This window comes from Podarcis melisellensis, assembly GCF_964234715.1.
Source record: "Podarcis melisellensis genome assembly, chromosome: 2".
In the NCBI taxonomy this organism is placed as follows: Eukaryota; Metazoa; Chordata; class Lepidosauria; order Squamata; family Lacertidae; genus Podarcis; species Podarcis melisellensis.
In genome coordinates this window covers 68,302,438-68,446,616 of record NC_138529.1, presented here as the reverse complement: position 1 = coordinate 68,446,616, position 144,179 = coordinate 68,302,438, and the positions used below count along the sequence as shown (strand labels likewise).

General features: G+C 43.1%; 4 protein-coding genes across 13 annotated transcripts in view; 2 read left to right on the top strand and 2 right to left on the bottom strand.

The window, feature by feature from the left end:
* Window positions 1-8,994, top strand: part of CDHR4 (cadherin related family member 4) — a 22,096-nt gene extending 13,102 nt beyond the window's left edge. For both annotated transcript variants that reach the window (XM_081900172.1, XM_081900173.1), the window contains 8 exons: window positions 227-366; window positions 1,244-1,382; window positions 2,500-2,714; window positions 3,772-3,911; window positions 4,255-4,296; window positions 6,282-6,366; window positions 6,913-6,946; window positions 8,521-8,994. In XM_081900172.1, coding sequence (XP_081756298.1) covers window positions 227-366; window positions 1,244-1,382; window positions 2,500-2,714; window positions 3,772-3,911; window positions 4,255-4,296; window positions 6,282-6,366; window positions 6,913-6,946; window positions 8,521-8,576 — 851 coding nt within the window. In that variant the 3' untranslated portion in view covers window positions 8,577-8,994. The remainder of the gene's footprint in view (window positions 1-226; window positions 367-1,243; window positions 1,383-2,499; window positions 2,715-3,771; window positions 3,912-4,254; window positions 4,297-6,281; window positions 6,367-6,912; window positions 6,947-8,520) is intronic.
* An 8,756-nt stretch (window positions 8,995-17,750) lies between these two features.
* IP6K1 (inositol hexakisphosphate kinase 1) lies at window positions 17,751-48,747 on the top strand. Of its 3 annotated transcripts, none has more exons than XM_081900335.1 (6): window positions 17,751-17,866; window positions 35,994-36,340; window positions 39,009-39,219; window positions 39,550-39,722; window positions 40,784-40,959; window positions 43,105-48,747. In XM_081900335.1, exons 2-6 carry the CDS (start codon window positions 36,118-36,120, stop codon window positions 43,609-43,611), a joined length of 1,290 nt encoding a protein of 429 aa, XP_081756461.1. In that variant the 5' UTR covers window positions 17,751-17,866; window positions 35,994-36,117; the 3' UTR covers window positions 43,612-48,747. The 3 variants fall into 3 exon arrangements, with proteins under 3 accessions (XP_081756461.1, XP_081756460.1, XP_081756462.1); XM_081900334.1 differs by lacking the exon at window positions 17,751-17,866 and adding an exon at window positions 17,903-18,064; XM_081900336.1 differs by lacking the exon at window positions 17,751-17,866 and adding an exon at window positions 22,062-22,287.
* Window positions 48,748-49,307: 560 nt separating this feature from the next.
* Window positions 49,308-55,607, bottom strand: LOC309363875 (nicolin-1-like). 6 transcript variants are annotated; one of them, XM_081900391.1, is made up of 7 exons: window positions 55,117-55,607; window positions 53,174-53,362; window positions 51,690-51,803; window positions 51,349-51,521; window positions 50,953-51,024; window positions 50,087-50,187; window positions 49,308-49,841 (listed from the first exon to the last, which is right to left on the bottom strand). In XM_081900391.1, exons 1-6 carry the CDS (start codon window positions 55,243-55,245, stop codon window positions 50,133-50,135), a joined length of 732 nt encoding a protein of 243 aa, XP_081756517.1. In that variant the 5' UTR covers window positions 55,246-55,607; the 3' UTR covers window positions 49,308-49,841; window positions 50,087-50,132. The 6 variants fall into 6 exon arrangements, with proteins under 6 accessions (XP_081756517.1, XP_081756518.1, XP_081756516.1 ...); XM_081900392.1 differs by having other exon boundaries at window positions 49,308-49,516; XM_081900390.1 differs by lacking the exon at window positions 50,087-50,187.
* Window positions 55,608-73,048: 17,441 nt separating this feature from the next.
* Window positions 73,049-136,756, bottom strand: DAG1 (dystroglycan 1). Of its 2 annotated transcripts, none has more exons than XM_081900262.1 (3): window positions 136,601-136,756; window positions 93,943-94,343; window positions 73,049-78,080 (listed from the first exon to the last, which is right to left on the bottom strand). In XM_081900262.1, the coding sequence occupies exons 2-3, from the start codon at window positions 94,219-94,221 to the stop codon at window positions 75,693-75,695; spliced, it is 2,667 nt and encodes an 888-aa protein (XP_081756388.1). In that variant the 5' UTR covers window positions 94,222-94,343; window positions 136,601-136,756; the 3' UTR covers window positions 73,049-75,692. The 2 variants fall into 2 exon arrangements, with proteins under 2 accessions (XP_081756388.1, XP_081756389.1); XM_081900263.1 differs by lacking the exon at window positions 136,601-136,756 and adding an exon at window positions 136,143-136,441.
* Window positions 136,757-144,179: the final 7,423 nt, after the last annotated feature.

Genomic DNA, 144,179 nt, shown 5'->3' with positions numbered 1-144,179 from the left:
GGAGGTCTGTTCTTAACCTGAAACTGTTCTTAACCTGAAGCACCACTTTAGCTAATGAGGCCTCCCACTGCTTCTGTGCCGCCAGAGCATGATTTCTGTTCTCATCCTGAAGCAAAGTTCTTAACCTGAAGCACTATCTCTGGGTTATCGGAGTCTGTAACCTGAAGTGTATGTAACCCAAGGTACCACTGTAGTATAAATGCACAATTTTATCTTTGTGGCACAGGTGAGCTCTATGTGTTGGGACCACTGGATTATGAAAAGCAGAAGTCATATCATTTGGTCATCCAGCTAAGGGACTTTGATAATGGCGTAAATCCTGAATCGCCGGAGACGAGTCTGTGTAACATCACCATTAATGTGCAGGTAACTGGACTTGGCAGGTGGGTGAGTAGAGTGAGGTTGTTGCAATGCTTTGAGTGGGACTAGGTCATCTATGAGATCACCTTACCCCACATGTGTCCACTCAACCACTTTGATTGGCAGAATCGGCACTTTTTACAAGTTAAGGAGGAAGTTGAGTTAAGGAAGAAATGCAGTTTGAAAATGTTTGTATAAAAAACCAAGGAAGGGGAGTAGGGAAGTATAAATAATTGTGTATGTGATCAAATTTGATGGTTACTATTTAAAATTTGAAAAACTGGGATTTTTTTTTAATAAAATAAAAATAAAACTACAGTACATACAGCAGCTGTTAACAGCCTGCTCAGGATCCTGACCTCAGTATACAGTGAAAGTTGCTTAATTGTTTCTTCCTAGGTCATAGTCCTAATGAATATCAATGGTCCTCAAAACAGGTTTTTTGCCCCAAAAGGGAAGCTCCCCTTGGTGCCAATGGGTAGTTTTATGGGTAATGAAATGATCAACCCACTGAGGCCCTAGCATTCAAGACATTAAATTATTCTTTCATTGGCTCAGACCAGAATCTGAAATGAACTTTGGGAAATTAAATTGCAGAAAGTAAACTCTTTCCTGCCAAAATCAAGTGCTGTGTTCTGTAGACACCTGCTCTATGTCATCTTTTGGCTGTTGCTTGGTTCACATAGAACGCTGCAAAAGCATGGGTTATAATTGCTTCTTAACACTTCGGGTAATGTGAGAAGCCCAGCACATGAAGGGGTCCTTGCATGGAACCTCGCTTCTTGGAGCACCGGTGATAATTGCAAATGGGAGATGGGAGTTCGGGAACAATCCTTTCCAGGACTTCTGTGCCGATAAACACAACCCCTTTCCTTACTCCTAGGATATAAATGATGAGCCCCCTGTGTGTAATCCACCCTTTTATCAGAGTTTCATACTTTCCACAAGTACTACGTGTGTCACTAATCTGCAATGCACGGAAAAGAATGAACGAAGTGAACTCGCCTACAGGATTGTTGGAGGTATGGAATGGCTGAGGCAGAGCCCTAGGGAATAGGCAACAAAGAATCTACCCTAAACTGTGACATTCTTTGGTTCCAACTCCTGAGTGAAGCTGCTGAAGGACAGAGGTGGATTTAGCAGATATGGGCTACTGTTTGAGCTAGATAGCCGTCAGGGGAGGAAAACAGGAACTTAATGGTGTGCTGAAGCTGGAACTCTCAAGGCAGAACTGAAGTAGCAGAAAACATGAGAAGGTCTGCCTGAGAGTGCAAGCCTATGCAAAGAGGGCAGCAAGGGTTGCATTTCTGATGACAAATATTGAGTGTGCACCATACACTTAAGGAGGTTTAATAGTTCTTCCTCCTCAGGTCAGTGGTGTAGAGAAGGAGGGAATGCATAGTTCTGGAGCTTCTTTCAGAGCTGGAGTAATGGCATAACCTGCCAGAGTGCCAGGAATAACTGACTGGTTCTCATTGCTCTGCCAAGTGGACTAGGTGATAATGAGGTTTTCAAGTTTGACAAATCACCGTGGAGGAGATCAGAGAACGAGGAAAATAATTGCACAGAGGCTACATACTTCTCTCTTTTTCTTTGAGTAGATTCCTGCTTCACATTAGCAGGTAAATGGTTACAATTTAGATAGACGGTTTGCATTCACAACGGAAAACTAAAAGTTACATCTTAGCTCAGATGTGTTTTACAAGTTACACCTATGCAGTAAGCACCAATGAGTTCACTCCCAGGTAATTATGCATAGGTCTACAGTCACACTTATCCTAATAAACTGGTAGTGGGCTTTGAACTGCTGTTCTGTATGCTGTTTATAAATAAATCAGCACAGTTGGGGGGGGGGAATTAGACTCTACTTTGGGTCATGGCAATGTATCCCCCGCCCCCAGTCTATGACAGCTAATAATGAACGCCTGCACTTAAATTCTGAAGTACACTATACCACTGTCCTAGGACATCCTGAGAACTGTAGTTTTGTGAAGCAGGCTTTGGAGCTCAAATGGACCTCCTTACACTCTTACAAAATTCTGATGATTCTTTTGGGGGAAGCCAAAACAAGTTAAAGTGATATACAGCTGATGTAAGTAAGGTTTGCAGTGTAGATGTGCTCCCCTCCCTCTTTTTCAGGCAACACAAATGGGCGCTTTCGCATGAATGGAAATTGTATGCTCCATAATACCTTCTCTTATGACCATCCTGGCATTTTTGACCCCCTCACTTTTGAGCTGCTGGTGGAAGTGACAGACGGTGGGAGCACACCTCGCTTCAGCACCACCGCCACCGTTCTCGTTTACGTGACTCCCTGGACCACGACAGTGCCTACTACTACCACCACCACCACGGTGAGGGGGCAGATAAGGACATGCTGTTGCCAGGAAGCCTTGAGTCAATCTGATTCACAGGAGTAGTCACACTTGCACCAGGGCCCCTAGACCCACAGCTCTATCCCTGGGCTATGAAGTGTGTCTGCTATAGGATGCTTGCTTGCATTATGGTAGCTTAATAAGTTACTTAATAAGTTCCATTTATAGGTGAATGCGACCTTCCTAATATGACTTGACCTTTTAGCAGCATTTGACACCTTGAATTTGAATTTGACAGCATTTGGAAGCCACCTGGATCATCTGAAATTAGACATTGGAATTGGAAATTGAAATTAGTGACTGTGTGATCTCAGAGTAGCAATGGATGGCTGCTAGCTCTGCTGAGTTGCAATTATTGCATGGACTATAGCAAGAGTCCACCTTTAACTCTTTACTGCTCGGTGTTTCTGAGTAGTCACTGAGATCCATTGATTATTTGCAGTGCAGTGAGAACGGAGAACACACAGTTCCAGGACTTTTTTTCAGAGCAGACGTGATGAAATAATTGCTAGAGTGCCCAAGTTGAGAGTGGCATTCATGAGTATGGGACATCTTACTTCATCCTCATAATAACACACTTTATGAAGACCTGTACTTGAAGATGGTTTGGAAGCTTCTATTGGTGCAGAATGCTTTGGTAAATATTTTGGAATAATATTCCCGTGAGTCAATAGTAGCAGCTCCCAGGTTCAAGTGAAAATGCTTTTAAGAACCTTTAGAACAGGGAGTACATGGGTATGCAGCCTCCATTAATCATAATTTGGGAATAAATCTATTTCACGGCATGCCATGCTGGAAAAATATTCAGTACATTGTCAACAGGTCAGAAGGGCTTTGTTAGTCCAGTAGCCTCTTACTACAGGTTAAGAGCATCCCCACTCATTGATGAAGGAACAGATTGAGAAAAAATTATGGGAAGGTTTATATTTGAATAATTCCACTTGTTCCAATGACTTGATGGGCTTTCTCAAGTGGAGCCTGACAAGCCTGAGCTTGTGTGCTTCTGCCTACTAGATTTGTGTTGTTTTAATTTCAGACAGTGCCCAAGGAGCCCATTACTTTGCACAGAACTCTGAGGTATTGGGCACCAGATCCCTGGTTCGTGGTGGTTCTTACGCTCACCGGAGCTCTCCTCCTTTCTGCCTTGGGTTTACTGTTCTGGCGACTCTGCTGGAGGTGAGTTTCCAGTGAAACTTCTCTATCTATACCTTATTTCATATCAATTCCTGACTCAGCTTTGATGTCAGTGGGGTCTTCATTAGCAGTGGCTGTTACCCAGGCATATTCTGGAAGGGGACCTGTCGAATCTGTAACCAAATATGAACAATCGTTTTAACAAGAAAGAGCCTGAACTGATCCCATAGACAATGCTCTATTGCCCTCCCTGCTACCTTGAAAAATGTGAGCTTTTACAATCTGTTGCATGCCACCAAAACCTTTCTCTTGCCCTCTTGAGCTCAAGGAACATTTTGGCTTGCTAAGTACCTTCTCAGAACTCTCACTGTTGTTTGTATTTCAGGAAAGCACCAGGAGAGACATCTCAGCCCCTACTGCAGAACAAGTAAGAACCCCTATCCATGACACAGAGCCTTGTGCAACTTGGGGGAGTGTTGATTTTCATGGCCTCACTTGGACAGGGCCGAAACTAGGCTTTCTGTTACTCGGGTCAAAGACCCAGTTTGTCACATGCCCCCACATACCCCTACACACACATACACACCCCTCAACACATTTCTTTATAAAGGGAATAAAAAGTAGTTTGAAAGAGGCTGGAGAAGAGATAATCTCTCCAAATAGTAAAATTGTCTGTGTGTGTATCTGGCTTTCATTGAGTCTTAAGTAGATCTCCTCAGACAGTAATAGATCATCTGAGGAATTATAAGAAGTATTATGACTGTATGATATAACAACAACAACAATGGAAGCTGTGATAATGATCGGGCACATACCAGAGAGTAAGCCCTATTGAACTCAGTGAGACTTACTTCTTCTGAGTAAAAATGCTTAAGATTGCAGTATAAGACTGCAATCACAGTTACCTGGGAGTAAGCTGCATTGAATTCAGTGGGACTTACTTCTTAGTAAAGACTTACAGTTCAAGGTTCTAAATAGTGAAATAAAAGAATAAATACTCCACAAGTTTCCTTTAAAAAATGCTGGATGCTGAACCATTGCAATTAAATAATTTAAAGTGGATTGGCTACATTTTCCTTCCAAATTACAGGAAGGGATAAATACAAAGTGCTTCATATGCTAGCATCCCATTTCTTCCATTGCAGGTATTTTATTTGCAGTATGAAGAGGACTCAGTTTTTATAGCTGATTGTATGCAGCAGTGCCCTCTTTATGTATTCACATGGTGCAAACATGTATGTTGTCCTTTAGATCCACAGAGAGAGAGAGAGAGAGAGAGAGAGAGAGATATTTTAATTGATCTCTGAGATGTTGGGGGAATCAAAAGAAGAAAGCAATAAAACTTTTCATCTTTGCTTGGAGAGCAACCTCCTTCAGGATTTCTCTTTCACAAACAGTTCCAAAAACAGACGGGGGGGGGGGTCTTCAGTAACGCCCCTCTAGAGGCTTCACAGGGGCTGAGACCCCAGCTAGCCACCCCACTCCTTGGAAGGGTCTGTCTTACGGGGCAAAGTCTTGTAGGAGGTACAGAAATGAGCTGAAGCACATCTCAGCTAAGAAGATGGAGTTATAACAGCCACTGACCACATACTACTTGGAAGGGCCCAGTTGATCTCATTGCTATGGTGGGGGGTGGGTTTCATAGTTTGTTCAACATTCAGGAACTTTATGTATATACAGCAGATACAGACTGTCAAAATTCTATGCCAATTTAGCAATGCAAAAACTGCACTAAGAAAAACAAATTATATCACTCCTTATGCTTTATGCAGATTCATTAAATTTGCTCATTTGCCATCATTCTGCTGCTTCTCCCGGTCATGGAGAGAAACATTCTGAGCTATGCTGGGCACAAAAGCCTCACCATATGGCTGTGAGGAATTCTACGGAGTTTCCTCACGCCTCCCAGCTTTTTAAGTTTCACCAGACATTGTTCTGCATATTTTTGAGCCTGGTTTCACAGCTTTATGGGATCTTGTTTTATCTCTCTTTTTCTCTGTGTCTCTTTCATCAAACAGGGAAGTTTGAATTCTACTGAACTTGTGCGAGGTGCTCACTGTCAAACACACACACCTCTGGTCACTCTCAGTGATAAGCTCTTATAACTCCTGTATCCAGCCTTAAGATATCAGAAGCAATAGGGTGACTACAATTTCCTTGGCCAGCAAGAGACTGAAGACCTATCAGCTCTCAAGAACGGGCCTCTCTCGGCTGTCCAAAGCCTTCACTATAGATGCTGCTGGCAGAGTTAATTGGGCAGATTTGGGAGGGCTAAGCCTAATAATAACACAGCCTGGTTTCCCTGCAGTGGAGCAGAGCTTCATCTTAATGATTAATCCAGACTATTGCTTTGTCTGCCATTAGCCTTGATGGACTCCAAGTTCCTTCTGATCCACATTTCTCATTCTGTAGGGACAAAGGAGTGGAAAGAAATTACGTCACAACAGAAGAACCAAGCAAGGAGAAAGCGAAAGATTCCACTGAGGCACTGAGTCTGGTACGGCATAGTCCACTTTCAATTTCCCCAGTTGGTTTGTACTTAGCTTGCTTCTACATGCTGCTAACAGTCACTGGCAATCAGCCTTGTGGCAATTCTGCACTTCCATGTGTGGAGCAGCCTTCCTCACCTGGTGCCCTTTAGATGTTTTGGACTACAACTCCCATCAGCCCTAGCCAGCATCACCCGTGATGAGAGATGATGGGAGTTATAGTCCAAAGCATCTGGAGGGCACCAGGTTGGGAGAGAGTGGTCTAAACTGATATGGGGCCATGAGTTTGTCAGGGATTTTATGCTGTGTGCTAATGTTTCTAGATTGTGGCCAACCATACTTGTTTTAACAGTGTACAATCCATAGAGCATGACATAGAGCCTGGCATGTCTTGTGTCCATTGGGATCCAGAAATGTGCAGACTGCCTACTTGGTGAAATGCTCAGTTCAAAAGCAGCTTTCCTTCCCTCGTAGTGCTCCTTGCCCTTGGTACCCAAGGTTGGGACTATGATTATAATGTTAGTTCATCTGTTTCTCTTCCTCTCTTGCTGTAGCAACTCCAATTTGATGGTCGTGCCCAGGACCCTGGTAAGCTCATTCTCCATTGTTTAATAATTGTTTCAAAGCACTCTCATGGGGTGTGTAGCATGGGGACCCTATAGCAGTTCAGTCAGTTTATCAATCATCAAGCAATCAATGTGACATGCACATTTTTTTTATGTCATTGAAAGAAAGGCCATGCCATGCTTCCCTTAGCTAGAGCTGATTTCATTAGCACATGGGTGAGAATACAACCTTTTTAGATTGTGTGAGCCAGATCCTTTTCTGGACCCAAGACCAAAGACCAATTTTGACAGGTGAGTAGGGCAACCCATCAGTCACATGACATTATCATACTGTTGGATAGTTGACAGGTGGGCATTCACCTCTTCCACCTAATTACCTTGTGACACCGGCCTTTAAACCTTAACGAGAGACAGCTGTATGTAAGCTCATTATTTCTGAGGTTCTAACCCATTCCCATAAACCAGACTTAAAGGAGCAATAATGCCACAACCTCCTGCATTGGAAGAGTGCAGGGTTGACTTCCCCACACCTCAGCAATTTTGCTTTCTGCAGGGATTGGGTGCATATCTGAACTGGGCAGGACTGACCTCTTTGCATATCAACTGATGTTGGGGAAGCCAATACTGCTTTCTGAAGGAACCAACTGTACACATCAGTTCCCACGAGGAACAGGCACATGCAGGCATACCATTGCAGTTCAGCAGCTGAAAAGTGGGTGGTTCAGTCCTGCTTCTTTAGGGATCAATTTCCCCCATTCATCAGCTGATGCCAGCTGCTCAGTGAGATGATGCCACCTGATTAAGAGGTGGGCATGGTTTCAGGAGAAACCGTTTTATATTTTTAACAAAAAAATCTCAAAGCGGTTTACAACCCACATTAAAACATCAAATAAAACAATCCAGAATAAAATATTACAGAAGAAAGTCAAGCACACATTCAAAGCAGCATAATGACCAGGAAACTAAAATATGAACTTATAAGATTCAAAATAAAACCTTGCTAAAGGAAGTCACATATAAAATGCACAATTAAAACAGCATAATTAGCAGGAGCATGAAATATTATCATAAGCTCAGAACAGATCTGCTGCTGTTGCTGCCAATCCTGCCAATGGTGGTTCATGGCGGCTGTGAAAGCTCAGGCTTGATGACCTGGATCTGCAATAAGACAGAAAGATTACATGTCACAGCAGTCAGCGAACCCATAATCTATAACTGGCTCTCTGGCAAGGATGACAGACTGAGAACCATGTGGGTCTAATGATATTATCAGGCTGTGTAGATCCCTGTAGGATGCCATGACTCTGGACTGGGAAGTTTGAAGGTTCCAAATGAAACAAATGCTAGGTATGAACTACAGATGCCACAGAGCAAGGCCACTTATAACCTCCACGTTTGTAGCTTTAAAAAAAATTATTTCATACAAAATCAGGCATGAATGAAACCATTGCAGAAAACAGGCTAGAAGTATTGAAGCAGAGACAGTGTGAGTGCACAGTGTGGGATTGTTGTTGGGCAGATGGAGAAGGCAAAGGATGGGGACGTGGAGCTAAACTGGACAAAGGCCTAATGTTGTGCCTTGTTTTATGTCCCTAGTCACTGGCCAATATTACCTGTTTGACAGCAGCACTGGAGCACGGCGCTGGGTGTGAGTATGCCCTATTCCATCTTAAGGAGCGAGGCACAGGTGTACACAGATAAAAAGGAGAAACAGGGTTTTCTGCACAGCACCAATACTGTTCTTTACACATACATATAAAAAATTGTTACCTGCTGTTTATGTTGGGCTGGCAACTAGCCTTTCCTATCACGTGCCCCTAATTGTTTACATTGACTTGTACATGTTCCTGGGGAATCAGAGAAGCCTCTAAGAGCCTCTTCACTGGCAAGCTGTTTTCCTCCTGGCTAGTCTTCATCTGATAAACTTCAAGATCTGACAACTTGGGTTGCTACGTTTGTTTCTTACCCTGCTCTAGAACTTTGTTCTGATCCAGCAGGGCTCTTGTGTTCTTATGTTCTCTGTGAAAATTGTGCCATAATAAAGGATTTGCCTTTGATTGTGTATAGAAAGCCTTTCTTTGACTAACTACTAAGTTAGCACAACCATATCCAAAATATCTAATACTAGGGGTAGGGAGGTTAACAGGCCAAAGAGCAAGTTCTAAACTTGTGTGTTTCCATTATGTTCTAAGAAGAGCTAAGATGTTATCTTTAAAATAAGAGGGGGAGAGCAGAGCCTATTGGGTGCGTCTTTCCTAATAGCTCCCCCCCCCAAAAAAAACCCCACCCCAACTTGGAGCCAGCCTTGTGGCTTGCCCTTAACATCAAATGAATCATTGTCTCTTGACCCAGCTCCCTGAACAAAATGCCCTAAATTGGCATGTGTGGTATTGAGAGCATCATATTATTTTGTGCACCGTGATGTTTCCTGAATTTGATGACACATGTTACCATCAAACCACACTGAACACTGACAACAATTTTCATGTGTGAGGCGGGTCAGAAGAAACTTGGACACAACTGCAAGGATTGATTACTAATGTGTTATATATAGAGGATGGCATTTGGAATGTTAAGGAATGTTCAATGACACTTAGTAAACCAGTTAATCACTCCCATTTGTTACATACAGAGAGTTGATCAAAGAAGGACACCTTAATCTGCTGACAGCTCTATTGCAGGGACATTTCTATAACATCAGGATGCCCCATTTGTGTATCTGTCTTCCCTTTTAAATTCTCTTGGCTGAGGTAAGGTGAGCTGGGCCATGGGAACCACAGGTATAACCTTTGGTTACCCCAGAATGACTAATAAATGAGAGCTTCAATAGAGAAGTGAAAGCTGGAAGCGGTTTTTTTTAGTTCCAGTTAGTTTCAAAAAGCACCCATTGTTTCTGCATTAGCTATGCAGAACCACACACTCGTCTCTCACACATAAGAGCAGTGCAATGGAACAAGAAGCTAGAGCTCAAAACCTCTGCTGAGCAGAGGCCACCTAGCATAGATTCCCTATTTCTCTTTTTCCTCACTGCTCTTAAGTTGCCAAGCTGTAAGACGCCCTACTGGCTAGAAAGCTGTGAACACCCTGGGGCAGAGTCACATAGGACCTCTGCAGACTAGAGCAGGTTTGGGGCAGGTGTATTCTGCAACATGGCGTAAACACAGTAACAGTGCTTTAGTGGTGAATTTTTGTTTGGCACATCATTCCACTTTATTAGTGTGGTTTTTTTTATGCTTCCCCAGTGTTATCACACTATTATTGTCTAGAAGGGCACTCTAGTTCAATGGGCCAAAAAAGCCTCCCCAATCATACAGGAATGTGGTATGAAAAGTAACAGGTCTTCAGCTAAATGCTACAGGACATGCACAGACTGGAAATGAAGCAGTGTGACCTCCCCAAAACTTTTGCAGGCACAAACAGTATTGATACCAGAAGTACCGGTACATATGGCCAACCCAATAGCATAATGGGCACAAATCATCAGAAACATGCAATAAAAAGGTCAAATGTTTTGAAACGGGGAAGATTTGCATTGGCCGAATATTAACCTTATGCCGCGTATGTACTAATCCACTGTAGATGATGGCAATGTACAGAATTAGTATTGGCAATGTAATTTGCATACCTACACTATACAGGCAATCTGGGTACAGGAATCCACATAACTTGAAAAGGTACCTGCTCTCAACAATACATCTAGTTTTATGTTTGGAGGTTTTAGTAAATTTTTGGTAGACTGTTTCCACTTCTAGTTAGCATGAGATGGTGGTTATTTCTGGGCAAGTAATGTAATTTACTATGGTTTTTTTAACCAAGCCATGTGTAATCCTGTGTAAGGGAGAGGGGTTGGGAGGGGGCAATGGGCTTAACATATTGTACACATGATATGGTTTGACCCGAGAGTGTTGAAACTTTACAGGAATAAAGCTGTAGCAAAAATAGAGAGTGCTTGGTGCTGTGGTGTTGGAAATATAAATTCAAGAGTGGGAACCATTGTGAAAACAACAGATTGCTGTGACATCTCAAAGACTATTGCGGTATAAGTTTTCATGGAACAGTGCCTACTTTGTCAGATACGTGAAAAACACTTGGCAAGTGAATGTAGATGCAATTGCAACAGCAAAGATGCCTGTGATTTCAGAATAATGTTTCCATTTGAATGGGACTCAAATTCTGGCATTCCAAATTCCAGTATGACAGCCCCTCCAAGTGTACCTATTTTCCAGGGACATCCCTGATTTAGAAAAGTCATCTGGTTTTCTGATTTGATCCCAGAATGTCCCACTTTATGTGTGCTACAGCACAGGACAAATGCCCGTTCCCTTGGCCTGAAAAGCGAGGTGAATGCAGCACCTCATGGTCGCCTTTGACTGGACTTAACCACCCAGGGGTCCTTTATCTTTGTAAAGTAAGAGCATAGAGCATATGGGTACCCTAATACTGTCCCCAAATAATATGGGTACCTTAATACTGACCTCAAATAATACCAGCAGTTCACATCATTGAAGGCCATGAATTTGTGAAAACCTTCCTCAGTCTTATCTTTGTCTGACTTAGCAACAACTAATCAGTGAGAAGGTGGGTGTAGCTGTCCTTGGACAAAGGGATTAAATTCTGCAGTGCTGGAACAAAGCAGAATTTAAAAAACAAGTTTGAAGGAGGCAAACTTTTATCCTATGATAAAAGCACATGTATATTTTCCCTCTTTTGATCAAACAGGGTTTGCAGGTTTTTCAAATAATATCAAAATCTGCAAGACCAGAGGCAGAGGTGCAACACAGACACACTTTGAGTAATAAGTTTTATTTAAAATGACCATCTGTCTCCATTCCATATCATTCCAGAATTGAACGGAAATTTGTAAAAATAAAAAATGGTAATAAAGCAATCCTGCAAAGCAGGGATTTGGGCACTCTCTGGGGCAAACAGATTAAGCGTTTTAGAAATTAAGTGTGCTGAGTTTTCTTTTTTTGTCAGATGTAGATTAAGTGTGGAAGGATGGGGGGGGGGTGAAAAATATAGGGTGTTAACACACTTGCTGCAAGCTTCCTGGTAAGGTAAGGTCAGAGGGCAGGCCTTCAATCACATTCCTGATAAGAGCAGACTTAGTAGAATAGCAAAAGCGTGTGTTAACTGATAAAGGTGGCGACAGGGGTCAGAAACTAAGTTATAGAAAGGTAATCTAGGAACTGAAGCCTTAATTACTTGGGATCCATTTGCCCGCTTACCCAGGACGCAGAGGTGACAAAGAAGCACCAGGGATTCAGTTCCTTCGGAGAAAAAGTTTATTGTGATCTGCGCAGAGACCACCAGCGGAATTATTTCCAAAGGCTGGGGGCCCTAAAACACGTAAGCAAGCAGTTTTTATACCCTAGCAGCACCTCCCAACCACCCCACCACCAGTAACGTATCATATCATATTCCCCCCTTTGCCTTATGGCCTCATTGGGTGTTGCCAGAGCATTTTGGCAGTGCACTCCTTTCGCTTATCAGTCAAACCTGCATATCTTATTTGCTCCAGATGCATTTCTCCTCCTGCTCTCCGGGCGTTGCCTTCCAACTGTCAATGCACCCCCCCCTGCCCACTCCCTTCATTTCCCTCCTCTTCTTCTGAACAACCTAATCCATAGGTTCGTTCGCAGGGATAGGCCTATACTCTCGCATGAGGGCAATCACACGGGGTCCCATCATTCAGGACATCATTTTTTTGCATCATCTGTTGCAAAAGCAGGGAATACAGAAGCAGAGCAAAAGCAAAATTAGCAAAGGTCCCATAAGCATAGCAAAGAGCCCCCGGAGCCACCCTGTTGGGAGGAAATTGTCTAGTAGGACATATCCCATCCTTCCTTCCCAAGTTTGTACAGGAACATGGGCTACTTTTTCTGCCAATTGAAGCCACTTGTTATAGAGACTCTGAGCCCCCTGTCTTCTCATTTCATGTGTGGGGAAAATGCTATTACGATTTAAGGCCTGGAAGCATTTGGCCTTGGGAGTGGATTCTCCCACCATAAATAGGAGAAGGATCATCAAGGGGATGGAGGGGGATCGCTTCCTTCCAGAAAACCTATGGCGTTCGTGCCAACAGAAATATAACAGCATCCATATAATCAAAGCAGTACATGTCACCCCTATCCACCATGCCCGATGGTTCCAAGGTTCCTCCCACCATTCCTTAATCATGATAAGGGTCTGGGGAAGGTTTTGGCCTGCCTGGGCGTTCAGGGCGATCAGGATAAAAGGGGTCGTGGAAACCTCCAAGGATCAAATCCTATAGTATGCAAATAGAACCCTTCTAGTCCTGCGGGGTGACTATATCCTTGGTGGGTGGAGGGCAAACACAAGCCCCACGGGGAAGGAGCCCAAGGTTGGTAGATTACCACACACCCACAAGAGTAGGTGGCACTTGGTGTCAAAATACCCACGGGCTCTTCCTCACACCAAATAATACACACTAGAGTTCTTTCGGAATTTAAAACATTATCAGGTGGTGTTACTCAAACTGCAGGCACGCTGGGAGCGCTGCCGGCGGGCGCTCCTCCCATCCACTTCTTCAGCCGTGCCTAGAGGTCCGGAGTGATACCAGCAGAGCGGTCGTCCGCTGGGCGCCTGTGTACGTACATACTGCCACAAGCAAATAATGATACAATCCACATCGAGGTAATTCAGTAAAGTCCACAACAAGGTCCTCCATGGGTGCAGTCCCACTGTGCTGAACTCCTGGTGGAGCCAAGTGTCCAGTTCTAGGGTTGTTCCTTTGGCACAACATGCATTTCCTGGAAGCTTGGGCAGCCAGTTGGTGAAGGTTGGCCACATAAAAACACTTTTCCAGCTGCTTGGTCATGTCATCAGGTCCCACATGGGTGGACTCATGGTACCGCTGAATTACTTGCCGGGACAATGATCCTGGGATCCATATCCTCAGCATCTGCAGTAGCCACCTCATGGGCAGAGTACCTTGGTTTCAAGGTGCTATCCAGAATTTCTTCTGGTACCAGGGCCCCAATGAAACGTGTTGGGGATGAACCCCGGGCTGCTTCCTTTGCTACCCGGTCAGCCAGGCGGTTTCCCCTGGCCTCTTCACTAGGTCCAGTTTTGTGTCCATAACAGTGTATCACTGCCACTGCTTCAGGTTCCCAGACAGCGTCCAGAAGGTCTAAGAGCGCCTGAGGGTGCGCCACTTGACCCCCTCTGGAGGTGAGCAGACCTCTTTCCTTCCACAGTGCCCCATGGGCATGCAGGGTGAGGAAAGCGTACTTTGAGTCAGTATAAATATTGATCTTTTCCCCTTTTGCTAGACACAGGGCCCTGGTAAGTGCCGTTATTTCAGCCAGTTGGGCTGAGGTTCCCAGTGGGAGTGAACTGGCCTCAACCACATTGTTTTCAAGGGCTACCACTGCATATCCTGCCTTTCGCTGTCCAGCCTCAACAAAGCTGCTCCCATCCACAAACCATGAAGGCCAATGTGGGTTTGCCTCATCCTTAAGGTCAGGCCTGCTGGAATACACTTCATCCATGACCTCTACACAATCATGGGTCGGTCCCTCACCTTCTCCTACCGGTAATAAGGTAGCTGGGTTAAGGGCTGTGGTAACCTGAAACTTCAGGCGTGGATGTAATAACAACATCTGGCACTTCCTCATTTTTGCTTGTGATAGGAAATAGGTGCCTTTCATGTCAAGTAAGGCTGGGACTGCGTGTGGAGTCACACAAGTGGTGTCTTGTCCGAACGTGAATTTATCTGCCTTTGTGAGTAGGGTGGCCACTGCCACAACTGCTCTCATACAGGGGGGCAACCCTTGTTCTGTTGAGGTTAGCCTCTCTGACAAGTATGCAACGGGTTGCTGCCAATTTCCCAGTTTCTGGCATAAAACTCCCTTGGCTACCCCCTGGTCTTCATCTATGAACAGGGTAAAAGGCTTCTCGGGGTTTGGGATGCCAAGCGCTGGGGCTTGTTGTAATGCCACTTTGAGATCCTGAAAAGCCTGCTGCTGTTCCCTGCCCCATATAAAAGGATCCTTCTCTGTTCCCCTAGTTGACTCATGCAGGGGCCGAGCAATGCTGCTGTAGTTAGGTATCCATATCCTACAGAACCCTGCGGATCCCAGAAAACCACGGAGCTCCCTGCGGTTTTTTGGCTCTGGTATTTGGATAATAGCCTGTTTTCTTTCCTCCCTTAGAGTTCGCTGTTGGTAAGAGATGTCAAAACCAAGGTATTTTACAGTTGGTTGACATATCTGCGCCTTCTTCTTGGATACCCGGTATCCAGCCTCAGCCAGGTGGTTTAACAAGTCCTTGGTGGCTTTCATGATTCTGAATCACTTCCCTAACTCTCATCACCTACGGTCTGCAAATAATAACATCCTCAAGGTCCCAGGCCTCAGAGAGGTCAGGCTGGCCTCAACTAGAGCCAGGGCCTTCTCGGCTGCGGCTCCAATCTGGTGGAACGCTCTGTCACAAGAGACTAGGGCCCTGCGGGACCTGACATCTTTCCGCAGGGCCTGCAAGACAGAGTTATTCCACCAGGCCTTTGGTCAGGACACAGCCTGACTCCCTCCTCTGGCAACCTGCACAGAATCTTGCTTAATCAGTTGCCATTAATTTGATTTCAATTGATTTTTATAATGAAATATTTTTAGAATAGTTACAGATAGGTAGCCGTGTTGGTCTGCCATAGTCAAGACAAAAACAAAAAAACAAAAAAAGGTGCTACTGGAAGGATTTTTTTTTTTTTTAGAATGTGCAATTATCTGATTGTTTGATTGTTTTGATTGTTGTTAGCCGCCCTGAGCCCGGCTTCGGCTGGGGAGGGCGGGATACAAATAAAATTTATTATTATTATTATTATCAAATTAGTAGGCTTCCGGGAGGCCCGCCTCATCCCAGTCAATACATTCAAACAATTTTATAATTTTCGCTGGGTTCTCCTCAAAAAAGGGGTTCTGATTGCGCCAATTACATACATCTGCACTTGAGAAAGGCACATGTTGGACCGTATATGTTCGTGGCGCTGGCGCCCCGTTCACCCCTGGGGGTCCCGGTGGGTCATAAACCCGGCGCAGGGGGGCTATTTTCTCTGCTCTCTCCTTTTGTTTCTTGGCTGCCTTATGCAGGGCAGCTCTATCCCAAGCCTGTTCCCAATGTCTCTGTTTCTTCTTCCATTGCTCCCTTTTACACTCTGCGGCACTCACTAAGTGCCCACTAACGTCTATTTCTTCCTTAAAGTCATTTACAAAATCTCTAACTCTTTTCCTTTGTTCTTCAGTCCACCTCTTTCCACCCTTTGTCAACTTTCCAATAGTCTGTCTAAACTCCTCATCCTCTCCCTTTTCCTCATCTGATTCATCATCTTTGGCCTCCCCTGGCACTGCCATTGGTGGGGCATATGGGGGAGGAGGTCTCAATACACCTTCTTCTTCCAGGTCCTGTAAGACCTGGGGTTTTGGCTTCGTTCTGACCGCACACAGACGGGCGCCCTGGTCTATTCTACTGCGGCAGGATTCCAGCCACGAGGGATTTTTTCCCACATTAGTTTTCCAGGTGGAAATATAAGGAATCTGGTCCGGGTGAACATTAACTATATTTTGCCACAGGGGGTCTATTAACTGCAGGTCGAGAGTGCCCTCTGATGGCCAGCCAGTACTTCACATAAAGTTCTAAGTCTCTCTTTCTGCAACTTAAAACCCCAATAGTCATGTTTTGTAGCTGTTCTCCAGTTATCCAGTAAACACTGCAAAGGGGTACATTTACTGCCTCCAGATCCCATGTCTAACAAAATACTCTGCTCCTATACGGGACTTCTCTTCAAACACACCGGTTTTGCTACAGACTGTGGCTTGGCGAGCTCGCGCTGCCAAGAAACTCACAATCCTACACACGCTTGGCCATGGGGACGCTAAGCCCCGGCCTCACATATACATTCATCCTTTCACACCACACACAACACAGGCTCCCCTCTGTCCTCCCCTCCTACCCTCCTGGCGGCACTTTTACTGCCACGGCCAGGTGAGGTTGATCAAGCCTCTAGCCCCTTTCCCTTAGAGCTCACCTTTCTCCCGTTGTGGGTCCCTTTCCTCGGCCGTCGTTTTTCTCCCTTGACCGGGTGTCTCCACTTTGGGACGGTGTGGCTAGCTCCCCCTACAAACTGGCAGGGTGCGCGCTTGGAGCTGCGAGCACCAGCCCAAGCTGTTCACCGCGGTCGAGCCTGGCCTCCGGTCCAATGGGTTTGGGCAAATCCCGGACGAGCCCCCAAATCTGAAGCCTTAATTACTTGGGATCCATTTGCCCGCTTACCCAGGACGCAGAGGTGACAAAGAAGCACCAGGGATTCAGTTCCTTCGGAGAAAAAGTTTATTGTGATCTGCGCAGAGACCACCAGCGGAATTATTTCCAAAGGCTGGGGGCCCTAAAACACGTAAGCAAGCAGTTTTTATACCCTAGCAGCACCTCCCAACCACCCCACCACCAGTAACGTATCATATCATATTCCCCCCTTTGCCTTATGGCCTCATTGGGTGTTGCCAGAGCATTTTGGCAGTGCACTCCTTTCGCTTATCAGTCAAACCTGCATATCTTATTTGCTCCAGATGCATTTCTCCTCCTGCTCTCCGGGCGTTGCCTTCCAACTGTCAATGCACCCCCCCCTGCCCACTCCCTTCAGAACCACTTTCCACGGAAAGAGCAGAGGTCAGGTCCTAAAAGAGCTGCCTCAAGGTGGAGGTAGAGATTAGCAGTGAAAGGCTTCTTCCATTGGTTGATAGGCCATGACTTGCTAGCCAATAGACAATCGCCCCTCCACAAGAGGATGGTTGCGTCACGTTTGCGCAGCGTGCGTCGGAAAACTGAAGACGGGGGTTCCTGCCGAAGGAGGCGTGGAGAATTAAGAAGAGTGACGATTACACCATCCAATCAGAATGAGGAACAGCACAACGCCAGGAACACATCGGTACGTGATTGGATTATCCTCCTAAGAAGGCGGACCTTGGACAACACGGTTGCTATGACGGCAGAATGCCCACCTTCCCGGCGCCGCCATCTTGTTGTTGATTCGAACCGTAGGGAGCGGGTGAGGGCAGTGTTTGAAGCCGGCCTGGGGGGACCGAGTAGCAGCGCCCCCCGGCCGGGCAGGGAGAAGTTTCCCTTGGTAAGTGTCGGTCTCGGAAGCGGGGTTTGTGCGCGGGAGGCGAAGGGGAGGGCGCCTCTCTTCCTCTCTCGGCTCGGATCTGAATGAGTGTCGGGAGGGGGAAGAGGAGGCCGGTCGGGGGGGGGGAGAGAAGGAAGGAGCTCGGTGGGAGCTGAGGTGAGGCAGCGGCGCCTGAGAAGAGAGACCAGGCTCCCTGGTGGGTGTGGTGGGTCCGTGAGGGCTTCTGGGGCTGCCCCCCGAGGGAGGGATCCTGCGCAGGTGTCTTTCTATTGGGTGGGGGGGAGGCGGAGGGTGTTACAAAATGGGAAGTGGAAGCGGCTCTCCTGCCAGGCAGCCCGGTCTGCCAGTCGTCTTCGTTCTCGACGGGCTTCTGGGCTGCCGCTTTTGCATGTTCTGCCGGTTCCTTTCCTCCCCGGTGGAGACGCGGCGCCAGGTTTGCTTCGTTCAACCGTCTGTTTTGGAAGCGGGCTTTCTGGTGAATACACGGCGCGCAACTCCTCTTAGTGGTTGACATCATTAGACAAGGCCAATTTGGGATGTGTGTGTAGCTTGGAGTCAGTAGCTGCTGCACGAGAAATTGGGAGGGGGGGGCTTCGCTCAAGCCGTTTTTCTCTCCCTCCCCCTCCCCTGCCTGGGAAAAGCCTTTAACGAGGTGACAGGTTGAATCCCAGAGGTCACCATGTCCGTTGGGAAATGGTGTTGGTTTTCAACAGAAGGCGACTGCTTGGCACACTGGACCTAAGTAAGTATGTTGGCCCCAATCCAGGGAACTCTGGGAGTAGCAGAAGGCCCTGTAGGCAGTAAGTATCCAACAACTGACTTTGATGGATCATCCTTAACATAGAACCACATGTAGGCAATTGTGCTGGAACTGGACAAGTAATAACTTTGCATTTTAATATTTTCTCTCTTCCCACCACTCAAATCTTGTTCTAGTATAGGGTTGGGTAATCTCAGTCCCAGAGACTGAATGTGGCCCTTCAGACCTCTGGGACTGGCCCTTGGGACTCTCCCCAGGCTAGACCCATAAACAGGCCCTCTCTCAAAGCTGCAGCGCACATTGACTGCTCTGCACACTCCTCAAGGGCTTTTGCCTGACAAGAATGTGTCTTTGAGCTGTGACTATACCTTTTGCTTGCCTGGATGTAGAGAATGGGGGTGGTGTGTAGAAACCTTTGACTTTTGTGTGGCTCACATGTAGCCTACTATATAAAAGTAAAAACTACTTGGGGTCTTTTCAGTAGTGGCCCCTTCACACTTGTGGAATGCTATCCCTAGGGAGACACAACTGGTATCGTCTTTATTTTTTGTCACAAGGCAAAGACATTTTCTCTTTACCTTGGTGTTTGGCCCTTAATTTGAAGGCAGTGTTCAAAATACTTCTGGCACGAGGTGTGTTTTGTGACTGGCATTGGTCCAGTTGCGACCATGTGGAGATCTCTGGATGCCAGGTTGGCGACTGACATCTCCATCTGTCTGGCCCCTCCAGCTTTCTTAGGCAGGTAAGCAGAAGAGCTTATTTACTGCATTCATATCTCACCTTTTTCTCCAAGGACTACATGGTTCACCTGTTCCTCAGTTAATCCCTACAACGACCGTGTGAGGTAGGTCAAGGGACTGTGACAGACTTCAAGGTCACCCAGTGAGCTACATGACTGAATGGGGAATCATTCCCCTGATTTTCCAGGACCTAGTCTGACACCCTGACTACTACACCACCCTGACTTCCTAGAGTACTTCTTCTGTGGGGCAGCTATATAAATTAAGTAGGTACATAAATATGGGGAAAGCAAAATGTTACTTAGAGAAGGATCTGAAATATTTTCCTTGAAGATTGAATTTGTTTTATTCTGAATTGTTTTATTTGTTGTTTCCATGTGTTGTAAATGGCTTTGAAATTTCCCCCCGTTAAAGTAGAAAGTGTTATAGAAATGAAATGAATAGTATTAATAATAAATTTCGCTGGGGGAGAAATGGTGCCTAGACATTCTGTTGTGGCGACTGTAGCCTAGGTTTAAGGTGCCGTTTGGCGATTAGCTTATATATCTGAGTTTATAACATTGTTTGAAGGATGGCATTGTGGTTGGATCTGTTAGTCCCTATGTGCTTTATCTGTGTAGCTGTGTTGTTACTGGATGTTATTAATTGGTTTCAATGTAAGTTTATTTGGATCCTTCCATGAAAAGAGTAACTAACAACTATGATAAATAAATTGACCCACCAACTTTTGTCTCTGGCCCCTCTCACTCCTGGCATATGGGCCCTGGAAAGTTGTCTATGAAGGAATGCAGGCTTTGGTCTGAAAAAGGTTCACAATCTCTATTCTAGTATATTAGTGTTTTCTCGCTTGCTATAACATTTGTTGTTTGTACTTAACATAGTAGCTTGAGCCATAATTCAAAATGTTGATGCAGGGGAGCTTGCACACTTAAGTTAAGCGGTTTTGCGTGGATACTCCAACCCTCTTGTATAGCCTTTAAGTTAATGCCTAGTTTTCTTACAGGAGGAAGTCAGTTCGCCTAAAATCAGCTGATGAATTTTGTTATACAAGCAAGAAAATGCCTACAGCGGAACCTATTTATAACTAGCTGTGTGTGTTAAATTTGCAGAGATACATGCATTCAGTAAATGATTGTGTCAGGAATCAAAGTTAAGATGATTGAAAGTATATTTCACTAAAAAATACACCAACAAGGAAATATTTAATGCTGCTTGAATGATCACTGCAGCTCAGTCAGTAGAGCATGAGATTCTTAATCTCAGAGTTGTGGGTTTAAGCCCCATGTTGGACAAAATATTTCTGCATTACAGGGGTTGGACTAGATTACCCTTATGGTTCCTTTCAACTCTACAATTCCATGATTCTATTATTTCTTGTAAAGTAACCTTTGCAGCCCAAGTACCATAGTTATTAACTACGATCTGCAGTTTTTAGTGCAGTGGGTACCTTGCGATTTGTATTTTATTCATCCTGAAAACTCATTTTAATTAGGTTAGGTTGATAACTTGGCAAAGAATTTAGGTTTCAGAAATATGAGTGCTTTTCATCAACTTGGATTTGGTATGAAGGTTACACTCAGACTTTTTGGATACAAACAAGCCATTGTAATGTAAGAGGAATGACTGCAATATGCTCTGCGTGTAGTTGCCTTTAGTGACTAACGAGTATATTGGTTTTCATCCAGTGTGCCGTGGTAACCCTGGGGTGTCTTGAATGATGGTCAGGGTGCCATGGGCAACACTGGCCCTCTGTCCTTCTTTCCTTCCTTCCCTCCCTCCTCTGATGCCCTCTCACATCTGCCTCCTAAAGGCTTGCACAGCTGTTCCCTGCAGCAGCCCTGGTTACAAGCTCCCCAGGTGAATGGTGCCTCTGGGGCTGACCAGGGGGTGCTTCCCAGGCCCCTGTGGGGCACTGTGAGGAGGCGTCTCTCTTTGAGGCAGGAGGGCAGCTCAGAGACCAGGGTTACCAGCAGCAGCTGCTGCCTAAAGGACTCCCAAGGAGAGGGGAGAGGAGAGGCGGCTCAGGGAACACTCCACAAGGGACGGTGTTTGAAAAAGGGTGAGAGGCTGCCAGCTCTGCAGGCAAGGGGTGACAAAACTGGGCTCCTGAGCCCCACAGGGCAGAAAGAATGTAACTGGTCAAAGGAGCCATGCACTGAAAAAGGTTGAAAACCTCTGAACTAGTATATCCCTCTTTTTGGTGGGAAGGAAGTCTGGTAGCATTATATGTGCTTCTACAGCCATAGCATCATTTTCCAAGCATATTTCAAGGTGCTGGTTCAAATCTACGTACCAGATGGGTAGGCCACATGCTAAACAGGTTGCCAGAACCCATGTGTTCTATCACAATGGGTTAGCCAATGGGAACTTCCTTTGACATGCAAATAGCAACTTGTCAGAATTGTGGCGGGCAAAGGAAGAGTTAAACTCCTCTCTGTGGTCCTAAGATAGTTTAGGTTCCTCTGTGGCTGCCATTTATGTAACCCCCCCCCCAAAAAAAAACCTCACCCATGCATGCTAACCATCATATTTTGTTTATCTCCGCTATCATTTAAAAACACTTCTCTTTGTTACTATCCATGTGTCATGTTGAAACAAAAAATGAGCATTAAAGGCTGATGGTGTTGCTTCTTCACAAGTTTGAATTCCTGAAAATTTATCAGAGCCAGAGAACATATTTCAGGAGTGTACAATTTTGGCTGGCTATGGAAAGTGGTGGGAAGGTAGGATTATCATTTTCTGTTTTTAACCAAGTTGTATTTTACAGTGGTACCTTGGGTTACAGACGCTTCAGTTTACGTGTTTTCGGGTTGTGCACTGCGCTAAACCTGGAAGTACCGGAATGGGTTACTTCCGGGTTTCGGCGCATGTGCAGAAGCGCCGAATCGTGATCCTCATGTGCGCAGACACGGTGTTGCGGGTTGTGAACGTGCTTCCCGCACGGATCACGTTCGTAACCCGAGGTTCTATTGTAATTGCATTTGCCTGAGATACTATAGCAGACATCCATGCGTCTTAATATATTGATAAACTTCCCAAGCCTCTGTGATAGAATGAGCTATAAATTAATCATTGGTGTTTTAGTGGGTCAGATGAAAGGTGAATCTTTTTGTAGTTATGTACCCTATGAGTTTAATGTGAGGCAGAAATTTGAGCATAATTGAGTTCTTGTTGACATTAAATTGTCTCTGCTTGGCTTTAAGCATTGGTTCCTACCTGTGCTTCCCTAAATTTTTGATAAAAGCTGCAACCCTAGCCTAAACTATCTTATGCTTTATCCTTCTTACTGTAAATTTCCACTGTTGTGTGCTTTTGCTTTCATTATACATATATATGCCTGAAAGCGTCTAAAGTAGTGCAGAAATGACATTGCTTACATAATTGGCCACAACAGTAATTCAATCATAGTCTCTGCTTAGGTGATGCCACTTCTATCTTCCCTGTATCAAGTGTTTGAACTCTGTAATTGGTACAGAATATGGGAGTCAAAATTCTGACTGGCATGTCTCATCTTGCTGATATTTCACCAATTATAAAAGAGTTCCACCGGCTACCTGTTTGCTTCTTAGCTGAATTCAAGGCCTGAATACAGTGGTACCTTGGGTTACAAACACTTCAGGTTACAAACACTTCGGGTTACAGACCCCGCTAACCCGGAAGTGGTACCTCGGGTTAAGAACTCTACCTCAGGATGAGAACAGAAATTGCTTGCCAGCGGCGTGATGGCAACAGGAGGCCCCATTAGCTAAAGTGGGGCCTCAGGTTAAGAATGGACCTCTGGAACGAATTAAGTTTGTAACCAGAGGTACCACTGTACTTATGTATAGAACCCATAATTGCTAATTTTAGTCTGTTTTGAGATTAATCTATTGCTTTTATTTTTTTATCTGTTTTTAATTGAATTTTGTTTTTGTTGTTTGAATACCATAATAAAGGGTGGAACTCAAATATTTTAAAAAATAACCGTAAATTATAAGGGTGTATAGAAGTTTGCAGTAACTTTCTAGTGTTTGAACTCCTTAATGAAGATCCATTGGAGGCTGTTTTCTGGAGACAGTGCAGACAAGACATTGTTATTGGGAAGATAATTGGTGCCAGATAAACGTGGATAGCCCATCGTGTTTAGGTGGGGCTTTTTCTTTTTGCAGTTTTCTTTTTAAAAATTGTAAACTGCTCTTGGACTGACTTGTAAGATAGGATAAATCTTAATTAAAATTGACATGAATTCATAGGCTGCTCCCTCTGTTTCCTAACAGTGTGACAAATATCAAAATAGAATTTACCAGCTGTTGGCCGCAGCATGCTTTTGTTGATAATATTTGAGTAAAATTTATAAAATTTGCTCTCAGTGCAATGCTCTTGAAGTGCCTATATCTTTTCTTGGTGTACATGAAGCTACAATCCTGTGCACACCTATTTAAAGCCTATTAGGTAGTATTCAGTGATGTGCTAAGTGAGGTATGGGGGCATAGAATGAGTTCCACATGAGCAGTGAGACTCCCCACTCCTCCCCTTGTGTGCCCCCCATCAGCGTTTGAAACTCCCATTGTTCTAGTGTGTTTTGTAACAGGGAATTTCATTAGCGCAAGCAGTTTCTGAGCTGTGGGCGCAGTACTGTGCTTAAGATTTCAGATTAAAACTGCACAGTGCTGAAGGAAAGGAGGACCCTTTTCTGCATCCCCACTTCCAGCCACTTCCTGAAGTCTGGAGAACAGACCCTCTTAAGAATATTAGGGGGCCGGGGCGGGCAGGGGAAGCATGGCTTTGTTTTTTGCAGTCTTCAGATGAGGACTAAAAAGGTAAAGGTAAAGGTACCCCTGCCCGTATGGGCCAGTCTTGCCAGACTCTGGGGTTGTGCGCCCATCTCACTCAAGAGGCCAGGGGCCAGCGCTGTCCGAAGACACTTCTGGGTCACGTGGCCAGTGTGACATCGCTGCTCTGGCGAGCCAGAGCTGCACATGGAAACGCCGTTTACCTTCCCGCTAGAAAGCGGTCCCTATTTATCTACTTGCACCCGAGGGTGCTTTCGAACTGCTAGGTTGGCAGGCGCTGGGACCGAACAACGGGAGCGCACCCCGCCGCGGGGATTCGAACCGCCGACCTTTCGATCGGCAAGCCCTAGGCGCTGAGGCTTTAACCCACAGCGCCACCCGCGTCCCCTATTAGATGAGGACTAGACCATGTGAAAAATGAACATACGATTTTAGCTGCAGTTCATTCATTTTAAGCTTTGTATTCTTGTTATAAAAAAGTGCACCTAGGCATTCCATTGTTGTGCCCATAACCTAAGTTTAAGGTGCCATTTAGCTCCTAGCTTTCATATATCAGTTTTTACACTGCCCCCATGTACCTCTTAAATCTGTTCCGGGGGTTTTTCCAACCCTCTGAAGACGCATAGCACAAGCAGCTCCCATTCTGTGCATGCAACAACTTAGTTGAATCCCACTCATTGAATACAGCGAGGACCCTTCTCTGGGTAACTTTGTCTAGAATTGGGCTGAATGTTATCTGACAGCAAGCCTCTCTCCATTTGAACATTTGTAACATGGCACCATTTCTGAAAAACAAAAGTTCTATTGGAAAGCTTTCTCAAAATATTGTTACTGAGCTTCTTTGTGGAAGGATCTAAGCTTTTAATCCATCATCACCTCAGAAGAGTAGGAGCAGAATCTATACTTAGAGTATAAGTTGGGACTGCAGGATGGAAATTTACTGAAAATTATTGCAAATTAGTGCGCTGAATAACACTGTACTCGCTGAAGATTGTGAAACTTGCAGACTCTTTGCCTCTTCTTCCTTCCACTTCTTCCCTGCCATTAATCTGGCACAATATATGTAACTTAGGAATCTTATAAAAAGTGAACATTATGCACAGAGTTTTGAGACACATTTCTGTGGAAGCAAAGAGCAGTAGAAAATTGTTTCATTTCCTGTTAGGAGTTATGCCAAGTCACTCGCATGGCCCTTTGGCAAAATTTGGGTCTTCCCACACAATGGCTTTGCTATGTCATGGCTTAAAGGCTGTTGTATAAATATGATGCATTGTGACTACCATAAGGACAAATTCTGCTCATGCTTGCAAAGAGACCAGACCTCTGAAATATCATTGGTTCTTGACTAATTTAGGAGTAAGAAAATACAAATGTTATATGTGAGAGGTGAGAGCAGGGCAGAGGGGAGAATAAGAGCACAGGAGTTTCCATAACTGTAACTGGAAGCATACGTTTTATAGATCCCCAGAATTGGAATCTCCTAAGAGAAAAAAATAGGTTACAGTTTGAACAGGTGTTTGGCTGGTGTCAGTTTTCTGTCTGTGGTTGCGGTGTGATTTGAGAGGTGATCCATACTGCTTCTTTTTTAAAAAAATTGCTGCCACATACTGTATTGTGGAAGTGCATGGTAAGGATGGCTGTCAGAAACTTTTCCAGTAGGAAAGAGACAAGAGATACAAAAAGTGGGGTATCACATGTGGCAATTGCTTTTTTTAAGGCAAAGAGAAATTGAAACCATACACAGAGCAAACATAGCTTTTGTTTCTCCAGCATAAAAGGGCAACAGCTTCTTGGTGACCAAGTCCTGGAGCAGTCAGACTGCAGTTGCAATTTGCCCCTTGCCACTTTGCTTTTAGCAAGCACAAGTATGCCAAATTCCACAGGAATAATAATAATAATTACTATTATTATTTATTTATACCCCGCCCATCTGGCTGGGTTTCCCCAGCCACTCTTAGAATCATAGAATCATAGAGTTGGAAGAGACCACAAGGGCCATCGAGTCCAACTCCCTGCCAAGCAGGAAACACCATCAAAGCACTCTTGACATATGGTTGTCAAGCCTCTGCTTAAAGACCTCCAAAGAAGGAGACCCCACCACACTCCTTGGCAGCAAATTCCACTGTCGAACAGCTCTTACTGTCAGGAAGTTCTTCCTAATGCTTAGGTGGAATCTTCTTTCTTGTAGTTTGGATCCATTGCTCCGTGTCCGCTTCTCTGGAGCAGCAGAAAACAACCTTTCTCCCTCCTCTATGTGACATCCTTTTATATATTTGAACATGGCTATCATATCACCCCTTAACCTCCTCTTCTCCAGGCTAAACATGCCCAGCTCCCTTAGCCGTTCCTCATAAGGCATCGTTTCCAGGCCTTTGACCATTTTGGTGGCCCTCCTCTGGACATGTTCCAGTTTGTCAGTGTCCTTCTTGAACTGTGGTGCCCAGAACTGGACACAGTACTCCAGGTGAGGTCTGACCAGAGCAGAATACAGTGGCACTATTACTTCCCTTGATCTAGATGCTATACTCCTATTGATGCAGCCCAGAATTGCATTGGCTTTTTTAGCTGCCGCATCACACTGTTGGCTCATGTCAAGTTTGTTGTCAACCAAGACTCCTAGATCCTTTTCACATGTACTGCTCTCAAGCCAGGTGTCACCCATCTTGTATTTGTGCCTCTCATTTTTTTTGCCCAAGTGCAATACTTTACATTTTCCCCTGTTAAAATTCATCTTGTTTGTTTTGGCCCAGTTCTCTAATCTGTCAAGGTCGTTTTGAAGTGTGATCCTGTCCTTTGGGGTGTTAGCCACCCCTCCCAGTTTGGTGTCATCTGCAAATTTGATCAGGATGCCCTTGAGTCCATCATCCAAGTCGTTGATAAAGATGTTGAATAAGACCGGGCCCAAGACAGAACCCTGTGGCACCCCACTAATCACTCTTCTCCAGGATGAAGAGGAACCATTGATGAGCACCCTTTGGGTTCGGTCAGTCAGCCAGTTACAAATCCACTGAGTGGTAGCATAGTCAAGACCGCATTTTACCAGCTTCTTTACAAGAATATCATGAGGCACCTTGTCAAATGCCTTGCTGAAATCAAGGTAGGCTACATCCACTGCGTTCCCTTCATCTACCAGGGTTGTAATTCTGTCAAAAAACGAGATCAGGTTAGTCTGACATGACTTATTTTACAGAAATCCATGCTGACTATTGTATGTTGTACAGTACAATACAGTAAATAAGTGAGGGCAAATGGGTAGTGAAGAGAGACTGGATAATTTTTTTGTTTATCTGTGTGCTGTGGGAGGGAGAAAGCAGATATTGTCTCAGGCAAGCAGGAGAGTGGTAAGAAGACTGTATTATCTGTGCTCATCTGCCTGTTCCTTCAGTATAGCTTGAGTCAAAATTCTAAGAAGTGATTCACTTGGAAAGAATAGTTATTTGCCCCTGCTAAGTCACTAACTGCGCAGATAATGCAATTTACCACTGGTGTCTTATTGATTGGCACCAGTTTTATGCTAATGTATCTTAAGTATGTGCCAGAGGTAGTTCCTCTTTGTTTTGTGTTTTGCTTTACTCTAGTAAATGTGTACATCTATTGCATTGTGCCCAGTGAAGCTTCTGAGCTTATACAAAAGCACAGAATGTTAGTTGTTCAGGGAACTTAACGGTTTGCAGTTCAGTTCCTTTGAGGGAATTGTCAATATGGCTGTAGTTACAAACTTTACAAGGGACAGACTGGGTTCTTGGGGTGTAGAGGCTAGGTTTAAGAATGATGGTGATCAGGGAATGGATTGAGAAAAAGGAACCTTCAGGAAGTGCCAGGTTGCTATGTTAGATGAGATTGGGACCTGAGACAAAAAGGGACTAATCAGAGAGACTGCTCCAAAGAAACTACTCAGCATTTAAGACCAGGAGACACTCGGTGCTGTTGAGGGAGAAAGGAGCATTAGGTCAAGACACGGTGGTTAAAAAAAGTGGTTGCTGGCTCTACAGCCTAAACGTGAATACAGTGGTACCTCGGGTTACATACACTTCAGGTTACATATGCTTCAGGTTACACTTCCCTACTCCCCTTCCTTGGTTTTTTATACAAACATTTTCAAACTATTTCCTCCTTAACTCAACTTCCTCCTTAACTTGTAAAAAGTGCCGATTCTGCCAATCAAAGTGGTTGAGTGGACACATGTGGGGTAAGGTGATCTCATAGATGACCTAGTTCCACTCAAAGCTTTGCAACAACCTCACTCTACTCACCCACCTGCCAAGTCCAGTTACCTGCACATTAATGGTGATGTTACACAGACTCGGCTTCGGCGATTCAGGATTTACGCCATTATCAAAGTCCCTTAGCTGGATGACCAAATGATATGACTTCTGCTTTTCATAATCCAGTGGTCCCAACACATAGAGCTCACCTGTGCCACAAAGATAAAATTGTGCATTTATTCTACAGTGGTACCTCGGGTTACATACGCTTCAGGTTACAGACTCCGCTAACCCAGAAATAGTGCTTCAGGTTAAGAACTTTGCTTCAGGATGAGAACAGAAATCGTGCTCTGGCGGCACAGAAGCAGCGGGAGGCCTCATTAGCTAAAGTGGTGCTTCAGTTTAAGAACAGTTTCAGGTTAAGAACGGACCTCTGGAACAAATTAAGTACTTAACCCGAGGTACCACTGTAAGGGAATTCTACAAATTATGACTTCAGTTGTCACTGTAGCATTGTAACATGGCAACCCTAAGTGGGCAGCATGCACCTGAAAGTCATGAATGAATGAATTTCATATTGATTTGGACTAACCAGCCAGTTCTTTGGTTGCAGTCTTCTTTCTGCTTTTGCACTTTATTTGTGGCAGCAAAACCTTGGCACAAAGAGTGCCTGCACCACAGAGAACAGGGCTGTGCTACAGTGCAGGGCAGGTGGGATGAGTCACTTGAAGTGTGCTTTGTATTATACTTTCTTTTACAGGCACCACCAAACTCAGCCCTTCATCTGTTTTGGGACTACATCATCCCTGACCACTGATCCTGTTAGCTAGGGATGGTGGGAGTTATAGTCCCAAAACAGATGGAGGGCCGAGTTTGGGGCTTGCCTGTTATTTTAGAAGAAGAGCAAAACTATGGCTGCAAAGAATCTACTTGTTAGCAGACTTCCTCCAGCCCATATATACTTGAAGGCTTTTTTGATCTGAGCAACCCTCACTAAACTGACACTTGCTCGTGTAATCAAGTTTATGACCACAAAATATATCCACACTTTTGAGAGAATTATTATTATTATTATTATTATTATTATTATTATTATTATTATTACTATTTATACCCTGCCCATCTGGTCTAGTAGTAGGCCAGAAATTAAATGCTTTACAAAGTCTATATAGCTGTTATTAACTTGAAATGCAAGAGAAATAATTAAAGAAATAAGCACTAGAAGAAGAGCAACAATCACTTAAGTGGTGAATTGCACTGTCATTTCTGCTGTTGGTTTTTCTTCATGTTTGGCCTTGAAGTAAAAAGAGAGAGTACTGGCAGTCTTCTGAAATTCTTTGTAGTAGTTTCTGCAGCTGTGGTGAAAATTCTTTCTTTTTTGAAATAATATTTGTAAATGCTTTGTAAATTACAAAGATTGCTGTAGAGATCCATATATTGTCAATTGACATGTGTGTCTATAGTGAAAGGGGTGCTTGGAAAAAATGCAGCTTAAGGATTATAAACTGTAGGGTTCTTCCACCAGTAAGATGATATTGAATTTTGGGATTTGGACTGCTCTACTGGGTTTAACAAACTGAAATACGAGACACTTATCTGTTCCATTACCTCTCTTGAGCCAGAGTCTCCAAGCTCCTCATTTTATTATGCAGAACTGCGTGTTCAGTGTTTCAGATTGCATTGAAGTAGACCTTTAGGAACCATAGGATTGACAGATTGAATGGTATTTGTTGGCTATACCATAAGTGGCTGCTTTGAACATTATTTTTGCCATGTTGTATGGATAGTTGACAATTTTATCTAGTCTGTTCTTCACTGTCCAGCATATTTTCTGTCAGTTTTAATATTTGCAGGAAATACTGACGTCTACAGGGATGCGGGTGGCGCTGTGGGTAAAACCTCAGCGCCTAGGACTTGCCGATCGCATGGTCAGCGGTTCGAATCCCCGCGGCGGGATGCACTCCCGTCATTCGGTCCCAGCGCCTGCCAACCTAGCAGTTCGAAAGCACCTCCGGGTGCAAGTAGATAAATAGGGACCGCTTACCAGCAGGAAGGTAAATGGCGTTCCGTGTGCTGCGCTGGCTTGCCAGATGCAGCTTGTCACGCTGGCCACGTGACCCGGAAGTGTCTGCGGACAGCGCTGTTTCCCGGCCTATAGAGTGAGATGAGCGCACAACCCTAGAGTCTGGCAAGACTGGCCCGTACGGGCAGGGGTACCTTTACCTTTACCTACTGATGTCTAGACTTCATAACTTTCTTCTGCAGGAAATAAGAAACATAATCTTACATCTTTTCTGGGTTTCTAAAAATTAGTAAAGACAGGAGGAAGATGTATGCTGCTGCTTTGCATTTCGCTCCTGAAATTATTTTCTGAGACTGCCTCCTATAACAGATTTCCACTTTACTTTGATATTAAACAACAAACATTGACTGGTGTGTGAATTGAAACAAAATACCCCTTAAGTCTTACTTCCTATTATTATGTGTCTCAGTGCTCTGTTACAAAGCTCTAAAATTATTTTCACTCGTTGTTGTTTAGTCGTGTCCGACCCTTCGTGACCCCATGGACCAGAGCACGCCAGGCACTGCTGTCTTCTACTGCCTCCCACACTTTGGTCAAACTCATGTTGGTAGCTTCGAGAACACTGTCCAACCATCTCGTCCTGTTGTCCCCTTCTCCTTGTGCCCTCAAATCTTTCCCAACATCAGGGTCTTTTCCAGGGAGTCTTCTCTTCTCATGAGGTGGCCAAAGTATTGGAGCCTCAGCTTCAGGACTGTCCTTCCAGTGAGCACTCAGGGCTGATTTCCTTCAGAATGGATAGGTTTGATCTTCTTGTAGTCCATGGGACTCTCAAGAGTCTCCTCCAGCATCACAATTCAAAAACATCAATTCTTCGGCGATCAGCCTTCTTTATGGTCCGGCTCTCACTTCCATACATCACTCCTGGGAAAACCATAGCTTTAACTATATGAACCTTTGTCGGCAAGGTGATGTCTCTGCTTTTTAAGATGCTGTCTAGGTTTGTCATTACTTTTCTCCCAAGAAGCAGGCGTCTTTTAATTTTGTGACCACTGTCACCATCTGCAGTGATCATGGAGCCCAAGAAAGTAAAATCTCTCAATGCCTACATTTCTTCCCCTTCTATTTGCCAGGAGGTGATGGCCCCAGTGGCCATGATCTTAGTTTTTTTTTTTATGTTGAGCTTCAGGCCATATTTTTCTCTCTCCTCTTTCACCCTCATTAAAAGGTTCTTTAATTTCTCCTCACTTTCTGCCATCAAGGTTGTGTCATCTGCATATCTGAGGTTGTTGATATTTCTTCCGGCAATCTTAATTCCGTCTTGGGATTCATCCAGTCCAGCCTTTGAAAGAAAATTAATGAATTTTATTTTCCTTGATGTGATTAATTTTTGTCTGCACAGTTCTTGTGATACTAATTTTATTTACTGGCTTTCTTTAAATAAGCTGTTTACTTTTAAAACCTCTCTCAAATATGGGATGGGAAGTGCTGGTACAGCTGTTGGTGAATCACTATTATACCTCTGCTCCACAATGGTATTTCTCCTAAGTGTTCAAGCAGAGGGAGATCTCTCTTCAGTGTAAGCTAAGCATCACACCAGCTGTTGCTGAATACAGGGTGATCTGACCTCTCTTTTATTTCATGAAAAGCTTTATGTAGAATGTACACATTTAATGCACATTAATATCATTTGCACAGCTTTATACGTCAAATTACTTTCATTATGCTTATCTTACAATTTAACTCCCAACCCCATCCAGTTTCAAAGTATTACACGATCTCCCTCCATTTCCTTGAAATCATTTCTTTGTCTTAGATACTGAATTATCAGGACCCAGCTGCTCAAATAACTTCTGTTTGATACTATATCTGTTGTAATTGGTCTACTGTAGGAAGACATTGATTGCTTTTCTGTGTTTACAAAGAGCAATGTAGCTATTGTGATCATTTATTTTAAAATATTTTTTTCAATTGATACACAGCTCTTGATAAAATTAGCATATAGTCCACGGGCTTTAATTTTACTCTGAACTGAACTGAACTGAAATAGTTCATCATTTATTCCTAATGCTATCTTCTAGTATCTGGCGGTTGTTGGGTTTTTTTGCATATTCTCACCACATATGATAGAAGTCTCTGTTATAGCTCTTCCAAATTTTGCAGGCTGCTAAACACCATTGTGAATTAATTTTGAATCAGATTTCTTTAAAGCAGACTGTCACTGAGAAGTGTGAGCCTTTTGTATAAAGGCATGTCTCCATCTCCTCTGGGACCTAACTCTGTAGTTTTCTATTCCACTTCCCCAGATGAACTTTTCTATCCATTTTCTGAGTGTTTAGTGATTTCACATAAAATTCATTGTTTTTCATTTGCTAACACTAAATTTTCAGATTCTGTGTTTTCTTAAATACCGTATTTTTCGCTCTATAAGACCACAAGACGCACCTAGTTTTTGGAGGAAGAAAACAAGGAAAAAAATATTCTGAATCTCAGAAGCCAGAATAGCAAGAGGGATCGCTGCGCAGTGAAAGCAGCAATCCCTCTTGCTGTTCTGGCTTCTGGGATAGCTGCGCAGCCTGCATTCGCTCCATAAAACGCACACACATTTCCCCTTACTTTTTAGGAGGGAAAAAGTGAGTCTTATAGAGCAAAAAATACGCTAGTCTTTGAGGTAAGTTGCCACAATTTTGTCCCTTTTACAATCGTACTGTGGAGTGCTGGCAAAAGCTAATGGTGATTTTAGTCCAAAATATCTGGAGAGTGCAAGGTTGAGGTGACTGGCATAGACAATAGGACCTTGGAAGAAATTTTGTTCTTCTAGCTTAAGAAATGGTGAAAACTGTGTTTGACTGACAGCCTCACTTTGCTAGCATCTTGTGCTCTCTTCTTTTTTCTTTCCTCATCAGATGTTCTCCCTCTTCCCCCAAAACTCCAAATTCACCAGTTTCTAATCCATAACCTCCTTATCTCAGGTTTTAGATGATACCCGCTTAACACTTCCTGTCTTCAGTTATGTTTAGATGTCAGGAGGAATGGGCTCTGTCAGCAGTTACCAATTATTTGTTGACAGCCTTATGATCCACTAAAGTAGAATTTGATCTCCTGTGACACATAAATACTCATAAACTGTTTCAGATGTAGTTGAGACAGTGCTGGTGCCAGGCTATTTTGTGCCCTAGGCAAGGCTAACTATTTGCACGTACACCTCCCCCCCCCAATTGTTAACTTCAGTTTTCAAAAAACAGGGGGAATGAAAAGCACAAAACTTGAAACTGCTAAATTTATTTTAAATTGCTAGAATAAGTACAGTGGTACCTTTGGTTACGTACTTAATTCGTTCCGGAGGTCCGTTCTTAACCTGAAACTGTTCTTAACCTGAAGCACCACTTTAGCTAATGGGGCCTCCTGCTGCTGCCGCACAATTTCTGTTCTCATCCTGAAGCAAAGTTCTTAACCCGAGGTACTATTTCTGGGTTAGCGGAGTCTGTAACCTGAAGCGTATGTAACCTGAAGCGTATGTAACCCGAGGTACCACTGTAATGCAACCATCTTTGATTATCTTCCTCAAATACAAAAAGTGTTTTAGCACACAAATCATTGTGAATAATTTTGTGAATTTTATTGTTAAAAATTTAAGTCTCTTAAACGTTTCAATTTCAGGCACATCATCACTTACAGTTGGCTAAGTTAGCTGAGGGTAATGAGGGTTGTAGTGGTTCAGCATTTGGATACAAGGTTGAAGAACATTGGATTAAAATACCTTTTGAATTTTATGTTGTGATTAGAGTAGTATCTTCATTCCTGGGCTGCAAGCTGATATTCGTTGCCGATGCCAAAGTTTTGAGTGCTCAGTAGATCAGGTTCTGTAAGCTCCTTTGAAGGTGTGTGTATGATACTTGATAAACAACTGAGCAGTTGCTAGTGTATGTAGTGACCTGTAAAAAATGCCAGTGCCAAATGACCCCCTCATCCCGATTGCCACTTATTCTGTAAATGTGCTTATTGACTCGTTCATTCACTGTTCCATATCAGTCGTATGAAGATATTTCACCAACTGACAGCCAGCTAAAAACTGGTACACATATAGCTTGTAACATTTTGATTGCTGGAGAAACCTAAAAATGGCATACAAACCACTGCTGTTAAACTTCGGAGGTTAAGCCTACCTCATAATATTGGTCATTAGTCATTCACATAGTGAGCTAAGTAGATGGATGAAATGTGAAACGATGGGAGCTTTTTCATCACATACTCGAAAGGAGCCTCTTTTGGGGGAAGGGAACATTTAGGTTCTAGCCAACCATGTGAGTCTGAAAAATGGGTAAGGCCTTACATACGTCCCTCTTCATTTGCTTTAACAAGTTCCCTACCTGGCAACGAGGGAAGAGGGACATATCTATGCTTGCAGAATGCAAACTGTGTCCAGTAGCTTAATATAAGCCATAGATAAACAGAACAGCTATCACAAGTGCATCCTCGCCTGAGGCCATGAGACTTTCCAAAGTAGTGCCCTTACTAATCGGCTTTACACAAGATCACTGGCCAAATTAGAGCTCTGCAGAAGCCACCAATCTGTTTGGCAGTTAGACTTGACTGAAATCATTTTTGTCTACCTCAGTCATCTTCTATTTTAGCCTCCTGTTGGAATATCAAAAGCATGCCCTTACTGTGAAAGGGGAGGTGAAGCATGCACCTCTCAGGGCAACTTTGGGGCACAGTTGGCTCAATCTGTTTTGTAAAAAGCGGGGGACTTTCAAAAATTATATCAGAAGCTTGTCAAAAACATACTCATGAAATTCATATTATAAACCAAGGCTTGAGAGGCAGTTTGCAAGCTCCTTGCTCTTCTGTGTTTATGCTTTGCTTGTTAGTAGCAAATGGTAGACCTAAAACATTGACCTTTCCCTTTCTCCTCATGACTGATTAGTGTTTCCCTTATCACATCACCTAACATGCAACAGTTGCATCTTCAGTGATGAAAGCCTACTGTTTATTTTGAAATGCATTTTCTTCCAGTTATTCAGTGAACCTTTTTCTACAACTTAACTGCCAGTTCAACATTTATGTGAATTGAAGGATGCTTTATTGGGGACAAGTACATGAGATGGCTCAAACAGAAGGCATGGGATGTTGTTGAACTAATTCCTTGCTGGCACAGAGGAGTGATGCTTTAAGTAAAGGATGGGCTTACCTTATTAAAAGATCTAGATTGCTCTGAATAGCTGGTAGGTCATTGCTCTTTCTTGGTTTTGGTCACAAACCTCTTAAAAAATTATTGTCTTGTCAAGATCATTGATAAAATACAGAAGTGTGTAAAAAGAATACTGCATGTGTGTATTTGTGTATAACTCATAGCTACATGGTAGACTTTGTACTGGGACTGATGCAAGTGGCCACTGGCTAAGTTTTATGCAATCTTCTCTCTTTTGCAGACCATTGGCACATGCTTTCTTACTAAGACATCTGAGTGGTAGAGATTTTGCTCCTTGAGAAACTCCTCCTTCCACCCCATGCAGCTCACCCCCAGCTCCAAGTGTGCGACTGGTGCCCTACGCAATGTGTGTTTGTCAAACCATGGAGGTGGGGAAGCATGGCAAGAACGCATCCCACACAGGAGGCCGAGGGGTCCTTCTGGAGCCTTTCATCCATCAGGTGGGCGGCCACAGCAGCATGATGCGCTACGATGACCACACTGTGTGCAAGCCTCTCATCACCAGAGAACAGCGCTTCTATGAGTCCCTGCCTCCAGAAATGAAGGAATTCACACCTGAGTACAAAGGTAAGCTCCCAAAATCTTTGGAGAATCTCATTTAAATCCAGAGCATTTTAGTGTATCTGGAGGGCACTCTTCTATCAATAATAATAATAATAATAATAATTAATAATAGATTATTTCTACCCCGCCCATCTGGCTGGGTTTCCTCAGCCACTCTGGGCGGCTTTCAATAGAACCTTAAAAACAGAATAAAACGTCAAACATTAAAAACTTCAACTGTGCTGTGAATGTATACATAGTGTGATGTCCTACAAATTAGTTCTGTTAGTTCAAGTACTTCTGGCTGCACAACAGAAAAGTCCCCTCTTCTTCCCGCATGCGTCATAAAACTATCCTGAAGGCTCCCCCAATCTGATCTGAGGGTGTGCCGGGAGAGAAGAGGGAGAGAAGTTCCATTGCACAAATTGAAATCTAATGAAACTATTTCATTACATACTATCCATAAGATCACTGTGAAACTTTCCCATGTATTTTCAGACAATGCATGGATGAGAACAATTCGTTTATATGCTTAGGCAGTCATAAGATCTCATTAATGGCATTGCTGGCTGGCAGTACTTCTAAAGCCCAGTTGTGTTTAGTTTCAAAGTCATATAAGCCCTACATAGTTCACTTGGACTTACTTCCTGGTAACTGTGCACAGGATTCTAGTCTTAAGTCTGGCTTATATCCTTTGAATCTCATAGTGGAGTGGTCCAGTGACCATCGTCTCCTGGAGAAAGTAACATATGAGGCACTAAGACCATGCTGCTTTCTGGTGGGAATTTGTGCAAGTATGGCAACTAAAAAACAAGACTTTGAGGCAATGTGCATTTTCCCCTCCCTATAATTTTGGACACAAAACTGTTCTGCATGGAGGATTCTGATGTGTATTAACTGGTCCTTACTTGTGTAGTTTCAAATGAGTCTTAAGAGAGAAATTTCTTTTTCACATCACCTCTTTTGCCATATATTGAAAGAGTTAGTTTTCTAACTTTAAAACGTAACCATTCCATCTTAGTAAGTTTTCCTTGTAGCTGCCACTTGGAGCTTAGGCTTTTCTAGAGTTTCTTTCACCTGGGACACCATATTGGCTACTCCTGCTATTAGCAAGTCCTAGATCTCCCACAATAGGACTGAACCTGCCAGGTTGGGCTTTAGGGCCCTGTCAGTTGTCAAGGCAGACGCAGCACCGTGAGATGCAAATAAATCCCATGGTGCATTGCAGCATCTCTGTCCTGCCTTTGGTAAGTCTTGCATGCATCTGATGTTGCTCCCAACCTTGCTGATTGAGCACCTTCTTTGATTCCCACCCCCCCTCTTTTGTATATGTGTTATAATCTTATCTGTTTTCATTTGTGTTTCTGCCTCTGTTTTGGCTGTCTGGTTCTTTAAAACTACTTAGCCCTGAGAACACCTTGCACAGCCTTATGGTACTAGAATGTACATATCTACGCCAAGTCACTCCATTGATTTATGTGGGATTTACAGGTAATGCTTTATAGGATTGCAGCTGTGATAACTTAACAACAAGCATTTGTTATTTGCAAAAGTTGTGAGGGCTTGGAAATGTTGTTTGGAAGGTGGGGCAATTGTAGTAGTCTGCTGCTGTACTTTTAATGCAGAGGCTATAAAGCTGTTGATACTAAATAAATTCTGTGTTTAATAAAACACAGAAGCCTGTCACAGAAGAAAACAATCTGCCCCATGTTATAGCAAAAGAGGGTGACTCTTCTTTAATAATATGTTGCTCTTAAATGGATCAGAAGATCAGGCACATTTTTCTATTACTGCTGTTGGGAAAATGTAACAAGGAAAGCCAGTCTTAATTTCAATTCACGTACAACAAAATTCAATTTATACTGAAATAGCCTTTTCCACAAGAGAAAATAGGTTGCATCTCAGCCTGGAGTCATTCCAGTTAATATTAAGAAGCTGTGCCAGAAAATGGACAAGAGTGACTTATGAATGCACTCTTTGGGCACAGAATATGCAGATAATGGCTAGAGCTAAGCCTATACTAGATGTGCTTATATACTTAATGTGCCTTCATGGGACAAACTCTTGACTCCAAAATACATTTCACAGTTATTTTTATTTACCATCAGAATGTCATTTCTACCCTGTATTTCTCCTTTTTGAAACGGAGGTGGTTTGAAAAGGGAACCTTTGAAAGCCTATAATTTGAAACTCAGTGTTTTCAAGATACTATACCATGCTCATTTTATTTACCTGTGTAGTAAACTTTTACTTATAGAAACTATTACTGTTGCATCAAGTAGACCAGAGACAGTCATATATTCTCAAGGGCCACTCTGTTACATACATGTTGCATACAAAATCCAAAAGAGTGGTAACTTTATAAAGTGTATAATTTTTCTTTCTTGCACATAATCCTCTCCCCCCCCCCCAAAAAAGTGCATCTGGCCAATTCCTCCTGCCCAAACACCATAATTGATCCATCTTCTGGATACACCATTGATGTGACAATAGCTGCTTTACACACAAACAAACAAACACACAGACACACACACACACAGAGAGAGAGAGAGTCCATCCTATGGTTTCATTTTGTTTTTCTCCCTTACATGGTCCTTGGCAACAACCTCTTAGAGTGCTAGTTTTTGTGGCTGTTACCTAGCTACTAAGAAATTTCATGTGAGGAATGCCACATGTGGCTTGTGTCTGGCAGGTGTGGTGTCTGTCTGTTTTGAGGGAGACAGTGATGGCTACATTAACCTGGTAGCATACCCCTACGTGGAGAGTGAAGCCTTGGAGCAGGAAGATGTACCAGAGAGGGACCAGCCACGTCGCAAACACTCTCGCAGAAGCCTCAACAGGTCTGGCAGTGGCAGTGAGCACAAAGAGGAGAGAGCAGGACTGGCCAGTGACACATCAGAAAGGTACCATGTATTTCAGTTGTTTTTCATTAGTTCAGACATAGCTTTTCAGAAGTTGCTTCCCTTAAACAACATTTCACTCCCTTTTTTGGCAAAATGTTCCCCAGTAAAGATACTGTAATCTTGTACATGCTCGCTGGACATCTATTTCCTGAGATAACAATTATGCAAAGAAGGCTCTCATACTGCAAGTATGAGAATGGTGCAGAATGCCCCCATCTCCTACAGAATTACTCTTGCAAAGCAACTAAATTTAGTAGCCCAAATGCTAATCTCTGTTGTAATCTAATTCCTAGCAAAGCTCTTATTTGTGATACCATATTGTGCCAACAGCTTCCAGGACACGAAGAGCCTCAAGAGCTGGCATTCAGATGTTCCATTTCAGATGCTAGATGGAAATAGCAGCGTGAGTTCTGAAAAGATCACATTTAACCCGTGGAGTCTGCGTTGCCACAAGCAACAGTTGAGCCGCATGCGCTCAGAGTCCAAGGAACGTAAGCTCTACAGTATCCTCCTAAAGGCATAGTGTGTACTGACTGCATGCTCACAAGGTCTTTGTTGGGGACTAAGAGGAGTGGCTGACTGCCACTGTCATCTGTTTGTTTTGGGAGGCAGTGGAAGAGTGCGCCTTCGGGGGTGACTGACACCCTGCCAGTAAACCCTGCTTGGAGCATTTTCATCTTTAAAAGACCTACCCTGCCCTGGTAGCCTGAGTTGTGAGTCGGCATAACTAGTGTTTTTCTGTGGCCTTCAGTCTATGGTTACCAGATTTTTTTCAGTGAATCTGAGGACACTTTTTTTGCAGCAGCCAAGGGATTAAAATACCGTGGCATCCAGATTATTAGTAGGAAGCATCATTTTGTAAACATATGTAGTTTCCATGGCAACCAGATCCAGGTTCCTTGGTTATGGATGGAGGGTGGGTAGTGGGGCGGCCAAGGTTCAGCCCAAGTGCCTATCAGCTGCTCCGGGAGGCTTTGAGTGACCAGGGGGTCGGGTGTAAGCATAGTTTGGGCGTGTGCTGCTTGCTGCCTGGGGCTTGCCTTGCGCACACAGACATTGTCAAAGCTGCCAACGCTGTAACAGCCGCCACTCTCTGGGCATAAATCGGGAAACATTAATTAGAATCTGGGGTCATTCCGGAGACAGATTAGTGAATCCAGGGACATCTGGTAACCCTACTTCAGTCACTGTTTTCTTGTTTGGCCACCTCCTGTAGCCCAGCACCAGGACCCAAATATCAGTTCTGGAGTGGAAAGTCTGCTCTTGCTTTAAAAATGGGAGCTTTTCTTCTTATGGTATTAAACTAGGCGTTCTCTTCCTTGGCTTGTCCCCTGCCCCTGAAGATGAAATGCTTGTTTCTTCCTTTTATCATTGGGGGTGGAGGTTTCATATATTTGTTTTTGTTCTTTCCTGTCTTGTTCTCTTTTTTGTCAGACTTAAGATCTTTACCAGTGCATTTTCTGGAATGAAAGAGAGGGGTCTTAGAATTTCTGTAGAAACCAATTAAAGCAGTTCTAGGAATGCTGAGTTTAAAGAAACAAATTTACCTTTACTGGCTCCTTAGAATTCCTTTTACTGGAGAACGTGGTACACCATTTCAAATTTCCCTGTGTGCTTGACTTGAAAATGGGGACCAGGCAGCACGGGGATGATGCATCTGAGGAGAAAGCTGCTCGGCAGATGAAGAAGTGTGCCCAGAGCACCTCGTCCACACTAGGCGTACGGGTTTGTGGAATGCAGGTACCGTATAAGCTGCTAGCAAAACTTCTGTTGCATGATTTATATCCAGGGCTGATACCTTCCTGTGCAAGGGGGCGTGTAATAGTATTTGGCAACTGCTTAGAATACAGAGAATCTCTGCTATGTGTGTGTAAAGGGAATTGGGTTGCTCTAGGCAACATTGTCTGGCTAAACCTTTCCCTAGCTGGACAGCCCTTTCTCCGTGGCTGTGTCAGTCACTGGCAGAATCCGTCAGTGGGCGTTTCCTGAACTTCTTCCAGCATAAAAGCTCTTTGACACCAAGTCTCCACCTAGCCTCCCTGCGCGGAAGTTTTCTGCGCAGAGTGGGCGTGGCCAGCGGAGGTCCTGGGCTCTCCCCGCTGGTCTCTATGGAAGAGTCTTGGAGCCATCTCTCCGAAGTCCCTGCTCCCCTTTCTTCCTGGTGTCACGCTGATTTCCTTCCTCAGAGGAAGTGTTCCCTCTCTCCCTACTGGGACCTTCTCCTTGCATCGCTAGGCTGCCTTACCTCCACTCTGGGCTCCGATGGCAGTTCCCTGACAGTGTATAATTTATAATAATATAGTCTCTCTCCCACAAATGCACATTTCTAGTCTTCATAGAGAGGTTTGAAAACTTTCCAGCATTGACTGCAAAAGGCTTCAATATCTGCCCTCTTTGTCAAAGTGTGACATTATCCCCCATGTTCAGGTATACAATTAAGCGGGGGGCGGGGATTGGAGCAGTGCCTAGCAGTCATTAGTATAAAGTGATTTACAATGCACTCCTATGCAGATCTACTCAGAAGTAAATCCCATTGACTTTAATGAGGTTTATTGCAATATAAGTGGGTATAGGACTGCTGTCTTACTTCCCGGTTAGCATAGGGCTGCACTTTGGTGTGTGGAGTTGGTGGCAAATATTACCAGCTGCTTAATAGCAAACAGTCTTGATGTGTCATAGTGAGCTTCCTTAGCTTTGAACTGTGGATAACATAGGCAACTCACCTGGTAGTGCTCACATGCTAGTAAATGGAATAGCGCTCCTTGGGGTGTAAGACTTACTCTGAGGTTATTAAGCTATGATCCTTGAGGAACCAAGGTAATATTAGGATGCTAGGCTTGGACATAGGAAAATGTCTCTCTTTCTCAGATACATATATATTTGAAACCCAGTAATGGGCAAGGCTGAACAGAAGTTTCAACAATCTTGAAACCATATGGGGCTCTTTTGTTCAAATGGGTGGTGACACCTTGCACAAAAAAGCACAGAACATCTGCATTGGTCAGGGTGTCAGATAGGTGTCCCTTGCTTTGAGTGTTGTAGATAACTCTCCTGTTGGTTTAGCATGCCTTCATAGCATGGATGCTGGTGCCCCCTGCTGGATGGTGGTCATTTGAAATGTGTACCTTGCTTTTATTAAAATATCCTACTAATTTTACTGACACCCATGATTCTGCATCAAGCTGCATTTGGACTTATTTTGAAGGAAATGTTGATTTCTGTGACTTGAGCCACCTTGAGTCCCATCAAGAAAAAAGGCGGGGTATAAATAAATGTAATAATAATTATAATTTTGCTCAGGTCAGGGTGTTTTATTCAGCAACACGGGTGCTCCAAACAATTATTGTTTAACACAAGGCATTTAGCCAGCCTGGAATTTTCTTTTGGGCTACTTTATCCAGCAGGGTGTTATGCAGTGTCCAGTTATACTGTATCATATTTAGGAAGGAAGTTGAAGAGACTTTTCTCTTATATGGGAGTACCCTAGCTTCCACCCATATCTAACACCTTGCCAGCATAATGTACAATCTTTCAGAATTCTTTGAGGATACAACAAAGGCACACTGTTGAGGTTTACCATTTTTAATTTGGCTGCTAGTCCACTTTTCCCTCTTTAAGTGTGCTTGAGTCCTGCTCCACTTTGGTTGTTCTGACTCTGGAATGTGTCCTAACCTATGGAGAACTGAGTCCTTGTAATGTTTTAATTTGGCACAGCAGGGACTAGAACTAGTTTGATGCTTCTTTTTTTAACAATTCTCATGACGATGCAAAGGCTTCCATGAGCTACTGCAGAAAAGCATAGCTGATCATTACTGCTTTGTAGCTTCATGCAGTACACGTTTGACTGTTGTTTGTAGACTAATGTATGACTTTTTTCTATCGTAGGTATATCAGCTGGATACAGGCCATTATTTGTGCAGGAATAAATACTACGGCAGAGGTCTTTCCATTGAGGGTTTTCGCAATGCCCTCTACCAGTATCTGCACAATGGAGTAGAGCTACGAAAGGACCTGTTTGAGCCCATCCTTAGCAAACTGCAAAGCCTGAAGTCTGTACTGGAGAGGCAGGCCTCCTATCGCTTCTACTCCAGCTCCTTGCTCATCATCTATGATGGGAAGGACAACCGGTCGGAGACATATATGGAGCGCAGGGCAGAGATGCGCCTGAAACAAGTGGACATCTCTCTCCCAGAGAGCCTACAAGATGCCAGCAGCACAGAGGCAGTCAGTTTCCAGCCCAAGGTAGATGTACGTATGATAGACTTTGCACACAGCACATTCAAAGGCTTTCGAGATGATCCCACTGTACATGATGGCCCTGACATGGGGTATGTGTTTGGACTAGAGAGCCTTATCAACATAATGGAACAGATGCGGGATGAGAACCAGTAGCCTTGGGCTGGGCTCCTCAAGTTTGTCCCTCATTGATAGAAACAGACAGGACCACCACCCCTACAGAAAAAGCAGACTGCTGCTTTGAAAATATTCTGTTGCTCCAGTGTGTTTAACATCAAAGGACACAATATCCTGGACGATCCTGGCAAAATGGCTTTGACTATCCTGGCCTGGACTTCTTGCAGGAGAAACAAACCCCATGGACCCCAGTATTGGGCATTTATATCAAGGGCGTTGCATTTGTTCAATACAGCCCTGTGATCATGTCTGTTAGGAATGTGGAGACTGACCCCATGGGAAAGAAGAGGGGTGATGGTCTAGTGGTGTAGATTTTGGGATTCCAGTGTCCCTCTTCCTTGTCAGCCTTCCATCGAGAACCAGTGGTTTGAACCTCTCTTCTTTTGTTTGGAAAGGGCATTCAGATACAAGCTAACATTACTTATGGGGCTGATCAAGGCACACGATTTGCACATACTCCTCTCTGCTGTTGCTGCCCCTGAGCAGTTGTGAGAGACTCTTCTAGAGGGTACAGATGATACTTCATTTATCTTCCTCAATCTGGGCATTATCAGATCATCCCAAATGGGGAAATAAATGACCAAAGGAAAACTAGTGCAGTGCTTTAATGGTTTTGCTTTGCACCCCATTGATGAAGCTGGCCTACCTCCCTTCACCATTTCCTGCACATTGATAGAAACTCTCCAAATTCCAGAAAGGCCCAGTCAGGTGTTCACAATGCTGCCTTGGTCAAGAACTTCATGGGAGAGTTCAGCTGGCTAAGGATAGTGTTAATAGCACATTCATGTTGATCCCTTGCTGCTTTTGTGAAACTAATGATGTTTATCAGGTGCCAACTCCCCCTCACCCCACCCATGCGTCTTTCCATTTTGTAGATAAAATAGTCTCTTTTCCGACCTTGTTCAGATACAAGCACCATATTTTGTTGCAGTTTTCCTTTCTTCTTCCTTCCAGGGAGGCTTCCTAGCAAGACAGCACACTTCCATACATGTTCCGCCCACAATAATAAAATACTTGTGTGGGGTAATTGATGAGAAAAGTAGGTGTCTTTATTTTCAGAAACTGTCCTGATTTGTGGAGGGAAGCGTCTGTCTGGCTTTTAATGTATTGCCACCTGTGCTTGTTTTCACCTCAGGGAGTTGGTGTTTCCAGCCTTGTTCCTCCACTTTGTGACGGGTTGAATGCTGCTGTGCCACGTTCTGGCCCCACATACGTAAATGGGATTCTGTTGCGTGGGCTGAGGTGTTGGTGGCTTGTAGCATTAATCTTGACAGCATTAGTTCACTGTGTGATTAATCACAATTTGCAGCTCTTGGTGGCAGTGGTGGCCCTAAGTGCTGTTCTGTGGACCTTGGAGTCTAGTTGCTCTAATTAGGACCAGGCCTAGTATACACAAATGCACTAGACTTCTTGGGCATGCACTTTGTTGGGGAGGCGATTTACTACCATAGGGAACTAATGGCAAGGCATTAAAGTTGAGTACAATTGTCGTAAACCTCTACAACTAGATGCTCTTGTAATGGGTTAGCATTTGCCCCAAAGCTCCTGTGCTGAATCTGTGCCTCCCTTTTGGGCGAGTATGAACTTCACAGGTTTGTCTTGAAAGTATTGGTTCTTTCATCGAGCTGCTGATGGAACTGCCTCTCGTGCCAGCAGGTATTTGCAGTTGACCCAGTGCTGAATGTTCTGAAGGGCAGGTGGGGGAGCAACCGTTGTGCATTGACCAATTTAGAAATTAGTATTAGATATTGCCTCTGTAACGAGAGGCATTTTCACAGGGAAAAGAGCAATGCCATTTCCCCAACGTTATATTTGATTCCCAGAATTTAAGGGAACGGGTTTGCTTTCTATTGAGCCTAGCTTTTGAAGTCTTCAGAATGGTTTTGAGGGATCACAATTTTGGTATTGTTTCGGTTAAACAGGATCTTTCAATATTGTTTTGAAGTTTTTAACTTTGTAATCTTTATCCCTCTACCAGCTACTTAAGTAACACTGAAAATACAGAAAATCACTCTAAAGAGTCGTCTTCTTCCTGTTCTAATGATTGCACCATTTTGATATTTTTTTTCATTTAAAAAAAAATCTGGACCATTCTGAACTTCTCATCATAAGTTTCAGAGCTTGTAAATAGCATTTCTCCTTCCTTTTGCCAGGTTTTGTTTTCATGTTGCTAATAACTGTTTGCTCCGTAAAGAACCAAAAATATTAAAGGACTTGGTTTTGTTGGTATTTTAGCATTGTGGTTAGTTTTCAGACAGTGTAACTGCAAAGCACAGTCTTGTTCAATAGCAATAAGCTTTCCAAGTTCATTTCTTTAACTTCAAGTTAAGCAACGGGACGTGGATGTGACTGTTCTTCATACTTGAGCACCTTGCATGTCTGAAGGGATTTGCCTTTTCCTAGTAGAGGTCTGCTTGCCACCAGCTCAGAGTACAAATTGAACTAATTTGACTAACATGCTCCTCTATTTGATGCAAGCCTGTATGTTGCCTCTTGCAGGGCTGTTTGTGCCTGCATGTGCACACACGTGATTGTGTGTAGTCTGTTGGTGTTAGAGTAGCTGAAATTGAGATGTGCTGGCAAAACTCTGTACGGAAGCATCTAGAGGGTTTGTTAGAGAAGTACCCATGCTGTCAGGGCAGATAAATTTAAATGGATTTTGTTGCAGAGAGTTATTTCTAAGCCATCCCTTTGGGCGTGCAGCAAAAATCAGTTTCCGCAGCTTGACATTTGCTTTCGATTGAAAGCAACTCTGCAGAGTAAAAGTGCCTTCTAAAAGGCACCAAGAAAAACATGACAGAGCAGAAGGTATGAACTAGAATTTGCCTTCAGCATCTCTCTTTCCAACTGTTTGGTTAACTGTTTGTTCAAACTTGCATCTTGCCAGAGAAAAAGGTCTCTGGTCTCAGGCAAGCAGGTCACACATGTTTGAGTGCATCCCCTTTGCCCTCTTCTGCCCTGAAACAAAAGGAATTGAATCTACCCAAAACAAGCTAGTTTGTCTAATGGCTTTTGTACAGTACATTGTCCCACTCTGTTTTGATATATAAATGGGGCAATGTATTTACAAAGGTAGACCCAGCATTTGTTGTTACACTGCAGCCATTCACCTTGCCATAAAGGCACCTGTCATTGGACACAATCATGCAAACATGCCACTTCCCTGTTCTACCTCATTATCTGTAAAATCCTTCAAGATAATTAGGCTTATTATTTCATTTTAGGGGTGTTGTTACAGAACTGGAAGCTGTATTGCAAGTGTCATGAAGTTCTCGAGAATAATTTTGCAAAATAAAATAGCTGAAGATGACATGGGGTTAGCTTTGAGGAACTAAACATAAAGCAACTTGACTATTTTCACCTGTAGTTTCAGGCTGGGATGTCGCTTTTTAGTAGTTTTTAGCTCATTAAAATGCCTAGACAAGGGCGAGTGGTGAGAGACTGAGCATACGGCTTTTGTAAAGCAGGTGCTGCTCTGGACGCTGGGTCCAACAAAGCCATTTTGTATGCATTGTATACATTCAGGTCCTCTGCTGGACACTCATGTAAATAATCCTTCCAGCCTGTTCCTCCTGGAGCAGCGCATCCTGTTTGTTGCCCTTACAGCTTGCTGACACTTTATGTCCAGTAGTGTTGATTCCTTTAGCAGGACTTTGCACGTACTGTGTAGTTGCCTTCATGTAGACGATGAATCAGCTTTTCAGCCTTCTGGAATACATAGCCAGCTATCTCTCTAGCAATACATAGGAACTGCTAGTGTTGGTGAATGCACACTGTAAGGGGTTCCTTTTCATTAAGGGCCAAATGAGAGTTCACCAGATAAGCACTTGGATTTATTTTGTATTGGTGGCAGCTGCTGCCTTGAAAGTGTCTCTTCCTCCTCACCTAGAGGTTATTACTGCACTGTGCTTTTTGTCAATAACTGATCTTGCCCTTTCAGTTGGAATAGGAGCCACCTTTTCTTTACTAGCACCTTTGTAGCCTGGACCTGCTGCATGACATTTCAGAAATATCGGCTCAAATATTTCCCTATGAATGATGGAGAGTTGCACTTTGGATAATGTTCAGTCTAGATGACCCCAAAGAAGGCCCACTGTGTGTCACACGGGGAAGGTATTCAACTCTTAACCATATCCGTTCCTGCACCTGAAGGAAGTCTGTGGAAGAAATGTAGCCGGGCTTCTGTTGAAAGAGGCTGAATGTCAGTTTCAATTTCCCTAGCCTAACACACATGCAGCTATGTTTCCATATCAATCCTGCCCCTCTTCAGAGGACCAAACCACAAATCAGACCAGATCACATTTGCCTGCCTGCCTGCCTGCTGCTTACAGGTTGGGTTTGATGTGTAGTTTTAGGTCAGAAGTACTAGTTTCTGCTTGGGGGCGGGGGGAGATGCTTTAGCTAGCCAGTTATCTCACTGAGAGTTACACCAGCAACTTGCCATGAACCCTTGGAGTGCACCTGAATACACATTTTGCTGCTATTGGTATAAAAATGTGGAGGTGCAATCTGGGGGCATATGCTGCTCTGCACAAGTGCAAGGGAACCTGCTTTTATTGCTTGCTGTGAAAGGGTCACCACAGAATATTATGACCATTTGGGTTTAAAAGAAGAGACAAGCTTTGGTGGTTTAATGGACTGTTTTTGACTGTGGGGAGAGAGACTATAGGCCTATGTATTTTGCTTGTTTTACAGCAAGTCTGGAAAGAGTCATCCAAGTCAGGTTCAGACTTTGGTTGGTTGTATTTGTACTTACTATTGCATGCTTATCTCAGGAGCAAAATGTTTTTTATACTTTGAAAAGTCTAGGTGCAGAATGGTCTCTATGAGAACTGCCAGAAAGGGAAGAAATGTTACTATGAGAGCAGGGAGCAGTACTGCACCCTACAGGAATGGTTCCTATCTGTCCATTTTGACTTGTCTGGGAGGGACGCAGCATTGCATTACAAACTTCTTGTATATTTTTCATAGTCTATTCCAGTGCCATTTTGTTGGGCCAAGTCAAGCTTTTGGGCATGAGAAATAACAGTATCTGTACTCCATACACTGCATCCCTAGCTCTCCTGTTGTGTATAAAAAGTCCTATGTGTATATAAATAAACTGCTAGACATTTAGCTGAGGGACAAGTGTCTTTTATGGGTCTCTCTCACTCCACCGGGCTTAATAACCTAGTTCACATTATTAATTGAATTTATATACCACCCTATACCCGGAGGCCTCAGGGCGGTTCACAGAATAAAATCAAAATGTAAAACCACAAAATACATAATCAAGTGCATAGCCATCCCAGTATGGCTGGGTCTGGGAAGAACGGGTGCAAGATGGATGTGAATTTGACTGCCTAGGGAACTGCATGAGATTACACACAATCATGAAATCTCTGGCTGGGTTTCTTTCACTTTAACATATTTTCTGTTTCTTCCTCCAGTTTTGTAAGACTTTAGGAGATTACTTCTAGGCACTAGTACTTGTTATTTTGCCCTTGGGGGAAAATGTTATTTTAATGGGGCTCATCTCACACAAAGCTGAGTTAAAAATGGTTCACAAATGTCAGTTGCTTAATGTAAATATTTAGTCCATGTTCAACTGCAAATACAGCCTTACTAAACTGAAGTTATGTTCGAGCAGTTCCCATTATTATTTCAAAACTATTTTTAAAAAGTTAGTCTGGAAACAAGCTTAATAAATGCATTTATTTAGCAACTCACACCATTAACATTCCTTTCTACTTTTGTGGCTGCACCAAGAGAAAGTGCTTTCAAATTTGGAGAAAAGAACAAAGGATGTGACTAAAGCATGGAAGACGTGGGATAAATCAGCTAATGTTGAGCTATTCTGTGAAGCTGGACGCATTTCTCTGCTGTAGTAAGGGACTTTATGGAACTGCAAAAGCATATCCAGAAGAGTAGTCAGAAAGAGTTCAGCTGATGAAACCCCAGAAAGGAACATAAGATACAACTCATTCTTTTCTTGCACTAAATTATACAACCTTTCAAATGGCAAGGTCCTCCAGATCCACTGGATGAGGCTACATCTAGCAACTCTAAAAGGGGAAGGAAACCAACATGGATGGATTCCTCATCTTTTTCTAGTAGCATCTTTGCACCAATCTGCATACAACAGTGCTATTCCTAAGAAATGTGCCAGGTTCTAGTGCTTGGAAAACTTGTGTGTAGGAGAAGAGGCTACTATAATAACAGCCATCCACCTGAAACAAAAACACAAACAGTAGTCAATTTTTGCAAAAACACTGCAAGTTTAAAGAGTAGGAGCTGAGCATTCTCCCTTTCCCTTTGTGAATCTTTCCTTTTAGTGATTCCTAGGAAGCTCAGTGACGTATTTCACAGCTATGCATGTTGCAACTTAAAGCCCAGCCAACATCAGAAATCCCTTCAATGAATACCTGCTGCACCTTACTTTTCTGGTAGAAAATCGAAACAGTTGTCAACTAACATTGAAATGCCTGATCTGCACTGCTGGCTGGTTTGAAGTATCTCCGCTAGCACCCACATTTACTGGACTTCTGAAAACTCTTGGTTAGCATTGGGGAACGCCTGAAAGGAAGAGACTGTTGTTGAGAAGGGCAGCAATTTATCTCCTACCTGGTTCAACTACCACCCCAACAGTTGATGCGTCTCACATTACTGCTATGATTCTGTGTGAATATAGCATGCCACATGGGATGCAGTGTTCAGCTTCCTGAGAATGTTTTTTTTTTCCTTATAAGAGCAAATTTCCAACCCTTATGACTGTGAAGATATACTCTGAAAGTGAACTCGCGATTTCCAGTAGCTACAGGTTAAGGTTCCAGTAGATTGCATGGTTCCTTAGCCTACTTACAAAGTCAGGATACATTATGCAAAATAGAAAATATAAAGCAGCATTTGAAAAATAAAATGTCATGCAAATATACATATTTTATGTAGGTTAAAAGATTTACCTTCTTGGGATGCTGAACTTTTTGCCCATCAGTAATGGTCAAGTCCTGACTAACAACTGATCTGTGTGCTATATGGCACACAGATTTTTCTAGTCTTTCTACAGATGGGGTCTCCAATTTGGTGCCTATGCCCCCCATATATTAAATGAGGGGGTTTTGCATTTTTGTTTTGAAGCCTGTTTTGTCTTATGTTCATCTGGGGACTGTGTAGGCTTTTTGCCTATTGCTAGGGGAGAGGTTTCTGAACATTGCACATTCTTCCATGCAATGGACATTTTGTGCCCACAAGTTTTTCAAGATTTCCAACTATGTCCCCGGGTCCAGACATTTTGAGACCTCTTTTCTAAGCTAAGTGTCCTATTTTACTGACTCTACTTACCAAACAAAGGTTTCCTGGCCAGACTTTGGGTGATGGATGTTGGAGTCAGACAGACAAACCTTTCTGCAAGTTCTACAGTGGGTTAAAAGACAAAACAAAGTTGGGGGGGAACCCTCCTCTCCCCCTGCCCCTCGCCCTGGGTAGGTCAACAAACTACTGCCAATCTTCATCTTGACTTGCAGACCAGCTTGCCTGCATGGGAAAGGGATTTCCAGGCATGTGTCAAACAAAACCTGAACCTAATTTATGTATGTGCCCCTAAGATCAATGAGGGCTGCTTTGGAAATGATTTCATAGAATCACGGAGTTGGAAGGGACCTCAGATGCCAACAAATCCAGCTTCCTTCTGATGCAGGAAATCTACAAGTTTCCACTCGCAGACAGGCAGACACATACCTCCAAACCGCTTTCTTGTCTTTCCTAGTATCACAAATACAGAGAAGTGGTATTGCTGGGTGCTCTGATGTAGCTGCTTGATGTTCCTGATGCCACTGCAAATCTTTGCTGATGCCATCCAGTGTAGGTAAGAGAGAGAGTTGGCCTGGCAACCATGGATCACAGCTAGGGATCTAGGTGTTGCAGAGAGAGACTAACATCAGCTAACCATCTTGGCTCCCTCTGAAGAATATTATATTTAGTCCCAGCCTCTGCTGTTAGTTCATTTGTTGTAATACACGGGGAACACTGGCCCTGCAGATCTGGGAAAGAGTGCCTGAAGGAGATGGCAATGTACACACCTCTTGGTCTCCAGGGCAGAGCTGTAGCTCTTCAATACTGAAACGCAGCCATGTTGGAGAGGGCTGGCGCAGAATCAACCGCATGGCAATCGCCCGATCAACACTGCAAAGCATCTGAAAGAATTAATGTATGCTGTTAAAAAAATGAACACCTGCAACAACTGCTGACAAGACACTTGAAACAAGACAATGTATTGAGTCATTGCAGGTGCTGGAGTTCCTTCGGTCCATTTATGAAGTGGTAAGGTGGCGCTGTGGGTTAAAGCCTCAGCGCCTAGGACTTGCTGATCGAAAGGTCGGCGGTTCGAATCCCTGCAGCGGGGTGCGCTCCTGCTGCTCGGTCCCAGCGCCTGCCAACCTAGCAGTTCGAAAGCACCTCCGGGTGCAAGTAGATAAATAGGGACCGCTTACCAGCGGGAAGGTAAACGGCGTTTCCGTGTGCAGCTCTGGCTTGCCAGAGCAGCGATGTCACGCTGGCCATGTGACCCGGAAGTGTCTCCGGACAGCGCTGGCCCCTGGCCTCTTAAGTGAGATGGGCGCACAACCCCAGAGTCTGTCAAGACTGGCCCGTACGGGCAGGGGTACCTTTACCTTTACCTTAAGAGTGCTGGACTAGGACTGTTCAAATCTGTACTCAGCCATGAGACTCACTGGGTTACCTTGGGAGAATGATTATTTCTCAGCATCTTCTACATCACAGGGCTGTTGTGAGGATGGAGAGAAAGTCTGGCTTTATTAGCTGCCCTAAGAGCACTTATGCTGAGGTGCAGTAAGAATCACTTCATAAATAGATGCATGGATAAGCCTAGTGCATAGTCCTAAGAGCTGTATCAGAAACCACCTGGCCTAATAAGTTACAAATGGTTGGCATTAATGGACAATATATTGTTCAAGAATAGAACTGGAAAACATTTTCAAGGGAGAAGCTTTTGCTGTAAGTTGTATCTTCACCATTCCCTCAGAAGTTTTTCTTAAAGCTAAAGGGGATGTAGGAGTAGTTACTAATGGCACTGGCAGTCCCCATCTACTAAGTAGTGTGGGGGAGGGGAGTGGGAAATCTGGACATAAACACTGCACTTATCCCATATCAATAATTAAACTTTTTTGAGGATGTTTAACGTACAGTTCCTATAAGTGTGGGGAACAAGAGCCAGCTGTAGTGAAAGTACAAAGGAACACAGGATTCAGAATAAAAGCTGCTTGGTAAGTAGTGCTCTAGGGGCTCAACTTTGCACTTTGTTCCCAACTGCTCCACCTCTGTAGCAGCCACAGCTGAGGCATCCTCCTGTAAAAGCACTGTCTTGAAAAGGGAGCTTCGTCAGATTTTAGATCTTGCATTTCAAGTGCAGTATCAGTTACCACAGAGATTGCTCCCTAGAGAAAAAGACTGCAGTCTGCCAAGTGAGCTGCTTATAAATGAATAGAAAGGAAGCAATACACTGGCCTTTCGCCTCCAACTCCCAGTGGAGCCCGGTTATCCTAACCTGATTCCTGGAGAAACAGAAGTAATCCTGGGAGCCTTCCTCTGTGTGTGGGTTGGGCATCAGGCAATAATTACGTAAGCAGGTGACCCAGCTGGAGCGGCTTTTGCTTCCCTTGTTCGTGAAGTTTTGTTGCTGCATCCGCACAGTCAAGAAAGCTGTGTAATAATTCCTGAACACAATTTCCTGTAACTGAAAACAAGGCTGTCAGTTAATTACACAGCTCCCTCTGCATAAAATAATTATTAACAAGCAAGCAGCCTGTGCCTTACATTTAGAAAATCAAAATCAAAACAGCAACCAACTGTGCAAAGAGTAACAGCAGAACTTGATGGAAATGCTTTTCTGCTGTAACTTCCATTGTACTGGGCTTAAAATGGTGAAAACTGGAGAGTGGGTGCTAGAGCAGAAATATCCACCCTCCAGTCACCCCAAGCATTCTATCCAGGACTTGTACCTTCTCAAGAGAAAAGATGGAGGGTAAGCAGTAAGAGAACACAAGGTCAGCTACCTGAGGGCTTTTTGCTGCTGAAGCAATTTCAGAAAAATGTCGTTTGACAATTCTTAATGCTTATGTTGATGGTTGTTCAACTGAACCAGACAACTCTATGGAAGAGGACATTCCTGGGTCTACTGTTTCAGGTAGGTTGGGTAATATTTGCTGCATTCACAAGCCAGTAGCTGTAGTGGGTAAACTGTTTTTCTTAGGACAGGAGTGGCTAATCTTTATTTTCCCATAGGAGCTGAATTTACCATTAGCTAACCCTCTGGCTGTTGGCCAGTGGTGGGTGTCATGAAAAGTAGATAGTCTTGTACACATACTCTAGCATGCACACACACATTATACTAACAGACAGCCCCAGCCGATCCATGCAGCTCAACTGAGAAAGGACACTATTGAAACCTCTCTGCACATTAAATAATAGATCTGATGACCAGGAAGATAGTAAAAAGTTCTGCAGGTCAGGGCGGTGAGTTAATTGTGGAGCTCGGTCATCCAGTTCTGCTTTGGAAAATAACCTGAAATATGTCGTCATTTGATTTTGAAGTTCAATATCCTGCTACTATCCTTTATCTTCCCATAATCAAGTAAGTTTATCCACAACTGAATGATGGGTTGGAGATGGTTCTGAGAGATCAGCCTCTTGCATGAGATGTGTTATAAGGGGGCGGGGATGTAGTAGTAGTTGTAATAATAATAGTAATAATAATAATAATAATTGCCACAAGTGTGACTTGACTTGTCATTTATACCAGCACTACTCTGCCAACAGACTAGGTGGCGGTGGGGAGACATGTTCTCAGTAATACTGCCTGTGCTTTGCTGATCTAATGTACACCCAACTGCTGTTTTTCCCCTGAACTTTAGCAGTGGAGTCATTGGGGGTGGGGGTCTTGTGCAAATCAGTGTCTCAACATCAATTCCACATCTACACTGTGAAAGGCAGGGACCAATTTCACAAGCTTATTAGGAAAATAAGGAGTGACAGGTATCACTCCTGAACATGAAGTCAGATTGAGTGCTATGAAGAAGGGAAGATGGAAGCATCTCTGTGTCCCTGAGGGCCTTCCTAAGTCATTTGCTGTACAATACATCTGTTATGACATTTGCTCCACTCGAACTCCCCTGCCTGTATGGTTTTTTTAAAAAATGACATTTCCCCCGTAATATTTTGTCACTGGGAAAATGAGGTTTCCTCTCCCTCTACTATCACCATTGAGTGCTGTGTAATATGCGGGGGGGGGGGCTGCTAAGATGAGCAGGGCCGTAAGCTTGATGGATGAAAGAGAGCGAGAGAGACCACGTTTTGGGCGCAGAAGATCCAGGATCCACCGGAATCTCCAACGGAAAAAATCTTCAGCTTCTCGCTCCCTACTCAGGGACGCGAAGGAAAAGTCGGACCAAGATGGGACTTCGGGAGGCTGAAGGCGCCCCTCGCACTTACGAAGAAGGGCCGGCGGCGAGGCAGCAGCACGTCGATCACTGACGCACCGGATTGCCAGGACCACATTTGCCCGTCCACCTGCGCGGCGACCGCGTTTCGGACCGTGCACTGAGCAGCCTCGCGCGCCATGGCCCCTGCGAAAGCCGCCTCGGCCCCGCTTCCTTCCTTCCCTCCCGTCTCGCCGCTTTCACGGCCAAAATGGCGGCAGCGGGCGGGCGCGCCTGCCCACCCAGTGGCCTCTTGGGGGGGGGCTGCGCCCTTAAAACCCCTTTACTCAGGGGGTTGGGGGGGGGGGAGCGTTCTGGGAGCGCGCGAAACTCGCGTCCACAAACGAGCCCTGATCTGGGAAAGGAGGACGTGACGCCAAGGCGTTCGAAAGCTCCATGGAAACGACCGCGGTTCGGTCCTTTGTCCGGGAAGGGACAGTAGGCCGGAAAGGCTATTGGAGGTTGCGGGGAATTTCCGCCCGCCTATCAGGTTGCGGTGTTCGAAGTGCGGAAGCGCGAGCCGGCGTTCCTTTTACCTGGGGGGAGGGGGAATGGGCGGAAGGATACAGCGCTATTCGAATTCTCAGTACAGTACAGTAAATACGGCTTGAATTGCGCTCTTTTAAGCGGCATTTTATGAGGAGAGTTTATTCGTTTGCTCAGGAGAATGTATAAACCGCTTAATAATAATATAAATCCTCTAAGCGGTGGACATAAAAACAAAAAGACTTATCAATAAAAAACAGATTTAATAAGCAAATATATGTGCTTGGATAGGCTTTCACATACTAGCGTATGTTACACAATTACTGAGTTCAGTGTTGGGGTAATTTATTTTGGAAGGTGGCTTTTGGGGGAATTTTTTAGTCACACAAAACAACCCTCACTCGCAAATCTTGCCCCACCCCATTCTAACTGGGCAATGGCAGGCTCTGCTCCTGCACACAGGTTTTTTTGTGTGCTTTTCTGGCTGCTAAAGGATCTTTGGGAATCCTTTGCTTGAGACTGTGGAAAGCTATGCAGAACGAACAGTTCTGGACAGCAGACCAATGGCCTGAATGAACATAAAGACAGTTTTATAGAAAGTAGGGTTACGGCACAATCTGTCAACCTTTAACATGGTGCAAAACTCCCTGCTGTTGCTGCCACTAACATGGCTACTGGAATGCGTCACTGAAGTACTGTGGACTGTTCTTTCGATCCCAGGAAAGGCTGGCAGTGAAGCTGAATGAGGAGGAGGAGGAAGGAAAGCATGTTAAGTATTTGTGTAGGAGGAGGGAAAAAGAACTTCCCAGAGATGTCTGCTTTGTTAAAGGCCAACTAGACATTGCAGTCCTTCAGCTGGCACAGTAATTTGCACTTCTGAAACCCAAAGCACCTTATTTCAAAGATGATGAGATACATTAGACTACTGCAATGCACTTCACATGGGGCTACACTTGAAAAAATGTCTGGAAACAACTTTAGTGCAGATTGCCACTGGCTGGCTGTTGTATGGAATAGTAAGCGGGGAATCGTACCAACCCCATTCTCAGAGCTGGCTGTTGGTTAAAGGGATCATGACTAGTGTACAACGCTCAACATTACTTGGGACTAAAGTACTTGAAAGAGTAAAATCCAGCCCAGAGTTTGCAAACAGAGGAAGAAGCCCTGTTCAATATCCCATCTGTGAGAGTGACAAGGAGGATAGCAGAATTAGCAGGGTGTTCCTGATGGCGGTGCCCTGTTTATGGAACCCCCTCCCAGGGGAAACCAGGCAAGCCCACACTCTGGTCACAATAACATGAATTTTAAAAACTCTTTTTATTTGCCCAGACCTTTCAGAGGTAGTTTTGTGATACATTTTTGCATTGAAAGTATTAACAGCTGTTGTTTAATGATGTTTTGATTTTTGTTTTAACTTTTATTATTATTTATATTTTTATGCCATTAGTTGTCTTGGGCTCCCTTTTGGGAGGAAGAACTGACTATAAATTTGATGAAGTAAAATTACACTTCATTCCCAGTTAACTAAACACTGCTTATTAGAACATCATATGTAATAAATGGGGACCCTGATCCATCTAGCACAGGGTTGAAGAACCCCAGAAGCAGAACATGGCCCTCTAAGTCTGTCTGGTCCTTGTGATTCTCCTAAGGCTACAACCCCTTCCCAGCCACAGCTACAACTGTGCCAGCTTTGCATCTCCCTTGAGTGGTTTTGCTTGGCTGGAATGTGCCCTTGAACTCGTGATAATCATGAGCATAACCAGGATTTTTGTTAGGGGGGGCAGACTTTTGTTAGGTGGCACCACCTCATATTTTTATTGAATTGTAGTGATTTTTTTAGTGATGGGGGCAGCTGCCCCCCGTTCCCCCTTTGGCTATGACCATGCTGATCATGCATCTTGCTCGCTTAGATGGAAGACAGAAGTGTGCGTGTGTGGTTGTGCGTAGAAACTAGCCTGTGGTAAAAAGATGATGTTTACATTCATTGCTCTACCCCATTTGCCTCTGCCCCTCATCTAGCACTGTTGCCTCTGCCCCTCATCTAGCACTGTTGCCCAGAAGGGAATGCGACTCTGCAGCTGAAAATGGTTCTCCACCTCTGATCTAGGAGTTGATGGATTTCAGAAGCATTGTTTACTGCAGTTTTGCCAAGTGGATGAGAAATGGGTGCCATGGGCACAAGTACCCATGCTGATTTAGAGGTCAGGGCTTTTTTCTTGTTTTCTTTTGAAGCTGACAAAAAAATTGTCCTGAACCCCTCGCCTACCTGGCAGCAAGTCAGTATGTCAAGTCCAAGGTCCAAAGGTCAGGAAATGCAGTCCAGGGTCAATCCAAGTAGGCCAAGTCTGAAATGCAGCAGTCAGGATACCATCCAGAGTCAAAGCACAATCCCATAGAAGCCCATCAACATGGGCAGCTGAGCAGACACAGCACCTCAGCTCTGCTTGCTTTTTGTACCTTACATGCTGATTGCAGCATCTGGCTTGATGAGGCATGCGACCTTCACCTGTTCCAAGCCTATTCCAACTGATGAATAACACACCTCCTCCCAGAGCTAGCGAGCCCCACCTGGCAGCCTTTGCCTGCCTCAGCCTCCTGGAGTTCCACTCCTGCTGCTCCCTATGCCTCAGAGCCCACCGTGTTCGTGGAGACTGGGGCCCCTCTGGCTCTGGCGAAGAGTCCTGGTGCTCTGGTTCCTGTGCATTGACTTCCATGTCTTCACCATCCTCCATCACCCTGTGAGTACAGTACTTACTTCCCCATCCCCTGCTTGCCCTGGTGTGTCCCAGCCCCAGCTACACCCCTTACCAGGATCTTCTTCTTCCTCCTTGTCCTGCCAGTTTATGACAAAAATGTTCAAAAGGGGGTGTGAGGGCTAACTTTAGTCTCCTTCCTTACCAAACCAGCTCTGCAGCTCCCCCCCCCCTTTTAAAGAAAACTGTTGGAATAGAACTCATTTCTTAAATAAGCTTAAAAACATGCTGAATGGATGGTGACTGTGGTTGATGGCAACCACTAGGTTCAAGATGTTGCTGTAAATTTTCAAAGTGCTTACCCTTCTATTGTAGGCACATTTCAGTCCAGTATTCAAATCAGTTATTTATGGAGGCTCTGAAGGGTGGAATGGAAGGGAGTGTAGCCTGTTCTTATACTTTCTGGGTGGCCTGAACTGTCATTAGTGTGAGATGATGATGATTTTATTTATTATTATTTATATTAAATTTATATCCTGCCTGTCCTCCCAAACGAACCCAGGATGGCAAACAACAAGTGATAAAACAGTAAGAATGTTTTCAAAACAATTCCAGTACAGATGCAGACTGGGAAAGACCTCCACTTAAAGGCTGGTTGAAAAAGGAAAGTCAGGCATCAAAGAGACAACAATGACTACACCTGTCTAATAACCAAGGGGAAGGAATTCCAGTGGGAGTTGACTTTGATTGCTAAGTGCAGTACCAGGCTTTCTCAAAAGAGGTCATCCTTTTACCAAAGATGTCACTGCAGGGATTAATTCCAGAGGTGCTAAGTCTGTTGCAGCAAAAACAGCAAAGAGTTTTGTGGAACTGTGAAAACTAACAAACTAACAAATGCAAGTGTGTATTGGCCAAAGCCCAGTTCCTCAGATGTATAACCTCATTGGCTAGGTAGGTTTCCTCAAACAGCAAGTGGAGATATTTTTACAAAGTGAGACCCAAGTGCTAACCTCTCTTCTCTCTTTGGCGATCACTGGTAGCCGAGGAAGATAGTCTTCCATGAACACAGTCTTAACAGTGAATCTGTAAGTGACTGTGGAGGCCAGTTCTGGATCCACACGTCCTTCCACACTGGGGACATAGGTTTCAAGGCAGGAGTTGATCATGGTGAGAGTTTGCCAAACACGCCTTCCTCTTAGCTTGTTTCTCCTTTTTGCCCTGAGTTTGTGCTTCTTCAAAGTCCACAACACCTTTGGTAAAGGCTGTTCTCCAGTTGGAGCACTCACAGGCCAGTGTTTCCCAGCTATCAGTGCCCCCCCCCAATTTGCCTTGAGAGTGTATTTAAACCTCTTTTGTTGTCCATTGGTATTTCACTTTCCATTCTTAAGTTGGCAATAGAGTAGTTGCTTTGGAAGACGATAATCAAGCATCCGAACAACTTTCATCTGGTTTATGAATAGACAAAGCTGTATCATTAGTGTGCAGAAATACCTACAGAGTGACAATTACTTTCTGAAGTGAGCTAAATCACTCCTGTTCTTGTGCTAGGAGTAAGCCTACTTTCATAAAGACTTCCATATATCCAAAAACTTGAGGTTGGTGGCAGTGCAGGGCATCTACTTACTTCTGGGTGCAAATCGCTTCCCATATGCAAAGGAATACACATGGGTATAGTCTTACTTTTTTGCAGTTCAGTGATTTTTCAGCTTGGCAGTTAGTAGCTTTCTAATAATTTGTGTCTATCACGTCATTTTATTGTTTTATTTGGTTACAATGTGGCCAGTGATGTTATTCACCTTGATACTATAGTGTTGGATAAAGTTTATTTCCCCGCCTGCACTTGAACAAAGCCAGCTCACACATGCATGTATCTATCATGTGACTGCTTAGCACTCAGCCAATCACAGTTTAATATATGAACTGACTCTACTGAAAAGCAGTGTGTTTGAGGAAATGTAAAGTGGTATGAAAGTCCTGTCTGTGGCAATTGATCTATAATGACTCATGCATACATGCCAAATATAGTGGTACCTTGGGTTAAGTACTTAATTTGTTCCGGAGGTCTGTACTTAACCTGAAACTGTTCTTAACCTGAAGCACCACTTTAGCTAATGGGGCCTCCCGCTGCCGCACCGCCGCAGCACAATTTCTGTTCTCAACCTGAAGCAAAGTTCTTAACTTGAAGCACTATTTTTGGGTTAGTGGAGTCTGTAACCTGAAGCGTATATAACCCGAGGTACTACTGTAGTCTGAAGCTGTTGTTGAGCAAAGAAGATTCATGTGTGAAGTACATTTTCAACTTAATATTTAGCTTTTGTTAGTTTGGTCGTATCCACTTTAGAACACTTATCATCCTGATTCAGCTATTCTCCTCTTCTTGTGGTAGGGCATGAGTGGGGAATCTGTGGTTGAATTTACACCCATAAGACATAGCCAGCAGGAATGGTCAAGGATGATGGGAGTTGTAGTCCAACAACATTATGAGAGCCATTGTGCACAGTATCATATGGAACTGTTCTTCTGCAAATGTCATTGCCTATGGCAGGGATGGCCAGCCTGCAGCTCTCCAGATGTTGTTGGACTGCAACTCCCATCACCCCTGACCATTGGCCATGCTTCTGGAGCTGCTGGGAGTTGGAGGTCAACAATATAGGAAGTACTACAGTTTTCCCATTCCTCACTTAAAGGATCCACATACATACATACATACATACATACATACATACATACAACAACAACAAAAAAGCAAATCCACATTCAGTGCATAGAAAATAGTACAGGATTCTGCTTTGTGCAAATTAAAGAAATGCCATGCAAACCAACAGAGTGGATTTATAGATCTGTTATCATATTTCATGGTGTCATGGTGTCATGTGTGCAGAAACAGACATGCTGTTATTTAGCTTCTCTCAAAACAGCCACCCATATGTTAATGCACATTAAAGTATTTTTTTTTCTTCGCTTTTCTTAAAAACAATTTTTATGTGTTGTATTTAAATTTTTAAAAAGCATCCTAGGCAGTGCATTTGGTTTAAGCCTACTCTTGTAGGCCTATTAACCACATTCTCCCCATATGAAGCTGCCCTATTCTGTCAGGCCATTGGTCTACTTGGCACTGTTTACTTTGCTTAGCAGCAGCTCTCCACATCCCATGCAGCATTCTTCCCTCCCCTCTGATTCCTGCTAGGAGAGATACTTTAACTGGATATGGTGGGCCTCGTTCCTGGGATGTTCTGCATGAAAAGCATTCGCTCTCCTGCTGAGCTATGCCTCCTCACCTATTATTGGAGTGGATCTGCGGGAAATGTAACCGTCCAGAATCAAGTGGTAAAAGTCCTCTGGCATCTTCAGCAAAGCTTTAGTCATTGATTTTCATTGGGAAAGATCTCCAATATCACGACTGAGAAAGACCTCTGCCCAAGATGTTCCAAGTCAGAGTAAATAGAATGCTTCTAGATGGCCCAATGAACCATTTCAATAGAAGCCAACTTTGTATGTTTATATTGATTACAGAGTTCTTTGTAAAAGTGCATCTGTCTTTCACTGACTAATTGAAACATCCCTATAGTCAACCAGAAAATTAAATTAAATGAGAGAGGACTAGGCTTTTCAGACCTGGAAAATATATTTTACACACTACAGCGGTCCAGAGATCTAAAAGGTATCCAAACAGTAGGTTTTATTAGGAATGCAGTGAAACAGCTTCCTTATCTGAAAGTTGAAGGAGCTTAATTGCAGAAGAATATGTGGTAGTGCAAAGCATTATACAGTATTCATTCTGCCATTGCTCCATATTAATCTTTCAAACTGGCCTATATTTAGAACAACTCTAAACTTAATAACAATTCTAGATAAATTATGGTTCGTTTCTATTGCATGTAAGTGTAATATCTGATTTGTTACTATGCCTCTTGAAGAGTAAGCCTCTCCTTGTCACTTTGGGGTATTCATCTGCCATCTCTGGTTTCTGCATGTTAAGAGATCTGACCAGAAATGTTCTTCTCCTGGTCTCTAATTTTTATCATTAGTCCTATTGCTTTAAATTATTTTGGGGAAACCAATCCATTCTTATAACTTGTGCTCTTTCAAGATTTGCAGCACCTATACAGGTCTACCCAGAAGAAAGACTTGTTGTTTTCAATAGGGCTTATTCCCAGGTAAGCAAATATAGGATTTCAGCTTTAGGCTGTAATCTTATACATTCATCTGGGAGTAAACCCCATTTAATTTAATGGGATAAATTTCTGAGTAGACATAGAAGTGTGCTGATCATCTAGTTGCAAACTCTGATGGAATTATTGACAGCTGAGAGATTATAAAATAGTTCAGCGATGGCAATTAATAGAATCATAGAACTGTAGAGTTAGAAGGGATCCCGAGGGTAATCTAGTGCAACCCCCTGCAATGTAGGAAACTCAACACACGGTCCTCCTATCCAAACTGAAGCCATACCAGGCCCTGCTTAGCTTTGCAAATGTGCTAGCAAGTTTATTGCTGCACCAAATGAAGATTCTGGATCAGGCCATATGAGCAAAGAAGGTTACAAGAGGGTGCATATCCAGTACTCAGAATTGCCCATTTCTGGATCTGGACCTTAGACATACTGCCAGACATATAGTCTGACACCAGCTGTCACGCCACCTATCATCACTTGAATGAGCTCAGGTGCTGTGTTTCTGCCTTAGGAGGTAAACAATTTTGAACCCAGACTTCTATAGGTTTTGGGCTACAACGCCCAACCAGCATAGCCAATAGGCAGGGTTGATGGGAGTTGTAGTTCAAAACCTTTGAAGGGCACCAGGTTGCAGAAGGCTGGTCTAAGCTCATATAGGGGCCATCAGTTTGGCATAATTGTTTACACTCAATAGCAACTGTGCAGCCTGCTACCGTGTACATGCTGTGTTAGACCAAGGCCAGACCCTCTTGTTGTTCTACTGTACAAATCTTCATCTTTTACTTTCCTAAATAAATAAATAAATAAATGGTTGGATTGGGGCATGTATGTCCATTAGGTTCAATGTAGAACTAAACATCTCTTTCATATAATTCGACAGGGCCTAAATTTGCTTAACTTTGTTTGGTTCATGCCCCTTGTTAGTGCAGGGGTAAGATGCATACAAAGAGTAGACTGGGGGCTTGGCAGAGCTGTTGGGAATTGGCACTGGATTGCAACAGCTGCTGTGTAGGATTCTGGCCTGCTTTGCAGAAGGAGCTTAGGGAAAAGACATACTTGTTAGGAACCCCTTGCTTGTCTTTCCAAGCCCATTCCTTGGAGCAGTGTTTGCAACAAATGTTGGGTTCCCAATGCCAGAGGGTAATCCTTTCCCACCAAGCTCAGAGCTTCTCAGAGATGGATCTCAGACACAGCTCTGTTGTCAGGGATCAGCTGGAGAACAGCTGCCTGTAGAACAATATTCTCAGTGTGGGTAGCAGACAGCAGGCCAAACGGGTAAACCCAGGAGGAGACCCACCCCAGAAAACCTGGCCAGGAGCCTTGACTGCAATGCTCTCTTTCCATTCTGGTTCATTACCGTGCCAAACTTCCCATACAATATGGCCTCTCCTGACACACATGTTTTTTCTAGATTGCCACTTGCCAGATTCAGCTCATAATTGATAGCCTCTCTGCTGGACTGTTACACTAAGTTCAAAGGCTGAACACCCATCATTCCCACACACCCTCCTCTCACTCCTCCATTGAGGCCCTGTTCAATGGGGGAAGGACCTGTTGCCCCAGGTGTTGCTGGTCTCAGGTCCCCACTTTGGCTAAGCTGGCTGGGGCTGTTGGGAGTTGTAACCCATCAACTGTTAATCAACGATACCTTTTTGCTGTTGGCATTTATGGAGCAGATTTAAGGTAGCCTATAGCCTATCATACTTCTACCATAAAGCTCATGTCATCCATAGCAATGTTAAGCATTGTGTACTGCAGCTGTATGGAGAAAACTGGCCTGAATGACATTCACATAGACATAAGTGATACCTCGGGTTAAGAACTTAATTTGTTCTGGAGGTCCATTCTTAACCTGAAACTGTTCTTAACCTGAAGACCACTTTAGCTAATGGGGCCTCCCGCTGCTGCCATGCTGCCACCATACGATTTCTGTTCTCATCCTGAATCAAAGTTCTTAACCCGAGGTAATATTTATGGGTTAGCGGAGTCTATAACCTGAAGTTGTCTGTAACCTGAAGCGTCTGCAACCCAAGGTACCACTGTATTTGAATAATGTGTGAGATGACTTCTGTGAAGTATGGTGTTGCTTTATGGTGCACAGACTACCATGGAAGGATATCCTGGGCTTGATAACCAAAGAAAACGGAGGATAAGTATGGACATGCATGATGTCAATTCATATGAAAATATGTGTAATGATGTGATGGCTGCTGTGGCTGCTCCTCATTGGTTTTCAGCAGTGTAGTTTCCTGAAAAATATTAGACTCATCATTTAACATAAATGGAAATTGGGTCAGGGAAATCTTTTTTAAAAGTTAAAAACAAAACCAGTCTTGGCTTATTCAAAAGAATATTGTGAGGATGTATGACTAGCAGATTACTTAACCCTGAAAGCAGATTGCTAGTCAGCTTGGTGAAAAAAGGAAATGGATCCAAGGGAGAGATACTGTAGCTGAACAGAAAGAAACATACTTCCTTTAAGAATGGGATTTCTACCTATTGGACTCATATTAAATAGGGTAACAGTGTTTAATTTTAAGGTGTAGAACTGAGACACTCTATAGGAATCTCTAATATGATCCTAACATGATGACACATAGTTCAACTTGGCACTTAAAAATACATGGTGAGTGAAACGTTTCTGCCTTTTACTGTGCATTAAGGCCACATTCCTACACACACTTACCTGGGAGTCTCATCAAATGCATTGGGAATTAGTTCAGAGTAGACATTCACAGGATTACACGGTCAGGCTTGTTGATCATAAGATTTCTGATACTTACTTCAGAGTAGGCCATTTCTCTCAGTGGGGTTTACTGTCAAGTAAATGTGCATCATACTGGGCTGCATGCAGAACAGTTGATCAACTACAGTCTTAAAGACTAGCCATGTACAAACCTTCACTTTAAGGTAATGACTGTAAAAATGGTTTCCTTGGCAAGGCTGCATTTAGTCCAGTGCTCCTAACAAAGCAGGCCATGATGGAGATCACCTGCCCCTTCCCATGTGGCCCCAGCAGTTGGTAGCCAAAAGGTATGATGTCTTTGGATGTGGAATATGGGTGAATCCATTGTGGGACAGATCTACCCACTATGAATTTGCAAATACTTTTTAAAAAGTCACTCAGTTTTACTGTTCTTGAGTAAGTAGCAGAAGTCTAATCTATTGACTCAGCTCCTTCCTATGCAGCCAGCAATTCGGTGCTCCTAATTCTTCCTAAACTCCTAGTTTAACCGTTGGCATCATGGGCCACTCCCTGCCCGACTCCTCTTGCACCTGCCCTTTATCCAGGCTCTGCTAGGCAATTTTCTGTCTGGCATGTGCCTCTTTTATAGCTACACTCTAAGGAGTGGGAAAGCCAAGATGGGGAGAGTGGGGGCGGGGGCAGAGAGGGAAAAGACAGGCACTTGGCTCTGCTTCAGTTGTGTGGTTCAAAGGCAAATATTTCTGCTGGGCAAGGGAAGCCTCTTCTGCTCTTGAAGAACGCTGACAAGGCGGCGGTGGGGGGGGGGAATACTCAGGCCTTTCACAACAAAGCAGCTCCGGCTGCTCCTCTGTGCCCTTGCAGTCACGGCAGGAGGCAGAGTTTTTAAAAGGTCTGCCACTGAACTTTGGAGAGAGGCTCGGATGGAACCAAAAATAGGGAAGGCCTAACAGTGACCGTGATGGGCATACAGAGCTATTGAGCTGCCATCACATAATCCTGCAGAGAGATCCTGAGGGAGATGGTAATTTCCCCGCACCCCCTTTGCCTGATCATGAGAGACAGGTAGAGCACAAGCTGACTGTTCTCCCAGTATTCATAATCACATCAAGGAAGTAGGTTAGTGGAAGCTGTTACTGGATGCAGAGACGCAATTTGGGATGACATGTATAGAGCGGCAGATGCGGCAGGGAAGCGAACAGGCGTCCGCAGCACACGGGAGGTCAACATTGTCTTATCAGACCACAGGAGAGGGATCCTCGGCCAACAGCAGCTCAGGGCAAAAGCGCTCCAGAAAAACTCCCCAAGGCCACGCCTGAACTTCCTGGGAGGCAATGCTCCCCCAAGGAAGGCAGAGCTCAGCATTAAGGAGGAGGCAGCGAAGAAAACCCAGCACTAAAGCCTTCTGTGCCTCGCCCTCGAATTACAGCAAATGCTGCTGGAGTCAAGTTACAAAATATAAAATTTGCTCCACCCACGAAGGCTAAAAATTGCTTGTTTGTCCCCAGCGAGTTTGGGGCAGGCTTGATGCTGGACCTCTCAAATGATTTTTTTTTTTTAAGAAGAAATAATGAGTGGCCTGGGGTGAGGTGAGGAGCTCCTGAGCAAGTTTCTCTTTAAATGTAGCTAGTCTGGATAAGGGAGGGAGCTATGTGATGTGGGTAAACTTCTGCTGTTAAGAAAGCCATAAATAGGGAAGGCCTTTTACAGAACCTTCCCTTCTCCCATCCTGGCAGAGTTTAAAATAGATGGGATGGGCTTAATGACTGCTTGTAAGCTTGCCAAAGCGAGGCCTGGAGCAAAAAAGCTTTGGAGCAGCAACAGGGACTGGGAGGGAGGGAGGGAGCACACAGCCTAGCCGTGCTTTCCTGGCCTTCAGCAGCAGAAAAGCTAACAAGGCTGGGCTGGGAATCTTATCAGAGGCGCCATGTGCTCCCCTTTCTCTTTCTGCAGGCACGCACATACACAAGACTAGCAAATGGCACAGACTCCCAAAGAAAGAAGGTGTGTGGGGGGGGGGAGCTGCTCTGACAGTAGTGGGTACGGCTGGCGGTGGAACACATGGAGGCCTGCCACTCAGCCTCTTCAGAGGAGATGCTAGAAAGCTTTTAAGCATCCATTTTCTCATTCTCTCCACATTCTCCTTCTGAATACGGCCTGATTAACACACGGCTGAACAATCCAATTCATAGCCTTAGGGTGCAGCAGGAGCCACACACCAAAAATAGCAGCAGGAAAGTTTCAAACTTGCAATTGCTGGATGCAAGAAGGCAGCAGCTGCACTGTGCTGCCAATTACCCACCTTGACAGAGGCCCATTTGCCTTCCAGAAAGAGAAGACAAACCACAGGCTCCATTCTATGTCAATCAGCTGCCCAAAAGATGCATGCAAACCATCCTGGGCTTGCAGCATGCCCTAAGGTAGGACCTGTGAGTCTGCACTGCTGGAGTTAAAACAAGGCTTGTGGCAAGTTCAAGGTGAATCAATCTCTTGTTTCCAGGTGTGTGTTTCTTCTCTGCAAGAGCCTAATACACAACAAAGAGTCTTGTGACACCTTAAATACGTAATGGCAAATGTAATGTGGCAGATGCTTTTGTGGACTAGAGTCCATCCACTTCATTGAATGCATGAAGACTTTCCTGAATGGCTGGTATAGGCACATGTTTTAACTGATTTCAAGCTTGTATTTTTCTCTTGCTGTAACCTGCCCTGGGACTTTGTGGTGAAGGGAGGATAACATACATTCTTTTTGGGGTAGTGATGACAGTAAACGATGAGGTCAGAGGGAAATGCAATGCAAAGAAGTGCAATGGTCATTCCATTACTAACACTGATAAATCACAAAGATTGTGTAGTCCAATCTTCAATTTGTGAAGATAGTAAACATAGCCTTAAAAATCTAAACATTTGAAACTTAATTTTGTCTTACTTACGGTGAAAATGTTAAAAGGGTGTAGAAAATTGGAAAAATGTGACATTAACATGGCTGGTCAGAATAGCAGTAAGATAAGAAAATATCACACCCAAGGTTCTTGAAGATGAAAACCCCACACACTCACTGGCCTGGGCTCCCCAGAAGGGAAGATGGAATCCTGTGTGTTCTATATAGCAGCCTTCACCAACCTGGTGCCCTCCAAATAGGTTTGGACTACAATTCCCATAATCCCCCGTCAGCACAAGCTAGCTGTGGCTGATGGGAGTTGAAGTCCAAATATGCCTGGAGGGCACTAGGCTGACAAAGGCCAATATACAACATAATCGTAGAATCAATTCTGAACATTATTCCAGACACTTAACATGATAAAGAAATGCCTTCTCAGATCCGTTCTTGCAGGAAGAGGAATCCTTGTGTGGAGAGCCAGTGAGGAGGCGTGGGAAGTGCTGGACTAGGATCTGGGAGATCAAGATTCAAATCCCTACTCAGGGTTGTTGTGAGGACAGAATGGAGACGGGGAGAAGTGTGTACCCCACCTGGAGTGCCTTGGAGGAAAGGTGGCATATAGAAATAATAATCATAATGATAAAACATTCCTGGTGCGTGAGTGTAACACGGGCAAAGAATTTTTCAGCCCAAGGGTTGCATTCCCTTGTGGGGCGTCATGCCAGTGGTGGGTGGGAACAAAGAAGTTGGTGCAGTGGACACTTGAGGTCAGGATGAATCAGAGGTTTGCATGTACCGAGATTTCCAGCCAGGGAGCAAAGAGGTCTGGTCACAGTTCAAGGCACATTCCAGTCAGGCAAAGGCGGTTGAGGGAGGGTATGGAGGAGCAGGATTGGAGACAAGTACGGCCTGAGAACAAGCGTGTCCAAGGAAGAGCCCAAAGACCAGACAGAGATGCCTCATTTGGCCCCCAGGCCTGAGGCATCTCCACTCATCCCATGCGTCTCTGTGAGCTGAGCAGAATGCAGAGATGTGCTCTATCCAGGGAGGATCTTTATAATATGCAAGCACCCACCCTCCCTGCCTATACCCATTATTATGACAGGCATTTTACTAGTTAAAACATCATGGCTAACTTTAAAAAAAAAACCCCAAAACCAGACACATTTTAGGAAGATAGCAACACAGTAAGCAGAGTAGCTAACAAAACATAAGCAAACCACCAAGAGTAACTTAGAAGGAACTTCTGAATCATTCCTTGTATGTTGCAGTGCAGTTTGGCATATCCAGGGCCTTGCAAAGACACGTAACACAGTAGACTGTAGCACTAGATTCACTTCAATCCAGCAAGCCAGTAAAGTTTACCAGTTTCCAGAACAGTGCTTGAAAGCAAGATGCACACAGAATCAATAAAATGTCAATCTTACTGACTGCAAGTCCATACCTACTACACATAAAATGTATAAATCATCACAGCTTTTTGCTCTATCACCAGCTGAGCATTTGAAATTTGAGCTGCAAGTTGAGTTCTGGTCACGTGGTATTGTTTCAGGTTCCTCTGAGGATGAGCAATGTTTGAACCAATATGAATTTTGCATTTGTGAGCAAAGGAACGGCAATGCCTACCAATTAGGTTAAATGTCACAGCGAGATTTGCAGAAACTGATTTAACTTGCACGGTGTGCAAACCAGTGATGGAAATGGATTGCACATCTTGCCAGAATTCCCTCATCTTTTGCTGGTATGCTTAAACTCATTGATTAATGTGGGTTAAAGTGTTTTGGGAGTACTCTGCACCTGGCTAACCATGGCAGCTTTCACCACTGGTTTAAAAACAAGTACAAATAAGGCAAGTTCTTGGTTCAAAGGAGATGAAATAAAAGATGCCTTGAGACGAGGTTGGTGACTTTTAACAACAACTGTGCATTAAGTTTTGTGGATAAATAATAATAGTAAGAGCTAGTGCTGCCATGAATCATGTCATGCTGCAGTCTTTTTAGAGGTGGTTATGTTGAATGGCTAGTGTGCAACTGCTGTCAGACAGGAAGACCTCCATAACTGACTTTTGGCTCATTTCTGTGACTGCTTTACTATGGCCATTAAATCATTTCAGAGTCCTACCTGTTCTATGTGTTGTTGGTCCTCAAGGATAAACATATCTGAAAAATCATCTGAGCACAGGCTAATTTCTTCATAACTTGTCCTGTTGGTGTTGTTCATTTTAAAATTATGAGCATGTTTAAATCTCACTCAAACAAGTAGGTTGGTATTGTGTGGATGAAAACTGGAACCACAGCAGGGAGAGGGTTAACCCTTGCCTCCCACACCATGGTTCCAAAGATCATGCCCTTTAAAGTGTGTGTGTCTGTAGGACAAGCATGCAAAACCAAGCAATGGGTTGTATCCAAAGTAGATCTATGGGACTTGTTTTGTCAATGCACGGATTTCTGCTTGCACAATTGAACTTTCCCCTCTCTTTTGCCCACCATGCTGCCGCAAATCTGTTCTAAGGGTTCCCCCAATCCTCCATAAAAGATGTGGAGAGGGCACAGATGGGGAAGAAGTGCCATCGTGCAAGCAGAAATCCTTGTACTGATGGAACAAGTGCATTGAATACTGTTCTATGTGTTGTATCTAACTCAGAGCATTGAAATTAATGGTCCCAAGTTAGCCATGTCTATTGATTTCAATGGGTTTCCTCAGAGTGTGGCTAATGTTAGTTACAGTTGGAAGCTAAAGGAGAATTAAAAGAACGGAAGTTGAGATGAGATCAGTGAAATTGTTTTGGATGTAACCAACAATGCCACTAGCTCCAGAACACAAATGGATTGTGCATTATAACCTTGCACACCCTGATCCTATGCATTTACTCATAAGTAAATCCCACAGAGTTTACCGTATTTTTTGCTCTATAAGACTCACTTTTTCCCTCCTAAAAAGTAAGGGGAAATGTGTGTGCGTCTTATGGAGCGAATGCAGGCTGCAAACTATCCCAGAAGCCAGAACAGCAAGAGGGATTGCTGCTTTCACTGCGCAGCGATCCCTCTTGCTGTTCTGGCTTCTGAGATTCAGAATATTTTTTTTGTTTTCCTCCTCCAAAAACTAGGTGCGTCTTGTGGTCTGGTGCGTCTTATAGAGCGAAAAATACGGTAATTAGATTTGCTTCCAATTGAGCAAGTATATACGGTAATTTTAACCAAGCAGCATATACATATTTAAGAACAGAAGAAGCTGCTCAATGTCCGTCCCCCTGTTCTCAGCATGGCCAACTAGACTTCTGCAGCAACAGGTATTCAGAAGCAAACTGCTGCCACCCATAGGGGCAAAGCATAGCCACCATGGCTAGCAGTCACTGATAAGGCAGATTCATGCATGATAAAGCTAATTCTTTTTTAAAGTCATCCAAGTTGGTGGCTATCACTGCTTAGTTTTTTTAAACGTTTAAGGGATTTACTCTTTAATAAGTGAAATCTGGTCTGCAGCCATAGTGTGTTCCTGTGTACTCCGTTTCACTTTTGTTCAATGAAGCTTACTCCGCAATAAGGCTTGAAGCCTTAACAATGTAGAAAAATATTAGCTAGTGCAGGTAAAAACCCAGTAAAACCAAATACAAACAGCTAAGTGTTGGTGACTTTTATGTGCAGGGAGCACCACTTTCCTATAGAATTGAAACTGTGGTACGTTAATACTCTAGTGCATCTCATTTTATTGATATTTATTACTCTAGCTCAGTAATTTTAGGGTATAGAACAGCAATTGAGATGTTAAAGAAATGGATAGATGTTTCAAATGTGTTCCCAGTCTGAATTATAGAAAGGGAACAGGAAAACTGTAAACTTGCAAATCTCTACTAAGGCTGTTGCTCTAGTCATCAGCAGGGAGAAACCCATTCTTCCACTGCTAAGAGGGCGGAAAGCCAGCAAATGTATGAAGGCCATAAACTGCAAAAAACAAAAACACCATCCAGTATTGCTTTTACACAGTATAGTTGTCCTTGGATGACTTGGGACTCTTACTGGACTAAGAGATTTAAATTCATGTTCAGCCAAGAACACACTGGGTAGTCTTGATTAAGGGCTGCAATCTTATACAGTGGTGCCCCGCAAGACGAATGCCTCGCAAGACGGAAAACTCGCTAGACGAAAGAGTTTTCCGTTTTGGAGGTGCTTCGCAAAACGAATTTCCTATAGGCTTGCTTCGCAAGACGAAAATGTCTTGGAGTTCCTGCGGGTTTTTCCCCCTCCCCCCCTTTTTCTAAGACGCTAATCTGCTTATCCGCTAAGCTGATAAGCCTCTAAAAGCTGCTAATAGCGCTAATCCGTCAATGGGCTTGCTTTGCAAGACGAAAAAACCGCTAGACAAAGAGACTCGCAGAACGGATTCTTTTTGTCTTGCGAGGCACCACTGTACCCATCTAACTAGGGGTAAGCCCCATTGTATGTATCATGTACATCACCACGCCTCTATTTCTCTTCTGTAAAATGGGACCTAGTGATCTACAAAATAGGGTTGTTATGAGGATGCATAAGAATTGAGACGCACTTGACCAAACAACGTAACATATATGGAGAATGGTGCCTTGGTATTTGAAGGATGGCAACTCCAGGAATCTTTTATTGGCTTGACACTTAAAATAATTCTTTCCAGTAACGCAACCTTTGTACTACTTGTCAACTTCACTCTGACCTTTTTCTTTTTTTAAAAAAATGGAGAAATAAATCTTTCTTTCATCACCGGGGAGGATTTAAGCAGATACCATTGTGCTTTGTTTCTCACATCTCCTAAACTGTAAAATCTTTAAGCCAGTAATGAGCATAGAGTCTTGAATTGTGCAAAGCAGAATGGAGCTCACTTACCGCACTCAGCACAGCACCCTCGAGCTCAATGGGATTCTTCTACTGCACTTTCTACAGCTTCTTTTCCAGTCTGAGCTTCCTATGTTATGGGAATATTGTGTGCTGGGAACCCAGAGGGGTCTAACGGAAGAGCTCACTAGCCTCTGCGTTTGTAGTAAAGTACACTGGTTTATTTAGTTGATATGTTTCTTTACAGAATGCAGAAAACACATTTTTAAAATAATTATATAAGGACATAAAAACACATCAGTGGTTGGTGAACACTTTTAATACAAGATTTTCTCCCACCATTACAGTGTCTAGTGGCATAAATAAACAGCACTGGTGCTTAGGGGGAAGGCGGCTGATGAGAATGCCATTGTTATTATTCTGTTCACTGCCCCTTCGCCTCCAGTTTCTATGGTGACAGGTAGGCCCAGGCCTGAAACCGTTTGCGCTTGCGCATGACCATTATAAAGTGGCATCAGTTGCTAGGGACAACGGCACTGTTTGGAAGGCCCTTCTAACTTGCAGCATTTGGGCTTAGGAGGCTGTGTGTGTTGATAACTTGGAGACATCTGAAATGCAGGCCTGCCAGTATAGATTTTGGCACTGTGCTGCCATGGTCGCTACCTTGTGGGGGGAGGCATTCTTACAAACGTATTTCTAGTGTCTGTTCAAAAGCAGTCTGCCCTAAGTGGTGCCACTTAATCCCTTTCCCTTCAACCAGCTCTCCTGTGTGAGGAGCAGAATCCATTGCTTCTCCTCATCTGAGACACACACCAACTTTCAAGCACTGAAGGGATAGAGGAGAGGTGTGGTGTTTTTTTAAGGGAAAAAAAACTTTGTAGGGCAAATCTATACCTGTCAAACTAGACAAAGGCTAAACCTGAAGCATTCCTTACAGTCCCCCTCACTTCAACACAAACCCCTCCAGCCCACCTCAGGGGGCAGAAGCAGAGTGCAGAACTATATGGGGCCATAGTCAAATTAACATTTGTTTTAATAGACAAAATCCTATTCAAGTAGTCAAAAAAAAGGCTTGATGGGAAATGCCACCCTAGCAAGTTCAGAGGTGAAGGTCATTTTAGCCATTCATCCACTAGTGTGTTAACTGGCCATGTCAGCACACCATCATACTTTGCAAAACAGTCAATATGGCTTAAAAGTGTCTGCTTTGTGTGCAAAGTCAGCCAGAGGCTGCCCAGCCCCCAGCCAGGGGATGGACTAATTATTGCAAAGGGCTTTTCCTCCCTCTAATGTACCAAAAATAGTCTCAAATGGACAAGAAAAAATTAATAACTCATGCTTAAAATCATTTTGTTGAAAGGGGGGGAGAAAGGCATGGGGGTGACCTTGATAGTCACTCCAACTTCCCAGGAGAGACGTGTGGAAGTTCATTTTTTAAAAAGGCAAGAAACCTAGACATGGCTCTAATATTTAAAAACAATGACTATGAGAGACCAAAAAGAAAGGGAAAAAAATCTAAAATGAGCAAAGCAGCCAGTCCCGTTGAATTGATACTAAGAAGCTAAGCTCATACAAACTGCTGGCAGCATTACCATTTTTAATCACTTTTTTTAATAAAACAATTTGAGGCTGTATCAAAAATTTAGTAAAAAATTAGAGCTGAGAGTTCACTGATTTTCACTATGAACTATTTCTGGCGCGCATGTGTTTTTTATTTTATTTTGCCAACCGCCAGACAGCTACTATTGCGTCTGTGTGTGTGCAGAGGACAGCAGTGAGTGATTGGGGGGGAAGAGGGACTGTTCCAATACTGTGGTCCAGGAGGAGTCTTGATGTGAGGAAACTGCATTACACTACATAAAAATATTGCATCTTCACCAAAATATCTCAAGAGTGTTTCAAAAGCCAAAGGATGCCTTCCAGATGGAAAAACCTCAGCGCAGCACCATGACCCTTGCAGCCTGCAGCTACCACTGTTGGAGCCCCGGTTTCCAAAAGGCAGCAAAGGCTGCTACATAGCTAGATTCAACGCTCTCTCTCTCATCTTTTTTTCATTTTGGTAATTGCAAAGAGCTCTCCAAACTCCATCCTTTTCCCAGAAACCTACGGCTATCGGCATGGCATCGGTCCAGCAATGGCAGGCTGGAGCAACAAGAGCTCCCTCTACAGTTTGCAAAAAGGACCCCAGCTGATGACTGAACTGTATAATGTGTGAAAAAATAGGATTCCTTTGATTAAAAAAGACGGTCCCTCAGCCTGACTGGCATTGGAAACACCCCTGGAGCTTATTTGTAGTAAAGCATTTCCCCTCCCCCTCCCCATTCTATACATACAAGTTTAGGTAACAGCAATTAAATGTAAAAACTTAACATTGACCTCAGAAAGTCCTCCGGTTTTAATTTTTTAGGCTACGTTTCATGTTATGCCCTGTAGCTAGACACACGTGAAATAGAAAAAACAGTACAGTTAGTTTTAAAGGCAAACAGCAGAGACCCAGCGTGCCACCCCTAGCGCTGCCTGCATGTCCAGCCATTCTCCCTTTGCACAAGATGCTTCGAGACGCCTGCTGTCAGAAATACTTTTTGAGCCAAGTAGATTTTTCCCCCCCTCTATGAATAAACAAAACAAAAGCTGTTAGGCAAAAATAAAATCAGTGTCCCGAAAATTCCACAAGCACTGTGGTGTAGCAAACGCATTCGGAGAGAGGGCCTGCCGGGACCGGGCTACGTTTGAGCTTATGTATGTTGGTTTCCTAATTGGTAACGGATTCGCAGGCCACCGACCCCTACAGACAACACTGGTGTGGAACTATAGGCCCCATCTCCGCAAGCGCCTCTTGTTCATTAAGGGGGGACGTAGGGAGGTGGAGACCTGTATGGGGTCATGTTCTTCGGACGGGAGCCTTTGCCCTCCATGGGTGCTGTAAAGGGAGGGGGTGGCTGGTAGGGCGGTGCGTTGGGGTCTTCATCTCGCAGTGGCGTGTACTCTCCTATGGTGTCTTGGTTGAGCGGGGTGGTTTCTGGCATATTCTGATTTGGGTACTCTGGGGGCGGGAGAGGGGCTTTCTCCTCCTGTAGAATCAGCGGCATGCTGGAGGAAGGGGGAGGCTTGGAGTCATCCAGTTCATCGGCAAAGATGATGGGCACTCCCTTCTTGATAAATGTGGCTTGGTCTTCTATGGTGAGCTTGCCTTTTCTCTTCTTGCGATAGCAGATCATAGCGATGATCCCAGCAATCAGCAGGATTGCTGCCACCACCACAGCGGGGATGACCGTGTGGAGGTACACATCGTCTTCGCTCGTCTTTTCTGGATCCCGCGGAAGCACAACTGTAGGTGGTGCCGTTGTAGGAAGTCCTTCTCTATAGAAAGGAATAAACTGAATGCGTCCGCAGCTACCAGCACCAATAACAGAAATGTTCTTAGCCGGGAACTCTGGCGCTAAGGCATTCTTGAAAGCGTGGCTTGGCTTGCCAGAATTATCAGCAATTTTTCTGCTCATGGTGCGAATCATCTCTTTGGGGCATGGATCCAAAGGCAGAGTATTGTTTGTCCACTCAACTATAATGGAGCCGTTGACAATGTTTTCTATGGTAATAGTGCTACTGTTTCTGTCTCCGAGGGCAAAAGCCAACTTCTTCACCAACAAAATTTTCTTATGAATGTCATTGACAACTGTAGTATAGTCTCCCTCTAATGCAGCTTTAAATTTAACGGGAGGCACCTCGTCGGCTCCAAGACCATGGACAAATATTTCAAATGCATCCACTGTTGAAAGGCCCCCTTTGTCTGTGGCATGCATGAAAAATTCATGCCTGCCTGAGTGTGTGCGATTGGGTAGTCCATACATTAGCTGACTAGTGCTATTGAACTGCACCCATGAGTTCTCTTCCAACGGCTTCTCATTTTCTAGTTTCATGGTCAACTGCAGTTTATCAGTGGTGGTATCTTCCTTGTCATAGAAAGTGTCTGAAGGTATCTTGAGTTCAAAGTAAGTGCCCACCCACGCATCCACCCTGTCAATATGGTTTTTCAGTTCTGGCGGATCATTGGGCACCCGAGGAGTTCCAACTGTAGTGGTGCGTATGCGAGTTGGTGGCGAAACTCTTTCTGGTGGAATGAAAGGTGATTTAGTAGTCCCGGGAGTCTTTGGAGGTCGAGGAATTTTGGTGGGTCTGGGAGTTCTTCGTGTCGTGCTCGTATCTGTGGTTGATGGTGTGGACGGTTTTGGCGTAGTTCTTTTTGGTTTCTTTGTTGTGGGCGGTGTAACTGCTGCAGTAGGTTCAACTTGCCCCGTCATTGTTGGCCGGATCTGGACAGGGGTAGTAGAAACTGCTTCTATCATTCTGGTTGGCTGAATTGGTCCAAGGGTTGGTGTCTGAACAATGGCACCTCTTGTTCTAATAGTAACGGTGGGTTTCCTAGGCAATGGAACAGGCTCTCTTACTGGAGGAGCTGTTGTTTCAGTGGGAGGTGCAATGGCTGGGGAAGTGGGTGTAGGAACAATTCTAATTGGCGGTTCTTGGAGGGCTGTTGTCGGAGGTCCAACAGCAGTCACAGGGGTTGGTGTAGCATTAATCTGCCGCCTTATTCTCTTTGGAAGATTAGGCTTCTTGTTCGCAATGTGCCAGCCAACCACGGGGTAGCCAAGATGAGCAGACATTGTACCTTCCTTAGCTGGAGATTCAACATTGCTTATGTTTGGGACACTATTCTGGCTCAAAGAACAGCCTAGTTTCCAAGATAGTAAGGCTCCATTTTCCACCACTTTCTTTGCGTTCCCTGGGCCAGCCATGAAGGCTGACATGTCAAAGAGTCTATTATTTACAACGGGAACCAATTTCATGTTATAAAGTTCCACTTCTGAGAAGGTTTTCATTCGGTTTAAAAGTTCAATCCTCTGCTTTGGTGTCATTTTTGTTAAGTCAGCATCCAAAATTACAGTCAAAATAGTGACTGGTTCCTCTGCGCTACACACAAACGGTGCTACTTCATTCACATCTTGTGAAGCCACCCGTACCGACTGAGGTTCATTATGATCTTCAGGGTGAACCTCAATGGAAAAGACATTGGTGGTTTGGGGCACGTAGCTTCCATTAGATACCAGATGCATTGAATTCACTGAGATATAATGAATGCCTTTATCTGTATCAAGCGGGAGACCTTCCAAGGTGCTACTCTCTGGTTCCCAATGCAACCAAGAAGGCAAAGTTTCTTTCCCAGCTTCGGTAATCTATGAAAGAGAAAGAAAGAAACTGTCACAGGTAGTTACAACATTCTTTAGAAATAAATTTAACAGTAAACTCTGGTCTTTAAAGTTTGTGCAACAGGCATTTAAGAACCCCTCCAGCAAGTACACATTGAATGTAAATCTTGAGCAGTAGCTCAACTTGATAGGTCAAAGTGATTGAAAACAACCAAGTTAATAAATTAAAACAGGATTGAAGACAGACACTCACTTGGTGGCCTAGGGCCTAGGCTGAGCCCAAATCACCTACAGGTGACTAGGTAGAGAAACTTTTGTTAAAGGTAATGTTGGCTCTTTTTGCTTTTTGACTCACTAATTTTATTTATTTATTTATTTATTTTATTTATTTATTTATTTTATTCAAAGGAGCCCAGGGTGGTAAAACAAGTGATAAAACCATAAAAACATCTTCAGAACAATTTCAAGATAGATGCAGATGGGTAAAAAATTTAACTGAAAAGGCTTGTTGAAAGGGGACGGTCAAATAGGTACCAAAAGTTTTTTCCTAATAATTTAAAATGATCAAAGTCGTGCACTCAGTGTGTCTAGTGTGTTCCAATGTAGACAGAGGACCCTGATTTTTCACTGCTTCTTTACAGTATGCCTAGCCATTTTCATTAGGGCAACAAGAGCGAACACAACGTTCTACTAGAAAAGTGGAAAGATACGTACTGTGCCAAAGGGCCACCAGGAGCCAGGAAGAACAAATAAGAGTCCCCTTTTAAGGTTCCTGCTGGTGGTTCTGTTAGACCAACTTTATTGCTTCAAATATACATAATTGAAACACTCTGGAAAAAGTTTTTCAGAAACTTAAAGACACCAGTTAAGGATTCAAGTGTACTAAGGTCTCCTGAGACCTTTGTATTCAGGAACAGAACACTTGATTATATACTTTCTCATAAGTAACTCTGTTGCATGACATGCGGCAGCAGTTAGTTCTCAGAGTCCAATTACATATATGAATGTATACTCAAAATCCTCTGGCCTACTTTAGGAAGTGGAAACTTAATGTAAGGAAAAAAAGAAAAAAGCACTCCCATATGTCAAAAAGGATCTTATTAGAGGTCACTGCACCTAGTTCCTCCTCTTTGATTCCTGTTCCTCATTTCTTCCATTTCCCCTCAATTATATAGCTTTTGGTTATAATCCTGTGTTTCTTGGTGTTGTGGATAGGAAGGAAGGAAGTAAAAGAGGCATGGATGAAACCTGTATACTTTTGTTGGTTTCATGGGAAGCCATGGGACCCAAAATATCAGTTAGCAGACTGTATGTTTCTTGGGATCCTGCTTTATCTATAGCCATTTGTTATCAGAGTAACTATCTGATAGCATGCCAAGCTGAGTTTTCCTTCTTCAAAATAGATGGGGAAACTATATAAAATCTATTTCTGTGCAAATTCCTGTATGCTTTGAAACCAAGGGAGTCCCAGCAAACATCCTGCCTAGAAGGAGGCAGCGGCACCATTTTGGTTCCATTTCAGGCAGCAAAACATTTTATGACTGCTCTATCTGTGATCTTTACAGTGCATGGTGCACCTTCAATATTAAAATAATATTTTAAAATAAGTAGTAATGTTGATTTGGTGTCTAGAAACTGTATCCAACAACAGGGTCATCTTGTTTTATTGAGGTTTGGATTTTTTGCATTCCAACGTATTTTTTATTGTTTTATTAGGGTTTTGTTTTTTTGCATTCCAAGGTATTCTGAGCCCATGAGTAGAATCTGGGTCTTTCTAGGTACAGTTCCAAATGACTTTGCTGCAGTTAGTGCACAGCTGTGATTAAGCTCTCAAAGACATTTTTGTTTCTCTAAAGGTCTGTAGAATTCATATAAATTTCATGATTTGCCAAAACTCAAATTTATACTCTGCCGCCATACAGCAAAAATGGATCCATTGCATATGTACCTTCCTCCTCTTAAAAAAAAAAAGGAAGTAAAAGGGGAAACATAAAAGGTGAACAGAAAAAATAGGTGAACAAAAAAATACTACTCCCATAACAGATAGATATCCCAATCCCAACATGTTTCAGACTGTACAGTCATTTACCGGGGAACTATTCAATGTAAATAATAGTACAGTGGTACCTTGCAAGACAAATGCCTCGCAAGACGAAAAACGCGCAAGACGAAAGGGTTTTTCGTTTTTTGAGTTGCTTCGCAAGACGATTTTCCCTATGGGCTTGCTTCGCAAGACGAAAACGTCTTGCGAGTTTGTTTCCTTTTTTCTTAAAACCGCTTAAAGAGGTGCAGTTGCGACTGACCGTGCTTCGCAAGACGAAAAACCGCGCAAGATGAAAAGACTCGCAGAACGAATTAATTTCGTCTTGTGAGGCACCACTGTAACTCAGTTGTATCTGCCTTAAGATGGTTCACATTTAACTAATGTGATACATGCAAATGGAGCCTAAATTATAAAAATACTCTCTCATTCTGGCAAATTGCAAGTATTGTTTAGCCCTCAGAACAGCTAAAGTTGAGGAAACAATTACATTTCAATATCAACAACATTATACAACACACAAACACATTTTACAAAAGGAACAATTAAATACTTTTTTTTTGGAGAAAAATTGCATGAATCACTACAATAGATAATGGTTTAGATTTAATTTAGATAGCTGATTGCGACTAGCAGTTTTGATTTTATTTTGGGTAAGTGGTGTGTTAACAAGGTAAGGTAAGAAAGAAAGAAAGAAAGAATACCACAGATAGGTGAATGGAAAAGTTTGTTTTCTCAGAAAACTTACAGTGCAATCCTTTATGTGTCTACCCAGAAGAAAGCCATTTTCATTTTACTCTATAAACGCAGCGCAGCCTGCAGCCTGAGTGTAACACTTTTGTCCTACTGACATCAATGGGAGAATTAAGCAAATGCTAAAATACATGAGTTTAAAAATGTTTACTTCCGGCCAGATCATTCCCCGTTTTTCAACAAATACTGCCAACCACCTGGAGGTGCAAAAATCTCAGTAAGCAAAATGCTATCTATGCTAGCTCCTTCTGTCTTGGGTCCTTGATATTAACAGCTTTCTCTTGAGTAGTTAAAAGTGTTTGTGAACATTCTGTGATATCACGGCAAGGCAGCCCCACTGAGAACATCTTCAGTCAGGGGATAGTATCTGCTAAGTGCTGAATATACTGCTCCCTTTTGAGGATTCATGTTTTTTTTAAAAAAATAATAACAACAACAATAATTTTAAAGGCATTTCTTAAAATGGATTATTATTATTATTACTCACAACCACTTTTACCATGGATTTTTAAGTAAGGAGCAATTTCAAAGTGTATGCCCAATTCTAGAAACGTTTCAACCATGTGCCTTCTTCCTCTTTTGTTCACTGCAGTCATTGAATCAGTTCAACAAAGCAAGGAATGCAGAACAAAACTGCCCAAATTTTGCCACCTTAACGTTCTTCAGCAAGAGTAAACTCCAGTTTGGCAGGATGACAGCCGAGGCCAGCTGTCAGACAGTGTGAGCCACACCTTAAATTTAAGCCTCTTACCTTGTCAAGGTACCGTATGTGGAAGTGCTTATAGAATATTTCACACTTCCTGACTGCAACTTTAAACCTTACTGAGGTAATGCTTGTATTCAATTCTGTCAAAATCACATTGCCAACTGAAGAGACACAGTACTGGACAGATTTTAAATGGCTATCATTTTAGAAACTAGGTGGAAGGATGAAAGGACATGAATTTGATATGCCTGACTCATAAGCAGACATGTAGATAAGTCTCGAGGTGATACTGCATAGAAAGATTTTATTCTTGGCATCTTTACAGCACTTTGAATATTTCAATAATATATGTGAAGCTTCTTAGTTTTTACAGTGGGTATCAAAGGTAAGCCACTATTGCTACTATCCACACTACTGTATTTTCAGTAATTATAAGTTCTTAAAACGTTTTACTGTTCTATTTTAAATTGTACCCTGCCTTGGGACCTTAGGGTGAAGGGCATGTTGTGGTGGTGGTGGTCAACAGCAGTGATTTGAGTGAGGCCAACTAGTGAATTGCCGAAGCAAAGTCTTCCCAGTGTATAGCTTACATCCTTAGATCTGAAACTCTCCATTGCTGCTGGAGCTCTGCTCTGCCTTTTATCTGTGACAGACTTCAGGAAACAGAAGCAAAAAAGCCAATGAAAGCTGGCAGAGTGCCCTGTGGGCACTAAAGCTGAATACTAGGAGAATGAATCCCCCATGGCTTCCAAGTATTAACATTATCACTTGAGAGGTGCAAATGATTTTTTTTGGGGGGGAAGCACTTTGGTACTAACCCAGCCCAATACAATAGTTAAGAACAAGAAAGGAACTACGATTTGCAGGTATCTAGTGTTACATGTGAACTGGATCAAAGACAGATACACACCTTCAATTTCTAATTGAATAATAAAGCCAATAAATAAATAAATAAATAAATAACAACAAACTTATTTCTGCTTCAGCTGATTACTACTATTTTCAAGAAGTATTCAAATTTGAGGGACAAAGATGAGTAATATTTCCCACATGATGCTAAACAGGAATGAAGCAACAGTATGTTGCTTCCCCCATAAAACTAAAGCAGCTTTCCAGAACTTCCTAACACTAGAGTTCAGGAAATAAAGTTAACTCTAGCTTCTTTAAGTGCATTTCATACTATGTAGTATAGAATTAGGGCCTCTAACTTCAAAAAGGAGACAAGCACCCCAAAATTCTAATATCTAATACCTTTATGACAACCACACAGTACGTTTCCCTGCAGCATCCACACAAACATGACTATAATATGTATAACTCTGGACAGAATCTGAAACTGAGCTCCAAAAGGCAAATGCAAGTAAAAAGAATACCAAGTATGGATATGCACCAGATACTGTTTATGTATGAGACTGGTGCTCTTTTCAATAGGGCTTTCACTGCTCATCCTTGCCCCAAGAGTAGCAGATCAGTGGCAATTTATGCCTATTTAAATATATACAGATTTCAATTTCTTTTCTTTACTCCTTCCCCGATAATCAAAGAAGATGGGAGACAAAGCCAATTCTCAGATAGCGAAAAGTGCAAGATAACTTTCTAGCACCATAATTTTGCCAAAGTGTAAACCAGGGTTAGTTTTTCCATAATATGTTGCCAATGCTGCAGCTGTGAACTTAAGAAAAGCCCTGCAGGATCAGACCAGCCGCCCATCTACTCCAATATCCTGTTGTCACTCTGTGCTTCAGATGCATCTGTGTGTCAAGGGACTACTATTTTGTTAATGCCTATTTCCACAAACAAACAAATCCCATATACAGTGGTACCTTGGGTTAAGTACTTAATTCGTTCCGGAGGTCTGTACTTAACCTGAAACTGTTCTTAACCTGAAGCACCACTTTAGCTAATGGGGCCTCCCGCTGCTGCTGTGCCACCGGAGCACGATTTCTGTTCTTATCCTGAAGCAAAGTTCTTAACCTGAAGCACTATTTCTGGGTTAGCGGAGTGTGTAACCTGAAGCGTATGTAACCTGAGGTACCACTGTACAGTAATTGCATCCTCACACATAGTAAACTTTGCCAGCAGTCAGACTACGGCTTTGACAGCCACAATATTTTTTACTAAGATGTCACATACAAATATAAACCCAAGAAACACTTTTCTAGTCATACTGCATATATTGGCCAGAATATGTAGTGGAATCTAGAAGAAATTCCATGGTTAAAGCCTCACTTCGGTGTGTACAGACAAGTGGCTACATGAATTACTAAAAAGTGCGTGGCTGTGTTTGTGATATTGCCTCCCCATGCTATCTTAGTAGAATAGAAAGATATTCAAGCCTAAGATGACTACAGATGGATAGATGAAAGGAGGCAGGAAGGGAAAAGAAGCTAAAAGGCAGAGAGTCAGGTCACTAAAACCTAGGCAGATTGCATGATTCTCAGATTATCATATCAAGACTCCTATACAGCTGGCTACTTTTAAGAAAGGACTTTTACCACTAATTTTGTTTTTCTGAAAACTTATAGCTCTGAACACAAACTAATAAGGGTTTGTTTTTGAAGGATACAGTCCTCTCAAAACAAGAAAAAAGACTTGGAAAAGTGTGTTATTTGCATATTTGAAAGCTATCAAAGAACTAACTGAAAGATGCAAGAGAATGCATGATTCACCATGCAAGAGAATCAGGTTATTCAGTTACACCAGAAAGAGCCAAGCATTTTTGTCTCTCTCAGTCACCATTCCGCTTTTGTCCATTCAGTTGTCTAGTGAAGTCACCAAACCTACATCTTCCTCCTCAAGACATTGTTTCTGCCACACACTGAAATGACATGCAGACGAACTTGTTCAACTGTTAACAAGCATACTGCCTCCCTGCTTTTGATTGCATAAAAAGCCCAAGACACAGTAAGCAACAAGACTTAGGGAATCTATTATACCAGCTTTGGAACAGCAGCATTGGCTACAGGTCCTATCCAAGCACAATTCAAAGTAGACATCCCCAGAGACCATCCTCTTGAGCATGAGCTATTCAGAAATGCCTCAGCGACCCGACTCCATGTTCCCTGCCAAGTGAAGTAAGGGAAGTGGTAACCCGAGACACTCAAACCTTGTTACGGAGGCCCTTCCAAGAGAGGTTTGCTTGGTGCTGCCTTTTTATTTTTGGCACCAAGTGCATACTTTAAGAAGGTCTGGGCAAGGGACGTTGTAAGAAACCTTTCATATATTTTGTTCTGATTTACTGGTTTTATTCCTCAAGTGACTATTTTTATTGATCTAGGTTTGTATTGGTTTCATGTAAGCTACATATAAGGGATGCAGGTGGCGCAGTCGTCTAAACCACTGAGCCTCTTGGGCTTGCCGATCAGAAGGCTGGCATTTCAAATCCACACAGCGGGGTGAGCTCCCGTTGCTCGGTCCCAGCTCCTGCCTACCTAGCAGTTTGAAAGCACGCAAGTGCAAGTAGATAAATAGGCAAATGGTGTTTCCGTGCACTCTGGCTTCCATCATGGTGTTTCGTTGTGCCAGAAGCGGTTTAGTTATGCTGGCCACATGACCCGGAAAGCTGTCTGTGGACAAACACCGGCTCCCACAGCCTGTAGCGAGATGAGTGCCGCAACCCCAGTCACCTTTGACTGGACTTAACCATCCAGGGGTCTTTACCTTTTACCATGTAAGTTACTCTAGGAGTAAAACAAACAAGCAATAGGAGGGACATATTAGTTCTTCCTTTAAGTATTATTTCTTCCACGCCATTAAGACGGCATGGAGGGATGTTCGGTAGGGATGTGGATGCTGAGCCTGCTCATCTATGCTTCCCCCACATTCATGCAATGGGGGGCTTGTCTGTATAGGGGAAACCTACTGAACATATGCTGGCTCTATTTGTGATTCGGAACCCTGAACTCACACCCACTCTCTCTATGAGACCTTAAATCAAATAGAGGAAACAGTGGGCTACTTGCTATTGTAAAGGGTAAGCCCCTTGAACGGTACAATGTAACCCAAATAAATGCAATTAATTACTGAATGCAAGCATCTTACTTCATAAAAGTGATCAATTTTCTTGGGAAAGGGTTGAATAGATGTGTGTATTGAAAACTCACACTCACACTCCCCCACAGCTTTGCTGCTGGTGGAGTTTGACTTCTGGGAGGTGCTTATTCCTAGATCTTAACAACTGAAGCCACCACAAAGCAGAAGATGGAAGCAGTTGCAGGGAGGGTCTGATACAGAAGAGCGGCTATGTGAAGACAGAAGCAGGAATGTCAGTGTGTAGATGCAGCAGTAAGTGTTTAGGGAGCTTGGACTCAAATATACCCCCAAAGTAACTTTTTTGGTTATCACATATTAATGCTATCCTGTATTTCAAACCCTCAAGCAATTCAGTTTGAGAAGCAGTCATGTTCAGCGCTGCCTGCCCACTATCATCAGCACGTCTGTGAACTCTGCCATTTTATGCAAGACAGAAATATCTCCTTGGATGCTAAGAAAAAGCCTGCTTTTGTTTCCAATTATTACAAACAAGCATCTCTCAAGCAGCTTTCATGGAAGATGATCATGTTCCTATGACTCATGGCAAAAAAGTAATTTGTACTCCAAATGGAACAACAGTGATTTAGAACAATTTAGATTTCTAAAATTGCCATCAAGCTATTTATGAGGTAATGCCTAGTGTCAACAAATGCTTGAAAGTAGATTAATACCCTAATCACAGACTACCTTCACCCCTGCAATCTATAAAACTCAATGCCAACTTCTTGCTCCTAGAATGGATTTGACCAGTTTTTGGGATCCACAACACATCTGTTACTTCCTTTCAGTGCACTGCCCAATTTACTAATTTGTACTCCATCTCTGGGGCTTATATTCAAGCTGAAATCCATTACTTACAAGCCCCACACCCAGTATCCTGGATACTACTGCTATAATTTAATGTTTCCCCTCAGAATAATTTTTTAATTCCTGAAGATTTTCAGAAGATTTTTGTTTGTCTTGACTGCAGATGCCTCACCCTGAATGGATTTAGCTGAAAAACGGATGTAGTGAGGTGGCCAAGTTTGCTGATGATACTCAATTGTTCAGTCATTAAAAGAAAAGGACCTCTTCAAACTGAGTGAATGGGCAGTAAAATGGAAAATGTACTGAAAGCCTGCTTAAGTATGCTTTATAATTTCCAGTAAATGTTTGGGTTTTGATGTTGATTGACCTATAGATCATGGGTAGGCAAACTAAGGCCCGGGGCCCGGATCCGGCCCAATCGCCTTCTAGATCCGGCTCATGGATGGTATGGGAATCAGTGTGTTTTTACATGAGTAGAATATGTGCTTTTATTTAAAATGCATCTCTGGGTTATTTGTGGGGGCTGCCTGGTGTTTTTACATGAGTAGAATGTGTGCTTTTATTTAAAATGCATCTCTGGGTTATTTGTGGGGCATAGGAATTTGTTCTTATTTTCCCCCAAAAAATATAGTCCAGCCCACCACATGATCTGAGAGACGGTGGACTGGCCTACAGCTGAAAAAGGTTGCTGATCTAAGCAAAGAGTCAAGCTGCGTTTCCTCCTTCCCCCAAACAATGGAGGCAACTGAAACAGGCAATGTTCAGTTGAAAATTTGACCGTCTGAACAAGCTTGAATGCTGAAGCCATATTGGTTTTGACTTCTCAGCATAACAAGGAATAGTCAGTGAATGAAAAGCAGATTGCAAACTTTGCAAGAACTCATGAAAATTGCTTCAACTCTAAATTTAGGAGCAAAAGAACTCCCTTGCTGGGTAAGATCAAAAGTCTACATGGCCCAGCACTCTTTCTAACACTGGCTAACCAAATGCTTAAGATACTCACTCCAAGGGCATGATGCAATTAACCATCCACCATTTGTCCAAGCATCTGGCAATCAGATAACTACTTTTGAATATGGAAGCTCTAATATTGATTGGGAGATCTATTCTCCATGTGTTTATATATTCTCTTTTTAAAATAAAAATAAACCTAAACCATAACTACATTTTGTAGCGATCAATTCATTATTATACTTTGAATTAGAATTCCCTTGCATCTGTTCAAGACCTAAATGCAACATACTTCAAGCCATCTGGGACCTATTAGTCACAGCTGTATTTTATTGATCATGAATTTTAAGAGAGTCAGATTCAAAGGTCAGAAATTTAAGAAGAAAAGATGCACTATGATTGTTATCCTGGAAAATAAGGACAAAAGCTGCATAAAACCAAATGCTGACCTTGAGAAAGCTATTTTTGATATGCAGTGAACATTCTGCAGTATGCCTTCTTCTGGGACCACCCAGGAACACCAGTCAAGCATCTGAACCTCTAGACATCCAATGTAACCACTAGAGGGAACTACGAGGCTCACTCAAGAATACTAACTAAGTAGTACTGACAACTAGGTGTGTTACGATAAAATGAAAAGAATGTAAGGAACATGCCTGGTTATAGTATAACAGTGGAACTGCATTTCAGATGCTAAATTCAAGGCACATTTTTTAATTTCTTGTTTCAAAACATTCAGTCTATTCATCTGGAGAAAATGGAAACACTGAATAATCAGTGGGCAATTAGAATATTTCCACTATGCATACCAGACATTTAACCATACCCCGGCAAGATCCATTTTAAAGATGTGGAAATGACCCGAATTTGAAGTGACATTTGTCTTTGGTGTCTGTAATAAACAACTTCTCTATGAGATCACATTGTTCAAAACTCAGCAAAGTTCTGAACAGCTGCTCCATCTAATACCATTCTGCCACTCCCAGTGTAACGCCTTCCATTTCCAGATGTGCCCATATTTATTATAAAGGAACTATTCAGAGGACAACTCATTTCCTCTCTCATATGACAAGAGGGCATGCCAGTAATTTCACTGGGTGGTCACTGCAAAACATTGACTGTCCAATGAAATGCTGCCGGTCTGAAAACATTTCGTTTAATCTAGAGTCTAGCAGGGTGCTTGAACAAGGGACCTGTTGCCTGAATCCTGCTCTCCGTTTTGTTGCTCACTGTCCAGGGCAGAATGCCAAATTTTGAAAGAGGGCACTTCTCCACACATGACCTTTTTGCAAGCAAAAGGCCAAAGGAAAAAGAATCTATGATACAACATTTGCACCAGATGCTAGGCGCATATTGATGCTTTGGACTCTCAACTAATCACCACTTGCTGCTATTTCCCCAGCCAGCAGATATCCTGATGGCTGAATTGGCAGGAGGATTAAAACTTCTGCTAGTGACCTTCATCCAAGCCACGCAGACCATGTATACAATTACTTACTGGTTATCTTCTCCTTCTTTAAAATTAATGCTAGAGGACACTATTCAGGAGCGGCAACGTCAAGAGACAAGGGACTGTCAGTGTGAAAAGTTTGTTTGTAATTAGACTGAGTCATATCTTCCAAGTGTGGAACCCACTGTTGGAAGCTAAAAGGCCAAAATCCGTCACAATGGGAGGCATACATGACTGCACCAGTGAAAAACTGGACAAGATCTTCTTTGAGTCTCTTAGTACACGCCTCTGTGACAATCCCTTTATATCCTGGGAGTCCACAGGTGTTACTGAAACTACGTACGGCAAACAGCATTAGGTTCCCACAAACCCAGGCATGCACAATTCTCAACCCATTAGTTAGCAGGCAGCCTGCCAAGTGCTCCCACTGCATTAGCTCGAAGCTTTCACGGAAAGTGCTCTTTGCACCACATTGACCCTAATCTTGAGTTCATGTTCAGTTAGAAATCCATGTGTTAATCTGCTTAACAGAAGGCCAGGAGAGAAAAACGCAGCATAGATGGCAACTCCTTGCTACATCCAAATGCCTCAGAAGAATGTCTCTCACAGTGCAGCTATTGCATTAATAGGGACAGAGCCCTGCCCATGTGACCCCACTCACAGCTGATAATGAGCCTGTTTGGTTTCTCCGAACAAAACTGCTCAGATCCTGTTTGTGGGACGAAATCTCCTTAATATCCGATAAGAATAAACCTGTTAAATAAAAGCCTCTCCAGCAGATGGTGATAGTTATTGGACTTGTGAAAAGAAGTCTCCAGACCGCGCAAGCAAAGCAGCTTTGCATAGCTTTATTGCCAACTAGTCCGTCAGTCACAGAAAACACCATTTAAATGGAGTCAACAATTAACCAAAGATTAAGTGGATTTGGTTTTGCTCTTGACAATTCACTGACATGGCACCATCTGTGCATCAGTTATGTGTATGTACAGCACTGCAGAGAGGTTGAAAGGAAGGAGATTCCATCTCCAAAGGAAATACTTTCCCATACTTCCATTTTGTTGGAGGTCACAGAACCTAACTAGTGTAGCTTCCAAGGCAGATCCAGATTGGTCCTTCATTCGATTGCTACAGAAACACCTGCTGCCAAATGTTTATCTATTCCTGAGCATGTTTTTTTGGGGGGGAGGGGGGATTCCATTTAAGAGTGTTCAACAAAAGTGATCACCACCAACATACCCAATAATTGCCTCTTCTGTTTAGTAGGAACCTACTTTTCTCTGCAGAATAATTGTTGAGATTTTACTCAGCAGTGTGACCAGAGAAAAAGGTAGAGTAATTATTTGCTAATTATTGTTGGTCCCTTAAGTATTACCCTGCACCCTTTTGGCAAGAAGACTAACACAGTTCTTAAAGCTCATGTAGAGTAGAAGAAACTATTTAAAAATGGCATTGTGACCTTGATGGCAAAACAATGCAGGCTTGAAAACAGACATTTATCAGACCTGCAGTTAGTAAGACTCTCTTTCGGGTGACAGAGAGAAGCTTTTGCAAAGCAAAGAGAAGTGCTGATTATTTTCTCTTCCTTTCATACCTCTGGTATTGTATTCTGGTAGAATACAATTAATACCACATGGATGGGGCAAAGAGGCTACAAGAAATTGTTATGGGCAAGTAATTTCTGTGTATTTGCTTACAGATCTAAGGTAACAAATCCAATTTGAAGGTTCACATGTCTAAAAAACACTGAAAATACTATCCCAGAAAAGTGTGGAGAGCTCAACATGTCAGAACTTCCCAAAAGGTTTAGATGTCATAAGGCTGTGGGGATTAAGTATATTCATGCATTCAAAGTGTTCGGGCACTAAAGAGCTAATCTACCGTATTTTTCACTCTATAAGATGCACTTTTCCCCTCCTAAAAAGTAAGGGGAAATGTGTGTGCGTCTTATGGAGCGAATGCAGGCGGGAGGCTCTGCTCAGCGCTCCCTTTAAAGAGCCCTGTGGAGCCTTTCCCCTCCTCGGGGAAAAGCCCCCAAGAGCTGCACACATGCTCTGCATACTCTTTAAAGGGAGCGCGGCTCTTGGGGGAGCCTTCCTCCCACTGCCCGGGAGAGGCTGTGTGCGGCTATCCCAGAAGCCAGGACAGCAAGAGGCTATCCCAGAAGCCAGATCCCTCTTGCTGTTCTGGCTTTTGGGGTTCAGAATTCCCCCCCTTGTTTTCCTCCTCCAAAAACTAGGTGCATCTTATAGAGAGAAAAATACGGTAAGTGAGGCACATATCAGGTCACAGATGTCAGAAATAAGACTGCAAAATAAGGCATAAACTTGGGCATGGCGCTGATTAACCAAAAATGGAAGTAGTTGGGTTTTTTTTTAACCCTGTGATTTTAAGTGAAAAGCAGTCTTTTGTAAAATAGAAGAGCAGATTATGCTGATTACTAATTCAGTTACTGAGTAAATTTCAATAGCCTGTATTATGCAGATTACAGGCCATAACTGTTATTAGTCCTCCTGGTTTTTAAATCCTATAGATGCTGCATAAAGCAAGGTGAATAAAATAATTCCGCATGTTTCTAAGCATAGATTGGCCGTTTAGCACAGTCAGCATAGCAAGTTTGGGCAGGATACGATTTCTTCTTTTGAGAAGATGTCAGGCTGCCTTTATCCTGCACTGAAATTCAGCCTGTAGTTCTGTGGGTCTTGTGAATCCTCTGAGGTTGTCCAAGCTTAACACACTAAAATAAGTTGCATCTTAAGATCTCTGAGCATCTTAGTGATTAAAACTAAATATCCTAAAAGGGAAGCAGGACTACAACTGCTTTTACAGTTTGGGAACTACTTAACAGATTACAAGCAGATTCTTGCCCCTTACTTTCAGTTATCAGTACCTGTCACTTTCTCTTGACCTTCAAGCTGTGTAAGGCAACACCCATCTGGCTTTCTATGAATGTACCATGCCAACAATGTTGCTAGCAAAGCACTAGTTTCAGCACAGGATAGCAAAGCAGTTCTTGCACAAAAACTTGCAGAAAAACTGAGAATGAAGCCTCAGTAACTAAGCTACACGTCTTTCAAGATACAAAAGAATGAGCATGGGTATGAATGATATCTCTTTTTGCCAGCCCATGTTGAGGCCTGGCAACCAGACAGTTGACTACATGCCAAGAACCTTTTTTAAAGCACAGGACACAAAAAAAGTTATGATCACCTCTGAATTATCTGTTTGAGAGGTTCCAGCAAGGGGGACTCTACATCTTTGACTAACCCTGTAACTAACACTTTCTGCATACTCTCCACAATCCCAGTGCAGTCAATTACTCATATATGCCTTGTTTCCGTCCTCCACTCAAAGACACAGGGTCTTTCAGCACAAAGACAAGCAAGTGACAAGATGGTCCAAACCTCCCTTTCGGGAATGCTTTTGGGCAATAAATTGTTGCTCCCATTCTGGTACAAATTGCTGTGGTTAATTTTTGTGTTTGCTGTATTCAATTTTTTTCCTGTGCTGTTTTGTGGCTCTTTCACTGCTTTTATTGCATTTATATATATATTTTTAAGTAGAAATAAAAAAGTGGTTCCTTAACTAAAAACAAGGAAGAAGGGGCAGGAAGGAGTGCAAAGTCAGCAAGTACTTCCTGATTATTTACAGGTCTTGTATCCCATAAATGATTCTAGGTTCTTTCTAATACAGCCTCAACTTTTTGGTTGAAAAGCTGTTGGTTAGGCTGGCTGACTAGTGGCAGAATTTATCTCTTTGGGCACTGCAACACCTTCCCCCAGAACAGCAAGTTTCACATCACTACCACAGCTACCTCTCCAGTTGGAGAAATGATACATTATTTGTCTGTAACATTTGAATTGTGACAGGCCATGCAAGCCCTGGACTCAGTGGTGGGCTAGGGGAGGGCCACTAAACTGACTCAAGATGGAGGCACTGTGTGAGAGCAGTTCCAAGTCTGGATAACTGATTAATTGCTTGCTTTGAATGGGGCTATACAGAAGGAGCAGGTTTATAGTCTGGATGTCTCTCTATTGCTAGAGGCCCAGGTGACCTGGATGGTTAACAGTGCCTTTTATCAGGTTTGACTGATAGATAGACTGTCTTAGAAGCTGCAGTTGGTGCAGAATGGCTTGACTGCTGACCAGGGCAGAATATTATGTTGGTGCTGAAAGAATTACACAGCCTGCCAGTTATCTACTAGGCTAAGTTCAAGGTGCTGGTATGGGTGTACAAAGCCTCACATAGCATGCAAAGTTTTAGAAGTTTTTAAGCAGGGATTGAATGTCCATCTATCATGTATGAATTGGTTGAGATTCCTGCATGCCAGTTGAATTGGTTTGATATACAGTGGTACCTTGGTTTACAACCACTATCTGTTCTGTAGGTCCGGTTGTAAACCAAAACAGGTTGTAACCCAAGGCATGTTTTCGCCAATGGGGCCTCCCCCCCCAAAAAATGTATTGTAATCCAAAAAAGGGACACGCACTTCCAAGTTTGACACGGTTGTAATCCAAAACGGTTGTAATCCAAAGCGGTTGCAAACCAAGGTACCACTGTATGTGCTGTTGCTTTTTAAACTGTCTTTATAAAAATAATTGTTTTAAAGTTGTTTGTGTGTGTGTGTGTGTGTGTGTGTGTGTGTGTGTTTTGCACATGTTTTTATTATATTGCAAATTGCTTTGGGGTGTCTCATGGAAAGTGATTCATAAATAAACAATAAGATTACATTTAAAAATAAAATGTTAATAAAAAATATCAATAATTATAATACAACTAATAAATTAAAGCTGGGTCTGGCAGGCTCTGTAGCATCCTAAGGCCAGGAAAGTACATCATGGATGCCTGTTCCTACCAAAGTCAGAAAAGGAATGCAAAAATTTTATGCCTAGGAAAGTGATTATGCGTGTTTATGACAAGTTCTCTTCCCCTAGCATTAAGTTTCAAATTCCATGAAAAGTCAACCCAGATTTCAAAATAGGATCATGTTAGACAAAATAGTATAGTAGATACTTATCCTGATCTTAGTCTCTGTGGCATTTGGATGTAAAAGTCAATTTCTAAGCAAACCCATTGAGGAGAGAGAGAAGACAAAGACTAGTAAGATAGAAGTAAATACACGGCAGAAGATATTACAGCCCCAAGTTCTCACCTGGATAATTTCGTCATTAGAAGCTATTAGTTCTGTTGGGATGGTGACTCTGAAGGAACGACCCACTACAGCAGAGCTGTCAGGAATCCCCACCACCGCTGGCACATTCTCTCGGAGATCCGAAAGCACCGAATGCATGGAGGCCTCTAACTGGTTTTCCCAGTCCCGTACAACTTCTGAGGCCTCACTAGGCCAATGGCACTTAACAGTAGTAGTCACCATCAGCACTAGCAAAGTCCTCCCCAGTATTGGGGACAGCTGTATAAATCCAAGAGTCATTCTCTCAGCACGTGCCAAGTACTCCGTTGTAGCCAGAAAAGAGATCCAGGGCCCAGCAAGCTAAACAGAGCCGTGCAGCCACCAATCCTTCACACCAGATTCATTGTTGCTAGTCTTGGTACCTGTAAGAGAAACACACACAGAGTCAATGAGCAGGTGAAGACAAACTTCATGATGACCCTTTGACTAAGGTTCTGTCATCTGGCTAGTGCATGAAGCCTTTCAGAAGCTTGAAACCCAACTGCCCAAAGCACTCTCCCTCTACTTTCAAAATTATCCAGCTTCTGCCCCAGTCCAGTTCAATCTTTCTGTCAAGGCTTTTGTTGACCCTCCCACACCCACAATGTCTTCATGATTTTCCGCTTTTACATGGAGCTCCCAGGGCCCTCCCATCCAATTTTCTGCAACAGTTTATAACTTCCTGGCTTCAGCAGTGCCGCAGCATTAAATGTTTCCAGGTCATTCACTCCCCATACCCTCTATCTTTACTGAGTCATAAAAGTATGTGAACAAAGGAAGAAATCAAACGATGTATCATCATAGAGCGGGGCAATATTTCAAGGAAACAGTAGTAAGTTTGCACTTTAATTATCAGAACTTAAGAGCCATTAGTGGAAGATGTTGCATGGACATTTAGTTCCGCTACTTTGAGCTCAACTCCACACTACAGTTTTCCTAGCCCCAAGTTGGAATGTTACAAACAAGTAATCTAAAGATGACAGCTGTTTTACATAGGTCACTGCTACCCAGACATTGCTTCTGTGTAGGAAATTCCATACAAACACCATGTTGCTTGGGAGAATTGTGTCTATATATTCTGAGAGGTGTGCATGCTGCAAGAATTATTTGCAAAATAGACTTCCTGCTGTATGGACCAGAGACAAAATGCCTAAACACATCCGGGTACATGAAACTTCCTGCAGAAGAGCAACAGAATTCCATCCTGCGTGAAGACATTTGCTCTGTATTCCTTATTAGGCAGGTGGCATATCTCTACCCACACGTTCTCTGACTGGAATCCCCTCTTGATATGAGATCCCCCCGCCTCCACGCTTCTCACTTTTGTATTGCAAAAATTTCAAATATATTTTCCAATTTCAGAAGTTGCAACACAGAGATAAATGGGGTCCTTTATCCATATTTATATGCTGTACACAGACGACCTTTTCATTAGGTAGCAGACATTTTCAATACTACTGCTTTTAATAGGGGAAAGTATCAAATGTAATAGCTTTGCTGGGCGTTGACACATCATGCAAGCTTGTCTTTCACCAGCTAAAAAGAATCTACACTGACGAGCAATGTCTTTATAGTTTATACGAACACTTTGCTCCATGTACACTTGTAAAAAGCACAGGCCCAGAACTGCTCAGACAATACGTAAATAATAAACTAGACTAGCATTTGCTCTGATAAAACCATTAAAGGAAAGATCTTCAAGGTCAATGAGTAATAGAAGGCTTCCTTAAAGCTGAAGAACCAAACTGATGATGTGATTACAAGAACTCCCAGTTAGGCACACCTTCTCTAGTGAATGGGAACATTCCTCCCATGCGCTAAGGATTGTGTCAGAACAAGTTCTGGCCCAATTTGGAAGAATACTGATCTGCGGGTTAACATTTCATGTGTGCATTCCAATGCACAATAAAGTGTCTGAGCTTAGACAATATTTGAATGCATGAATGTGCTTCTTACTACATTTTGGTAGCCTTGGGGCAGTAGTAATTTCTGTCTGGAGTGTGGAGGAAGGGGAGACAACACAGGAAGGAGCATCACGGTGTCATTGTGTGCAGTCTATGAGGCTAAAAGACAGCAACTCTGGAGGTAGCTTCAGCCACATTAGTGCAAATGCACACCCAATGCATTAATGTTGTCTTTTGCTTTGGGCAGAAGCTCCACCCCCACTGTGTGGCAACTGCACCATATGCTAATATGGAAAGACTCCATTTTGTGGGTGGGGCAGAAATTTCAGCTACCCAACTTCCCCCTTCAAGCCACCAGCGTCTTCAAACAGCTGTGAAGGCTTCTTTACAGGTGCAGGGAGGGAGGGAGGGAGGGGCCTTTTCCCCACACCTATGCCATTTGATGCATCTATCTTGGAAACAAATGAGTAATTATGTACATTGAAATGAGCAGGCCCAGTCTTAAAAGCTACCTGGATGGAGAATCTGGGAATTACGCTTAAGCCACTGACTTCTTTTGAAGAGTAATGGGTTAGAGCAGTGAAAAAATATACTTATAGAATATAACTGGATTTGACTTTGTCTAGTCAGAGGGACCTCAGAGCTTCTTTGCATGGCTCAGCTGAGCATTAAACGGCCCCCACTCCACAGCTGAGAGAGCTAGGGCAGAAGAAGTTTAAAGAAGTCGAGGGAGGAACAAGTTGTATCGGGCCCAGTGATACAGCTTGCTCCTCTCTCTGCAGTATAAGGGGCAGGACAATGGTGGCTTCACCCGGCAGTATATCGCGGCTCAATGTTGAAAGTGGCACTGGTAGCAGAGGGACTCAGAAGCAGAGTTAGTTTCACTTGCGATATGCTGCTGGGTGAAGCCGCTATACATCACCCAGGCCCAGTTGAAACACCTCCTACTAGGAGTGTCTCTGTTCAGGATTCCTACCAAGCCAGCCAGCCAGCCAGCCAGCCAGGCCCTTCTCCAATATACTATAGCTGTAAAGGAATTTAAGCAAGGCATACTATTCTTCTTTCCTTCTGGTCCTCATGGTTCCCCAGAGCATGTCAATAGCTGCCTCTTATTTGTGAGTGGCTCTGTTTTGACGCCATTTATGACAGCACTCACAACATGAGTTTGTTATCGGAGGGAGCAAATACTGAACGTGTTAATGGTTCCTTTGGACGAACTACTTACTACAAGATCAGCAAAGCTGCCTTGCAAATCAGGCACCTAGTCCTTTATACATTGCGGCACTAAAGATTCTGAAATGAACAGGAAAATAATCTAAAACAAACAAAGTGTACCTTTATTCAAGGTCCAAACATCAAAGAAAGCCGGTCACTTCAGTGCTCCATGGCTCTTTGAAAAACAAAAAAACTTAACACTTGGCAATACAAGCACTGCCTTTCCACCAGCTCGTGTGTTTACATAATGTGCTGCCCACCTGGATTTGGGAGCAAAACACCTACAGGCTCCATTTATCAAAATGTGCTTACTTTAATTGGAAAAATATGATCCAGGAGTGCTTTGTTGCTGTTGGCCAGAACCACATTAGAGCACATAACATTAGTCTTTATGAACAATAACACCAACTGCAAACAGCAACTGCTTGTGACAGAATGCATAAATCTTCATACAACAACTGCAAACTGCAAACAGAACAAAACATTGGCCTCCAAGACCAAATAAGTTAAGGGAAGCCCCGAAAGCCCCTCAATACCTTAAGGACCGCCTCTCATACAAAGTGACCTGGACCCTGTGTTTGTCATCTGATGCCATTCTCTGTGTCCCTCCTCCTTGATGGGTTCAGAGTGACCCCCCGACTGTGGAATGCTCTCCCCAGAGAAGCTCACCTGGTGCCATCATTACATTAGGCACCAGGCAAAAGCATTCTTCTTTAGCCAGGCCTTTAGCCACTGAATGGCCTGTTAAAGCTTTTTTGTGGGGGGAGCCAGGTCAGTTGACTGTTATTATGATTAGTTTTATTATTATGCTGACTGTTATTATGCTTTTTATTATGTTTTTATTATCGCTGGGCCATAAAATGTGTTATTAATGCTGTACACCACCCTGGGAGCTGTTGATAAAGGGTGGGATATAAGCAGAATAAATAATAATGATAATAAAGCAGCTTCCAAAATTATGTAAAAACTTACACCATTTTGTAAGGCCAGATAATGCATATTATACAAGTCATCAATCCCACAGCAGGAAAAAAAATCATATTAAAGCCTTCATTCAAAAACTGCTCTAAGCCGTTACATTTCTACCCATATGAGATTTACTACCAACATTTCAAGATACATATAAGGGCTGCAAATAGAGACAATGCACGTATTTTTATAACCCAATAAAATCTTTAATAATTATTTTTTTTAAAAAAAATGCATACAAGGGGAGAAAGCCCCAGAAGGCCTTTGTGTAACCTTCACCCCCTGCCAGTAATGCCAATACTCCTCAGAGAGATAGATTTTCTTGAACCAATTTCATCTCTTAACAGGAACACATTTCTCCCAGAGGTTAAGAACCAACCTTGAAGAGTCTTTTCACCCCAAATCCCTCCTTAATCTAAATTCCTTTCCTCGATACTCCACAGCACCAAAATATGCAAGACCTTTGGACCATAAGTTCTGCAAACTGGAAGTTTTACTCTGACTCCCTGGGATGCTTTAGGACCAAGGTTACTATGCAAATATTAGTCTTGCTAATCACATTTCAGGTATGTAATCAAGTAGACCAAAGGGAAGGACACAAGATAATGAATGTTCTGAAGTGAAAAACACGCAGTACTTCAGACAGTTCTGGTTTAACAGAAAGATTGTGCAAGGAAGTAAAGCTGCATAATTGCTCATAGTTTGGTACTTACGCCTTCCTTTTTACATAGACATTATCTTTAGCAAAGGGCTGTTTTGAAGTTGGCCAAGTGGATTTGAGTTGTACATAGTATAGCTACTTCAAAATTCCTCATCTCTTGAAACTTAAGGCATTTCTTTATTGTGACAACATGTTTTGAGGCTCTCCTCCAGTTCATTTATTCTTAGTCTCAGTTAAATTAACTCAAATAAATAAATATAACTATTTGAAAGCTCTTCACACTACCTGCCACTGTTCCTCCTCTGTGGTCTAAGATTATTCTGCTGCTATCATATGTACACTGCATGCATGAAAGGAAGTGGTCCCAATATATGAACCCTACTGCTTTTCAAAGAGGTGAAGAAAAGTATTTTTAGCAAATAAGTCTTGCACACTGCTTTGCATGAAGCATTCAGAACTACTACAGTATCCTAAAAGAGAGATACTAATATTTCCTTTAGATGTCATTAGGGTGCATTTAATCCAAGGTGAATAGATTTAACCACATCAAGTACATTAATTCCAATTTTAATGTTCTGGTTTTTGCTACCTAGTGACTTCTGTTTGGTAATCTGTGTTATATGCCTGTCCTATGGAGTGAACTCTTCAAATGCACTGAAGATTCTGCAACTGAGCAGCACTACTGCTTTAAATTGGTTCTGTTCACAGCTATGTGAAAGGAAAGCACTGTGGTTCGAAGGGAATAAGGTGGACAAAGCCACACTGACCAGCAACATTTTCTTTAAGTAGCTCAATTATGCTATATATGACATTACCAGGAACTTTTCTTAGAAGCAGATAAAAGTTTTAAAATAACCTCAAGTGGGCAGGAGTAATGAAACAAGTGCCACACACACATTGTTCTGCTACATTAGACTCCTATTACAACTGTAAGAGAAACTGCAGAGGGCCATACTGTACTTGGGCAAGTAACACACATCTATAGGTGTGTGTAGAGTATAGAATAGGCCATGATGGACATCTAATCACCAGTTTATATAGGAAAGCTACTAGCTTCCACTCAGAACACACCACAAAAGAATCCACATGGCTACAGCCAAGCTCTACAATTGCATTTGTTCACAGACTCAGACAAGAGAATTGCGACTTTCAAATTTTCACCAGACATTCCTTGGAATCCAACACCCATGCAATGCAATGAAAAAAAGAGATAAACAAAACTGGTACACAGGAATATTCTACTATACTGCATATCTAGAAGAGAAAACTACAGATCACCATTTGTCACTTTCAGCTCCCAGTTAAAAACAATCAAATACATCATGATCTATAGCACACTTTCTTCTCACAGTCTTTGGATGGCAGGCCCACACTTGTATACAGACACCCTCTTAACCCAGAACAGCTTTGTTGTTGTTGTTGTTTAGTCGTGTCCGACTCTTCGTGACCCCATGGACCAGAGAACGCCAGGCACCTCTGTCCTCCACTGCCTCCCGCAGTTTGGTCAAACTCATGCTGGTAACCTCGAAAACACTATCCAACCATCTCGTCCTCTGTCGCCCCCTTCTCCTTGTGCCCTCCATCTTTCCCAACATCAGGGTCTTCTCCAGGGAGTCTTCTCTTCTCATGAGGTGGCCAAAGTACTGGAGCCTCAGCTTCACAATCTGTCCTTCCAGTGAGCACTCAGGGTTGATTTCCTTCAGTATGGAGAGGTTTGATCTTCTTGCAGTCCATGGGACTCTCAAGAGTCTCCTCCAGCACCATAATTCAAAAGCATCAATTCTTCGGCGATCAGCCTTCTTTATGGTCCAGCTCTCACTTCCATACATCACTACTGGGAAAACCATAGCTTTAACTATACGAACCTTTGTTGGCAAGGTGATGTCTCTACTTCTCAAGATGCTGTCTAGGCCTGTCATTGCCCTTCTCCCAAGAAGCAGGCGTCTTTTAATTTCGTGGCTGCTGTCACCATCTGCAGTGATCATTGAGCCCAAGAAAGTAAAATCTCTCACTACCTCCATTTCTTCCCCTTCTATTTGCCAGGAGGTGATGGGACCAGTGGCCATGATCTTCGTTTTTTTGATGTTGAGCTTCAGACCATATTTTGCGCTCTCCTCTTTCACCCTCATTAAAAGGTTCTTTATTTCCTCCTCACTTTCTGCCATCAAGGTTGTGTCATCTGCATATCTGAGGTTGTTGATATTTCTTCCGGCAATCTTAATTCCGGCTAGGGATTCCTCCAGCCCGGCCTTTCGCATGATGAATTCTGCATATAAGTTAAATAAGCAGGGAGACAAAATACAGCCTTGTCGTACTCCTTTCCCAATTTTGAACCAATCAGTTGTTCCATATCCAGTTCTAACTGTAGCTTCTTGTCCCACATAGAGATTTCTCAGGAGACAGATGAGGTGATCTGGCACTCCCATTTCTTTAAGAACTTGCCATAGTTTGCCGTGGTCGACACAGTCAAAGGCTTTTGCATAGTCAATGAAGCAGAAGTAGATGTCTTTCTGGAACTCTCTAGCTTTCTCCATAATCCAGCGCATGTTTGCAATTTGGTCTCTGGTTCCTCTGCCTCTTCTAAATCCAGCTTGCACTTCTGGGAGTTCTCGGTCCACATACTGCTTGAGCCTTCCTTGTAGAATTTTAAGCATAACCTTGCTAGCGTGTGAAATGAGTGCAATTGTGCGGTAGTTGGAGCATTCTTTGGCACTGCCCTTCTTTGGGATTGGGATGTAGACTGATCTTCTCCAATCTTCTGGCCACTGCTGAGTTTTCCAAACTTGCTGGCATATTGAGTGTAGCACCTTAACAGCATCATCTTTTAAAATTTTAAATAGTTCAGCTGGAATACCGTCACTTCCACTGGCCTTGTTATTTGCAGTGCTTTCTAAGGCCCATTTGACTTCACTCTCCAGGATGTCTGGCTCAAGGTCAGCAACCACACTACCTGGGGTATACGGGACATCCATTTCTTTCTGGTATAATTCCTCTGTGTATTCTTGCCACCTCTTCTTGATGTCTTCTGCTTCTGTTAGGTCCTTTCCACTTTTGTCCTTTATTATGGAAATCTTTGTACGAAATGTTCCTTTCATATCTCCAATTTTCTTGAACAGATCTCTGGTTCTTCCCATTCTATTGCTTTCCTCTATTTCTTTGCATTGCTCGTTTAAGAAGGTCTTCTTGTCTCTCCTTGCAATTCTTTGGAAATCTGCATTCAATTTCCTGTATCTTTCACCATCTCCCTCACATTTTGCTTGCCTTCTCTCCCCCGCTATTTGTAAGGCCTCATTGGACAGCCACTTTGCTTTCTTGCATTTCCTTTTCATTGGGATGGTTTTCGTTGCTGCCTCCTGTATAATGTTACGAGCCTCCATCCATAGTTCTTCAGGCACTCTGTCCACCAAATCTAAATCCTTAAACCTGTTCCTCACTTCCACTGTGTATTCATAAGGGATTTGACTTAGATTGTATCTTACCGGCCCAGTGGTTTTTCCTACTTTCTTCAGTTTAAGCTTGAATTTTGCTATAAGAAGCTGATGATCTGAGCCACAGTCAGCTCCAGGTCTTGTTTTTGCTGACTGTATAGAGCTTCTCCATCTTTGGCTGCAGAGAATATAATCAATCTGATTTCGATGCTGCCCATCTGGTGATGTCCATGTGTAGAGTCGTCTCTTGTGTTGTTGGAAAAGCGTGTTTGTGATGACCAGCTTGTTCTCTTGACAGAACTCTATTAGCCTTTGCCCTGCTTCGTTTTGATCTCCAAGGCCAAACTTGCCAGTTGTTCCTTTTATCTCTTGACTCCCTACAGCTACTCATGAACAACTGGCCATAAAACAGCTACTCATGAACAACTGGCCATAAAACAGACATCAAGCCACTAGACCCTGCCACACAGCTACTCATGAACAACTGGCCATAAAACAGACATCAAGCCACTAGACCCTGCCACACATCCAGATCCAAACCCTGCCTCTGTCCCCATGTCAACTCCACAACATTACAAGATCTAATAACATCATCCCCATCACAGCTTCTAATACAAGCCACCTGGCAACAATTCCCTCCTACATGGAGAGGTGGCCTGCTCTAGATAACCCAATGAAGAAGCAGGTATATAACACAGTCACTGGCATTGGTGGCAAGGATTGCCTATGTCTAGCTCCAGCTACACCACCAGCTTTGGTAGGGCTACCTTGTGAAGATCTGAGAACTGCATTTTGTGCAAAATGTGACCACCAGATTGGTGAGTGGTGTATTTAATCAGAATCATAACACACCACTCCCGTGAAAACTGCACTGACTGGCAGGATGCTACTGAGCCCAATTCAACGTTCGACATGAACATAAAAAGTCTTACATGACTTAGGTCCCAAATACTTGAAGAAATGTCTTGGCCTGAGCCTTAAATTCTGCTAGGTAGGCCCTTCACATGGTTGCACTACTGGACATAGCTTGATGTGAATGTGATGATACAGGAAAATACCTTCTTGATTACAGCAACACATCTGTGGAATTCCCTTCCCCTAGAACTGAACTGTGTGTTGTGACATGTTAGTGTATCGGCTGCAGTATGTAGGTTTGTCATGTGAATGCTCCCCACTCTCCTCCAGGGGCTAGAAAGGGGTTAGTTTAAACTCTGGTTTGCTAGTAAAACTGAATTACTGTGTAGCGAAATGATGCAAAACTGAATTACTGTGTCACGAAATGATGCATATCTAAAAAGTGTTGTCACCAATATGAATAAAAATATCTGTCTTTTGTAAACTGTCCTTAGATCTAATTAAGGGAAGTATAAAAATTTGATCAAATAATTAGAGAGTGCTGCTTCCCCCCCCCAAAAAGGGCACAAATGTGAGATAAGAAATGTCAGTATCAGTGGGGGAACATTTCAACCACACTCTACCAGATCATAAGATAGCCATGATAGAATGCCAAAGGGAAACTGCAACATGAAACTGTTGGATTAGCATCAAACTTCTTGATGAATTCTTTCTTGTGAACCAAATTGGGATATCACACTGCTTGTTTCAATTGGCTTACCAATGCCAGGATGCCTATGTTAACGGAAGATAATTATCACATTCTGCATTTTATTTCCTCCTGAACTTACAGTTTATAATTCCCCTTCCCCCAACCGTAGATATGCATCTCTGTTGCAAATACAAACACATCTGAAACAGTGGGCTGCCATCCACAAAAGCTTATACCAGGATAAACTTTGACAGTGTTTAAGGCATCACAAGACTTGGTCGTTTTCATGAAAGTCTTTGCAAGTGATTTTGCAAGTAATGCTGACTACAGAAGTGGTTTTGGACTTTGCTCTCCTTCTCAGAATAAGCCATCATGCATTACAAAAAGATGACATGAAACACAAATCAAATCAAAACATACGCAAAACTACTTTACGATTGGCCATATTCAAATACAGAAAAGAGGGTATGAGGTAGAGAAGGGAAGGGAACAGAAAAGAGGGATTTTAATTAGCAGGCACACTACATTTTCAACACAATTTTGTGGAGTCCGTCTTCTTTTTCTTAATTGGTGATCATTCGTGGCTGAGTAAAATTAAGTAGTCCCGTACTGGGTAAGTGTATTGCAATTTTTTTGCATTTAGCTAACTTGGGTGTATTTTCCATCCATGTAAGCGAAAGCATGCATCTGTGCAATGCAGAATCCAGCTAAAGCTCATTTGCTATTCATTTTTTTTTAAACTTAAATTTCTATGTTACAATGGAAAATCAGTACAGTGCAACCATACCACCAAAGCACACACTGCGGGCTGTAGACCTGGAACAGAACACTGGGTGCTTGTGAACAGGTCTTGTCCTATCCTCCTCAACTTTTGCTGAAACTAATTCAAACCATACATGAATTTGTTAGCCACTGATACTTCCTGTTTAGTCAGAGTCAGCATGATGTACTGGCTACAGTGTTTGACCTAGATATGAGAAAACTAGGTGTGAATACTTGCTCAACTATGAAGCTCACTGGGTGGCCGTGGGAAGTCTCTGTCTAAGGTTCCTCACAGATCTGCAAAAGCTAAAATTCTTCTTGGAGCCCTTTAGAGGAAAACCGGGGTACAAGTGTAGCAAATATATACAGTCCTGTGCAGCAATATGCATCTTATAGGAGGCTTTCTCTGCAGAGAACTGAAAGGGGGAAGCATGTACCTGTCCCATGTACCTCGTGAAAGCATGTACCAGCATAAGCTTTGTATGATTTTCTTTTCATCAACTAAAGGTAAAGGTAAAGGTACCCCTGCCCGTACGGGCCAGTCTTGACAGACTCTGGGGTTGTGCGCCCATCTCACTTAAGAGGCCAGGGGCCAGCGCTGTCCGGAGACACTTCCGGGTCACGTGGCCAGCGTGACATCGCTGCTCTGGCGAGCCAGAGCCACACACGGAAACGCCGTTTACCTTCCCGCTGGTAAGCGGTCCCTATTTATCTACTTGCACCCGGAGGTGCTTTCGAACTGCTAGGTTGGCAGGCGCTGGGACCGAGCAGCGGGAGCGCACCCCGCCGCAGGGATTCGAACCGCCGACCTTTCGATCGGCAAGTCCTAGGCGCTGAGGCTTTAACCCACAGCGCCACCTGCGTCCCTTTCATCAACTACTTCTGTTTAAATAAAACTAAGCACACAGCAGCCTTGATCCCAGTGCTTCTAGGTTCCACTTATCTCAGAAAGCATTTGTGCATGTTGAGTAGTATATTATGTATATTGTGTTAATAAAGGAATGAGCAATGCATCATGCGATGAGAGATTTTAATCTTCAGGGCCAATATTTAGCCCATGTGCGTCCTGATTTTTAATATTTGAGGGTTTGGTGGGTGTAGGTGGGTGTTTTTTTTCTTTTACCTTGGATGATGGCTGGGATAGCTAAAAGGAGAAGTGCAGACCTTCAGTCACCCTGCCCTCTTCGTTCCCCAGAATGCCTCTGGGCTCAGGGAAAGTCTTCATAGGAAAAGGAGGGCAGGGCAGCTGGAGGCCAATGCTTTGTTTTGCAGCCTGTGTAGGAGAGGGGAAAAGGAATGCTGCCACTGTCTGGTGAATTTGGGGGAGGAGAAGTGACTTGGAGATATTTAGGGGGCATATTTTACCTGGTTGTAGGTTCTGGTGCTACAAATTGGGGTTTTTTTGTCGGGGGGTGGAAGTGCCTGTCCTTTTTTTTGTTTAGGGGCATTAAATAAGAAAATAAGCCAATGTACCTGGATATGTAGATCTGTATTTATTTATAGAATTTATAGGCAAATAAAAACAAAGTAGAAGCTTTTTAATTTAAACAACTAAAATATGCTAGCATTAAGAAATTTTACTGTGCATTCACGCTGTGTTTCCCAGAATTAAATATTAATATTACATTAATTCAGAGGGTCGTTTTTCTCACCTCTGCCACTGTGAAGTGAAGCAGAGAAACCCAAAGACTGATAAATGGCAGTCACAATCAATGGCAGGGTATGTCAGTTTCTCATTTACCGATCACTGAAATTATGTTCTCATGAGCCTGAGCTTTGGAAAAAGCTGCTCTCACCTCGCACACCACAAGCCCACAGCTCCAGGTTGTGTCCAAGGATATGTGCCCCCCACAAGCTTCCTGTCCCACCCTGACAGAAATCATCTCAACCCCCAGATCTAATTCATATACACTTTCCTTACCCTGCTCCAGATTATACCCCCCAAAATCAGTTTAAAAATAAAAAATAAAATCTGAACTTTCAAACTTACATTTATGCAAAGCAAGCAAATAATGTAGTAATTAATTTTTTTGCATAATGTATTCTCTTGCAACATCTAAAAGTACATAAACCTTGACAAGAACCTACAGCAGTGGTTTTCAACCAGTGTGCCATGGCACCCTGGGGTGTCTTGAATGATGGTCAGGGGTGCCGTGGGCAACACTGGCCTCTGTCCCTCTTTCCTTCCCTCCCTTCCTCTGATGCCCTCTCACATCTGCCTCCCAAAAGCTTGTATGGCTGTTTGTTGCAGCTGTCCTGGCTACAAGCTCCACAGGTGAATGGTGCCTCTGGGGCTGGCCAGGGGGTGCTGGTTGCAAGGAGCTGAGGTGGCCTTGGAGTTAAGCAAGCAAGCGGATGAGGGAGCCCAGCCAGCCCTTGCTGCTGGAAATGTTGCTTTATCTGTTGCTGGAAATGGACAGACTAGTGGCAGGCAGGGTGGGCAGGCACTGGCCTTTCTTGTGCTTGCTGTGTGCAATGTCTGCCCGGAAGCTGAGTGCCCAGTGCTGAAGGGGAGATTTTTCACCAGGAATGCCCAGCAGCCCCCACTGCTGCCTCCCAAGGTAAGGTGCTGGCCTCATGTTCACCTTTGGCCAGTCTCCATTGTGCCACGAAGGCTGGAGGCATCTTCTTCCCAGGCCCCTGTGGGGCAGTGTGAGGAGGGACCTTTCTTTGAGGCAGAGAGGGCAGCTCAGAGACCAGGGGTGGCAGAAGTGGCTGCTCAGTGGACTTCCAAGGAGAGGGGAGAGGGGAGGAGTCAGAGGGAGCACTCCACAAGGGTGTTCAAAAAAGGATGAGAGGCTGCCAGCTCTGCAGGGGTGACATAACTGGGCTCCTGAGCCCCATAGGGGCACCACTGGAAGATTGTAGTTGGTCAAGGGAGCCGTGGACTCAAAAAGGTTGAAAACCTCTTACAGCAACAGAATTGTATATCCAGCTCCTAAGCATGAAATAGAAGCACCAAATCTGCACAGGCCTATGTATGTGCTAGTGAAGCAACGGGTGTGCAGGTGACCAATCACTTGGGTTTTTTACATCCCTGTTTAGTGATATACAGTGGTACCTCGGTTTAAGAACTGTCCTGTTTACAAACGATTCAGTTTACAAACTTCGCAAAACCAGAAGTAATGTCCTGGTTTATGAACTTTACCTCGGTCTAAGAATGGAATCCGAACGGTGGAAGGGAACCAGTGGGGGGAGGCCTCATTAGGGAAAGCGCACCTCGGTTCAAGAATGGACTTCTGGAACGGATTAAGTTTGGAAACCGAGGTACCACTGTATAAGTGATTTTTTTCTATGTTCCCTCAAACTTATTCCAAAGAGTCAAAGCAGCATGGATAATGTTACTCAACCTATACATGACAAAGGGGTGGGAGGAAATAGACCACTGAGGAGTATCATGTTAGTCTGTTTGAAGGTATATTCCTAGGCCTTACATAAAACACATGAAATTCAGCTGATCAGAACACAAACTTTGCCACACCATATGCAACATGTAACAGGCCTTTGCTTTAGAGGTCAAAGCTAATTTTGTATTGCACTCAGAAACTCTCTAGGAGCGAATATAGCCTATGGAACATACTGTAGGATAATATCCTACTCTGTAAATAGCACAGCTCACTCAGGCATTTCAGTCACCCAATGAAAACCAAATAAAAATAAAAATACACTGGTAGACCCTCTTGCAAGATTGGCACATCACTGTTAAAAACAAGTCTCCTTTTTGCTATGCAACTGTTGCAATTAAGCTATCTGTTTATAGTTCATGCACATTATTTGTTCTTGTTGCAAAATCTGGGACAAAAGGTTGAAAGTCAAGGAAAACTGGAGGGGAATAGAAAGGTTGCTAATCTCCCACAGAAGCATGGAATTTAATGAAACAGAGGACACCAATGTGATGCATCCTTGTTGTCCACAGGGACCCCTCCCCACATTGAAATCAGGCTTCGAAGAGGCATTCTATCATAGCCAACAGAATAGGTGGCAGAGTGTGTATGGGGTGCCTGGTTTGAAAGTGTGCCCATGGGCCCCAAAAGGCCAGAGAATAAAAGGAAATTCTTACCATGAATTTCTGTTCCCAGAGCCTTCTGGAGGACAGCCCTTTAACTAGACAAGTGGGCTTTGTCTGACAAGGCCTTCAGTAGGAAGGTACAACAGAGGGTGGTGCAGCCATTATACCTCTTCAAGCCCACTCAAGTCGGCAAGCTCTGGTAAATCCCAGAAAGCTCTGGTAAAAATCACATTTTATTTTTTTTTAAATCCAAATCGTTTCTATCCCCGCCTTCCTTTCCTTGAAAGCCATAATGTCCCCTTCTCCAGTGTTTCAATCACACATTTTCTAGCTACTTTATCTCCAGATCTAAATAGGCAGTAAGTTACCTCTGCATCTCAGTGAATCTGCCTGTTCTACAGCTGTATTAGTTATAGGCAGCTGATAGAAAAGATCTAAAAGACCAGACTAGGTCTACAAGCCTAGATCTTTCTGCTTTAAATACATGCAGATTCATACTATGTCTTCCTAGCTTTTACCTACCCTAGAACGAACTAGAAAAACAAGGCTGGTGGTTATTGTTGATTTACCATCTCTGCCTCTTGGCCAATAGTGTTTATGGTACCTCAGGTTCTCAATCACTTTACATACTTCAGATATTTTAGATTGTTGAAATTTCCTGTTCCTTAATGAGCTTAGTTAAAGATACAGTTGTAGGCATCAAGATACACACACACACACACACACACACACACACACTTATTGCAGTCGTCTTTGTAACTGAAGTGAACAGAACTAAACTAAGTATTCCAAGTGTGGCCCATTCAGACACCCAAGCCTACAATATGTAAAGCAGGCATCCCCAAACTCGGCCCTCCAGCTGTTTTGGGACTACAATTCCCATCAGCCCTAATTATTGGTCCTGTTAGCTAGGGATGATGGGAGTTGTAGTCCCAAAACAACTGGATGGCTGAGTTTGGGGGTGCCTAACCTAGGGACGCAGGTGGCGCTGTGGGATAAAGCCTCAGCGCCTAGGACTTGCCGATCGAAAGGTCAGCGGTTCGAAACCCTGCGGCGGGGTGCGCTCCCGCTGCTCGGTCCCAGCGCCTGCCAACCTAGCAGTTCGAAAGCACCTCCGGGTGCAAGTAGATAAATAGGGACCGCTTACCAGCGGGAAGGTAAACGGCGTTTCCGTGTGCGGCTCTGGCTCGCCAGAGCAGCAATGTCACGCTGGCCACGTGACCCAGAAGTGTCTCCGGACAGCGCTGGCCCCTGGCCTCTTGAGTGAGATGGGCGCACAACCCCAGAGTCTGTCAAGACTGGCCCGTATGGGCAGGGGTACCTTTACCTTTAACCTAAAGCATCACCTTGTGGCCATTACGTACAAGTGCAAACACACTACGTAAACCACACAGACTTCACGGCATTACTGCCTCCCTACTGAGCATCATTATTTGGTCTGTCAAAATGCTATTTTAATATCTCCTTCCTGCTTTTCTTTATTTCATCCAATACTGATTTGCACAACTCAGAAATCCTTAAACTTGAAACTTCCTTTTCCAAGCCCTCTTAAGAGCTGTTCAATTTTTAGCAATCCTCAAAAAATAAAAGTCACCTCATGCCTTTCCAACTGGCCCATGCAATATGCTTACAGCCAAATCTATTTAAATTGTTTGGGCGAGGCGGTGCAATATGTCTGGTGCTATTTTCAAAAATATGCAGTGTGGGTGATAGAAGCAAGCAAACAGTCATAGTCTAAGAGTGCTTGGATAAACTAGTAGTGACACTCCAGGTGCTCAGGGAGCAGCAAGAAAAAAGCCTCCCACAGATTGGGAAATGAGAGCACTGGGGTTTTGTTTTCTTTAAAAAAATCTACTTTATTCTCAATCCTCCTCACATTCATCATAGGCAGAATAGTATATCTTACGATACTGGAGCTAGCTCTAAACCCAATTAGAAAAATAGCAGAAATGGCAATTAATAAATCCAAATAAATTTAAATACCGTTATTCTGCTTTACAACAGTGATTTCAGTGTTTGTTGCCACTATGCAACTTGTAGCTTCTGATTTAGAAGTCAATGCCTCAGGAAAGTTTAAACATTCTTTCCAAAACAGAGGCTTATAGGATAAGCTACTTCCAGCCTCTGGATGTAGAACAGTACAGTTTATAAACCCCTACAGGTAGCTCCATGTTACAAGTTAATTAGCACAGAGAGATCCTTCAGGAGATCTGGTCAACTTCACTGTGGTTAAGTGAAGAGTACAAGTTGTTTGAGAATACCCTCACTAATCCTGTCAATAAAGAGATAATACCAAGAGATACAAATTCCTTGGTATTTTAGAAGTAACAGCATATTAGAGAATCTGAAGCATGCAAACTATCCCAATCTGAAAAAGAAGTCTGGCTTAGACATCATTATTAAACAGTTTGTTGTAAATAAGCAATGGTTTTGAACAAGCAGTGTGCTGGTGCACATTGCTCAAAAGTCCCTGCTTCACCATGCTCCTCCTGTTGCTGCACCAGGCAGAAAACAAGCCAGAGGCTGGCTTTGCAATACTGTGAGCCAGAGCTGGTGAGCTGTTTCCCTAAAACAAGCCCAACTGGTAAGCTAAGCAACATCGGCTTGTACTCATAGTTTGTCTGGCAAGAAAAAGCATGAATGCTGGTTCACATGTAACTCAAAGCCACCTCCTGATTTGTTTCTGCCCCAGCCTGGCCACAGCAGGCAAAGTGGGGGCTTCTAAGCAATGTGCATCAGCTCACTACTGCTTACTCACATTCATGGCTTGTATTTAACATGATCAAACATGATGTCCAAACCAAACCGATGTCTGAATGCAGTGCATTAAACCACGAAGGTTCAATGTTTGAACTATTCTTTCCCAAACAGATTAGAATGGGGCAATATGGATTGCAAAGGACAGGATGTGTATTCAACCATGGGAGACCAAGTTTTAAATACTTGCTCAGTCATGAAGTTAAATGGGAATCTTTGGGCAACTTTGCAACTCTTATCTTAAAAGCGTGGCAGGAATAAAACATGCTTGCACTCCAAAGTAGGGTAACTGAATAGCACCATCTAGGTTGTTGTGGTTCTAGGAACAAGGTGCTTGATGGCACATATATGTGACTTCTAGTGGTCTTGCTGGAGCAAACCAATATTCACCTTCACCAGCACTCTGCTTACAACAGTTTTAACCCAGATGCCTCTGGAAGCTGAAAAACTTAGACACAGTTGTAATGGCCATTTTGTTTGCCCCTCATCTGATATTCAGAGCTATGCTGCCCCTGAAAATAGAAGCTCTTTAAATTAATAAGCTGAAAGATGCAGTCCTTTGATCTGGAAGCAAAACTGGAAAATTAAGGATGATTTGGGCAATACTCCATGGTCTTCTGGTCTGCTTTTGTCAAAAGACCTATTCCTGCAGATTTCCTTTGAATTTGATCAAGTTTTATTAGAGAAATCTGTTTCAAAGCATTTGATCTGTGAACCACCTTTTGTCAGCATCTTGCAAAAAAACCAAAAACCGTAAGTGATAGCTGGGCAAGTGTTTTGAGAGTACAGAATATACTCTTTTCTCAACCCACTAAAATTTACTTTACAGCTGAATTCCATTCTTCCTCCTCCTCCACTCCCTAAAACATTTCCCATAACTTTCATCCACTATCAGCTGTGTGATTTGCTGTTCAGTAAACATACTGATGAGACCAGCCAAATGTGAATTATTAGGTCCAGTGAACAGAGGTCAAGCCAAGGTTTCAAGAACATCATGCCATCTCCTTACTTTCGTACAGTATTCTTTAAATCAGTGGTATTCACGACAGCACTTGGAAACCAGATTACAGCCAGAGCAGTGACCAACACTTAATAGCTGCATTCTGAAGCCAAATCAAGAAGAAAGGAAATCTGCAGTTAATCTCACAGCAAGGAAGATGCACATCTTTCAGTTCTGTATCGGCTGTTAAGTGACAACGGATATAGAAATCTGTTGCAAGAGTCAGGTCACAGATTTGTGTTTTTTTTAAAAAAACTACTCTCAGTGAAATATGTTGTGACAGATAAGCACATCTGCCTGTCCCCACCTGTTGCCAACATTCCACACATTCCCCAGAAACTTCTGCTGTGGCAATTGATAAGCAGCCTCCCCTCCATCAGAGGAAAAACGCCTGCAGAAAAGTGGGAAACAAACAGGCTCTTACACAAACAAATGCTGCTCCAAGGATAGTAGTGGTAGAGGACAGCAGGCGTAGTATAGCGGCCGCAAGACTAAACTATGGACCTGGGAAGGACCCAGTGTGACTCTTGTCTCAGTCATGAACTCACTGGCATCCCAGTTCTTTGTCTCAGTTCTCCCATCAGTAATATGAGGGATAGTACAAGGCTGTTGTAAGGATTCCAAGGTAGATAATGCACATGAAACACTTTGAAAGTGCCTGACACAAATGGTTAAGAGGATGGAGCTGGGAGCAGTTGTATTTGTGAAGACTTCATTAGCTGCTGCTTCTGTCCATCAATCTAAATCCACCTCTTTTATTGTTAAAATTATTGGTTTCCATTAGGATGGAGAGGTGGCAGAATATGTTTATTCTTATTTCTTTGTGGATTTCTGAATATAGGTCCATTGACACTTTCCAAGTCCTTGTCAAGAATGAGTTTGCTTTTATGACTTCCCTGTTTCTGGGAAGTTTCTGCAGAGTATCTCCATGCTGTTCGGCCATACCAAAAAACAAATGCATCTGACTGGCAGAATACAGTAACCACTACAAGAGCACAAGGTCTTTGTCCCTTTCTAGAGGAAGTGACCCCATTAGCTGCCCAGGCAGCTGACAGAACAGATGGTGGAACAGCTGCAGCCCAGACTAGTTGAACCAGCCGATTCTTACAGGTACCAGTATATGAACTTTATTTAAACGTTCATACTTAGTTCACAGTAGTTGTGCTGTGAAGTCCACCAATTTAGTTAATTGCGCTTAGAAGTGCAGCTCTGAAACTACTGCCAACATAAAAAGTTTACCAAACTGCATATTCCACAAAGATGCATATAAAGAGTTATAAGGAGGCACACTTACTCCCCTTACTTGCAGCTTCTAAGTGTAAAATGATTGCCTACTATCTCACTAATGTGGCAATGTACCATAATACATGTACATACACACAACCTTCTTTCTTTTCTGAAATACACCCAAGTCTCTGCTACACTGTGGCCTGGACCTGAATAGGCCAATCTTTGAAGAACGGGTCATGCCTTGGAGCGTAGGTTTGGACTTAGTATTTTTATCTCTTCCAAACTGTGATTCTATAAAATATAGGGTCAGAAGTGTTGTGACTAGTTTCAAATGAGTAATCTTTTTTTTAAAAGCTTCACCTAAATCAGATATATATGGAAACAGCTAAGTAAAAACAAAAACAACTACGCAAGATGTTTAGTATCCTAAACAATACTTTTCATTCTTACTTCTTGAGACCTAAATAATGCTTCAGTGGAAAAGCAGGAAACTACCATTCAAAAATTGTACTGTTAAAGGGGTTTTTGTTTTGCTTTTCGTTTCCACTTGAGAATCAGGGAAACAACAGACGGCTCACTTTAATAAAACTAGGAATAGAAGAATTTTGCAAGCTAAAATGGAAAGTTCAAATACACCAGCAAGCTCAGAAGGCAGGTTTGTCCCCAACTACAAGGAACTATTTTATTCACATACAGACTCCATGAGGTCTCCGTTTTCGTAATACATATGAGACAATGTCCTTCTGATAAGCTCTCAATTACACCAGCACTCGGAAAATATTCCCACAGGAAAACACACATTCTTAACTGCTCACTAAACAGATTAGCTAGCTAATGAGTCTATATTTTTACTATCAGTTCTGGATTAATTTCATTTTGCATTCCCACATTATGTGCTAGTTCTAATACCATACTTTCCCTAATTAGGAAACATTAGGAAAAAGCAACTAGTCAAAGCATTTTGTGCATGAATCCTTTTTGTTCTTTTTCTTATAGCATGAGAGGCATCAGCACACCATTTTTGGTGGACTACAGATTTAGTCACTTAGCACTTTCTAAACATGAGTACTTCAATACCTGGGATAGCTCAGGCAGTACAGCCTGAGACGCTTAATATGGGTTCAAGCCCCACGGTGGGCAACATATTCCTGCATGGCAGGGGTTTGGACTAGATGACCCTTGTGGACCCTTCCAACTCTACAGTTCGATGATTCTATGAATGATGATTGGGTTTCCACAAAAGTTTGCACATTGTGACAGAGAATGAAAATCTGGACAAAGGAAAGGAAAGTATGGGGAGATAACTTGCTTGTTCAACAGAAGCAGCAGCATAGCACAGGGATTTCCAGTGAAAAGGTCAGTATTTTCCTGCAAATGCCCCAGGGATGGCACCTGCACAAGATACAGGTGTGACCACAGCTCTGGGCACACCTGCAGCATCTTCAGGCCAACCACAACCTATTGCAACTATTAACTGTATTCTAGAGATGAGGACTGTCTACATAACAGATATCAATGTAAGTGTAGAGCTTGCTCAGAGCATTATTAGTACCTTCTGTTCTCAAAAAAAGATTGAAACAGAATATGAGAATAGACAAGGCACAGAGAGAGGCCAGACTGACTCCAGAAATCTAAAATAACCATGCCAAACTGCCTGAGAGACAGTAAAAATAGTTTGGCTTTCCCTTCCTTCCCAAGACATAACTTTGCAGGAAATGACTACCCAGAGCGTCTCTAAATACTGAGCTTAAAAAGTAGCTATTTTAGAATATTTATCTCGAGATCTATCTGAAGAATGGCTAGCAAGTCAGAAAGCTGGCTTTTAAAATGTATCTGTTCTGGGCCAAGTTCCAAGCAGTGTCAGTTGCTGTGCTAATTTGAGATTATAACCTTATTTTAGACAACTAAACATCAAGAGAAAATCTCCCTCCAGCCTATGAACTGCTCATATATACAGGCACAAAGAGCAAAACAGCAAACCAACTGAGCAAAGCACAGAAAATTCTCATATACTAAGAAGTTCAAGAAACAATACTGCCCACCTTGCAAATGTCAGAAGGTCAAAACTAACACCCCCATTAAAATTATAAGTGATTTATGCCCCGGAAGGAATTCCTGAGCTACTAAATGAAACACATCCAATAAAAATAACATTCTTTCTACATGGTTACCATATAGTTTAAATCACATAATTATGTTTGAAGAGATTCAGAAACAACCATCCAGACCACCATGGCTGTGTTTTCTCACTAAGTGCACCAATTTCACACGGTAGTACCATAAGCCAACTTTCCCAACTCAAACATTCCTGACATTCCTATGCTGAACTGCCGCTTCAGATATTAAAACACAGAAATCAAAGAAACATTGATTTAATCAGAAATAAGGATCTATAGCGACATTTGTATTTCTTTTGATAAGTCAGTCTCCCTGACAGATTTTAAACTCTTTTCTACATATCGTATCAAGTCAGCAATCACCACTTCATATGGCATGACTGCACCATCAGCACTAATTCTGGAATAAGATCTTCATCAAATGCCCGTTATGATGTTTTCACTGTATCCTTTGCTGGTTAAATGCCAGTCTACACCACAGAGCCAAAGTTTCTCTCATATAGGTCAGCATCCAGGTTCCCCCTTTTCATCAGCCCCAGCTAACATGACTAACAGCATGATAGGATCACCATCTGGAGAGCCACAGGCTCAGATTTAGATGCTACACAGAATCCTGTGGAATCTAACCTAGAAGAAGGGGTTCAGAAAGAATATATTCTGGCCCTACACATCCATTTGCACCGTGAATAAGGAGATTTGCACCACTTCCAATTGACTGCAAGATATTCCTTTACAGCTGTACAGTGGTACCTCTGGTTGTGAACAGGATCCGTTCTGGAGGCTCGTTCGCAACCTGAAAAGAACACAACCTGCGCCTGCGTGTTGCGATTCGCCGCTTCTGCGCATGACGTCATTTTGTACGTCTGTGCATGTGCAAGCGGTGAAACCCGGAAGTAACCCTTTGCGGTACTTCCGGGTCGCCGTGGGACGCAACCTGAAAATGTGCAACCTGAAGCAAATGTAACATGAGGTATGACTGTAGTTTCAAACTTCTTACTTTCAGGGAATCCTTTTCACACTTCTCTTGGGCTTCTAAAAAGCACACTCCATTCACTAGGGCTGGGTGATATATAGGACTGGTTTGAAGTTCACATCGTGATAACTGTTTCTTAATATCTGAGCTGGCAATATATCGTGAATCACAATGTGAGTAAGGTCTTGGCAATATCTGTTATTCAACATTGGCAATGAGTCATAGTGAATACAAATAATCTGGGACTGCCAAACTGCTAGCAGGCAGAAGTAGCAGTTGCAGAAACACCTTGCCATGACCGTGGTACATGCTGTCAGTAGTGGCGACAACCTGCAAGGCCTTGTGTTGGCGACGGAAAGTGGTGGTAGTACAGTAACAGCAGTGGCCTGCAAGGCCTCACAACCGCAGAGAGAGGGAGTGACGGCAGCGGCAGCAGACTGCGAAGCCTAGCAGGCTGCAGATTATTATGCCATGGCTGCCAGGTTGCTGCCGCTTCTGCCGCCTAACAGGCCTGCTGGCAGTACCAGATTATTTGTATGCACTATGACTCATCACAATACTTTGGATTGTCCAGAATACCACCATTTGGTAGCCAAGCCCAAAACCAAAAGTCCTGTTGGGATGCATTTTGGCTTGCCTGCTGCTGAAAGGGACCATGAGGTGATTGATAATATCATCATTTATCAGTTTTAGACCCTTAAGTAGTAGCAGCTGCCAGGACATATCACAATATATCACAATATATCACGATATAGAAAACCCTTTATTGCCCAGCCCTACCATTTACACAAGGTGCTGGTCAGGTCTGCTTGGCCTCAAAGCCCTGTGTGAACAAAATACACCTCAGATTTCTGATATTATCCATATGGAACTACAACATTCCCTGGATGTAGCTAGAAAAACAACTTATGTATTTAAGTCATCAGATGAAGAATCATCTGCTGCTCAACCTTCCACCCCACCCAAAAAAGGCCTCTAGCAGTTTTGTACCAAAGCCCAGAACTGGTTCAGTGGTTGAAACACAGCATTTTACAATAGTATTCTTCAAGACTTCTCTTACAATCATCTTGTCTAATAGAATACAGATAAAGGACAGAAAATACAAACACATAAAACCCAGATTTATGGGGGGGGGGTTAAAAAGAATGTTCACATTGAGGCTTAACTAGATCAATCATTGTGCATTTTCTAATGAAGTCTATCACAAGGTAATTCTAATAAATCTTCAGTTTAAAGAAAAGAAACAAGAGATTAGAAAATTGATATAATAATTGAACTGTAGAGATGTAAAAGCAAATGGAAAAATTCAGAATATGACTTCCCATTCTTATCACCACTACCTTAGATCATGGAAAGATACAGCAATTGGAAAGCTCTATAAAGTAGTTTCTCTTTTAGAATAATGAAATGTTTTAAAGCAGTGTCTTAAAATAATATTGTTTGAAATCAGCTATGGATCTTTCGGAACATAATGATATTGTTTGACAAATCATGGCTTAAATTGAACTGAAGAGGAGTGTTTGCATCTGTGTGCTGTCTCATCTCTGCTTATGTTTCCTAATTCTACACTTTGGGGGTTTATTTCTTGTTTGCCATTACTTCCAAACCAGGAAAGTGATTATAATTGTTGCTCACAAAATGGGAACAAACAGAAGCTTGCAATCCTGACTTACAAACAGAGCTTGAGACACAGTCTTCCAGGTTGTGTGGAAAACTGGGAAACTGTACATTAAAAAAACCCTACAAGCATTTGAGAGCAGAGGGAGTATTACAGATACAACACTCATTATTTGTTCAATAGCCTCTGCTGTATTGGACTGAGATTGTTTTATCTGAACTGGGCTGCTAACTTATTAGAGGAATAAATGAGTTTTGCTAGATTTCATGAATCTAATTTACTGGGATAAAATGGGATATAAATGCATAAAAATAAATAGCTACTAGCAGAGAAAGAGTAACTTTTTGGATAAACTGCAACCAGATCTGATGCCTTTTATGCAGAAGCAAGTCATGCTCAGATCAATAGGGCTTACTCCAAGCTAAATGACCACAGGAGTGCCTCCCCAGCCATTAGGAGTCTTGTTAATTTAAATTAATATCCAAATGTATTGCTGTTCCTTATAGTGATGCTTATCTTCTGAGCTCTTTAAAAATACGAGTTTCTTCTGTTTTTGCATGACAACTCTGAACAGGTCAAGATCTTAAGAGCTACTTTAAAGTGAACCTAAAGGCTTGGACATGCCCAGTAGGATTTAACTTTTCTTCCTTTGAATGGCAGAACCTCTGCCCCCAAGCCATACCAAACACTGCTTTTAAAATTCCCCTCAGAACAGGGATTCAAAAGAAGTTTCCCATGAAGCAAGGAGTTGGTCTTTTTCAAGAAACAAGCCCAATGCCTCTTTAGCAGCACGCTGAACTAGCTGCAAGAATCTTTGGATCCAGGCCACTCCATTCTAAATCCAAACAGAATCTTCCTTTTCTGTGTGACAATATTGTTTCTATTCTATTTATTCCAGTTGGCAAGCTATGGTACACTCTGATACTTTAGGGTACAACAGCTTAAGCTCCACTTTCAGAACTGTATATGTATAATTGTTTACATGCAGTAAAGGCACTAATACTTTTAAAGACTAACAAATGATGCAAACACTTTTATTAAAGTTTTCTCATTTTTAAAAAAAGAAAGTCTGAACAAGTAATTGACCAGAGTTTGGATATATACTGAAAGTTAAATGGGTTGCTTATTAAGGGTGAAGGTGGGTCTCAAAAAGTTGAAGACAATTGCCTTCTGGCCAACTGCTTCTCCCCTGCGACTCAGTTGTAGACCAGTAAACTGAAGACTCGTGTTATAAAGGACAAGGGTAAAGGTAAAGGGACCCCTGACCATTAGGTCCAGTCGTGGCTGACTCTGGGGTTGTGGCGCTCATCTTGCTTTATTGGCAGAGGGAGCTGGCGTACAGCTTTCAGGTCATGTAGCCAGCATGACTAAGCCGCTTCTGGCGAAGCAGCCCACAGAAATGCCATTTACCTTCCCGCCAGAGCAGTACCTATTTATCTACTTGCACTTCGTACTTTCAAACTGCTAGGTTGGCAGGAGCAGGGACCGAGCAACGGGAGCTCACCCCGTCGCAGGGATTCGAACCGCCGACCTTCTGATCAGCAAGCCCTAGGCTCTGTAGTTTAACCCGCGTCCCTCTCCACAGTGCCACCCGTGTCCCTCTAAGGACAAGGGTACCATCAGATATTTGAGTACTGAACTGCAGTGACGGGGATGCCCTCAAAGTACAGTAATACATCCTTTGACAGCTGAGGTGATAACTGTGGCTAGTTAAGATGCGGGGGGAGCTTGTATTATTTTAATCCAAATCATGAGATTTCAAGTCAAATGCCCTTCCCCATAAACACTAACAGAAATGTTTCTGAAATACTAATTTGAGAATAAAAGCCCAGAGATTAGTTTGCAAAGACCAAAAAGTTCCTGTACTTAATGCAAACACACTTTTGCCCCATTTTATCTTTGAGACTTATTCTTTTTCAAATATCTAGCAGGAGTTGGGGTCCCAGTATCCCATTAATGGATTAACACCCCCCACCTCAACCTGCAGCTCAATAATAATAAAATAATAATAGACAGTTGCTCGTAAAAACACATGTGGTTTAGACCACAGTGCCACCTGCGTCCCTTCTTCTCATATGCAAAGAATTAGGTCACAACTTATAAACTCAAAAAACTGTACATTTAAAGCACAGCAATGGATGGAAGTCTTGTGGTGCAACTTTATGAATGAGTTTATAGTCTCAATTTAAAGCAGCACGATCACTTATTATGCCTTAAGGTTCATTTGAAAACCAACCAGCTATACTTATAAGAGCTTTATTGTACTGTTCACCTTGTGAATTTCTTCTGAAATGGAAGCATCTGAAAATGTGGTTTTGTAAGACTTTCTGTTATCCACTTTCAAATAGCAAGTGAAATTTAAAGCATTCCCTGAATTAAGTAGCAGAAATATAAAGCAGCTCATCGAACACAATCTTTTCAGGGGTTTCAAGCTTGTTTTTCATTCTACCTTAGGCTCTGAGTCCTAGCTTACACTTGGTGGGTTGGCATCTGAGAGACAATGGAGTACACCTCTGGGGGTGAAGTCAAACTGCTAAGTTCGCAACACCCAAGTGACCCCACCCCCGGGGAACAAAACTGTGGGGTGTGTATGGAGGTTCTGGATTGTCCTGACAACAAGACCCCCCTCTTGACCTCACAAGGAACGGAAAGCAACACGTTTGGCAATAGCTTGGCTGCAGGAGTTGCTGGAAGGAGACGTACAAGGTGCCATCCAACCGTCTCAGGGACTCCATTCCAGATATGTGTTTACTCATTATTTTCTTCTCCCGAAGATATCCCATACACCCCAAGCTTACACTGGGAGACAAGAAAACCTGCAGTCAAGAGTTCTAAAACCTTTACACATTCAGATTAACATAGGCAGCCACCAACCTTACTGTTATGATGGGTTCCTCACACCAGATTTTCATAACTTCACTAGTCTGACGAGCCCCTGAACGTCTAGAAAAAGCTCAGTTCATCAAAAATAAATCAACTAGTTTCTTTTACAAATAACTTTGCGCAGAAAAGGAGGGCTGGTTCTTCTCTTGTATGTTGCATTGTCTTAAAAAGTTATTACAAATACAAAGTTTGTTTTACACCTGGCAGAAGTTCCTTCGGTTAAGCAGATGCTCAAATATGCTTCACGGCTTGATCCTATGCATGCTTACTTCTGAGTTACCGAGTTTGATGATGCTCACCTCCGTGTTAAGTATGCCCAGGATTGCAGTCCTACAAACATGTGAAATGTCAAGAGATCACAGTTGGGGGAAATCTGTAAATTTCAAAATCTGGTGTCAGGCAATAATTTTATTAGGACCAAAGTGCCACAAAATAACAAGCAAAGCTTCTGAGTTCACAAAACTCTTCGTATTACACCTGAAACACATATTTCCACCACCCTGTTGGGGCCACTGAGAACTCAAAATGACAAAAACCTGTTTCCTAATGAATCCTGAATAGAAAATGAAGACCGAGTATAGTTTTCCAAATCCTGTTTCAGTGCTCTAGCTTGAAAAACTGTCCTTGAGACTGACTCTAGCTAATAAACACTCATGCCACATGGATCTTACCTGACATTTCTCACTAACTTTTGTAATAATTTACTGGGACAGTTCATCAGAATAAACCTCTACTGGACAAAACTCTGACCCTCCCACATCTGAGGGTTTGCACCAAAAAAGGCAAACTTTAAGAAAATGTATGGGTTATACCCAAGTTACACAAATAAAAATCTGCTCATTCAACTGAGCTTTACCAGACCCTTGTCCACAGTACAAGCTGCTGTTACTCCAAGGAAAGTGCTGGGATCTGCAGAGGGCAGCTGCAGAGAGGAAGAAGGAAACTGGCAAAAGCAAAGCATTGGCAGTAATGGGAAGAACAGAGGAAGCAAGTCCTCTTAGTAGTTTGGGATGTAACCCATGTTATTTACTATGGAGGGAAAGACCAAAAATTGGAAAGGAAAAGGTAAAGAATGTCATGTGTTTGTTAATTAAGATAAAACCTGAATTACTATATATTTCACTTCATTTTTATGAAACGGATACTGTTTTTAAAATGTGTATTATATGGTTGTCATTTTATGGCAGGATTACCGTAGTTTTCACAGGGGGCCAGCAGCAAAACATGGTTGGAAACCAAAGCCAGACAGGAATTTGTGGCTACCTGTGAATGTAGCATTATCATGAGTACATAGTGTGTTTCTGGAAAATTAGTTTCCAGATGCCCCAGAGATTGCACAATAAGAATGTATATGGACCAGTACTCAAAGATTTTGGTTTGAGAGAATAATGAGCTGTACGCCTTTGCTCGGGGATCCCATTGTGCTGGAGCTATACTGTTTGAAGCATAATGAGCTGTAAAGCAACACTCTCGTTTCAAGAATCACTCGTCTCATTTTGTTCTGACCTGGTCCCATTTCACAATTCACCAGATGTATTTTCAAGAAGAAAAATCATGTTTTGAAGACACATTGACATGTTTTATTACTCAGGAAGAACTCAGAGGCCAAATTATTCCTTATGTCAGGAATGCATGCCTGTCAAGAAGAGCGTGCAATACCTAATGATTTAACTAGATAATGGACAGTGGTTGATAACAGTGCCCTCAATATCTGCTTGTCCTATTTCTTTGTTCAAACTTGTGTTATAGCTCCTACATTCTTCCTGGGAACAATATGTTTTCGGTCAAGAGCAGGGCAAATACACCACAATAACAAGGGGATTTTATCATCTGCTTAGGGTCTGGTAGTTTTGGCAGCTGCTGCCCAGCTAGTTCAAAACCACAGTTAACTCATATGACAGGCTGACAGGAAATCAGAAGAACAAAAAAAAAGTTCTGTCAGGACAAAAATAAGAACAGAAACTTGTAGTATATTGGAAAGTTAGGAAGGACTTTCAGCAAAGAGTCAAAACAAAAAAAAATTCCTTCCAGTAGCACCTTAAAGACCAACTAAGTTAGTTCTTGGTATGAGCTTTCGTGTGCATGCAACTTCTGTTTCAGTGTATCTGAAGAAGTGTGCATGCACACGAAAGCTCATACCAAGAACTAACTTAGTTGGTCTTTAAGGTGCTACTGGAAGGAATTTTTTTTGTTTTGACTATGGCAGACCAACACGGCTACCTATCTGTTTCAGCAAAGAGGTTCACCATAGCTATTACTATGCATAACAGAAAAAGTCTGTTCTCTTAACTTGCTACTTAGGACACGCTTCTGTATTAGTGTGCCAAAATACTGCTATGTCCATCCTACAGCTGCCTGAGTTTCTGATTCAGTGCTATGGCAAACAGAAGTGCTCCTGGGAGAAAGTTTATCTTCCACTCCCAGGACATTATCACCAAACCAAGCCAGTCACCCATGCAAAATGGGTCAGTCCAGCAACCATCCCCAGCAGCCGCAAGCCTGGGAGGGAACAAACACACCTTGAACATCCTGCAAAAGAGGGTGATGAGGACTAGATTTTGTCTAATCTCCAAATAAAAATACGCAGCTGTGCCTCAAGTTGGCAGCTGTATCAAGTAACCATACAACTGAACCTGAAACCTCAGCTGCCAGAGACTCAAAAAAGCATTTTCATATTGTAAGGTCCTTGCGGCAGAACTTGTATACTGTAAACCATCAAGAGTACTGATTATAAAAGTATCAATAAAACTACTACTACTAATAACACCATCAGAACTGCCATAGTTTAGTATTCTATAAATAAACCTTGCAGACATGTTCCCTAGTTATTGGCCCACAAAAAATGTTTACTAGTCTGCCTGTCCACAGTATACCATTTCTGGCACATCTATAAACTAAAAGAGTCAGCTACCTGCTTCCAATATTCAAAAGCTTTCTTGCCTGGTGATTCCGGGTAATCTGGCAGGGGCAATTGCAAACCTGGTATAAATGCATTTTCAGTAATCTAACCAAAGCTGCCTTTTCCAAACTGGCAGAGATTAGGCCAGAACTGAAAGGTCAACTGATCCATTTACATGGATGAAGAAAATTGGTATTGCACAAAATGTTTGCTTGAAAGATTAGGAAAATAGATAACTGATGTTTGTTCATTCAACCCTGTGGCAACTAAGGGATTGGAAGTGACACAAAAAACAAAATAATTGGAAAACAATTGGTCTATCAAGACCATTTTGTTTGTTATGGCTAAGCTATGCAAGAAATATTGCTTGGCAATTCCTGCTAAAACCATTTAAAAACTTTTAAAGACTAAATTACATTCAAAAGGTTATTCAGATTATAACCTGCAGAATAAATGGCATATCATAAAGATGATAATTAAGTGGCAATAAATACTATCCAAGTCATCAAGGTAACAAAGTTAAAGGTTATCGGAACTGAGTACTTTCTTCTCATCTTCAATTTATAATTTTGGAGAAAATAAAAAATCTCAGATGAATATTCTTGAAAAATATGAATTTGATCCTCAGTAGATTTAGTGATTACTTAAGTACTAGAGGGGTCTAACAATGGATAGTTTTTGTTAAGCCCTTCAGAATCTCCCAGCAGGTCTTCAAGAAAGTTTCAGTCTAGCAGCAGAGTAACTTTCAAAGTCACGGTAATAAGGCTAATTCCTTTCCAGTGAGTGGGTGGAAAGGGGTGGAGGGCTGGGGGAGGACTGTAAATGGAATAATTGTTTGCCTATGAATGTACTTTGCAAATCAGTTCAGTCTTCACATTGCTTCAAAGCCACAAGACATTAGCCTGATTGTAAACACTTTGATCTGATCCTCACCCTCTCCCCAAGTTTTCATCACCTCAGTTAGGGCAAGGTGCCCCAAAGGAGAAAGTATTTATTGACCACTGTGGCTTCTCTACATCTAGGTATCAGCCACAACAATTTAAAGTTGCTATTATGCATTCGAATCTCCTAGTGTGTCTGGGATCAGCCCCAAAGAGCCAAGCCACCAACGGAGGAGGGTAATAAGACCTAAGAACCATTATTTAAAGAACTACTTTGTGAAGTCTTTCATGATTGAACTAAGATTTGAACCTGCATGATGAAACTCCTTGTCCAAAGCAACATCTATCCTAATCAAGCTCAAGTTTCATCCAGGAGAAGTGAAAAAGCACAAGGGAGTCAACACAAATTTAATAAGCTTGTTTAAGTTCTATTTTAATTTCTCTGGAGTTCTTCCTTTTTATCTCATTGCATTCAGGGCTTTTTTCTAGAAAAAAAGGTGCCGTAACTTGTTGAGGTTTCTAAGGGGGAGCACCCACCCAAAGTTGTTTTGCACAAACAATATTGTTTTTAATTTTAAAATATTGAATTTTAATGTTATTTTTAATATTCTAAAAGGTCCAGAGCACATGAAACACATCTGAATGCTTCCTCGCATAAAAACAAGTTAAGGAGAAAATGAAGCGAGTCTCTCCCCCCTGCCCGACATACTAGCTTTCCAAAACCAGGAAGCTCCATCATAGGAGGATGATTCAAGCATGCACTTCTCCATACATTTTGAAGTAACAAACTCCAATAAAAACTACATTCAATTTGAGAACATCAAATTCAGAATTTACAGGTAGCAAGTATTGATCAAAGGGCCTAAAATTACAGGAGGTGGAAGTAAGAGGCTTTGGGAACAAAGCCCAATAACTCAAAAAATAATCTAATCTGTTCCCCAGTAGAAGCCAAGCAGTTCTGACCACCTGCTCAGAACTTTGCAATGAGGAGTGCCTTTAAAAGGATACTACGTACAATTGCAATTATGTGTCCTGGTGTTAAGGAGAAAATGTAAAGAAATTCATTAGGCCTGATCAATTTCTGTAAAGATGCATAATAAGAAAGCACAAAAATATTGTTACGAGCGCAAAATTTAAGCAAACAACTAGCACAAGTAAAAAACCTACTCAGGAATAATTAACCTGTAACTGTGTGAAATGTGGGGCTTGCAAGCATGCATACCCTGCCTGCTCCATCCCCCAATTTTTCCATGTACAGCAGCCGGGTATGAAAGGAGCCTGCAAGCATGTTTGCTTGAACACACTTACAAGCCTTCCTGCCAGCAGGAGCCCTGTGTGATCAGGGTTGCCAACTGCAGGGAGGCTTATAAGTGTATTCAAGTGTGGCATGAGGTCTTGCCACTAAAAACAGCAAGGTTGGGGCAGAACACTAAAATACCCTGTGCCTCTCACACAGTTACAGATTAATAATTCCTGAACAGGACAAGATTTAGTACTAATTTGATAAAAAGGCACCCAAGAATTCAATTTGAGGTACCCCAGACAAATTTCTTAGAGGACAGCTAAGCTGAGTAGTGAGGGGAAAGCAACCTAAAGCCCATGGACTGGATGCGGCCCAATCGCCTTCTCAATCTGGCCTGTGGACGGTCCAGGAATCAGCGTGTTTTTACATGAGTAGAATGTGTGCTTTTATTAAAAATGCATCTCTGGGTTATTTGTGGGGCATAGGAATTTGTTAACCCCCCCCAAATATAATCCGGCCCACCACATGGTCTGAGGGACGGTGGACCGGCCCACGGGTGAAAAAGGTTGCTGACCCTTGGAGTAGTGTGACTGGATGCAATGTGCTAATCTTTAACAGGACAGGTAGATTCATGAGAACCACATTTGCAACTTCCTTATTCTGATGGCTGGAACGATTCTGTTTATCACGATCAAATTAAATGATGGACAAGTCCATGACCACCGTAACCTTCTTTGACTGTTTCCTCCACTTTGACCTGTCCTAAACTGTCCTTCAAGGCATCAGAAACAATTATATCATCTCTTTGTTTAAAAAAAAGTTTTAAAAACTGCTCTCGGGAACTAGTACCTTTGACTCAGACATTAAAAGAAACTATTAAATACTACTATTAAAAGAAACTATTAAATATCATGAAAGAAACATACAGAGCCAGCAGTAAAGACAGCAGCACACGAGACATTAACATGAATCCAAGCCTATCTCACTGCAACATGTCACATGACATTCCATTCCAAGTACAAGTGCATTGGAAGCAGATATACGTCCTATAGCTTAGTTTTAAAAAGTCTTCTCTGCAGAAAATTTTATTGATCTATAAAACTTCTCTATTTCTATGATATGAAAATTTAAGCGAAGGGAGGAAAAAGAGCTCAGTTGTCTGCAGCAGAACTCTAGAGACTGGGAAAGGATTAACCAGCTTTGACTCTGTCCTATTTTAGGATGCCTACTTGAAATATCTCCTGAACTAAATGACTAAACAAGGCCCCCCAATCAGAAAACAAACTGGAATTGTGAATAAGAATAAAATGGGCAGGAACAATCGAACTTTTTTGACGCTGTAAAATCTCATGTCATACTGTACACGGCTGTTACAGCACCAGCAACAAGAAGCCAAGACAAAACCAAAAGTTTCATTTTAAGTCCAGTGGGAAATTGCTAACACGAAGACCATTCGGATATATTATGCTGCATGCACTGAAGTAGAAGTACTATCCATTCTGCTTCTTCCGTAGCAGGTTCCCAAGTCTCATCCCTCCGTGCTGCAGGAGCTTAAGAGTCTGGCACAGCAAACTCTCTTCTAGCTGAGTGTTACAGAGGGAAACAGTATGCATATGGAAGTTTACAATAGCCTAGGAGACATTGATACAGTCCAGATGGAGCTCTAAATCCTATTGAGTTCAATATGTGCATAGGATTATTTCTTATAAGACACTCAAACTTGGGATATCCTCTGTGAATCTTCACTGCATAGTTCTGATGGCATTATTTCAACAGACATGTATGACATTGGGGACATCCCCCACAACTGTAAGGACAACCTCTCAGCTAAATGTATCCACACAAATACATAGTACAAAGGTGAGAATTTGTTCTTTTTCAGACAGGTTCTACCCTGATGACAGAAACTAAGGGGCTGAATGTTCTGCACGTAGAAAGACAACCAGTTCACTGGGAACTGACTTATATGCATTTGAAAATTGGTTTTGACCTATTGGCATGCCTCACTTCTGTTTTTTCCATGCAACAATTCTTCCGCTCAATGAGTGAAGTTCTGAATTTTCAATGTAGGTTGCAGGGATTATGCATTCAAATAAAATGATTTCAACATAAACTGATTTTCTACTTCAATGTCCCCAAAGCAGCTTACGATAAATGTAATAGGAACATAACACATTTAAAGTTAATAAAATAAACTCCCGGAAAACAATTAAAATGGCCTAGAGAAACCAGAACAGTCTCATGTTCAGAAACCAAATGCATAACAAAGATAAATTTTCTTCTGTCAAACTTCAGTAAAATAGACCTGGCTGATCTCCCTTGGAAGTTCAATTGCGCAGATACCTATCACAGTAAAAGCTACCAACGAATGACGTCAGTGGCACATACAGAGTCATAGAATTGTAGAGCTGGAAAAGACACTGAGGGTCTAGTCCAACCCCCTGCAATGCAGGAATCTCAGCTAAAGTATCCATGGCAGATGGTCATCCTCTATATATTTACACCCTGCCTTTTTCCCTGACAGGGACGTCGTTAGTTGATTTTTAATTCACAGAAAGGGGGAAGGCATATAAGGGAGAAGATGTCCCCTAAGTGTTCCAGGCCTTAAAAGGTCAAATACAGAACCTTAAATTATCTTTGGGGGTGGGGAGTGCTGTTAGCTTAGCCTGGATACTAGCTAGGCCAACATTTACTTGGACCTTTAGAAGTTTCTGAACTACTGAGGGGAGCTCCAGCTACAGAATACCTCTCAATAAAAACTAAAATTCTAATCTCTTTGAATAATAAGTGTTGCATATTCTGGCTATAGTCCCTTCATCAAAATCTATGGAGTAAACCCTTGCAGTACTTCTCCAGAAATTGGAATTCCAGAAGCTTCAGCTTTCTAGCAGAGCGTTCCAAATTGGCATGCTAACCTATATTTAAGATACTACTGTGGAACAACCAATATTAAGAGTAAGCAATTCAGTATGTAAGTATGTGAGTTTCTACCAAATGTTCTCTAGTGTGACCAAGAGACAGAATACAGGAACCTAGAAAGGAGGAGGGGACATGTCTTAGACATAAATCCTTTTCCATGCACGGAGCTGAACAGGTAGGAAAACTCAAAGAAAAGGATATAAGCAACAAAAGGTCTGGCCTATTCCAGGCATATCCTCTTTTAGCACAAAACTAAAGATCCACATTCACTTTTAAATGAAAGAAGAGGAGGGAGCATGTCCAGTAACAAGTGGATTTTGATTTGTAAAAGGTGCTTTAAACAAGTATTGCATATAATAATAATTTTATTATTTATACCCCACCCATCTGGTTGGGTTTCCACAGATACTCCCCAAAATTTTCTTTCGCCCCTACCCCCATCTTCTTTTTTTGCCATTGCTTTGAAATTTTCCAGAAAAGTTTTTCCAGAAACTTTACATCTCTGATTCCCCCTGTATGCATATATTATACTGAGGGCAGCAAAAATCCTTCACCCAAACCAATTAATTGTTCTAAATATTTGTGAATTCCAGATCTATACAGGGCTATCTAGTTTTTTGCTAGCTCCTAAATGTCTCATAGTGACCTGACCCTTGTGACTGCAAATTAAGTAGCATAAGCAGCAATGCCTTAAGTGACATGAGGAATATATAACTACTCTGAAGAAGTGTATCTGAAGAAGTGTGCATGCACACGAAAGCTCATACCAAGAACTAACTTAGTTGGTCTTTAAGGTGCTACTGGAAGGAATTTTGTTTTGTTTTGACTATGGCAGACCAACACGGCTACCTATCTGTAACTGGAACTATGGAAGGCACCACATTGAGCCGCATGAAATGGAAGTCCATCAACCTGTGTATCTGAAGAAGTGTGCATGCACACGAAAGCTCATACCAAGAACTAACTTAGTTGGTCTTTAAGGTGCTACTGGAAGGAATTTTTTTTTGTTTTGAATATAACTACTCTGAAAGCCATAGCAGGAATCCCCTGCCCAAAAACGAAGCCTGTTGGAGTTTCTATGTAAAAATTTGGGAGTGTTTTAACATCACAGAGTATATTGAATGATACATGAGATAGAAAACCTTACCCGATTATTTATTTAGGTGCATCCGATCAGAACTACCTACAATTAACATTACCGGTTTCACATACTTTTGTTATGATATTCCATTACTAAATTGTAATGAAAAGCTGCAAGTAATAATTTACACAAAATTCTGACTAATTAATAACACCTTGTCACTCCATACACTGCTGCACCAGCCAGCCCTGACAGATGCTGAAAAGCACAACCATATTCAACCTGTTCTGCATCCGTTGCACTAGTTAACAATTTGCTTCCAGGTCCAATTCAAGGTTCTTGTGTTAATCTTAAAAGCAGGAATTATGAATGCCAGGCCTGGGAGGCAAATACAAGCCTCCCTATCAGGCTTTTGGGACTCTCCCCAGGCTATACCCCTCACCTCACCCACCATTCTACATTCTTCTTGAGCGCTTTGCCTGGCTGAACAGTATCCCTTAAATTATGGCAATGCCTTTTCCTTGCCTGGATGGAGAGATATAGAATATATATGTGTTAGTTTCTGTGTGTAGAAATCTCTGGCTTATGCATGGCTAAAATATATTCTATTGTACAAAGGCAATGGTGGCATCTATTGCCCCAGCCACCTTTGCCTCTGTCCCCACACTAACTAGTAGTATGCAGTGGCCAGGTCACTCCGCAAAGGAATGCAGCCCTTGGGCCAAGAAAGGCTTCCTACCCCTGCTTTAAAGCCGTGCATAGCCTAGACTCACATACCTCAAAGACTACTAGTCTGCTGAGGTGAGGTCAGTCAACAGGCTTTGTTATTTGTAGTATCTTTGCGGCAAGTTACAACTGCAAGAACTCAGAAGCACAGACCATTCCCAAACTGTCCTAGCAGCTATAGGTTAGAACATCTACCTCTTTGCTTTATTTTCATGAGGAAAGCAAGACCTATTTCTTTAGGATGGTTTTTGGTAGAGGGCTTCCTGTAGATTTAGTTTACTACGTAACTGGATTTTGTCCTTATTAGTATCTTTAATTACTGGTGATAAACTGCTTTGAGCAAGCAGAAAAGACATGGAGCATGTCTTGTTGACATTTAAGAACTCACAAAGTTTATGGGAGGCAAGACTTTCCTTTATAGAAGCCACATTTATTAGTTCTCATTGATGCTTGTTCTTCTCTATGTTTTAACATTTCAAGCTTTAGTAATACTTTTCACCAACTTACCCGGACCAGTATTAGGTTAATTATAGAGTTTAACAAAACACCTCCACCCTATGTTACTGTCTCATCTTCTGGTGAGATGGTAGATTTCTATAGCAAATTCCATATTTTTAGAAGATCTAGTTTTATATTCAAGTTATTTAAAAACTATTGGGTGTCAGGTGTACGCCATCAACTAGAGACTTGCTAATTTTTAATGTGTTAACACTGGTTTTCAACCTTCAAGTCCGTGGCTCCCTTGACCAACCACGTTTTTTCTGTGGCTCCGCTGTGAGAGCCACTTACACTGGGGTTCCATTACAGGACATGTGTAAGTGGGGATTCTCCCGTTCCGCCCCTGCCCCACCCTGTTCTGCCCCCGCTGAGTCGCCTTAATGTTCCTCAGGGAGAAAGAGAGAGAAGTAATGCAGGAAGATGTGGGCTGCATGTTAATGAAAGAACATTCAGGGCTCCTTTGAACATTCCTCAAGTCTCCCCTGGGTGCCCTAGCACACTGGTTGACAACCAATGGGTCAGTGTATCCTGGAACTTTGAATCTTGACACCATTGTCTAACTACTATTTGATCTCTTTTTTCTGACACTCTCCTCAAAGATGTAACATTTTATTTTATTTTTTTAAGGATGAATAAGGGTTATGCAGTCCAGGACACCCATGTACCTATAAAACAAAAATCCTCAACATTCAAAAATTCTGTTTTTACACTGAAGTATTTCAGTAATTCTACCATATTTTGATATTGTAGCAGTTATACACCAAGGTCCAGCACTGAGGGCCTTCTGGCGGTTCCCTCACTGTGAGAAACAAAGCTACAGGGAACCAGGCAGAGGGCCTTCTCGGTAGTGGCGCCCGCCCTGAGGAACGCCCTCTCATCAGATGTCAAAGAGATAAACAACTACCTGACATTTAGAAGACATCTGAAGGCAGCCCTGTTCAGGGAAATTTTTAATGTGTGACATTTTAATGTATTTTTAATCTTTGTTGGAAGCCGCCCAGAGTGGCTGGGGAAGCCCAGCCAGATGGGCTGGGAACTAATAATAATAATAATAATAATAATAATAATAATACAAATATTTTTTATCTCACACATTACTTTGGAAAATAAAAGCCCCTACTTGGGATAAAGTCTTATGATCAACAGCTTGTCAAGAGAGTGAAATACTGAACTGCATTTAGTAATCCCAGTAATTATAATGGGTGCTTGCAGAGAACTAACAATGATACTCAAAACATACCAGAACCTCCTTCTTCACATGACTTCTAGGAGGTCATGGGAAAAGTGAAAAAGTGGGACCTCACATGTATTGAGGTTTAAACTACTGAACTCAAGTATGTGTCAATCAATCTGCATTTAATAAGGAGGAGACTTGTGGAAGCTAAGGCTTCTCTCCCACGTTTACTGAAACAAAGCCAAAATATTTAGCATCAAGAATGCATTCCTGGTTCTCCAAACTGGTGCCAGAGGTTCCAGCACACTGTTTAGACAAAAGAACAACTGCAGGAAGCACATGTAAGAAAAATGGAAAACTGATCAAATGGAAACATCTAGGTTTATGTGAATGGGTCCAAAGCTAACATCCCAGAATAAATAACAGCCAGGAAAGTCACCTATAAGTGCTGTCCTGTTTCAAATTTCATTACTCCAAAATGATCTAGAGTTTCAGAACCATGTTCTCAACACAATTCAGTTGTTTTCATTCAATGTTTCGCAGGAAATGGGCATACAAACTCAAAAAACTCATCTGCAGTGGTCACAGGAGCTATGCTGATTGCCATCAGTCTAAAGTAGCACAGTAGCAAAGTAGCACAAAGTTCACGATGGGTAGGGAAGGATGCATTTTTCAGAATTAGAATTTGAGGTATCTTATGCCTTGTGAAATGGTATTACCCGACTTTGCTTCTGTCTGAATTAACATTTAGGCTATGCATCCTGAGTGGATGCAACAAGCACCTTCTCTCAAGGCAGGTCATTCAGCTGCATCTCTGAACTGGGGAGTAACTGAATGCTCTACTGAAAACTAATGCAGAGACAGCAAAGAATTGCCCACCTCCAGAGGAAACCAACTGCAAGACATACACTTAGAACAGAAGATTGTGCAGAGTTGCAACAGAAAGCCTTTACTGTTAGTAGATAAATAAAGGAGCCTGGGAATCCAAACTAATTAATTTATCATTGCATGTTTGCAGCACAGTACTGTACCTCCACACAGTTTAACAATTAGCAAATTAGCATAAAGTGGTGTGTAGATAATGGGCATTTTTGTTAAAAGGTCCCCCCCACACGGTTTGATACTATACAGGGGGCACTTTTCTTCAGAAGAGAGGAACCTACTTCCACACATTAAACTTCCCCCAAATGTTTATCAGCCTCCAGTCTGTAGGACACAAGGGTAGGAAAGTCATTACTTTTCAGCCAGCAGTGACAAACTAGAAGGCACCCACTCTGATTGCAAAAAGATTAACATCCATGAAAGCTTATGTCCTAATAAATCCATTACTCTTTAAGGTGCCACAACACTATCGGTTTTACTGCAACAGATTGCTGAGGCTTCCCCCTATGGAAGTTGTCATTTAGAATTGAGCTTTTATAGAACTGCTTCTTACTATATTTTAATAGCACTGAATATATACTTCACTTTAAAGGCTCCCTTCAGGAAACATCACATGTCCTAGCATATCTTCAGTTTACCAGCTAATAATAAATTTCTAGTTGGTCCAGAGAGTGTCAAGCATCCATATCTGTTCTTGTATCAAATACTTAGTTATCAGAAATGTATTCAAGGACCTGAATATCTTAGAAACATGGTACAGGACTTTATCTATCTGATAATCAGCAAGTGACATATAAATTGATATGGAAGTTGTTTACAATGTAACTTTCCACTGTGAAATATTAGTGGGAGAGAGCACAACAGCAGAAAGTCATGCTGCTCTCTCTCAAAGGGCTAATACCTAATTTTATTGATCTAATGCACCACATGTAAAAACACAAAGCATGTTAAAGATGGAGCTATTTCCACGTTCTCAAAAAAATCTGAAGTTTTGTTAGGGTAAAAACAAGCTTCATTTTGGTCATACTACTTTCTCAAGTCATACAGGGGAGAAATTATTTTGCTGGCAAATATGCATACTTCCAACATTTTTTTTTGCTAGATGAATGGCACAGCTATCTCTTCTAAGGAACCTGCCTACCTCACCTTCAGTGAATTTGCTTTAGAATAGTTGATCAAGCTACCTGAACAAGCATTTTAAAAAGAATTACATGTATAGTAGCTTAGTTTTCTAAAGTGTTTTCAGTGAAATTTAAATCAGTTATTTCCCCAGGACTCCAATCCATTAAACATCTTAACATCAAGTGGGTGTGCCCTATTTAGAGGATCAAATATACAATTCAGCACATCCAATCCCTGCAGTGATTACACAGAGGCACTTCAGTGTATACTGGTCCCCACCAGTGTTTCCCAACCTTGGGCCTCCAGCTGTTTTTGAACTACAACTCCCATCATCCCTGACTAGCAAGACCAGTGGCAAGGGATGATGGGAATTGTAGTCCAAAAACAGCTGGAGGCCCAAGGTTGGGAAACACTGCATGGACACAGCCAGCAAAAATTACTGGGAAATGTACTGAGTGATGTAAGGAAAAGGTACTGTATACTATACTGCCTTTTCTAGCTTCACTATTGCATTTCCAAATGTGCACTACAACACCAGACCAGGAAAGCTGCTGTTTTAACACGCCCTTACACGTTGCTTCTAAATATACTGAGCTTTTTTATAAGTTGTACTAGATGCCTGTACTGGATTAAGCTTTTGGAATGCAGTGCTCATTCTGCATGTGGTGGAACAGCCAGCAATTACTGGTATCATGACCGCATTACCTACAACAAGAATAATGGTTCCAAGGCATCGCTTTACAAGTCAATAGTACCTCTAGTGAATAAATTGATTTTTTAAAAAACAAACTTGCACTTAACATGTTCAGTGTCAATGATTCCTGCAGGCATAGCTCTCCAGGATACAGACTCTAAAGCAGTCCCAGCATATAAACATGTAGCTACAGAGAAGCAATGGCTCCTACTTAGCAGTTATAAAGTTTCTAGCACTTCCAGCTATAGATATTGGCCAAATAGTCCAGACCACAATAACAGCACAGAATTAGGTAGCAATCTTACAAGGAGTACAGAGATTGTATGTGGAACACAGATCTGAAGCATTGAGTGGCATTGCTATTACTATAGTTAGCATCAAGTAATTCTATCAGCTACCACTTTCTTCTCAATCAGGGAACTGTGGGTGCCGATTGAGGGCCTTAGAAATTAGCATTGCTACATTAGATTGCAGATAGAAGGTTGAGCCATATAGCTAGATGTTTCTGAGATTCAGCATGACAGTATTATAAAAAGGGAGCTCCTGAAACAACTTAGCCTAGGCCTTATAGCAGCTTGCTCGTCCAACACTAACTAACAGAGAACTCATTCCTCAACATGGCAGGCAACTGCAGAGTTTTTTTTAATGAAAGGGGGCCTGCAACACTCCCAAAATGGCAAAGGCACGGCAGCAATCTTCTAGCAGGACCTCAAAGATTTCCCTACACGTTAAAGATGGCCCAGTTTCCCAGTCTCAAGAAAACATCATGGTACCCCAAGGCCACTCGTTCCTACCGCCTAGCAATCCAGAGACCCTTCAATCGCAACCCAGTATCGCCGACCCTGCCTGCGGCGCACCTCAATGCTCAACACACACACACACGAGGAGAGCAGAGCAGTGCTCCCAGCGCCAATTGCACCTGCTCAGCCAGTATCGCACGTCCACCTGCATTCTGGTGGGTGCCCGATCTGCGCCCCCCCACCTGCCTTACCATCAGACGCCCCTCCGGGAAGGGAAGACCGTGGCCCAGGCCCAAGGTGAGATGCTCCTCGTGGGGAGGAGGAAGCCCGAGAGTGGAGGAGATTCGGGGCGCAGGGAGAGCGAGCGAGCGCGGAGGGATCAGCGGAGGAGAGGTGAGAGTTTGAAATCCGCCAGGAGATCCAGCTGGAGCCAGAGCTCCTTGGAGAGGCCTCGGGGGCTCCCCGAATCCCGGGCCTGCGAGGGCCCCGCGCCGGTGCTAGCTGCCGCTGCCGCCGCCGTCGCCCCCACGGAGCTTCCCTGGCGCCAGGGCTCACCTACCGCGGCGCGCTCCCGCTCGTCCCCCGCCCGCCCGCCCGCCAGCCCCTGAGAAGCCCCAGCGAGGAGGCCGCTCCCTCCCGGGACTCGCCGCCGGCACAGTGACCGACAGAGGAGGCGACCGAGCAAGCGCGACGGCGCCGCGACACGTACCTGGGGGAGGGGCGGCGCACAGGAGCCTAGCAACCGCCGGCACGAGCGCGCCGCAACCAATCAACGAAACCTTTCCGCGGGCCGAGCCGCAGCGCAGCGCAGCTCGCCAGACTCTGCCCGTTTGGCTCGCGACAGCCCCGACCCAACCCGCCGGGCTCCGCCTCGCGCGCGCCCGGCCGGCCTCCCCCCACCCACCCCCCAACCGCAGGACCCGCCCTCTCGCCGAAGGAAACCACGCCCCTCCTCGGCGTACAGAAACGGGCGCACGCTCCCCTGGCCACACCCTCAGGGCTCTATATAGCACGCCCCCCCCTCAAGGGACCGAGGCCACGCCCACCGCCAGACTTATTATTGGGCAGAGGTGGATAGAATTTCGGTTCTTCGTTTCCCGATTGGCCTGTCCTAAAAATTCTTGTGGGAGGGGAAAAGCGCAGCCAGCGCGCCTTGCCCCACCTGCAAACTCCGCCCACAGCTTCTCCTTTCTTCTTGGGGACAAAGACTGAGAAAGAGTGAAGAGCGTGATTCTCCATCCCTAAAATTCGAAACCCGCCATCTATCACTTGTTTTGTAAAATAAGCGATATTGAGGTATTATCTGTTTAGAAGGCATGACTCTTGGCGCTAGATCGGAGGTTGCCTGCTGTGATTATTCGCGAGAGGAATGCACTCTGCGCGCTCTCAGAAATACGTTCATCAGCAACCAAAGCACTTTAGTAAAATACAAGCTCAGAACAAATGCAGAGGAAAAGCAATCCATAAAATATGAATGCTGTCTATATTAAGAGTGCTGAAATACGGTGACCTAAGCATTGATTTAGATCAGAGGTTGTCAACCTTTTTGGGTCCACTGCTCCCTTGACCAACTACCTTCTTTCTGTGGCACCCCTGTGGGGCTCAGGAGCCCAATTACGTCACCCCTTGCCTGCAGAGTTGGCAGCCCCTCACCCCTTTTTGAACCGTCCCTTGTGGAGGGTTCCCTCAGCCTCCTCTTCTCCTTTCCTTGGGAGTTCTCTGGGCAGCCACAGCTGCCGCCCCTCTGGTCTCTGAGCTGTGCCTAGAGATGCCTCCTCACATTGCCCCACAGAGCCCTGGGAAGCACTCCCTGGCCAGCAGCAGAGGCACAATTTGCCTGGAGAGCTTGTAGCAAGGGCTGCTGTAACAAACAGTTGTGCAAGCCTTTGGGAGGCAGGGACGTGAGAGGGCATCAGAGGAAGGTAGGGAAGGAAAGAGGGACAGAAGCCAGTGTTGCCCGTAGCACCCCTGACTATCATTCAAGGCACCACTGATTTAGATAATGCAACCTATTACGAAGGCTCACAAGATTGCTATCACATCCCCTCTCAGTCTCCTCTTTACCAGGCATACCCAACTCCCTCAACTGTTCCTCATTAGGCTTGGTTTCCAGGCCCTTGACCATCTTGGTTGCCCTTCTCCGCACATATTTCTGCTTGTAAATATCCTTCTTAAATTGTGTTGCCCAGAAGTGGACACAGTACTCCAGGTGTGGTCGACCAAGGCAAAATAGAGCAAAACTATGACCACCCTTGATCTAGACACTATACTTTTGTTGATGTAGCCTAGAGTAGCATGAGCTTTTTTGTTGCTGCATCACACTGTTTACTCGTGTTAAACTTGTGGTCTAAGACCCTTAGACCCTTTTCACATTTACTGCTGATAAGTCAGGTGTCTTTCACCTTACATTTGTATGGCTGGTTCTTCCTGCCTAAGTCTAGAACCTTATATTTGTCCCTATTGAAATTCATTTTGTTAGTTTTAACCCAGTTCTCCAATCTGTTAAGGTCTTCTTGAATCTTGACTCTGTCTTCAGTGGCATTGGCTCCCCCTCCCAGTTGGGCTACCCCTCCCAGTTTCCAACAACAACATGACAATTCTATATATGAAGTGATACTTTGACTGGCACACCAGTTTCGCCTCCCTGCACATCCATGAACATCTTAGTTCACAGAGTTGGTCAGAGTGTGTTGCCACTAGGGCAATATAATCCACAAATTGGTAAGAAAAGTAGTAGAAGGATCCCGGAGCACAGAAGCTGAGATGACCTTCACAAGGAAAGTGGGGTGGGGAGAGCTGAATGGGACTGGGGGCTGGCAGGAGCCCCTGGAGCAAATAAAGTGGGTGGAAGGTCAAGATGCCCAGGAGCCAGAGCGCTAGGGGTCTATAGGCACTGCAGAGTATGTTTATCTATGTGGGTGCAACATGAGGATCTTAAGCACATTCTTGAGATGCCCCCTAGTCAATGCTGCCATTGTCCTCTACTTTACATGCAGGCACAGGCCCGACTCTTGCTACCTCCGGCCCACGGCCTGAGGAATGCAGTATGCTTGGATTTGCCCTTTCTCAGTGCTGACTCTGGGATTTTCCAGGCATTAAACTTGCCATTTTGAGGCCAATCCCATTGCAGCAGGAGTAAGAAAGCCTAACTGACATTGCTGTAAATAAAGGACCCCAGCAGTTTATTTCCCTGCTCACACTCCTCCCGAGAGCAAGATCTAAGAGTACACTGCCTGGATCTCTATAACTGGGGGAACTGGCTGGCTAAGCTATCTGTGGTACCGTTTCTCACACCAACGGAAAAAGGGATGGTGCTGCCTGTAGTAGCCATTGTTGCCAGCACAATAACAATGATCTTGCTCTAGAAGGAGAAGTAGAGATGCAGGAGAATGGGTGAAGTGGCACAGTTCATCAGTTAAGTAAGAAATCAGGGTTGTCGCCAACTAAGTTATACCAAGAGTAGACCTACTAAAAGTACAGTGGTGCCTCGCAAGACGAATGCCTCGCAAGATGAAAAACGCGCAAGATGAAAGGGTTTTTCGGTTTTTGCGTTGCTTCGCAAGACGATTTTCCCTATGGGCTTGCTTCGCAAGACGAAAACGTCTTGCGAGTTCGCTTTTTTCTTAAAGCCGCTTGAAGAGGCGCAGTTGCGACGGACCGTGCTTCGCAAGACGAAAAACATCGCAAGACGAAAAGACTCGCGGAACGAATTAATTTTGTCTTGCGAGGCACCACTGTAATGGACCTAAGTTAGTCACATCCATTGATTTCCATGGGTCTTCTCTGAGTAGAATTTGGATACAACCCACAGAAATGTACCTTTTCCCAAAGTAGATAAGCAGTGTTGAACAAAGCTGCCTTCACCTGCAGTGGGCCCAGATACTTCCAGTCATACTGGTGTAAATGGCAAAGTGCTCCCAGGAAAAAAGTCGGCATCCCTCACAATGGGTTAAGACCTTCAGAGCTGTCGCACATGGAGTAGGGACAGTGTCTTGCAGCCACCTGTTTCTACAGTGCTGTCTTATTTCCCCACAGAGACCATTGCTCCTCCTCAGCCAGCAGCTGAGCAAACACTCCCTGCTTTCCCAGGCTGCACCCAGCTGAGTAGAACGGAAAAGGGGGGTGGGAGCAGCAAGTTTGTCAGGAACCACAAGTACTCAAGAGCTGAAGCAGCCTTGATTTCTTCAGGGTCAGGCGTTGGCCTAGAACCTTCCATATTGACTGGGAGCATATCTATGTAAACATAGGCTCTGGACTAGAGTATTGGATGTTCCAAAGTCTGGGACTGGGAAAATTCAGAACAGGAGTCAAAGAAGTGGTCCAAGCCAGGTTTGCAATACAGAGGGAGAGCAAGGGGCTGTGGAACAGACACTGAGGCATCAAGGGAGGTGGGTCTACTTGGTATAATGTCCCAGATCAAGGTCTCACACCAAAGTGCTCAGACTGAAAAGTGTAAGCTGTACAAAGTGCTATTGAAGCTTATAGGCTGCTTGGTTTTTCCTGACACAGCGGAACAGTCAGTAAGTTTTGGTTAAAGGCTCTGCCGTTATCAGGGTGGTGATATAGTGATCTGGTCCCCAATTTCCAGAAACCAAGGATTGAGGCTCATGATGCCTGACTATCTCCATCTGGCTGGCATGGGCAATCATTGATTTCCTCCGCTGCCACCAAATTTTTCCTCTTTTAAAAGATGGCCTATGTCTCAGAGCTCCATAAGATGGTTCTCAAACAAACATTAGGGTAGTCACATATCCTGCTTCATAGAAAATAGACTTCTATTTCAAAGAGTCTTCTAATTGAAGTGCTACCAGTCCATATCCAGTTTAAAGGTATACAGAACCGTAAGCAGGCAAAATGAGCAGGAGGGGGCTTGAAGTTACACACTTAGCACCTGGATGGCAAACTGAACAGGCAAACTTGGTCACAGTCACTTGGTCACAGTCAGTGTTCCTCACAATGGTGAATGAGAAGTATTTCTAATTAAATACAGCAACTACTTCTAAATGTGTCCCTAAATCTATAAATTAGATTTTGCATATTATCCTCTTCTTTTTATATTTTTTTAAAAAACAAAGAAAAGCTTAACATTGTGAGATATCATAACATTGTAACAGCTGGCTTGGCAGCAAAGCATACATTGAGCTAGTGGGTATCAGGCAGCAATGACTGAAAAGGGCAAAGTGTAATCTATAAGGCATGTGTCTGTGTCTGGTAATGATGGCAGGGCAGACCCAGGACATTTTGCTTCTTGAAGTTTAGCAGCACATAGCAACACCAACCAGGTGCATACAGTACCCAGGGCTAGTCAAGATATTTTGAAGCTGAGACAGAAAATCTGACAAAATCCTCTTGCCTACTTTGTAGTAAGTAATCACTAAATATCAAAATTAAATAAATAACTACTTTCTGCCTTTTCCCAACCCCCCAAAATGAGCTGCCTAAGGCAGATTCCTCTCTCTCCCTAATGTTAGAGCTAGCCCTGGCTTACCACCTAGGTACATGCACTGGGCAAAATGGCCACACCATAGTCAGAAAGCCAGCCTGTAATTGTGGTTGTGAGGCAGGGGATTATACACATTTGGCTTTGGCAGAGGGGCAAAATAGTAGGCCGCTGTATTGGAGCAGCAAACTAGGATTGGTTTCTGGTGGAAACAGCTGAAGTTGAGCTGAGCAGCGGGAAGACCGAATGGCAGCGTCTTTCCCTGCCCTTGTCTTGCTGTGTTTTCTGCACGTCTCCTTGTGTGCTGTTGGCTCTAGGGTATTTTTAGCTGCTCTCTCCTCTCTACAGGTCTACTGCACGCCTCTCGACTGACTCAGTGGCACCAAAATCCCAGTCCCTGGAATTGGACTTAGCTCATCTTACAGCTCTGTTTCCTTGTGTGTGAGACGTGCCAAACTGTAGGGCAGCAGCATACAGGACTGCCAGCAGGGGTGGATGAGAAGGAACTATGCTGTGAGCAGGGGGGATGGGCATTATGAATGAGAGGGCTGCACCCTCAGTGCTAAGTTCCAACTATGCTCTGGCCATTGCAGCTGCACTTTGAAGGGAAAGGGCTTGGGTGCTTTTGCCCTGAGTCACTAAGGGAGGGGTTATTTAACTGCCCATGGAAGCATGGAGAGTCAAGGCTCCACATACTTGCTTAAAAGGCCTCCTCAGCTTGACTTGCAGTCTCACTCTTATCCTCACACTAAAGAAGTTGGGAAAATCAGACTTCTAATGGGCCCAGAAGGTGAAAAACTGTCACGCAACTTTGCAGGTTTACTCAACCCTGGAGGCAAAGCAGTCAAGAATCTCAATTTCACTTTGATCATATGTCTATTTACTTATTTTTAATCTTGGCAAAGGAAAGCTGGAAAACAAAAAACAAAAATATCAATTTTTTAGCTGAATTCCCCTTTCAACCCAATCTTATGGTTGGACTAAACAATTACACATGTAACTACCCAGAGATATGAATTCTGGAAAACTGAATTTCCCACTGAAAATCAGAATCAGAATTATTTAGTAACAGGAATGAGAATTTCCCCCTCTTGAAATTTCAAAGTGTCAAAAATTATTCAGTCAATACCATTGTGGGGTGGGGTGGGGATGCTATCTGCAATAGTTTCCATCAAAGTACTTTACAACTGTAATCCCAGAGAAAGAATGAAAATACCCTCTGATTTAGCCAATATGATTATGACATCACTGGTCTGTTCCTCCAACTATTGCTCATCAGTCTACACTGGTGATGGATCACTAATGCAGTACCTGTGAGTTCCAGTGTACTTTCCAGTAGCTAATATGCTGCCCCTCAAAATCTAAGGGGCTGTATTCTTTCTGCCCAGTTCCTGTTTGTATTGGCTCAGCCTGTGCCATATCTCAACAGAAGCCATTTCTTGTTTGGCATCAGTGGCACTTCCTTAAAATTCCAAATGCACCTGCTGACCAAAAAGACCCCTGGACTCTAGATATCGAGTTCAGTTTTCACCCTCTCCCATGCACCTTTGTTAGAAACTTCCTTACTGGGCAGGCCCCAAAGTTTTATCACAAAGTGATAAAGTTCAAGTTTTTGTGAAAGATGGAGGCTGTGGCTGAGCTCAACTCATTGCCTCTCTCCTTGCTTTCTTGAGCAATCTGTGGTCACTCTGGAGGACAGCAAAATCCTGTCTTAGCACAGCAGACCTAGTGTGGATGTGGAGATCGCAGCCCTTATTATGTGTGGGAGAGTGGGGGCCACTGAGGATTGTTTCACACCCCCATCTCAAGAGACTGAAAGAATGCACAGAAAGTGGGTGGGTGGAGAACTGAAGGCGGGAACAGCATCCAGCAGGAGGGAGTGTTAGATCTGAGGAAAGGAGAGGCCGGAAAGTGTTGTCTGTTGCTGAGGGAATTCCCCCTGGTTGCTGGGGGAGGGAGGCCAGAGATGGGATCAATAGAAGGGTTGCCTTGCCTCTGAAATGTGAGGAATGGGGGGTGGGTTGAGGTTCCTTTCACTTGTTTTAGATCATTTTAGTTACAGCCCAAAAAGAGGCATCAGGCAATTTTAAGAAAGAAAGAAAAAGTATTTTGGCACTTTAAAGATTAACAAGTATATTATGGCATAAACCTTTGTGGATACAAGCCTACTTCATCAGATGCCTGAAGTGAAATTATATACATGTAAGGAAGGAGAAAATTGTAAGGTGAGAGTTGAATGGCAATGGGATGCAAAAATTACAGTCAGAGATAATTAGAATCTAAACATATGTTTACATAGGCACACATTTTACAGTAGCAGATTAAGTTATTGCCAATCATCTCAGCAATACTGACTGAACAAACACCTTTAGTGGGGCAGGGAATCGTTCACAAGAAACAGGCATAGATAGTAAATATATACTGGTATTAACAAGCCAATTAACATATATAATTTATTCTCAGTCCTCTAAAAAAATGAGATGCCATCTGCCCTGAAATCCTTGCTCTTTAATCCTAACTGTGACAGGCTGCAGTTGTTTGATGGAGGAAGTGCACTCTGTGCATGCTTATTCTGCACAAATTCCAAGGCTCAGCCTACTAGAGCTGACCTGTCCATAAATTAAGGTTTGCTCTCTAACTCCAACCAACCCATTCTCTCCCAAGTCACTACTTCTGAGTGGAGGAAAAGATTTAATTAGTGTGTTCTCTAGATAGCAAGAATTTTTCTGTCTTTCCAATTTTACTTGTAGTTCCATAGTTGTGCTGTTTACTTTGTTAGTATTTATAAACTATAACTGCTGCTGTACCTTGTGTAGTTTTTAATTAAAGTATGGTAGGAATCTGGTTG

Coding starts and splice junctions, on each gene's coding strand:
- LOC309363875 (XM_081900390.1), bottom strand. CDS start 55,245: ATGGCGCGCGAGGCTGCTCAGTGCACGGTCCGAAACGCGGTCGCCGCG. Junction 51,804..53,173: donor TCTGTTTCTCCAGGAATCAG/GTTAGGATAACC, acceptor TAATTCTTTCAG/ATGCTTTGCAGTGTTGATCG. Junction 51,025..51,348: donor GACAAGAAAGCGGTTTGGAG/GTATGTGTCTGC, acceptor AACCCACTGTAG/AACTTGCAGAAAGGTTTGTC.
- IP6K1 (XM_081900335.1), top strand. CDS start 36,118: ATGTGTGTTTGTCAAACCATGGAGGTGGGGAAGCATGGCAAGAACGCA. Junction 39,723..40,783: donor CAAGGAACGTAAGCTCTACA/GTATCCTCCTAA, acceptor CTGGCTCCTTAG/AATTCCTTTTACTGGAGAAC. Junction 40,960..43,104: donor TACGGGTTTGTGGAATGCAG/GTACCGTATAAG, acceptor TTTCTATCGTAG/GTATATCAGCTGGATACAGG.
- DAG1 (XM_081900262.1), bottom strand. CDS start 94,221: ATGACTCTTGGATTTATACAGCTGTCCCCAATACTGGGGAGGACTTTG. Junction 78,081..93,942: donor CTAATGACGAAATTATCCAG/GTGAGAACTTGG, acceptor TCTCTTTCATAG/ATTACCGAAGCTGGGAAAGA.